General features: G+C 46.8%; 2 protein-coding genes across 7 annotated transcripts in view; one reads left to right on the top strand and one right to left on the bottom strand.

Annotated features, from left to right (window-relative positions):
- Positions 1–49993: 49993 nt before the first annotated feature.
- CETN3 (centrin 3) lies at positions 49994–128033 on the bottom strand. Of its 5 annotated transcripts, none has more exons than XM_085896322.1 (6): positions 127786–128033; positions 126526–126661; positions 111619–111733; positions 101242–101355; positions 94363–94519; positions 49994–50910 (listed from the first exon to the last, which is right to left on the bottom strand). In XM_085896322.1, exons 1-6 carry the CDS (start codon positions 127869–127871, stop codon positions 50904–50906), a joined length of 615 nt encoding a protein of 204 aa, XP_085752448.1. In that variant the 5' UTR covers positions 127872–128033; the 3' UTR covers positions 49994–50903. The 5 variants fall into 5 exon arrangements, with proteins under 5 accessions (XP_085752448.1, XP_085752445.1, XP_085752447.1 ...); XM_085896319.1 differs by having other exon boundaries at positions 101164–101355; positions 127786–128030; XM_085896321.1 differs by lacking the exon at positions 127786–128033 and adding an exon at positions 127385–127643 and having other exon boundaries at positions 101164–101355.
- Positions 128034–134622: 6589 nt separating this feature from the next.
- Positions 134623–144179, top strand: part of LOC147020732 (antiviral innate immune response effector IFIT1-like) — a 14758-nt gene continuing 5201 nt past the window's right edge. The window contains exons 1-3 of one of the 2 annotated variants that reach the window (XM_085896318.1): positions 134623–134769; positions 135122–135204; positions 135342–135378. The gene's annotated coding sequence lies outside the window, so the exon portion shown is untranslated. Of the gene's footprint in view, positions 134770–135121; positions 135205–135341; positions 135429–144179 lie in introns of both variants that reach the window. The other variant, XM_085896317.1, reaches the window with a different exon arrangement.

Genomic DNA, 144179 nt, shown 5'->3' with positions numbered 1-144179 from the left:
CATTTGATCAAAGAACATTTATTACGTGGTACCACGGAGTCCAAAACACTGAGATGTGGTTTCATCCACAATGATCTGCACGAAACTAAGCTTACATTTTCCGATATATATATATATATATATATATATATATATATATATATATATATATATATATATATATATATATATATATAGATATATATAGATATATATATATATATATATATAGATATATATATATATATATATATAGATATATATATATATAGATATATATATATATATATATATATATATATATATATATATATATATATATATATATATATATATTGTTGCGGTTTTCGCGCCCGCCGGCGTGCTGACGGCCACGTAACTCGAATCGCGGCACGTCGCCCACCGGACGGACAATCCAGTCGTGACCCTCTCGGACTAACGCCGGGAACCAGTCACGGGTGGACCTTTCGGTCTCACCGCGATCGAGCCAATCAGCCCCCGCGTGGGATAGGGTTGCTCGCCAAATTCGACCTACCTAAGTACCCACGCGGAGGGTAGACCGGGCGATCGCACCTCGCCGCAGGTCGACTTCGGACACGGGCCACTTAAGCGACCCGTTCCGTACTATCAGAATAACCGAGCGGTGTTATCGTCGACCTCGACGGTTCGATTAATTATCGGGCGTATTCAGCCCACTACCAACCCTTTACGTGAAGCAAGATGAGGGTTCAATGGGGGAAAAGACGAAGCGAAGCGGGAGAACAGTTCAACAATAAAGCACATTTATTCGCGGCACACGGGAAGCACACAAATACAATTCCACCAAAAGCACATAAAAAAAAGAAAACACAATTCCATTTACACAAAAAGCAAATATAAAAGTGAAAACACAGTGCAGAGCTAATACCGACTACCGAGCACACGGCAACACTTATACAATTCTACTTCACAGACGGCGCCGACAACACATACCCAAAACCAAGGAAAAGAAACACCCTCAAGGATGAGGCGGGCCTGAGGCCGAGACCGGGTCGCGCCTACCCGTCTGGTGATGAGACGCGGAGCGGCGATGGCGCCTCACTCCGCGGGCCTCGCGGACAGTGCCTGGCAGGGGGTGGGAAAAGGGGCCACTTGGTCGCACTATCTCAGCGCGGGGGGAAACAGGAGGGGGTTGCTGATGCTCGGGGTATAGAGGATCTTTATTATCCCTGGTGTGCGTCTCCACCTCGGCCAGGTCGCGCTGCCGGCCTCCCTCGGGCGTGCAGCTCCTGGCACCGACGCGAGCACCCCCTCGTCTGCCTTCGCCGCTGCCGCCTCTCCGCCTCTGGACTCTCCACCCTGGACTCTTCTTTGGGCTCTCCTCGTTCGACTCTCTTCAGCTTCTCCAGCTACTGCAGGCTTCGGGCTCCAGACTTCCACACGGCTCTGACTGACGAACACCGTCCTTTTATCCCCCCGTAGCTTCGCCTTTGACCCCCTCCCTTCGACCTTTCACCTCGCTCCCCATTGGCCCGAGAAAAAGTGGGTGAGAAGGCTTTTGATCCACAAATTTGCATATATCGATCGTTCTGGAGGCGGGGCCAAATCGCCCCTCGCTCACCGATTGGACGGCAAAAAGTGGGCGTGTGTCGTTTTTGATCCGTTTTTGAAGCACAAAATCCGTGATTTTGTACACGCTGTTCAACGTGCGCCCTGCACGAGTCCAACACCGGTACCCACAGCGGGGCAAGAACGGTGGCGATGCTACGGTTGCGAGGTGTGACGTGAAGGTCGTGGCGGTTGTGGTGAAGCGGCGTTGTGGTTGGTGGTTGATGTTGTGGTTGTGGTGGTAATCATGGCGGTTGGTCCAAAATAAAGATAGTAAAAGAAAAACGGCTATCCTGAAGAGTCGCAGCACGCATAAATGACATGTATTCCCACTAGACAACGGGTTTGGGCCTAACTACACATATACTTGCCGAGATACCTCACCTAAGGGACCTGAATGGTGGTTTGCGAATTTGGTAACCACAACACTACCCCCTCCCCTTTTTACAGACTCGTCCCGAGTCGTCAAATTTTCGTGTGCCATCATGTGTAGTTTTCCCCTAGTACATTTTACCTACGGATCCCTGAGTGCGACATTCATGGTATTCGTGTCCCCATAATAAATAACCTGAGGGCTGCGTAACTATCTAAACAAACTCACTCACACGGACGACTTAAATAAAATTGCCGGCGCTAGACAGACATGCCGGGGGGCGCACTCATATTTACAGTACATCTTAACCTTAACTTACAAATTTTACACTAAACCATGGCCCAGGATCATTGAACTCTGCAAAAAGAAAGCAGTTAGCAGGGAGCCAGGCTGCCCACATGCAGTCTCTGGCTCAAACAATGCAGGTGACAGGGAACGTGGCTGGCTGCTCACACGCAGTCCAAGGCCTTCCCTTTTGAACTGAACACTGTGAACCACAACGGTGCATGGGCTGCACAAACGTAGTCTCCGTGCCAGCTCAAGTGGCACACGCAATGAGCACAACAAATGAATGGATGAATGGATGGACGCAAAACACGGTGCACGGGCTGCCACTGCAGGCCCGTGTTGTAGCTGCCAACAGGGCAGTTCTCGCAGCTTGCAAACTGTTGCCTTGATCCTGGCGCACATGGAAATGAACAGGGGGGGGGCAAAGCAAAATTGAACGGGGCTGGTGAACATGGGCAGTGGGCATGGCATGGCAAAGGTGAGCAGGCAAACTCAGCCCGCAGAATAAGGCCGCTGCAGGCAAACACAGCCGGCAGATGAACTGGCCGGCACAGGCCTTGAAGAAAAACAGCCAGCAGATGAACTGGCCGGCACAGGCCTTGCAGCACAGCAGCTGCAGACGAAGTGGCCGGCACAGGCCTTGAAGCAAAACACGACCAGCCGATGGCACAGGCCTTGCAGCAAAACAACAGCTGCCGATGAAGTTGGCCGGCCTCCGCCTTGAAGACAAACACGGCCAGCCGATGAAGTTGGCCAGCCTTTGCCGTTCAGTGGAGGTTGGTGGAGGGAGTGCGGTGGTGCTGGCCACTTGGAAGGCGGGCTCGGACCTACCTACCTGTCTCCCTCCCACCTATTGCCTTTGCCTGTCACTGTACATCCCCACTCCCTTAATTTGTCAAACCCCAATTTAGCCCCAACTTATTTTTTTGTTGTTTTTATTTTTACTTCCCCACTATAAATCGTCCCCTAACCCCCTTTATCGTCTTTGTTCGGCTAACCTATCCTGTCACCTAGCCTACTCCCAACCCCTACGTTCCCTTCCTGGAGGGGAATAAGGGAGAGCTAACGTCCTGTGTCGAGGCCCAATGAAGCCTGAGAATGGCCTCCCCAGAGTTCGGCGATCTTTAACCAAAGTGGGTCCAGCGGCCCACAACGAGAGCGAGGGGATGGATGGTGCGGAGGGGTACATCTCCTAATCTACCCTATCCATTTAACAGTTAAACTACCCCGGGGCTTTCAGCAAGCGCCTCTCGCTTAAACTATTGGTTCTAACAACCCAGATTCCCGTCGCCTGTGTTGGTGTCCTCACAATTTCGGGCCTCGCCCCCCAATTTTCTCTCTGTGCCCTCACACGGTCTCCTGGCTGGGACACGTGGCTCCCTTTGGCAGGCACGACCCTCTGCCGAATCTCCGACGATGGCACCCCCGGGCACTACACTGCCTCCGAGCCTACCAGCTCCCTAACACCGGGGAGTGCCCCCCATGGCACCTCCCCTGAAACGCACACGTGGCAGGCCGGCCTCCCGGGCCCCTTTCCGAGGGTCACCCGTGCCCACAACACTGCCCACGCGGCCAATGGCGCTCCGGGCCCCCGCACCAAGCAGGCGCACCCGTGCCCACTACTCTATCCCGGCCCCCCATGGGCCCATGGCCTACCGCGGCCGACTAGCCTGGTGCCCGGGGTACCCACTCAGCGATACTCACCTTTCGCAGCCACGCTCCCAAGCCCGTCAACAGGGCTCCTGCACCCCTCCAAATGGGTCTCGAGCCTACTTTCCCACCAACAACAAAACGACCTCCATTTTTCAATTTGACTAACCCCCTAACTCACTTTACACTGACCCCGGGGTCCCTTGGGCGGGAGTCACTCCTCCCCCCAATCACTCATCGCACCATGCATTCCCCATTCGCTCCACTCACACAGACCCGCTGGCCTCACTCACTCACCATGTACTCACCTCACAACTCTCCAACCCTTCAACACACTCACCGCTGAACTCTGCCATCCTTCTAACTAACTCGTGCTCCCACGTCGTCCCTTAAACTAGTAGCACGTTCCTTTTAACACTACGTAGCTAAACTACGTCCCCTCTACACATTCAAAGGCTGTCACTGTCTCCAAATAAATCATTTTATTTCCCAACCTAAATCTGGCTACAATCCCTCTAACTAATCCATTCCACGGACTCCATGAGGACTTACCCCTGCCCCATGAAGTCGGTCTAGCTAAGCTAACCCTTCCCCCTAACTAGTTTCCATCCTGTGCCCAGGGTAAGGGGGTCTTTCACCCCTTGCCCAGGAATCCTGTACACCCGAAAGTGAGGCTTGCTTTTTTTTTTTTTTTTTCCCATGCGCAGCACCTGCGCGGCAACTCAGAGCTCGCGCACTTTGCACCTGCCCGTGACGTCATGCAGCTGCACGTGTTCCTCGTCCCTCCTTGGACGGTACCATCCGGCAGAGATACCCCTCCTGCCGGATTCCAACCCCACGTGCAGCCATGACGTCACCGTGCGCATAAAAAAAACAAGCCCCACGTCTCGAGGGGTTCCCCACGCGAACACATGTGCTTTGCCCGTTGGAGCTTAACACACACGATCGCGTGGAGAACCCGTCCGGTCCAAATCCATTTCCTGCCTAAACTTTGTCCGTCCGCGGGATCGGCAAATCCACCGCGTGCGTTTCCGGACCGGGACTTCACTCTCGCAAGCGAGCACGTGGTGGTCTCGTGCGTTGCACAGCACGAACCGCGTGCTCACTGCTGGGTGAACCCGGCACGGTCCCCGAAACAGCTACAGCCGCTACCCGGCTTTCGTTTCTCCCATGTCGCCGTCGTCGCCATTCGACCCACGCACACCTGCGTGTTACGACGCACACAGTCCACTCCATCAAACTCACACCGGGAGACGCGGCTGCGTGCTCCCGCATGCCAACCGACATCTCCCTCACATACCGCTCTCTCACACACACACGGTCTCCCTTGCACACAGCGACCTTGCACACGGCCGTTCACTCACGCGTGCCTCACTACTCACACAAACCATACTACTCACACACGCGGGGGCACTCAACCGCTGTGCCTCATCCACACTGGCCGTTTCATCCACACACGCGGGGGCACTAACCCGCGGTGCCTCACTCACTCTCCGTGCCTCACTCACACACGGTGCCTCACCCACACACGGCGTGCTGGGAAGCACACACTCCGGCACCATCGCCACCACACCACTCACACACGGGGTCGCTTCCACACACGGGGACGCACTCACACCTTGCACCACACACACGGGGACAACCACACTGGGGATTTGTGTCCCCACAAGGGTCGCCGGGGCCTCTACACCCCCCAAGCTCTCCGTGCACCCGTCCACAGCACTCCTCCCCTCAACCTCGCAAAGCACGACCGAACTCACCTGGTCGTGACTCGCCTCAAGGGGGCATACTCCCTCCCCTCGTTCCTGGAGGAGGCCATCCAGGTGCTCGCACTGGGTCTCTACCCAGTCCGCCAGCTCACCCTCACTATCCTCCACTACCTCCGTGTGTGTGTGTGCGTCACTTACCCCGTCTTCCTCGTGTAGTCTTTCCTCTATTTTTTCTATCTCCCGTGTCTCTGCCAACTCTTCACCCTTTACCTCCCGTGTCTCCACTATTATTTCCTTTGTCACGGCCTTCATGCCCGCCTGCAGGCATCGGCCCATGTTCTGCGTCTCACCCCGGAACTTTTTCATTTCTTCCTTCATGTTTGCTTCCATTCCGTTTATTTGCTTGTTCATTTCGTTTTTCATTTCATTTGTATTTGTATCCATCTTTTCGTTTATTTGTTTGTTCATGTCTTTCATTTCGATTTTTATTTCATTTGTCATTGCCGCATTCATTTGTGCCAGCATGGTGAATAGCTCGGCCATGTCGGATGCACTCAAGTGAGCCGTTTCGGCAGGGGTTGGGGAAGGGTCTTGGTGGAGAGGGGGGGGGAAGTGTCATACACCGCGGCCGCTGCCGCACGCACCTCGGGCCCTGGGTTCAGTTGGGCGAGTCCGTGTTCCTGCACAATCAACATTTCCTGCTCGGGGATTCCATCCTGGACCATGGATTCTACACATTCTACATCCATTTCTAATACCCCCGGCTCCCGCTCGCCTTGAGACGCCATCTTGCTTCTCGTGAAGGGTTAATTTGCTCGCTCGTAATTTGGAGGGAATCGGGGGTCGCTTCTCTCACCCCTGGACCGATTCCCGTGAATTTAGCCGGAGACAGGACAGCCCGTTTTCCTGTTCTCCGATACCAGTGCCGCGAGGAGGGCGATGGATTTGTATCGCACGACCTGACACCAGTGTTGCGGTTTTCGCGCCCGCCGGCGTGCTGACGGCCACGTAACTCGAATCGCGGCACGTCGCCCACCGGACGGACAATCCAGTCGTGACCCTCTCGGACTAACGCCGGGAACCAGTCACGGGTGGACCTTTCGGTCTCACCGCGATCGAGCCAATCAGCCCCCGCGTGGGATAGGGTTGCTCGCCAAATTCGACCTACCTAAGTACCCACGCGGAGGGTAGACCGGGCGATCGCACCTCGCCGCAGGTCGACTTCGGACACGGGCCACTTAAGCGACCCGTTCCGTACTATCAGAATAACCGAGCGGTGTTATCGTCGACCTCGACGGTTCGATTAATTATCGGGCGTATTCAGCCCACTACCAACCCTTTACGTGAAGCAAGATGAGGGTTCAATGGGGGAAAAGACGAAGCGAAGCGGGAGAACAGTTCAACAATAAAGCACATTTATTCGCGGCACACGGGAAGCACACAAATACAATTCCACCAAAAGCACACAAAAAAAGAAAACACAATTCCATTTACACAAAAAGCAAATATAAAAGTGAAAACACAGTGCAGAGCTAATACCGACTACCGAGCACACGGCAACACTTATACAATTCTACTTCACAGACGGCGCCGACAACACATACCCAAAACCAAGGAAAAGAAACACCCTCAAGGATGAGGCGGGCCTGAGGCCGAGACCGGGTCGCGCCTACCCGTCTGGTGATGAGACGCGGAGCGGCGATGGCGCCTCACTCCGCGGGCCTCGCGGACAGTGCCTGGCAGGGGGTGGGAAAAGGGGCCCCCTTGGTCGCACTATCTCAGCGCGGGGGGAAACAGGAGGGGGTTGCTGATGCTCGGGGTATAGAGGATCTTTATTATCCCTGGTGTGCGTCTCCACCTCGGCCAGGTCGCGCTGCCGGCCTCCCTCGGGCGTGCAGCTCCTGGCACCGACGCGAGCACCCCCTCGTCTGCCTTCGCCGCTGCCGCCTCTCCGCCTCTGGACTCTCCACCCTGGACTCTTCTTTGGGCTCTCCTCGTTCGACTCTCTTCAGCTTCTCCAGCTACTGCAGGCTTCGGGCTCCAGACTTCCACACGGCTCTGACTGACGAACACCGTCCTTTTATCCCCCCCGTAGCTTCGCCTTTGACCCCCTCCCTTCGACCTTTCACCTCGCTCCCCATTGGCCCGAGAAAAAGTGGGCGTGAAGGCTTTTTGATCCACAAATTTGCATATATCGATTGTTCTGGAGGCGGGGCCAAATCGCCCCTCGCTCACCGATTGGACGGCAAAAAGTGGGCGTGTGTCGTTTTTGATCCGTTTTTGAAGCACAAAATCCGTGATTTTGTACACGCTGTTCAACGTGCGCCCTGCACGAGTCCAACACCGGTACCCACAGCGGGGCAAGAACGGTGGCGATGCTACGGTTGCGAGGTGTGACGTGAAGGTCGTGGAGGTTGTGGTGAAGCGGCGTTGTGGTTGGTGGTTGATGTTGTGGTTGTGGTGGTAATCATGGCGGTTGGTCCAAAATAAAGATAGTAAAAGAAAAACGGCTATCCTGAAGAGTCGCAGCACGCATAAATGACATGTATTCCCACTAGACAACGGGTTTGGGCCGAACTACACATATACTTGCCGAGATACCTCACCTAAGGGACCTGAATGGTGGTTTGCGAATTTGGTAACCACAACAATATATATATATATATATATATATATATATATATATATATATATATATATATATATATATATATATATATATATATATATATATATATATATATATATATATATATATACATATATATACATATATATATATATATATATATATATACATATATATACATATATATATATATATATGTATATATATATATATACATATATATACATATATATATATATATATATATATATATATATATATATATATATATATATATATATATATACTTTGGTAGGAGTGGAGGGGCTTGGGAGAACACAGAGAGAGAAAGAGAGAAGTTTGGTTTGAAGTTTGAAGAAAGAGAGATGATGATCTACAGCTGGCCTTGGTGAGATTGGTTTAACATGAGAAAGGCATTTTACTGGTCAAACAAAATACTATTAGCAGCCAAGAAGGGGAGTGGAGGAGAGGTGGGAGATAAAACATTAGGTTGCAGGTCCCGGTAAATATACTTGGTTTAAGGCAATGTAATTATATATTTTTTAATACGAAGATATGAATAACAACATAAGGAATTGATTATATTGTTGTGGTTGACCAAATTCGCAACCCACCATTCAGGTCCCTTAGGTGAGATATCTCTGTAAGTATATGTGTAGTTAGGCCCAAACCCGTTGTTTCGAGGGAATAAATGTCATTCAGTCGGGCTGCGACTCTTCAGGATAGCCGTTTTTCTTTTACTATCTTTATTTTGGACCAGCCGCCATTATTACCACCACCAACCACGTCTCAACAGCCATCACACAACAACCACCAACCACAACGCCGCTTCACAACAACAACCACCAACCACAATGCCGCTTCACAACAACGACCACCAACCACAACGCCGCTTCACAACAACAACCACCAACCACAACGCCGCTTCACAACAACGACCACCAACCACAACGCCGCTTCACAACAACAACCACCAACCACAACGCCGCTTCACCACAACCGCCACGACCTTTACCGTCACAACTCGCCACCATCGCATCCACACCATCTCGCGCCACTCGTGGGCACCGATACTGGACTCGTGCAGGGCGCGCACCGAGCAGCGTATTCAAAAACATCACGGACTTTCCGCAGAAAACGGATCAAAAACGACTCACGCCCACTTTTGTTCCGTCCAATCGGCGAGCTGGGGCGAATTGGCCCCGCCTCCAGGGCGTTGGAGTGAGGTCGCGATATGCAAATTCATGGATCAAAAAGCATTCACGCCCACTTTTCCTCGGTCCAATGGGGAGCCAGTTAGAGGTGAAGGGTCGGAGGCAAAGGGTCAAGCGTGAAAGAGCGAAGCCACGGGGCTTATATAAACGGCTGCGTTCGTCAGTAAAGGCAGTGGTGCGGAGTTCAAGAGAGTCGTCGGTGGAGCTGGAAAGAAGGGGAGAAGTCAAGAGTGAAGAGTTCGGACGAGCCAAGAGAGGAGACGGAGAGGGCGAGTAGACGGAGCTGTGGAGAGGTGGCGGCGGCGAAGGCGGACGAGGGGGTGCTCGCGTCGGTGCCGGGAGCTGCAGAGAGAGAGGCCAGCAACGCGACCGAGGTCGAGGAGGAGACGCTCGCCGCGGGACCCGAGACAGGGTGATATCCTCCTTCCCCCGAGCATCAGCAACCCCCTCCTGTTTCCCCCCGCGCTGAGATAGTGCGACAAAGGGGGCCCCTTTCCCACCCCCTACCAGACACTGTCCGCGAGGCCCGCGGAGTTGAGGCACCACCGCCACTTCGCGTCTCATCATCAGACGGGTAGGCCCGACCCGGTCTCGGCCCCAGGCCCGCCTCATCCTTGAGGGTGGTTCTTTTTCTTTTGTTTTGGGTACATGTGTTGTCGGCGCCGTCTGTGAAGTAAAATTGTATAAGTGTTGCCGTGTGCTCAGTCGTCGGATAGATCTGCATTGTTGCATTTGCTTTTTGTGTAATATTGCATTGTCTTCTTCTTTTACATGTGCTTTTGGTGTAATTGTATATGTGTGCTTCCCGTTCATCGCGAAATAAATGTGAGTTATGTTGAACTGTTTTCCCACTTCGCTTCGTCTTTTCTTTCATTGAATCTCCATCTTGCTTCACGTAAAGGGTTGGTCGTCGGCTAAAACGCCCGATAATTAATCGAACCGTCGAGGCCGACGAATAACACCGCTCGGTTATCCCGATAGTACGGAACGGGTCGCTTAAAGTGGCCCGTGTCCGAAGTCGACCTGCGGCGAGGTGCGATCGCCCGGTCTACCCTCCGTGTGGGTACTTAGGTAGGTCGAATTTGGCGAGCAACCCTATCCCACGCGGGGGCCGATTGGCACGATCGTGGTGAGACCGAAAGGTCCACCCGTGACTAGTTCCCGGCGTTAGTCCGAGAGGGTCACGACTGGATTGTCCGTCCGGTGGGCGACGTGCCGCGATTCGAGTTACGTGGCCGTCCGCACGCCGGCGGGCGCGAATCCGCAACACTGCTGTCAGGTCGTGCGATATAAACCCATCGCCCTCCTCGCGGCACTGGTATCGGAGAACGGGAAAACGGGCTCTCCTGTCTCCGGCTAAATTCACGGGAATCGGTCCAGGGGTGAGAGGAGCGACCCCCGATTCCCTCCAAATTACGAGCGAGCTAAATTAACCCTTTAAGAGAAGCAAGATGGCGTCTCAAGGCGAGCGGGAGCCGGGGGTATTAGAAATGGATGTAGAATGTGTAGAATCCATGGCTCAGGATGAAATCCCCGTGCAGGAAATGTTGGTGGTACAGGAAAACGAACTCGCCCAACTGAACCCAGAGCCCGAAATGGGTGCGGCAGCGGCCGCGGTGTATGACACCTCCCCTCCCCCTCTCCACCAAAACCCTTCCCCAACCCCTGCCGAAACGGCTCACCCAAGCGCACCCGACATGGCCCAGCTATTCACCATGCTGGCTGTTGTAGTAATCAACAATAAACCTTTTCGATCGGCTTTATTCTCACAAAACCCATACGCATATCTACAACAACATAAATATACATAGGGTAAGAATAACAAAATACAATAACTTGTACACATAATACTGAAGGCAAACTCCATACTCTAATCCCAATTACATTCCTCAGAGTACACCATTCCTAATACAGTATACTACATACCATTACTGTTCCAGCACGACCCTCCACGGAGCACGCGGCATACGAGTCATCACCAGCCACCGAGTCATCACCAGCCACCGACCCCCATACACAGTGCTGCCACATCCGCCCAATCTCCGTTGCCGCCAATCACAGTACGGCACTTCATTATCACAACACTGGCAAAAATGAATGCGGAAATGACAGCGAAGATGGATGCGAATGCACAAAAGATGAATGCGGAAATGACAGCGAAGATAAATGCGAACATGAACGAAAAGATGGATACAAATACAAACGAAATGAAAAAAGAAATGAAAGAGCTGCGGGGTGAGACGCAGAACATGGGCCGATGCCTGCAGGCGGGCATGAAGGCCGTTAGCAGGGACCTAAAAATGGCGACTCCACGTGCAGGAGCGAACGAACTGGGAGGGGGTGCGACGGTGACCGAAAGGGAAAAATTAAATGGGGAGACCAAAACGTGTGAGACGAGACACGAGGTGACGACAAAGGAAATAAAAATAGTGGAGACAAGGGAGGTAAAGGGTGAAGAGTTGGCAGAGACACGGGAGACGGGAACGATAGAGGGAAGACGACACGATGAAGACGGGGTAAGTGACGCACACACACACACGGAGGTAGTGGAGGACAATGGGGGTGAGCTGGTGGATAGCCTCCTCCAGGAACGAGGGGAGGGAGTATGCCCCCTTGAGGCGAGTCACGACCAGGTGGGTTCGGTCGTGCTTTGCGAGGTTGAGGGGACGAGTGCTGTGGACGGGTGCACGCCGAGCTTGGGGGGTATAGAGGCCCCGGAGACCCTTGTGGGGACACGAATCCCCAGTGTGGTTGTCCCTGTGTGTGTGGTGCAAGGTGTGAGTGCGTCCCCGTGTGTGGAAGCGACCCCGTGTGTGAGTGGTGTGGTGGCGATGGTGCCGGAGTACGTGCTTCGCAGCACGCCGTGTGTGGATGAGGCACCGTGTGTGGAAGAGGCCGTGTGTGTGGATGAAACGGCCAGTGTGAGTGAGGCACCGCGGGTGAGTGCCCCGCGTGTGTGAGTGAGGCACGAGTGAGTGGAAGGCCGCGAGTGAGTGGAAGGCCGCGAGTGAATGGAGCACCACGTGTGAGTGGTATGGTTTATGCAAGGGAGACCGTGTGTGTGAGAGAGCGGTATGTAAGGGAGATGTCGGTCGGCATGTGTGAACATGCGGCCGCGTCTCCCGGGGTGAATGTAATGGAATGGAGTGTGAGCGTCGTAACACGCGGGAGTGCGTGTGTGGAATGGCGACGACGACGGCGACAGAAGAAAGAAAGCCGGGTAGCGGCTGTAGTTGTTTCGGGGACCGTGCCGGGTTCACCCAGCAGGGAGCACGAGGTTCGTGCTGTGCAACGCACGAGACCGCCACGTGCTCGCTTGCGAGAGTGAAGTCCCGGTCCGGAAACGCACGCGGTGGATTTGCCGATCCCGCGGACGGACAAAGTTTAGGCAGGATTTCGGATTTGGACCGGACGGGTTCTCCACGCGATCGTGTGTGTTAAGCTCCAACGGGCAAAGCACATGTGTTCGCGTGGGGAACCCCTCGAGACGTGGGGCTTGTTTTTTTTTATGCGCACGGTGACGCCATGGCTGCACGTGGGGTTGGAATCCGGCAGGAGGGGTATCCCTGCCGGATGGTACCGTCCAAGGAGGGATGAGGAACACGTGCAGCTGCATGACGTCACGGGCAGGTGCAAAGTGCGCGAGCTGTGAGTTGCCGCGCTGGTGATGCGCATGAAAAAAAAAAAAAAGCAAGCCTCACTTTCGGGTGCACAGGATTCCTGGGCAAGGGGTGGAAGACCCCCTTCCTAGGGCACAGGATGGAAACTAGTTAGGGGGAAGGGTTAGCTTAGCTCGACCGACTTCATGGGGCAGGGGTAAGTCCTCATGGAGTCCGTGGAATGGATTAGTTAGAGGGATTGTAGCGAGATTTAGGTTGGGAAATTGATTAATGGGATTATTTGAAGACAGTGACAGACTTGTGAATGTGTAGCGGGGACGTAGTTTAGCTACGTAGGTTAAATGGAACGTGCTATAGTTTAAGGGACGACGTGGGAGCACGAGTTAGTTAGGGGATGTAGTTAGAAGGATGGCAGAGTTCAGCGGTGTGTGTGTTGAAGAGTTGGTGAGTGAAGTGGAAGCATGTGCTTGGTGAGTGAGTGAGGCCAGCGGGTCTGTGTGAGTGGAGCGAATGGGGAATGCATGGTGCGATGAGTGATTGGGGGGAGGAGTGACTCCCGCCCAAGGGACCCCCGGGGTCAGTGTAGAGTGAGTTAGGGGGTTAGTCAAATTAACAAATATGGAAGTCGTTTTGCTGTTGGTGTGAATGTAGGCTCGAAACCCGTTTGGAGGGGTGCAGGAGCCCTGTTGACGGGCTGGGAGCATGGCTGCGAAAAGTGAGTATCGCTGAGTGGGTACCCCGGGCACCAGGCTAGTCGGCTGTGGTAGGCCAAGGGCCCATGGGGGGCCGGGATAGCGTAGTGGGCACGGGTGCGCCTGTTTGGTGCGGGGGCCCGGGGCGCCATTAGCCGCGTGGGCAGTGTTGTGGGCACGGGTGACCCTCGGAAAGGGGCCTGGGAAGCCAGCCTGCCACGTGTGCGTTTCAGGGGAGGTGCCATGGGGGGCACTCCCCGGTGTTAGGGAGCTGGTAGGCTCGGAGGCAGTGTAGTGCCCGGGGGTGCCATAGCGGGAGATTCGGCAGAGGGTCGTGCCTGCCAAAGGGGGCCACGTGTCCCAGCCATGAGACCGTGTGAGGGCACGTAGAGAAAATTGGGGGGCGAGGCCCGAAATTGTGAGGACACCAACACAGGCGACGGGAATCTGGGTTGTTAGAACCAATAGTTTAAGCGAGAGGCGCTTGTTGAAGCCCCGGGGTAGTTTAACAGTTAAATGGTTAGGGTAGATTAGGAGATGTACCCCTCCGCACCATCCATCCCCTCGCTCTCGTTGTGGGCCGCTGGACCCACTTTGGTTATAGATCGCTGAACTCTGGGGAGGCCATTCTGAGGCTTGAGTTGGGCCTCAACACAGGACGTTAGCTCTCCCTTACTCCCCTCCGGGAAGGGAACGTGGGGGTTGGGAGTAGGCTAGGTGACAGGATGGGTTAGCCGAACAAGGACAGTAAAGGGGGTTAGGGGACGATTTATAGTGGGGAAGTAAAAATAAAAAAAAGTTGGGGCTAAATTGGGGTTTGACAAATTGAGGGAGTGGGTATGTACAGTGACAGGCAAAGGCGATAGGTTGGGAGGGAGACCGTAGGGTAGGTCCGAGCCCGCCTTCCGAGTGGCCAGCACCACCGCACTCCCTCCACCAACCTCCACTGAACGACAAAGGCTGGCCAGCTTCATCTGCTGGCTGTGTTGCTGTAAGGCCTGTGCCGGCCCACTCCATCTGCCGGCTGGCGGTTTTTCTTCAAGGCCTGTGCCGGCCCACTTCATCGGCAGCTGTTGTGTTGCTGCAAGGCCTGTGCCGGCCGGATCATCTGCAGCTGTGGTACTTCAAGGCCTGTGCCGGCCAGTTCATCTGCCGGCTGGGTTTGCCTGCAGCGGCCTTCTTCTGCGGGCTGTGTTTGCCTGCTGCCTTTGCCATGCCATGCCCACTGCCCATGTTCACCAGCCCCGTTCAATTTTTGCTTTGCCCCCCCCCCCTGTTCATTGCCATGTGCGCCAGGATCAGAAAGCAACAGTTTGCAAGCTGCAAGAACTGCCCTGTTGGCAGCTACAACACGGGCCTGCAGTGGCGGCCCGTGCACCGTGTTTGTGTCCATCCATCCATTCGTTGTGTTCATTGCGTGTGCCACTTGAGCTGGCACAGAGACTACGTTTGTGCAGCCCATGCACCGTTGTGGTTCACTGCGTTCAGTTCAAAAGGGAAGGCTTTGGACTGCGTGTGAGCAGCCGGCCACGTTCCCTGTCACCGGCATTGTTTGAGTCAGAGACTGCATGCGAGCAGCCTGGCTTCCTGCTAACTGCTTTCTTTTTGCAGAGTTCATTGATCCTGGGCCATGGTTTAGTGTAAAATTTGTAAGTTAAGGTAAGATGTACTGTAAATATGAGTGCGCCCCCGGCATGTTTGTCTTAGCGCCGGCAATTTTATTTAAGTCGTCCGTGTGAGTGAGTTTGTTTAGGTAGTTACTCAGCCCTTAGGTTATTTATTTTGGGGACACGAATACCATGAATCCGTAGGTAAAATGTACTAGGGGAAAACTACACATGATGGCACACGAAAATTTGACGACTCGGAACGAGTCTGTAAAAAGGGGAGGGGGTAGTGTTGTGGTTGACCAAATTCGCAACCCACCATTCAGGTCCCTTAGGTGAGATATCTCTGTAAGTATATGTGTAGTTAGGCCCAAACCCGTTGTTTCGAGGGAATAAATGTCATTCAGTCGGGCTGCGACTCTTCAGGATAGCCGTTTTTCTTTTACTATCTTTATTTTGGACCAGCCGCCATTATTACCACCACCAACCACGTCTCAACAGCCATCACACAACAACCACCAACCACAATGCCGCTTCACAACAACAACCACCAACCACAACGCCGCTTCACAACAACGACCACCAACCACAACGCCGCTTCACAACAACAACCACCAACCACAACGCCGCTTCACAACAACAACCACCAACCACAACGCCGCTTCACCACAACCGCCACGACCTTTACCGTCACAACTCGCCACCATCGCATCCACACCATCTCGCGCCACTCGTGGGCACCGATACTGGACTCGTGCAGGGCGCGCACCGAGCAGCGTATTCAAAAACATCACGGACTTTCCGCAGAAAACGGATCAAAAACGACTCACGCCCACTTTTGTTCCGTCCAATCGGCGAGCTGGGGCGAATTGGCCCCGCCTCCAGGGCGTTGGAGTGAGGTCGCGATATGCAAATTCATGGATCAAAAAGCATTCACGCCCACTTTTCCTCGGTCCAATGGGGAGCCAGTTGGAGGTGAAGGGTCGGAGGCAAAGGGTCAAGGGTGAAAGAGCGAAGCCACGGGGCTTATATAAACGGCTGCGTTCGTCAGTAAAGGCAGTGGTGCGGAGTTCAAGAGAGTCGTCGGTGGAGCTGGAAAGAAGGGGAGAAGTCAAGAGTGAAGAGTTGGGACGAGCCAAGAGAGGAGATGGAGAGGGCGAGTAGACGGAGCTGTGGAGAGGTGGCGGCGGCGAAGGCGGACGAGGGGGTGCTCGCGTCGGTGCCGGGAGCTGCAGAGAGAGAGGCCAGCAACGCGACCGAGGTCGAGGAGGAGACACTCGCCGCGGGACCCGAGACAGGGTGATATCCTCCTTCCCCCGAGCATCAGCAACCCCCTCCTGTTTCCCCCCGCGCTGAGATAGTGCGACAAAGGGGGCCCCTTTCCCACCCCCTACCAGACACTGTCCGCGAGGCCCGCGGAGTTGAGGCACCACCGCCACTTCGCGTCTCATCAGACGGGTAGGCCCGACCCGGTCTCGGCCCCAGGCCCGCCTCATCCTTGAGGGTGGTTCTTTTTCTTTTGTTTTGGGTACATGTGTTGTCGGCGCCGTCTGTGAAGTAAAATTGTATAAGTGTTGCCGTGTGCTCGGTAGTCGGATAGATCTGCATTGTTGCATTTGCTTTTTGTGTAATATTGCATTGTCTTCTTCTTTTACATGTGCTTTTGGTGTAATTGTATATGTGTGCTTCCCGTTCATCGCGAAATAAATGTGAGTTATGTTGAACTGTTTTCCCGCTTCGCTTCGTCTTTTCTTTCATTGAATCTCCATCTTGCTTCACGTAAAGGGTTGGTCGTGGGCTAAAACGCCCGATAATTAATCGAACCGTCGAGGCCGACGAATAACACCGCTCGGTTATCCCGATAGTACGGAACGGGTCGCTTCAAGTGGCCCGTGTCCGAAGTCGACCTGCGGCGAGGTGCGATCGCCCGGTCTACCCTCCGTGTGGGTACTTAGGTAGGTCGAATTTGGCGAGCAACCCTATCCCACGCGGGGGCCGATTGGCACGATCGTGGTGAGACCGAAAGGTCCACCCGTGACTAGTTCCCGGCATTAGTCCGAGAGGGTCACGACTGGATTGTCCGTCCGGTGGGCGACGTGCCGCGATTCGAGTTACGTGGCCGTCCGCACGCCGGCGGGCGCGAATCCGCAACAATATTAAGAGCAGTGAGTACATGGGTAAAAAGAAACAGTGAATACATTAAAAGAAAAGACAACTTGTTTAAAAAGGAATATTTCCCCCATTAGCCCCCTCTTTGTTTCCTTCAAGGCAACACAACTCAAGGTTAACGGTTTTGTCACTTCGAAATACATTTTCCGCGCACGAGTGTGTCTATTTTCCCAGGCAGTCACCTTCCCTGCACACATCGTAGAGCTCAGTCCCTTCCAGCCTTTCCTGTCCTTCGGAGCAGGTGGCTTCAGGTGGTTGTACAGCTTTTGGGCCGGTATGAGGCTCCAGTAGGCCCTTCGGCCGATACAGTAGAGGGCTACCACTTTGGGCTGCACAGCTGATTCAACGCACCTATGCGGGGTTTTGGGAACAGAGCAGATGAGTACAGTGGAAGGATAATCCCATTACCATTGAACACACTCATTGTGTTGACTCATGGATTTCCAATTTCAAGTCCTATCTCATTAAAGTCATAGGACTCGATTTCAGAATCAAAATAGGAAGGTGGCGGTTGGACCACCATTACTTTTGCAGCAGCATTCCTCTTTAAACAAGAAACAATCAATGTAGGCAATGTGGTTGTGGCGCATTTAACAAGTACGACAATAATGACAATCCATAATAATCCAACATAGATCCAGCGTAACAGAGTAGTTCCCCATCCTCCGAAAATCCCTTCAAACCAGGAAAAAGTCCATCCTTAGTAAAATAATCATGAACTTGGCTCCTTTCTTAATCTTGTCAGCTATGTTTGTGATTTGCTCTGAGTTATCGGGGATATCGGTGCAACACTCAGACTCAATTACCGCACACGTCCCACCCTGAGCCACGATGATGAGATCAAGGGAAACTCGGTTTTGCATTGCGACTGCGCCAGAGAGACCACCTCCGAATCAATACCGACCATGCCCAAGGCAGTTTTGTTTGCAAGCGACTTGAGCGAAGTGGAAAACTCTGCAAGCCCCACAGACGTTTGCCCTACTCCGTAGTGAGGAATGAGAATCATGAAGAACAATTCAGTTGATGTAAAACTCCGCTTACCCCGTTTCAAATGCTCAAAAGGTGACATATTTAGCAGGCGCATGTGCGTCACATTGAAAGACAAATAACATGATCCGGTCCAGTTAACTGGAAGCCATGGATAGGCTCGGTTTCCACACACAAAAGAGGTATTATTTTAAGCCACTTGTGGTCCCATCGTGTGATTTTTATCGGCATAGTTACTGCATTCAGATTTTCCTAACATTCTTTCTCCCCGTGCCTCTTGCACCAGGCATTGATTCGGTTTTCCCTTAGCCTGTTCGACCACAAAATATGGAGGTATCTTACTCAAGTTAAAACTTAGCCAAAACCAGTTACTGGAGTTCCGTTGCCACAGGCAATTCCCATTCCTATCAGTAACGATGTGGTCGTTAGTGTAATAATCCTGTTCATTCCATTCCTTCCACTTAGCCCAGTACCCACACCACTCACTCAGATCAAATGGTATTGTCAACAGAGGTATTCCGGTAACTGCTGAGTGAGGTATTTTAGTACAGACCCAGCAATTAGTTTTATTAAAAGCCTTAGCGTGGTTACGATAAAGAGCCAGATAAGTATTTATTCCATGTAGTCCCTGTGGGTGCAAGGGTGCCCCGACACTCCTCCACACCTCCGTTCTGTTTGAACCCTTATCTGCTTCCACTCTGCCCGTTAAGCTTCTCCGGTCTCTGGGTGCTATGTGGTTAGCTCGGCAGGCTGTGTGACAGGCACTTGGCCAGGGAACATACAAATGACTTTGATCAAGAGTAGTACTTATCGGCCTTACCGACCATGTCCACATTGTACAAACTGCAGCCAGTAGCACAAGTAACCCTGTAATAAAAAGAATCATCAAAGTTTATCAGGAAGCAGCGTTCTCCTCGGGCTCCTTCTGGCCGCGTGCCAGCTTGCAGTGTGTGGCGTGAATCCATGTTGCTCTTCCTTTACACTTCACAGCTGTGTGGGTAGTTAGTAGTATCAGGAACGGCCCGCACCACCACACTTGAAGTGTTCTTTCTTTTGTAAATCCTCACATAAACCAGGTCTCCAGGCTTGAAGTTGTGGTGAGCAGACGTGGCAGGCTCCGGCAAGGCTTGCTTCAGCTGCGCGTAGAAGGTCCTCACAGCATGATTTAGGGAGACATAGAAAGCTAGCAACGTGTCGTCCATTTGGTGCACGTTCATTGCTTTTACAGTTAATAGAGGTGAGTGCGGTAGTCTCATAGGTCTTCCCATGAGAATCTCATGCGGAGATAAGCCAGTTTTTCGATTCGCGGTAGATCTCATAGTCATGAGGGCAATGGGCAGTGCATCTGGCTGGTAACTGGATGAAATCAATCTGGATATGAACGAATGGCCCAAATGGAACAGGATGGCCACCTGGGGCCATTTGTACCCCCCTTGTAGGATTGTGCTCTTGGCAAATGTGACAGGTCCTACAATACTGTTCTGCAATTGGACTAAAACCCAGGGCAAACCATTGCTTCCCAATAGAAGCACACATCCCCACTTTGCTGGTATGCCCGGACCCATGCGTTAAACGTGCGAGCCAGGGAAGCAGAGCTTTTGGTGCCACCACTCACCCATCAGGTGATCTCCATAGTTTGGATCCATTATCGAATTCACATCCAGCCATTATCCACAAATCCCTTTCTGTAGTACGAACAGCTGCTTGTAGAGTGTTCACGTCGTCAAGGGCCATTGCCGTTGTTAATACACATTGTGATACCAATAGAGCATCGGCAGTGGCGGCAGCGGCCTTGGCAGCTACATCTGCCTTCGCATTTCCCCGAGAGACATCATCAGATCGGCCCGTGTGGGCATCACATTTGACCACTGCAATTTGGTGAGGCAGAAGTATCGCCTCCAGCAGGTTCGCAATCCATGTTCCATTCTTCACCCGCGCACCTGATGATGTTATAAACCCCCTCTCGTGCCAGAGGGCTCCGAATTCGTAGACAGCACCAAATGTACAGCTGGAATTGGTGTAAATTGTCACTATTTGGCCTTCGGCTAGGCAGCATGCACAAGTGAGGGTTAACAGCTCTGCTTGCTGCGCGGAGCAGTTCGCAGCCAATCTTCCCTTTTCGATTACTTTGTGGTCAGAGCAAACTGCATAGCCTGTTAATAGCAATCCATCTGGTGCCCGTGACGACGAACCGTCGACATATAGAATTAACTCAGAATTTTGGATTGGTGTGTCTCTCAAATCAGGACGCGGTAGACACGCATGTCGTCCCGAGAAAAGACCTCATCTGTTTAGCGGTAGTTGGCTTGGGCAGTTTTAATATTGCAGATATACGCTCCGGAGAGACACGTCTGGTATCCCCCTTCAAGATGTGCCCCAAATATTTTACCTCCTCCTAGCAAAACTGCAATTTGGCTTTCGAGGCTTTGTGTCCCTTCTCTAACGCCCTAACAGCGTCAAAGTGTCTTGTTCAAACGCTTCTTTTGACGCTGAACAGATAAGCAAGTCATCAACATATTGGATCAATGTGGATCCGCTGGGAAAAACTACGTCATCTCGGTCATCTTTCAATGCTCGAGAAAACAAAATAGGGCTCTCGGTGTATCCTTATGGAAGCACAGTCCAAGTATATTGTCTTCCTTGATACTTGAACGCAAAAAAGAATTGCGACTCAGGGGCTATCGGTATACTGAAAAAACCTGAACAAAGATCTACCACAGTGAAATGGGTAGTATTACTTGGGATACTCGCTAGAATGGTAGCTGGATTCGCGACGATGGGGTAAGCGGGGAGGACGGTCTCATTCACCGCCCTCAGGTCCTGTACAAACCTCCACGTCGACTTTCCGGGTGTTCGCATGGGTAACATTGGTGTATTTCATTGACTGACTGTGGGAATAACCGTTCCTTGCTTCAATAACGCTTCCACTATGAGAGCTATCCCTGCTTCCGCTTCTAGACGCAATGGATATTGCTGTTTGCGAGGCAACTTCTTTGATGTATCTGTATTGATCTTTACTGGGTGCATGCTTCTAATTCGACCCATGTCGTCAGCATGTGTTGCCCACAGACAAGACGGGACCTGCTCTCGCAGTCCAGGTAATTTCTCTGACCCCGTTGTTTCTGAGAGATCAACCATCTCAAACACAGCTTTTTCAGTCCCACCACACTCTGACCAACAATATCCATCTGCCCCGACCTTACCAAGGATGCTTCCGATGCCCTTTTTAGATGGGTTACCATGTGCCCTATGTCCATTGTTTGGTAACTTCTAGCAATCGCTAAGGTAACATGTGGTGTAACACTGGACGGTTGATTCCACAGTTTCAATTGCTCCTGCGTCAGATGCACCTCCAGGCCAATCCCTTGCTTCCCAATCTACATTGTTCCCAATGCAATGTCAAAACTCTGGTGTGATTTCAGAATTGTTTCCCTCGCATAGACATTATCTTTTCCCTCAACGTCAAAATCTGCAATGCAGTGTAATCGAGTCTGCACCCTGTTTGTGTCAATGTGATGCTGACTTACCCAGTTGCACACCTCCGGTACACTCCTCTTCAAATTGGACACACACACCTGCAAATGGTTGGATGCTTCACCATCCGTCACAGTCCACCCATCCAGTTCATCGTCCACCCGCACCAATTTGCAACGTTTCTCACAGAATCAGGTCCGTATTTATCAAACATATATCTCGTGCATGTCCCTCTGCGTGGCCTGGGGCAGGTTGCTTCGATACCCAATCTCATCACTCTTTCCACCAGCATTTCCCATCCTGCAAATCATTACCAGGTCACAAATACCATGAAATATGCACTTCAATATAGCGATAATGCAACAAATGTTGGCCACCACTGTAATAAATCCAAGATTCTCTGTATTTTCCTGCAATAAATTCAGCATAGTTATATGCGATTCGTGAGGCATGTCCAAGTACACCCCCTTGGGGGTACATTTCACTGTATAATTCAGCTTACATAATAGGTCTCTTCACAACAGATTAATTGGCATGTCAGTAGCCATCAAAAAGGCATGTTGCGCCGACAAAGGTCCAATCTATACCCGTAGTTGTTCAGAGAGTGGGATCACCATGGCAATGCCTGATACTCCTACAACCTTTACTTGTTCCCACGATAAAGGTGCGTTTAGAAAGTCACTTTTCCTGATCGCAGATTTTGTTGCCCTGTGTCCACCAGGAAAGGAATCTCTCCACCTTCAATTGTCAAAGTCAGTCTCGGTTCGTCACGAGGTTTTGAAGTCAGCAATGGTAATTCAGATGAGGTCCCTTCCGTTCTCTGTTATAAAGCTCTCTCTGTTATGGGGCGGAGGTGGAAATGAGCTCTGGGGTGGAGGAGGTGGAAATGAAGCAGCTGGTTCAGCCTGTGTTCCCCATCCGTCCTGCTGATGGGAATTTGCACCTTGGTCTTTGTTTGGTTGTATCGGTCACCTCTCTCCTGCAGGTCTGTTCGTACCATAAGTCGGACCATTTCTGCCGTTCGGGCACTCCCTTGCCTAGTGAACTGTTTGCCCACATGCACGACAGACCTCTTTCCGCAGGTCTTGGTGTTGTGGTCAGCCACAGTTACAGCTTGGCCCGCGGTAGTGTGCATTATAACTCACATTTCTCCCACTTGCCCATGCTCCTTTCCCATTTACCTGGGTCGGCATCAGTTTAGCCTCCGTCTCAGTATGACGCTGTTCGATCAATGAACTGCAATGGGTTATATAGGGCATCAGATCCTTCACATCCTTTGATTCCCAGCCGATACACACTCGCTTGACCTCGTTCTGCAATTTTTCTGCCAAACCGCTGATAAATGCATGAGCGAATGGGATGCCTTCTTCATCTTTTAATCCAGAGTGACGCTGATACACACTCTGTAACCATTCCAGGTAATCTAACGGATCTTCGGATGAGCGTTGTTTACACGCTTGTATTTTCTCCCAATCTCTTTTAAGTGGGGCAACCTCTGTAACGGTGTCAATTTGCTTGTTTACATGTTCTTTGAGCTCGTCTCAGGTTGTGGGCGCTTCACTTGGCCATCCCACGACTTGTTTCAATTGGCGGAGTAACCCCTCGAGCACAATCAATTTCAACAAAATATTCATGTCCACATAAGTCAGCTGATGGCATTCCACAATCACACGCAACTCTCGTTGAAACTTTTGCGGATCCTCTCGTACCTTTGGCATCTCGTTTATAATGGCCCTTAACTCAGAACCCCATGGCCGATATATTGCTTGCACGCCTCCGGCCCCCGGGTATTCTCGCAATGGGAACATACCTAAAGGTGCCTCCTCATCATCTTCCCTTGCAGCCTCCACTGTAGCCTTTCTCGATCGGGTCTGCACTCCGACCCTGTCACCAAGAGGAGCCCTCTCTTGTCGTTGTGTCGCAGCAGGTTTCCTCTCCACACTCTCCATAATCTCCTCTTTTGGTACTCCTCCTGTGGCTCCTCTTTGATGCTCTTCCTGCCCTGTACCATCATCGTCCTCTGGGCCTGGTTCTTCGTCCTCGAGCGGCGACGCCATTGGAACTATATCTGGAATAGGGTCAGGCCACCTATCTGACTCCTCTCCATCATCCTCGAACTTCACAGGGGCAGCTCTCTGTTTTCTTTTGATTTATTTTCAAGTCTCACAGGATCTGCATGGTCACTTGGTCCAGCTGACCCTTTAGGTTTAACAGCCTCATCTTTTCGACCATATCGCTACACTTCTCCATCCAGTCCATGTACGCTCCCCAATGTAGGTGCCTTGAGGTCTTTTTGTCTTTTCCTTTCTCCTCCAAAACTTTCCTCAGGTGATTCAAACAATCCCGATCAAAAGTACCATTCTCAGGAAAAGGCAATTTACTATTCATTGTCCACCCGCACCAATTTGCAACGTCTCACAGAATCAGGCCCGTATTTATCGAACATATATCTCGCGCATGTCCCTCTGCGTGGCCTGGGGCAGGTTGCTTCGGTATACCCAATCTCATCACTCTTTCCACCAGAATTTCCCATCCTGCTTTTGATGGCTACTGATGGTGGGTGACGCTTGGACCGTTAATGCTGGTTATTCTGAAGGCCTGCTCTTGGTGTCCCAGATTCTTGGCATCCCTGGTTCCTAGATGTGACGACGTGATGTCGATTGATGTTCAAGCCTGTTTGCGAGTGGGTGTACAGCAAGGCAGGGTGCTGGCAGCGGACCAAGGCACGCTCACACATTTCGGGACGTTTTATTTGACGTATGACGACTTCCACCTTGGTGAGCGAGAACGGATCTCTCTTCCCCTCTGAATGATCTGCTGGGTACCCTTGTCTCGTGTTTAAACAGAAGTAAGGCATAGTGATAAGCATCTGCTCGTTGTCTGTTTTTGTATCAATGCCTGATTAATCCATTATTTCTTTGAGATTATTTTGATTGATTTGAATTTACAAATTTTCACAAGGAAATAAAAAGTTCTGTTTATTTTTTCCTTATTAATACATTCCTTGTTGACGTTTCAACCTGTCTGTGCCTGTCCTTTCCTTCCATTCATTCAGCATTGTCCGAACCTAGATAGACTGGGAGGTAATTAACAAACAAATTGACCTGTCATAGTCGGCACGCACCAGCGGTAAACACTATGCCGCCCTAATTAAGATCTAATCAAGACAAGTCTGAAGACGACAATGGTTCACGAGCGGTATTTGACGATGTAGATTGTTTCAGAAGTCAAGGATGAGACAATGTGATAATTTTTGACCAATTTATAATTAATTATAGTGGCCTTCAATCAACAGCTGCAAAATGTCGAAAATCCGGTTTCATTCAACAACTTTCAAAATTTGACCTTTGCATAACCTTTAAAGGTCACAAAACAATGTTGTGGACATTAAAATAAGGAAACAGGATACGTGCTATAGCTTATTGGAGTTAGTTCGTCGAAGAAGGTCGAAAACCCGGTTCGATTCCCACAACTTTGAAAATTTGACCTTTGTGGCCTTTAAAGGTCAAAGGTCAAGGATTATGACCTTTGGTGCAAAACATCCTCTGGAACATTCCAGGAACAATATAACGTCATATAGGCTATATGGCATTTCACACTCCTCAGATTATCCATACTTTGATGAAATCAGCGTCAAAACAAACTTGAATGGGGCGCCACGGGCAAGGTGTTCGAGATAGAGCAAAATGGTTTCAAGACTTTAGGTGGGGAATGACCTCAAGATTATGCATAAAAAATATTGTCATCCGAGCTCTCAAAGTTTGGGCGGTCACATGATTTTTATGTCAAAATTCGCAATTTTCTAAGTTTTTGACCTTGTGACCTTGACCTTGGGACGAAAATGAAAAAAATCGGACAACAACGAGTTTTAGATACTTCATTTTGTTATTCAAATACCGAAGAACCCATTCCATTCAGTCAATTCCCTAGAAAATAGATTTTTAATCCAACTACTCCCTAAAAATTGCTATTTTTGGGCCTGGCTCCGCCCACAATGGGCGTAGCACGCCCTCATCCAGGAAAACACAACGAGACATTGATATCGAACACATAACCAAGTTTCATCAAGATCGGATCAAAGTCCACGGAGTTATGCTCTGGACAGACAGACACACAGACACAGCTAATATAGTGGTCACTCTGGCAAGCGCTCATGAACCAATAAGATTGGTGCTTTTCCGAGGGCGCACACCCTGTTCAGGAAGCCACGTGACCTCGAGTTAAACGGCAAAATTAGACGGTGGGTGAACACTGCAACTTGTGGTTAACTGAATGGCATTCGTGTTTGTAAAGCAACCCACCATACCACAAAGTTAATTGTGGGCAGTGGCCCCAGGTCCGGCTCTTCCGAGGAGAAACGGGGATTAACCTCCTCATAATACACTTGGTACCCATGGCCGTAACAATATATATCGAAACATGTGGAGTGTGACGAGCATTCCCTGGAGCTCCATTGGACATGGTCTTACATCATTGGTTTTTATGAAGGAAAGGTTTTTCATGATTTTTATGTTCTTCTGAGGTCATGTTCCAAACAAGTCTTAGCTAATATTCTCTGGAGTTTAGCAGGCTCACATGACTTGTGCTCGTTTTTGATCGAAGCTTTTTGTAGCAGGGTTCTGATAAAGAAATTTACGTCCAAAGTTGATCGGATGTGCAAGTTTTTAATATGTGCTTTTTCCAGCAACAAGGAAGAAAGGCTTCGACTTCATTTTATTTTTAGGGATACCAGTGTAGAGAGTTAATAACCAGATAAAGTTAGGGACTATTGAAGGTTTATTTCACTTTCACTAAGAGCATAGGACAATCCTCATTCAATTATGGTAAATTTCTTAAAACTCTTACATCGATATACAGGGTGCCCCACAGAAAACCTGGAAATTTAAGATTTTGAGATTTATTTTGCCGTATTTTACAATATCAATAAACTAACATATTGTTGTAGATTTCCGCCCGCCGGCATGCGAAAGACCGCGTAGAACCAATAGCGGTTGCTTCGCCCACCGAACGGACAATCCAGTCGCGGCTTTCCGGATCAACGCCAGAAACCAGCCACGGGTGTGTTTTTAAACACACCAGAACCTTGTCCGCACTCTACCCACGCGCTTCAGGGTCCGATCGCCAAATCTTCGATTTACCTAATTATTCGCGTGGGTAGGTTACCGAGAGATTGTACCTTAACGGGACCGCTTGGAAACAAGCCGCTTCAGCAGCTCACTTCCTTTTGGGATGACCGAGCGGGGTATTATCACGCAGTCCCGTTGGACCCGATCACTTTACCGGCGATCTAAAAACCAACTATATTCCGAGTGCAAGATGGCAGCTCAATTAAGGGAAGAGGGCGCAATGAACAGGTTTACATTCACACAAGGACATTTATTATAATAAAGCACGTATGCAATTAAACAAGGCAAAACACGTATGCATTGACACAAGCAACAAAAGCACGACAAAAGAACTACGACCATCTATACGAAATGCGATGCAAACATTTACAGCACACCAAGCACTTAACAATTTCCCACTTATTAGACGGGCCCATGGACACACATACACACGCACACGCACACGCACACACACACACACACACACACACACACCCAAGAAATGGTGGCAGAGGCCTTTAATAACGAGCCCCAGCTCGGAGGACAGGTGAGCTGAAACCCAGAACCTATCTCGAACCTCTCCACCTCGTGTGGTCTTCAAGTTGTTCGGACCCGGCTCCAGCGAGAGCGAGCTGGATCTAATCGCCGTGAGCCGCGATCCCCCCCGAACTCCTGCGAATCCTCCCGCACCCCTAAACACGTGCTGGTGAGACGAGGCGCCGATCCTTCCCGTCGATGCATCGCTTCCCCGAGGATCCACCTCCAAGAAGAGGTCGATGAGTCGCACCAAGCCAGGAACCAAAATGGAGAACAAAGAGCTCCACGAACCAAGAAGAAGAAGAAGCCACCACTCGCAGCTCGAGCCGAGCAACCGGCTTAACTTTCTTCCAAACAAGGCAGCTTGAAGCAAAAAGCTTTCAAAAGCCTCCGACCCTCACCAGAGTCAAGCAGGACCCGAAGCTCTGCTGAACAACTCCTCTGCAGAAGCAAAAAGCTTCCGAAGGCCTCAACCCTAACCCAAGCCAAACAGGACCCGAAGGTCTGCTGAGCGACTACTCTCTGCCGAAGCAAAAAGCTTAGTACTCAAGAACAAAGAAAGGATCTCATCCTTATCCTTCTCCGCCACCCCTCCCCTACGCCCGGCGTGACTCATGCCCTCGTGATCCACCCTCCGCTCAACCACGGGTGGGAGGGAGTTGTTGACATCATGAGTCACGGGACGGCAGGGTTCTTCTTCCTCTTCACAAAAGAGGGGGGAGGGACGTCTCCATTGTTTCGTTCCTTAACTATTAAATTGAGCTGCAGCGCATCTAATCGATTTCTGAACATCTAAACAATGGAAGGTGAGCTAGCTCGGGAATGAGCACTTATCGACACAGCTGACTAAAGGAACCTGAATGTTGTGTGCAATCGAATTCCCAAATTCGTCACACTACCCCCTCCCCTTTTTATAGACTCGTCCCGAGCTGTCAAATTTTCCTGTGACCAGCATGTGTAAGTTTTCCCCTAGTACGTTCTACCTTCGGATCCCTGAGTGCGACATTTCTTTATACGTGTCCCAAAAATAAATAACCTCATGCGCTGCGTAACTAACTAAACTCTCAGACTCATTCGGACAACTTAACTAAAATTGCCGGCACTAAAACAAACATGCAGGTGAGGTTCCACGTATTTACAATTTTCACTCAACTTATCCATTACTTAACCATGGCCCAGAACTTGTGATCTGTGAAAGGGGAGAAGGTAAAAGTCATTTTAAAGTTCATTGATGCAGGGGAATGGATGGAGATGGTCACAAAAACAAATGAACATAATGGATGCACAGGCTGCCTGCAGGGCAATCCTTGCAAATCTGGATGGTCCTGGCACTCATGGTGATGGATGGACACAGGGGCAAGCACAAACAAGGGCTTGCAGGCATGGGGTCATGGCAGAGGCAGGCAAACGAGGCATGGCAAGGCAAGTCCATGCAGAACAGGCGGCTGCAGCACAACAGGCCAGCAATGAAGCTGGCTGGCCTCTGCTGTGGTTCCATCAGGTCTGGAGGGAGTGCGGTGGTGCCGGCCGCTCTGAAGGCGGGCTCGGACCTAGGCTACTGTCTCCCCCCACTCTATCACCTTTGCCTGTCTCTGTCCATACACACTCCCTTAATTTGACACAAAACACAACAAAATTTTGCCCCTCTTTATTTTTATTTCCCTTTTATAATTGTCTCCCGAACCCCCTTTATCGTCATTGTCTGGCTAACCTATCCTGTCAACCTAGCCTACTCCCAACCCCAACGTTCCCTCTCTGGAGGGGAATAGGGAGAGATTAGCGTCCTGTCTCGAGGCCCACCAAAGCCTCAGAATGGCCTCCTCAGAGTTCAGCGATCTACCAAGCTGGGTCCAGCGGCCTACAACGAGCGAAGGGATGGATGGTGCGAAGGGGTACATCTCCCAACTACCCTAACATTTATTACACCTGAAATTACCCCGGGGCTTTCCAAAAATGCCTCACACATTAAAACTATCGGTTCTAAAAACCATGATTCCCGTCGCCTGTGTTGGTGTCCATTATAAATTTGGGCCAAGCCCTCAAATTTTCATTTGTGTCCTCACACAATTTCCAGGCTGGGCAGCGTGGCTCAACTGGCAGGAACTCTCCCTCTGCCGAACTCAAACCATGGCACCCCCAGGCCTGCAGGCTGCCTCCGAGCCGAGCTGCTCCCGACAACGTGGGGGGTTGTCCTCTCTGGCATTGCCCCCCTCCGATGCCCACGTGGCGTGTTGATGCCCCGGGTCCCTTTCCGAGGGTCTCCCGTGCCCACTGCACTGCCCCCGTGGCATTCTGGCGCTACGGGTCCCGTTTCCAACAGGTCGCCCGTGCCCACGACACCATCTCGGCCCCTCTTGGGCCCTTGGCAAACTCTGGCCGACTTGTCCGGTGCCCGGGGTGCCCACTAAACAAAACTCAACTTTCCGCAGCCACGCTCCCAGCCGATCCATGAACTCCTGCACCCCTCCAAACGGGTTTCGTGCCTTCTCTTGACACCAACAAAACGACCTCCTGTTAGTAAATTTGAATCACCCACTAGCTAACATTAAACTGACCCCGGAGTCACTTGGGTGGGAATCACTCCCCCCCCCATGCATATCACATTCACTCCACTCACACACTTGGGCCCACTGTTCCACACTCATTCCTCACACATATTTCATTTCGCAACTCACACCAACACTCTATACTGCCATCCTCTAACTAAATCCCCTGACTAACTCGTGCTCCCTCGTCATCCCTTAAAACTCATGCACATTCCATTTACTCGACGTAGCTAAGCTACGTCTCCACTACACATTTCCAGTCTGTCCATGTCTTCAAAAATCAAAAAATTCCCATTTCCTAAATCTGAACTGAAATCCCTCTAATCCATTCCACGGGCTCCATGAGGACTTGTCCCTGCCCCATGAAGCCAGTCTATCGCTAACCCATCCCCCTAACTAGTACTTCCTGTGCCCCCTAAGCAAGGGGGTCTCCTACCCCTTGCCTGGGGATCCTGTTCACTCGAAGTGGCGAGGCTTGCTTTTCTCTTTTTTCCTATGCGCCCACCAGCGCGGCAACTCGCAACCTGCGCTCTTTCCCCGTGACGTCATGGCAGCTGCTCGCGCTTCGCGCACCTCGTCCCTTCTCGGACAGTAACATCCGGCAGGGATTCCCCTCCTACCGGATTCCAACCATGCAGCCACGACCTCACCCTGCGCATTCAAAACAAGCCTCACGTTTCGAGGGGTTCCCCACGCGAACACATGTGCTCTGCTCGTCGGAGCTTTACAATCACGCTCGCGTGGAGAACTAATCTGGTCCAAATTCACAATCCAGCCTACGTTCTGTCCGTCTGCGGGGTCGGCTCGAATCCACCGCGGCGTTTCCGGACTGGATTTCACTCGCGCAAGCGCGCACGTGGCACCTCGTGCGACGCACAGCACAGACCCCGCGCACGCTGCCTTGCAAACCCGGCGCGGTCCCCAAAATAGCTACAGCCGCTACTCAGTCTTTGTCCCTCATCTGTCGCAGTTGTCGTCGCCATTCAACGCGCACACTCCTGTGTGCCACGACGCTCACACACCTCACCATTACACTAGGACATGTGGTTGCGGTCTCCCGCATGCTAACCGCCATTTCCCTCTCATACGGCCACCTCACACACGCGGTCTCTCTCACACTCGCCTTTCACTCACACACACCATACTACTCACACACGCGGTGTTTCATCCACACACGGTGTTTCATACACACGCGGTGTTTCATCCACACACGGTCCCTCATCCACACACTGTGCCTCATCCACACGCGGTGTTTCATCCACACAAGGTGTTTCATCCACACGCAGTGTTTCACCCACACCATGCGTGCTGGAAAGCACGCATTTCGGCACACTCGCAAACACACATTTCGACACCCCACACACCGGAACAACCACGCTGGGAATTAGCACCACCAAAAGCGGTCCCGGGATTTCCATAACCCCCAAGCTCCGCGTGCACCCGTTCGCAGCACTCGCCCCCTCTACCTCACAAGGCTCGACCGGACTCTCCTCGTCGCGATCCGCCTCAAGGGGGCACAGTCCCTCCCCTCGTTCCTGAAGGAGGCCATCCTGCTGCTTGCATCGGGTCACGACACATTCCCCGAGCTCCCCCTCATGGTCCCTCGCCACCTCTGTGTGTGTGTGTGTTCGTTTTTAGTTTCTTCCACCCCGTCCAATTCATCCTCTATCTCCCGTGTCTCTGTTTCCGTGACTATTTGCGTTTCCGTCACCTTGTTCGTTTCCTTCGTCTCCACTATTATTTCTGCCATCGTCACCTCGTGTCTCGTCTTACACGTTTCGGTCTCCCCTTTTAATTTTTCCCTCTCCGTCACCGTCACTCTCTCTGCCGTTACGAGTCTCGTCCAACACGTCTCCCGTATTATTTTGTCCTCCACCGCGGGGCCGACACAGTCCACACCCCCCTCAGCTCGCTCGCTCCAGCACGTGGCGTCGCCATTTTGAGCTCCACTGCCCGCGTTTCACTCCTCGCAACCACCATTATTGCCTTTTGCCCAGCTCGGAGATTCAGCCCCATGTGCTGCATCTCACCCCGCATTTCTTTCATTTCGTTTTTCATCTCGAGTGAGTTTCCATACATTTTTGCCAGCAATATTTCTAATAGCTGGCCCATGTCAGGTGGCCCGGTGGCAGTCGCTTTGCCATTATCGGGCGCGGATCCGCCGGGGACCGAGGAGGGATTTTAACGGAGGAGGGGAGGGGGATGTCATACACCGCGGCCCCCGCCGCTGCGCCCATTGCGGACTCTGCATTTATTTGCGGGGAATAGTCAACCTGCATAATGGGAGTGTCCGGCATGGTCATTTCGCCCTGAGCCATGATTTCTAACATTTCTAAATTCATTACACCCTGCTCCGGTTCGCCTTGAACTGCCATCTTGCATGTCGGAAATAATTTCAATTTGGAATTTAATGGAACCGGAGGGTCGCCTTGCACACCCTTGATCCGGTTCCATTAATTTAGTGTGGAGGGGATGAATCTGTACCCCACGTCCTGACAACAGTGTTGTAAATTTCCGCCCGCCGGCGTGCAAACGACCGCGTCTAACCAATAGCGGTCGCTTCGCCCACCGAACGGACAATCCAGATCAACGCCGGAAACCAGCCACGGGTGCGTTTTTAACCACACTACAACCTTGTCCGCACTCCACCCGCACGCTACAGGGTCCGATCGCCAAATCTTCGATTTACCTAATTATTTGCGCGGGTAGGTTACCGAGAGATTGTACCTTCATGGGACCGCTTGGAAACGAGCCGCTTAAGCAGCTCGCTTCCTTTTGGGATGACCGAGCGGGGTATTATCGCGCAGTCACGTTGGACCCGATCACTTTACCGGCTATCTAAAAACCAACTATATTCCGAGTGCAAGATGGCAGTTCAATTAAGGGAAGAGAACGCAACGAACAGGTTTACATTCACACAAGGACATTTATTATAATAAAGCACATATGCAATTAAACAAGGCAAAACATGTATGTAATTATACAAGCAACAAAAGCACGACAAAAGAACTATACGATATGCGATGCAAACATTTACAGCACACCAAACACTTCACAATTTCCTACTTATTAGTCGGGCCCATGGACACACGTACGCACACACACCCACCCAAGAAATGGTGTCAGAGGTCTTTAATAACGAGCCCCAGCTCGGAGGACAGGTGCGCTGAAACCCAGAACCTATCTCGAACCTCTCCACCTCGTGTGGTCTTCAAGTTGTTCGGACCCAGCTCCAGCTCCAGCGAGCTGGATCCAATCGCCGTGAGCCTCGATCCCCCCCCCCCGAACTCCCACGAATCCTCCTGCACCCCTCAACACGTGCTGGTGAGACGAGGCGCCGATCCTTCCCGTCAATGCATCGCTTCCCCGAGCATCCACCTCCAAGAAGAGGTCGATGAGTCGCACCAAGCCGGGAACCAAAATGGAGAACAAAGCTCCACGAACCAATAATAATAAGAAGAAGCCACCACTCGCAGCGAGAGCCGAGCAACCGGCTTAACTTTCTTCCAAACAAGGCAGCTTGAAGCAAAAAGCTTTCAAAAGCCTCCGACCCTAACCAGAGTCAAGCAGGACCCGAAGCTCTGCTGAACAACTCCTCTGCAGAAGCAAAAAGCTTCCGAAGGCCTCAACCCTAACCCAAGCCAAACAGGACCCAAAGGTCTGCTGAGCGACTACTCTCTGCCGAAGCAAAAAGCTTACTACTCAAGAACAAAGAAAGGATCTCGTCCTTATCCTTCTCCGCCACCCCTCCCCCACGCCCGGCATGACTCATGCCCTCGTGATCCACCCCCCGCTCAACCACGGGTGGGAGGGAGTTGTTGACATCATGAGTCACGGGACGGCAGGGTTCTTCTTCCTCTTCGCAGAAGAGGGGGGAGGGACGTTTCCATTGTTTCGTTCCTTAACTATTAAATTGAGCTGCAGCGCATCTAATCGATTTCTGAACATTTAAACAATGGAAGGTGAGCTATCTCGGGAACAAGCACTTATCGACATAGCTGACTAAAGGAACCTGTATATTGTGTGCAATCAAATTCCCAAATTCGTAACAATATAATAAAGCGTATCTTTGTTTTACACTACATCTAAGTTTGCTTTTGTTTTGTTTTGTTTGAAAATAAAGTGTATCTTTGTTTTACACTACATCGAAGTTTGCTTTTGTTTTGTTTTAAATAAACTGTACCAAATTTCCTGGTTTTCTGTGGGGCACCCTGTAGTAAAGGACATTTTGGAAACTGACTGTGCATGTTCATCTTCCCCCTTTTTATATGGTCCTTGTGGACACATAGTTTCTGGGGATTTGAATATAATTGGTGATGGTGAAATTGGGGATCTGATGAAAATGTGAGCAAAATATAGGGAATCATTAACTCAACCTTGCAGCTGCATTAGGTCTTCAATTGTGGATTCTGTCTCTAATTTTGTTAACAAAATGTGCACCAAGTTTAAGTTATCTTAAACAGTTTCAATGCATGATTTAACAGATTTGTGGAATTCCTGGATGATAGTATTAAGTTTTTTTTAGTAGTCGAGGCTTGCTTTCACTGGGTCGGTCGAAACCATTGTTGAACAAGCTGAGTGTTCATAAAGGCATTCAGAATCTCCATGACAGCTACATAATAGTTCCTGCGGATAAGGCTGCTAATAATTTTGTTGTGGTTTGTAAAAAGTTTTATGTGGAGATTTTATTAAGAGAGTTAGGCATTGAGAATGGTTACTTTCACTCGTATAGGAAATAGCACATTTCCTTGTCATAAGTCACTCCAAGTTATTATCTCTGAGCATCGTGACGTTTGAGTTAATAATTTCAAGATTAAATGTAAAGAGGTAAATCTTTGTATTCCTCGGCTTTTCTCGATCCCTAAGCTTCATTAGAACCCGGACAAGTATAGGTTTATAGCGGGTGCCAGGCAGTGTTCCACCAAACAGTTATCAGTTATAGTTAACTTGGGCTTACACGTTACGTTGTTTGGGAACAGTTCAGGAAATATTGTTTAGCAATTGAGAAGAATTCTGGTCTTAACACTTTCTGGAGCATTAATTCTTATTTAGAGTTCTTAGATAGAATTAGATGCCTCAATATAAAGTCAGTTGAATTTTTGATTTTTCAACTTTATATACAAATTTAGATTTAGTACTAGTGAGGGATTCACTCTTCAAAGTGATTGACAAGGTTTTGAACTCTTTTAATAAGTTTTTATGTGTCAGTTCTGAAAGAGCATTCTTTTCTAAAAAAATAAATACTCAAGTTTTCATTGTTTTGATTAGCAGAAGTTTTAGTATGTTGTTAATTATATTTTATTTAAATCTTTTGTGTCTTTTTGTGGGATAATGTTTCAACAGGTTAGGGGTATTCCCATGGGTGGGAATTGCAGCCCCCTACTCATGGACATTTTCTTATTTTCTGTGAATTTTCATTCATGCAGAAACTGATGAAGGAGAAAAAATTAGGACTAGCTCAAAAATTATCTCATACATGTCATAAAATGGATGATATTTATGTGGTTAACTGTAAAAAAAAAAATTTATAAGCAGCTTCACAAGATTTATCCAGATAACCTGATTGTAAACAGGAGTGTTGATGATTGTACAATTGCTGCATATCTGGATGTGTTAGTTAGAGTTGGACAGAATGGTTTAACTACAAGTGCGTATCATAAAGTTTATGATTTCAGTTTCCCGGTAGTCTTGCACACCTTTCCAGGTAGCAATGTACCAATTAAAATGGGTTACAATGTCCTTTCATCTGAGCTACTTACATTTGCAAGGATTTGTTCAGTAAAGGATGATTTTGTGGAACATGCTGAGAAGGTTTTTTTCCATCATGTTAAACAGAGCATATTTGGCTGATTGTTTGATCCGGTCTTGTGAGAATGTCTTTAGATTCCATCGGCACCTTTTATTTAAGTTTGGTTGGTTTTTGTGGAAACAAGTTCCCATTGCATTACTTTTGATATAATAATAATAATGAATTAATTATTTTAGTGAGGTAAATTCTATATTTAATATTATTGACATAGATATTATTAAATAATGGAGGTATTTAGACAAAAATAAAATGAATAAATATTATTTACAAAATACATTGTAAATAAGCATTAAAATAATTTGTTGGTGGTTGCTCGGATACACAGTACAGCATTGTTAAAATCGGTTATTGATGACAGTTTGAATATTTGAATGACAGTTTGAGTCCATGGTTTGATGGAGGTGCTTTGTAATGGATATGTCTACAAGTTAAAGTGTTTATCGCTTTTTATATAAAGTGATGTGTGATTAAAGTTATTCAAGTGTAGTAATACTTTAAATAAAAGTAGTAATTAAATAAGTTTGAATAAGGATATTATATTGCTGTGTTGACTGACTGTCTGGACACAACTTTGAGGTTGTGGGTCCATTGATGTTGAGTAATCTACTGATGTGGACCTACAACCGGGGTTGTGGAGCCGCCGTTTGGAGAGGTTCTGGCCTGAAAGGATCGAAACCTCGATGAAAAACGATGCCCAGCTGATGATCCAGGAAGTTGGGAAATCAGTCAATTGCTTACAAGTTAAGATTGTAACTTCATTATATAATAGCTTTTGTAAATACTTACCATATGTGTGTTTATATATGTATGTTGGGGTGTATGTTTGTGTTGGTGTGTGTGTGTGTGTGTGTGTGTGTGTGTGTGTGTGTGTGTGTGTGTGTGTGTGTGTGTGTGTGTGTGTGTGTGTGTGTGTGTGTGTGTGTGTGTGTGTGTGTGTGTGTGTGTGTGTGTGTTATGTCTGGCTTCCTTCTTGGGACCACGGTGCAGTAATTGGTCTTTATTTTGATGATGGGAGATGTTACTATGTATGTAATAATAAATTAAATTCTCTAGTGAGGAAAGTGTTTCGTGATGTTGCCTTGATGGGTTGACTGACTGCCTGGGCACAACTGATATTGTGGATCTACTGATGTCGGTAATTTCCTGATCAATCCATCCATTGGAACCATACTCTGTGCAGAGCGTTGGTGCTGCCGAAGCAGTCTCCTGGGCTATTGAGCACAATCCTGGACAGGTCTCCACTCCGACACAGGATACCATCAAGCTCGCACTCATTTTGCCGACCTCGAAAGGATGACAGTCAGAGTCAACCCCACCTGGTATTAATTCAACAGCCGAGGGGGATTTGAACTCAGGATCCTGGAATCCCAAGCCCACCACCCTAACCATGAGGCCAACACCAAGCATAATCTACTGATGTGGATCTGTGACCGGGGTTGTGGATCCGGCATTTGGAGAGTTTCTGGGCTGAAGCAATCGAAACCTTGAGGAAGAACGGTGCCCAGCTGATGATCCATGCGGTCGGGAAACCATGTAATTCCTTACAGGTTGAGATTCTTACTTTCAGGAAGGGAACTATGTTTTGAGGTTTACAATTTAAATAAAGTTGATTATAGGATGTGGTGAAAGTAACATCATTTACAGCAATCCCATAAATGATATTATATTTTAGGAAAAGCCAATACTGTCCAAGTGTGTGTGTGTGTGTGTGTGTGTGTGTGTGTGTGTGTGTGTGTGTGTGTGTGTGTGTGTGTGTGTGTGTGTGTGTGTGTGTGTGTGTGTGTGTGTGTGTGTGTGTGTGTGTGTGTGTGTGTGTGTGTGTGTGTGTGTCGTTGGTTGTTATCTCCATTTATGGATTTGAGGAAATGGAACAAAGTCCTCCCAGACCTCAAAGTATCCATCTTCGCTTCAGTAAGGGATCACAGTTCATCGATCAAGCTGTTCAACTTTTGTTGTTCTCAGAGTTTTGTTCCGAAGGGATCTTTTCAGGATAGTCACTGAACCCCGGACTGCCACCAATTGTAGTTTGTTTGTGGTAACGGTTTTCAAAATCTCAGTGAGGTTCTTCTTTATGATTCCTGTTGCTCCAATTATCACTGGTGCAATTCCGATGCTCTTCATCTTCCAAGATCTCTTGATCTCATTTTTGAGGTCCTGGTATTGTCATTTTCTTGATTTCTACAATATTAAGGCAAAATTGCTGGGTACTGATATCTCAATCAGCAATCCTGTCTTTTCCTTATTTTTTTTTCCTGAGAACGATGTCTGATCACAAGGCTTTGTTTTCTATGTTCAGGCTCGGTGGGATCATCACGTTGTATGTGAGCAATGACGTCCTCATTCTCAACGATTACCCTTGGTTTGTGTTTCCCTGAGTTTTCTGGAACTGGAAATTTTTTACAGATATTCCAATGAATCACTTTGCATAGTTTGTTGTGTGTAAAATTGTAATGATAATAGTTTTTTGCATCCTGAAAGCAGGTTACTAGTACTTTCTGTTTCTCTCTTGCAGGACCTGCACTTGTCTGTCTGGTTCATTCCCACCATCTTTTAAAATCCATTGGTGTAGTGTCCTTGATCTTGGGTGTGTGTGTGTTTTTGGTTGCTATCTCCGTATGCAAGTTTCAGAAGGTGGAAGAGCCCTCCGTGGTCTCACAGTATCGACCTTCATGTGAGGGTGTGTGTTTGATATTCATTAAAAGAAGAGAAGAGTTTGGAAGATTTTAAGTCTCAAACAACAATGGTAACCTCACATGCTGGAAAACTATTGATAAAAGCCAGCTCCCAGACATGTTCCAGTTATGGTGTTGTCATCATGGGTTGTTACCAAGGCTTCTGAGACCACTACCTATGATGTATGAGATAGCTCTGGACATGATGGAGATGATGGAGAAAATTAATAATACTTGGTTAAGATAGTGGCTTCGTATTCCCCCTTCCACAAAACAGTAGCCTTGTAAAAGTATCAAATCATGTCTCCCACTGAAGGCACTGAGAGGAGTTTAGAGCTGTGAAAGTTGTTATTCTGTATTGGAGAGTTCAAAATTATGTTGAAGGGAAACAAAGGCAGAAGTAATATAAGTAAAAAGTGGAATGCCATGCCATCAGTTGAAATGAAGAATAGAATTAAGGAAAGAGGTTTTGGGTGCATTGCAAACAGGTAAGCAATAGTCCTTAAACCACACGAGTCAGTCAGGCTCACACCAGGTGGAAAAGGTTCACCTATGTGGATTGACAGGATAAACCCTGAAGGCAATGTATATTGTGAGGTAGAATCTTTACCAAAAATGAGTAGCTTGAACCTGACGTCATGTGACAAGATGGTGGCCCATCCAAATCTCTCCATTCTCATTTCACAAATCTTGTTATATTGTGATTGTTTTTCCAAATATTTTGACACTTTTTATTTCGCAGGTCATTCACTGGGTTATACCGTAGCATCAACGATAATGCTGAGTAAACAATAGGTTTGTTTACAGGGTTCTCAATATTTAAACAATTAAGAAATTTGATACATAATTTGTTTGTCGCTGGCTTAGCGACAGGAAGCAAAGAGAGCTGGTGAAAAAGATGATGTAAGTAGTAGGGTACCTCAATCTTCAAGGATCAGTTCTGTGACAGTTATTAGTCATCTACCGGTTTAACGGGACAGAACTATAGGTTTGCTCTCCGTCCGTCTGTCCCAGCTGTGGTTTTTCAGACTTTTTTTCCCCCATACCCTTTAACATATTCAACTGAAACTTTGGATGTGGCTTTATTATGATAATTTACAGAACATATTCGAGTTTCAGGGAGTTTCGTCAATTTTTCACAGTTATGCCCTTTTTGGACTTGGAAAATGTTACATCGAAAGGGAACGTGTATTGCAAAACAATTCTCACACTTGCTATTCATAATCTACATCAATGATTTGGATGCTGGGATTGAGAGTCAGCTTTTCAAATTTGCAGATGACAATGAGCTTAGAGGTAAGTTACATCGGAGAGAGGGAGAGAGCAGATTCAAGAAAGCCGAGATACTCTGATAGAATGGGGAAAACAATGGCAGATTCTGTTTTACGGAAAGAAATGTAAGGTGCTGTGATTGGGTAAATAATGAAATTAACATAGACAAATATTTTAATTAATTAACATAGACATAGATAAATTAACATAGATAAACAAGAAATTAACATAGACAAACAAACAAATTAACATAACATAGACAAATATTACGTGATGCAAGGGGCAGTCTTAGACTGTTGCATATGTGGAAGGATTTGGGAGTGGTTATACAGTGCCGATAGAAAGTCTACACCCCCCTTTCAAAATGTTCACCTTTTGTTGCCTCAAAGCCTGGAATTAAATTACATTGTCAGACTTTTTCCACTTTTATTTACACATCGTAACCCACAACTTCCAAGTGAAAAACAAATTATACAAATTTCAGAAAATCAATTAAAAATACAAAACTAGAATATCTTGGTTGGATAAGTGTCCACCCCCCTGTGTTAATACTCCGAGGAAGCACCTTTGACAGCAATTACAGGTGTTAATGTTGAGATAGGTCTCTACCAACTTTGCACACCTTGATTGGGCAATATTTGCCCATTCTTCTGTACAAAACTGTTCAAGCTTAGTCAAGTTGCGTGGGGAGCGTTGATGGACAGAAATCTTCAAGTCAAGCTACAGATTTTCGATCCTAACCCTTCAAAGAACAACAAAGTGTACCTAGCTGGACCGGTTTTAACATAGTAAATCGTAACAGTGTTGAGGTATCGTCTGATGAAGTTGGATATCTGCCAACTATAAATGCCCCAGCCACTTCCATGTCCACAGTGTATGAGGTTCTCAATCAAACAAAATAATGTAAGCATTACAGCTCCCATACATAGTATGCATGTTTGATCAGGCACTTTATGCAAAGGCTGTGGAAATCACATGGAAACATTCAGAGATGTTCAAGAATGTAGTACTACTTATGGGGGACTTTCATACAGTCTACAATTTCATAGCTACGATTGGAAAGCGTTTCCAAGATGCTGGACTGAAGGATCTTGCTGTGGAGTCTGGTGTCATAACTGAAGGTGCAGCTCTTGCAGTCATGGACAATGCTTGCAGTCATGGACATTTATGGGATTGCTGTAAAGACATGCCACAAAAAGCTGGTCTTTATAACAGTGCTGTATTCCACAAGCTTGTATACGAGTCTCTCCTTCAGCTTGCATGGAAAGCATTTCCCATTTGGCTCCAATAACATCACCCTGGTAAATGTAATCTCATACATGATGCTCTGGAATTCATGGATTCTCAATATGAAAACCTGACTGAGACATCAGTCACATCAGTCATTGAGAATGTTAGCTGGTGTGAGATCCTGCACCTGTTTGAGTTGTTTCTTGGACAGCGAAGCGATGGGGTTAATGGCAAACTTGCATCGTTTTGGATGAGTTACATAGACAAAGTTGACATTATGCTGGGGTTGATCAGGGCAGCTCGTGAAGGTGATTGGGCCTTGCATCTGCAATCAGTACATGCAATGTTACCCTGGATATTTGCGTATGATAAGCTGAATTATGGTCGCTGTTTGCCATACTACTATGCAGCTATGACAAGACTGGAGGATTCACATCCTGGATTATCCCAGAAGTTTCAACAGGGAAACTTTTCTGTTCAACTTGGTTCCAACAACCCATTTGGTAAAATTCCTGTGGACCAGGCCATTGAGGAAACAGTAAATCGTGATACCCAAATAGCAGGAGGAACCAAAGGATTCAGCCTCAAACCAGCAGCAGTCACCAAGTATTATCTTTCAGCTGAGTTTAGAAGCACTGCACTGCGACAGGTATGGGATATGGTTCAACATCATGACTCAAAGTGTATTCATGTTGACCTCCAGCCTACAAGAATTCGGAAGGACAACCATGATGTTGCAGCAATCATAGACACCTTAGAGAATGGGTGGGTAAATCCTATAAATGGTGATGCTGTTGATATCATTTGTGTATCAACTGGGCGCCTAGCATCTCCTGAGGTTGCTACAGATCTCTTAAATGCACATCGTGTGGGAGAGAAAGCAGACCAGATATTCAAGGAGGAAAGACTAGAGTCTGCACAGCCTACAACCAAGTTTCATGACAGATTTACAAAATTAAAACTGAAGACATTTTCAGATATGTGTAAAAAGAAAGTCATCACTAAAGGTAGAGAAAAGGACATAATCCTACATGCTGACAGAAATCTCTTTGGACAAATGATACTTGTTGCTCAAAGCCATAGGTTGGACATAAAAGATGTGTTATCTCATCCATTAGGCCCAATACCATGGTCCCTTGCAACTGCTGATGGATCTTTATGAAAAAATAACAAGTGCACACTTGCTCCTTCATTGGCAAAGAATGTTCCACCTTCAGATGTGATTCAAAGCCCATCAACATGCATCATAGATGGCATGAGTCTGGTACAGAAGACCAAAGGTGAACACAAGACTTTTGCACAACTTGCTGAACAAATGCATAAATCTGCATTACAACATGGTGCCAATAGCCAGAGAATTGATGTAGTGTTTGATGTTTACAAACCCTTATCAATCAAGAATGCTGAAAGGTGCAGAAGAGGAGCTGAGGAGAGTATTAAGCTCAGAAATATAACTGGGGGTCAGACAATTCATCAATGGTGAAAGTTCTTGGGTAGTGCAGATAACAAAACCAGTTTGGTACAGTATTTTGTCAAAGAGTGGACATCACCAACTTTCAGGCAGAGACTAAACAATAAGGAGATGTATGTGACATGCAATACAGAGTGCTATCACATAACTAAAGACTCTTCAGAAGAAGAAAAAGACTTGTATGCTGATCATGAAGAGGCCAATACAAGAGTACTTCTGCATGCCAAGCATGCTGCAGATCATGGCTACAAAGCTGTGGTCATTACAGCTGAAGACACTGATATCCTGGTCCTTGCTCTGGCCCTGAATGGTACTATTGGATGTGCAGTATATCAACGAAGAGGTACCCAATCACGTCAGCAGTACATTGACAAACAAAATGGCCTTACACCATGGTGATGATGTGTGCAAAGCCATAATTGGGTTGCATGCATTCACAGGTTGTGATACTGTAAGTGCCTTTGCTGGAAAGGGCAAGGTGAAGCCATTCAAATTACTTCAGAAATGTCCAGATTTCTATAAATGTCTGGGCAATTTGGGGGAATCTTGGGAGCTGTCAGATGAACAGTTCAGAGATTTAGAGGCCTTCACTTGCAGAATGTATCTGCCACAACTGCTAAGCTGTTGTGATATCAATGAATGTCGCTATCTGATGTTCTGCACTCGAAAAGGGGAAGGGGACTCTTCACAACTGCCTCCATGTCATGATACACTGTATCAACACACTCTCCGTGCTAACTACTAGGCAGCCATTTGGAGACGTAGCTTAGAGCAAGAGATTTGTGCTCCTGATCCAGTTGGACATGGCTGGACTCTAGAAGACAACAGTGCCCTAGGTGTCAAGTGGATGACTGGATTGACTGCTCCACAGACAGTTCTTGAGCTAGTGAGTTGTAACTGTCGTAGAGTTTGCAAAGCTCCACATTGCTCATGCATAGGAAATGGGCTGAAGTGCACTTTGATGTGCAAGTTACAAACCTGTGAAAACAGACAACAAGATGATGAGGAAAATGATGAAGGACCAGACTTCCATGAGGAAATGGATGAGGAATATGAGGAGGAAGATTGATCTTCTAAAGTGCTTTAGTTTATAGTGTTTGTAGTGCTCCAATGTGCTTTGGTAACCTATTAAATTCCAAGTGATGTTAACAAATAGACAACATAGTAGTGCAGCATAACAAACCAATTGTTCGACTTTTCATAAAAGCACCAAAATTGGTACATATGTTGACTAATGTATTTTGAACAATTCTGGATATGGAGCCACTCGAGATTTTGCCTTGGTCAGCTTTGACGGCCATTTTCCAAAATGGCCACCATTCTACTTTAACAACATGGGATATCTGTCATTGTTATTCTCTTTGTAGGTTTACAATGATCTACAATGACTTCAAGGCAGGCCACTTCACAGTGCAAAAGACCAAGAGGGCATTCTCAGCAATTCCTCTTGACCAAGCGCATGAACAAAACAATGCCCGTGTCAAGGGTGACGGAGGTGCCGTTGGCCTGATGGACAATCCCAGTGCTCTGAGGCACTGGATGGTCGCCGGACCCGAGGTGGCCAGAGTGATCATGGAGTTTGAGGAGGCGAACATGCATCCAAATGCCAATGAGGAGACACGTCACCATGAAGAAACACTGCGTGCACAGGAAGCATTTGCCAAAGATGTACAATCACTTGTGGCTGTCAATGAAGATCTGGGGAATCCCTTCGAAGAGGATAGTCCAGATTTGCTGGTCCTAGACACCAAGGAGATTGCCGATCCTGCAGTGATTGAAACAGTTCGCACTGCCAAGCAGATTGGACAAGAACAGTTTCAGGCATACTCAAAGCATTGCCTCATCGACAGAACCAAGACTATTGATGAACCTACAAAGAGGAACAAACTCCCCCTCTTCAGAACAGACAGAAGACCAAAATCACCCAAAGGAAAGGAAGCAACTGTGGACTTGCTGGTGTGCCTTGAAGGTGTTGCTGAAGCTCAGTCTGATGCACCTGCTGTCACTTCTGTTGTCCTTGATGGCGCCGTCATCATGCAGATGTTGAAGCCTGGCATTGCCAAGACATTTGAAGAATATGCCCACCAAGTCTTCATCCCATACTTCGAGGGGCAGCTGCGGCAAACAGAGGATGGGTCCTACGAACCGCTCTGGACCACACTCCCTGAGGCTTCAAAAAGCTGCTTCGAGCTGGTGTCATGCGGCTGCAAAAAAGGCTGTAGAAACCGCTGCAAATGCAAGAAGGCTAATCTGCAATGCACTGGACTGTGTGCTTGTGAAGGAGAATGCCAGTAGACAGACGCAGTAGACACAGAGTGAGATATCGGCCTAGCTAAGAATGTGAAAATGCAAAGTCGCATTGCTTGTAAAAGTGTTGACTTCTTGATCCAGAGCCAGTACACTTGAGCTCAGAAACTCATATTGTACTAGACTGATGTATGCGTGTACCATGTGTCCTGGTAGAATGGTAGTAGACAGTAAACCGTAGCCGCTTCAAAGTGAAGTGTGCAATAATTTGACTACATATTCTGAGTTTGTCATTATCACGATTACCAGTTCCCTTTTCAAAATAGAGTAAAGTATGTAATCTATAATGCAATTTTTGTTGATTCCAAACCCATTGAATGTGATGAATATCATTTGACTCTTGTTCTCCAGGCAATAATGGGTACTTTTCAGTGAAAAGTTTCAGGAGAGCAACAATTTACAAATCAAATAATGGCTTTTTACTGAAAATACTGGCTCATAACATTTGAATATGCCTTTCCATGGTCAATTTACTGAATTTTACACTTTCCTTATATCTACCACCAATACAATAAGAAAATAAGAGCATATAGCCAATTTCGCTAAAGTAGAATGGCGGCCATTTTGGAAAATGGTCGCCGAAGCTGACCAAGGCACAATATCGAGTGGCTCCATATCGAGAATTGTTCGGAATACATTATTCGACATGTGTACCAATTTTGGTGCTTTTATGCAAATTTGAACAATTGATCTGAAATATCAGACTACGCTGCAGGACTAAGAGTGATAACCAGTATTTTTCTAATTTCAGGGGGTAGGGTAGCTAAATGTAAAATATTTAAAAAGCCAAATATGTTTATGAATTTCTGATGCATTACCAGTTACTAGCAATGATTGGGGATGTTTTTCATGCATAAAGCATAGCATTATCTCCATTAGTTTTATGAATATTGAATAAAACGTCCATACACAAAATCAAATCAGGCTATTTTTTTGCTAATTTTGTGGTAAAAATGGAAAAATCTTAAAATTAATCAATTTTTAAAATATTTTTGTTTCCAAATCATTGTTAATTTATTTGATACATATTGAAAGCAAGTTTTGGTCATTGTGGTCAATATTTTGTAAAATTTTAATGAAATTTCAATTTTCATCACTTATACTACCTAAAAAACAGACTATCGAGGGTAACCACGATTAAGCTACCATATTGCGAGGGCTACCCAGGCTTAAATGATGCCCGAGACATGTACCCAACTGAAAAACATCATAAACAATTGCCACTAATTCGACGAGTTATTTCATTACTTTATGTGTCGGTAGTACCTTTACCTTTGTCTAAGGAATTGTCTGGGAGGGGGGGGGGGGGTGGACATGTGTTGAAGTTTGTTTGTGTATCCCTAGTGTGAAGTCTTCCACCCCTCTACTTTCAAACCTTTAAATACACCACCTGTCCATTCCAAACCCTCTGCTACTTTCAATGCACCACCGCTCAATTCAACAACCCCTCTTTCATCACATCGGTCTTTCTTTCAACCCCGCAGGTTTATTCTCGTCCTTCAGGGCGTCTGTCTTCCTCACCACTCAAATCAAGTCATTATTTTATTATTTACCATCAATCACCCATTGCTCACCTTAAACAATTGATCCTCGGGACCAGCACCGAATTACTTTCCCACATTCTTCCTTCTCTGCACTTCCACATTCACCTGTGGGATGGCACTTCTCGCATTAAAACAGTACGTACAGTACAAAGGACGTTTTGTGTGTGCAGGGAGGAGCTGGGGGTGCTTTCCGCGTCTTTCACCTGCGGATGGTGGGGTGAGGGTTGCGTTGAAGGCTCCCTCAGGGACAGCACGATTTTCAATGGGCTGCATCGTGGACCTGCACCCATCGATGCGCACTGATGGGAAAGAGGCTTGCATGAGACGGGACTTTAAAAGCCATTTCCTGTGAAGAGGGGAAAGCCCAGAGCGTGAACGGGAGAGGAGTCGCCTCAAAGCTTGGCCTGGGAACCCAGTGTGGATGAGATGGAAGTTTCCTCAAAAATACCTGCCCAGAGAGCAATATAAAAAGCCCAGAGTGTGGTTTGGTTCATGGTGGAGCTGCTTGTCCCATGTGCGCAGCAGAAAGGGAGCTGCTTGCCATTGGCATACAGGGACGCCTGAGAGGATTTGCTTACTTGTGCTGGATGCCTCACAAATGCAGCTGCATGTCCCATCACACCACATCGCCACTCCATCACCAATCTTTCCCATCCTTTCCTTCCCCCAGTATATTTGGACCGGCAGAGCCCCCGTTGGTTTGTGTGAGGTGAGGGTAGGAGTCGACCCTTCACTCAGTTCTTTTCTTTCTCCTCAGTTCTTCTTGTCTCTTCTTGCCAGATTGAATGATGGCCACATGTCTTTTGTCGAAGTAAGTCTGTCTAAGGAGAATACGTGTTAGGGTAAAGTCTGCTTTTCTGTGCCTTTTGCCTGGAAACACGTGTTTTATCATTGCTTGCATGTGTGTAAATAAACAGTTGTTGGTTCTTCTTTCACATCTGTCTCAGTTGTCTTTTCCTTCATTGGTCCGACACATTGTACAGGCATTGTTAACCGGGAAGTTGTACCCCATGTGATTTGCTGTCATTAGCCATTGTACACTCACTGTATCGCTCGGCAGTAATCCGAGTGTGCTCTGAAGGCACAAAACTCGGTTAATTTAGTCAGCTCCTCACGTAAACGGAGTTTGACGGATAACCCTGTTGGAGTTGACGAAGTTAATTGATGCTTGTGGTTGCTCAGCAACATACTGGACCGTGGAGTTCAGGAGGACACGTGGGGTGGACAATGGCAGTGCTCACATCGGAAAACTCAGCAACCCACCAGACGCGGCATGTCGACCAACAGGACTGGGCATTCGGAGGGAACCCGAAGGCTTCCCCTCATGGCGAACCTTGAACCCAGTGTTGTAGCAATATAAAATGGCCTCAGGCTCTGCAAACTCTTAAGGTGGCCCTCTCTACAGCAATAAACTTGCACTTTTCATACTATTATTTGCGAAAATCCATTGTTGTTTTCTCTGCCACCAAAGTAAATCGCTTGTCTTTACAGAGTCTAACATTCCTCATCACCATAAAGTGCGAACAACAAGAGACCAAGTTATCATGGAAGGGCAATCCCTGTAATTTCATCTTTAAATTCAGAAAGGCCTCTAAAACTAATGCTATTAGAGAGCTTATGAATTATCAGAGGAAAGATGTGAAACCATGCCTTTTTAGTTAAATTTTGTCAGTGAAAAAGGCAAGACAAGGCTGCATACACAAATTACTGCAACATTCATTGAAAGTTTAATTTGATTCTTAATGTTATGCTATTTATGCCTCTGCAGCTGAAAGTTGTAGGCATTACGTTTTGTGCTGTCCATGCATATGTCTGTTATCGGTTTGTTTGTTTTCTTACCGTGATAACTTGTGAACCACTGTAGGGATTTCACCCAAAAACTCGGCACAAGTATGAACTGTAGTACAACGATTAAATTATTCGATATTGGGTTCAACGAGTCAAAGGTCATGTGCACATTCAAAATCATTTTGCAGACCATAACTCGAGATACCTGATGTTTTCTCTCTTCGATGTTTCTCTTTTTCGCATTACCTTTAATTGAGATCAAACGTAAGAGTGGGATGACATATAACTAAGGCATATCCATTGATGCATTCACACCAAATTCCATTTTCTAGTTTCTTCCAGGAATGTAAAGTGCAAAGGGATAATGGTCAGAAATATTGATTTTGCCATTAAAAATTTTTTTATTTCACATCTCATATGAAACCATCCCCAAACAGCCTCGATTTATCAAGCGGTGAGGGGGGAGGGACAGTGGGGAGTGAGGTGTTGAGGGAGAAATGTGATAAAGTTTTCTTTCAAAAATATTGACCAATTTGTAGGATAAAAAGTGAAAGTCAGTCAATTGGCAGAAGTCTGCTGCATCTACTCATGATGCACTAATCTGAAGTTCTAATTCTACAATTAATGGAATCAACAGGACGTTGATCAAGGTATGCTAACCACCATGGGAAGAAGGGAGAAGCTAGCATTTTCTGGTGTTAAGCCTTCATCGGAGCAAAGGAGCTCTTCTCCTTTTTGCTCCGATGAAGGGTTAACATTCAAACCGTCAGCTTCTCCTTGCTTCCCATTGCAGTCAGCATACAAAGATCAACGTCGTGTTTGATTTCATCCATTGTTCTACCTGTCCGTTGACAGAGATCAACACTTGCCTTCATGAGCAAGACTTGCTCTTCATTCCAATTCCACATTGAGTTGATGAGTTCAATTTCATAATTTTCTCCCGAATCGATTCTTTGTGAAATTCGTACAAAACTACAACGATATTTCCAAATGTCACTTTCTTGTTCATTCTCCATCAAAAGCTTTATTGGCAGACATTGCTAAGGTACAATCACAGTGTGGATATGTAAGAGGAAAGCAGAAAAGTACAAATGTAAGAGTAGATGAAAGAAACTATAAAGACAGATGACGTATAAGTAGGGTTTTTAAAGGAGTGGGAGGGTAAAGAAAAATGAAAAAAATAAATGGTAAGGAGAAGGTAAAATGTGTAATTATATAACAATTATACTTGCTGTAGAGATATTTATCTCGACTACTATCAGGGGTAGCCGGAGTTGTTGCCCTGTTGATGCTGTTCTAATCCTGTTGGTATTTTGATGAAATAATTTATTTATTTTTTAACTTTCTTATTTTTTTGTGTGAGGGCTTAAAAGACACCCCTACACCCATTAAGGAATGGGGTCGCCAGTCGGGGATCATTTAATATTATCTTTCACATAGCTACAAAGGTTTAGGCACGACAGAGCAATTAAAAACAAAAAATCCAATGTTACTTTAGTTTCACAACAAAACTGTACTCAACATTTGTCCCATCTGGCAGAATTAGTTGGTGGACATTAAAGACCCTCCCCCTCCTCCCACCTATGCAGTCCTTCACGAAGAGTAGGCGAGCTATCGCCGGCACAATAAACAAATTACAAATTCCTGCCCTAACCAGCAGAGAGCATCACATCACTGCTGCAGACATGCCCTTGACCAACAATGCTACCCCACAGCCTTGTGCTGCATATGAAAGAAGATCAACATTCGCTTTTATTGACAAGTTACACAAGCATTGTTCTATTGAAAGTTGCATTCACAAAAAATAAAATACATCCAACCAACATCCATAAACTGCAATATCTCACTCACATTCCTCAGTGTGGTATTGTGCCTCAGTCACAGAAAAAAATATTTAAAGAAACTTACATGCCTTCACTTACGACACCGAATCAGCATCGAATAAACACAAGGATGAGATGTTGAGCACTGGCTAATTTATTATTTGCTTTCTCTTTCTTTCTTTCTTTTCTTTCTTTCAGTCTTTCTCATTCTTTCTCATTTGCCTATTGCTTTGCAAGTCTGCACATATTTAAAACCTATCAACCAAAAACAAATTAACTTGCAACAAAATGACTTCCGAAGCAAGAAATATTTTGCATGCCATCCAAATATAGTGCTTTACGGATTGATTTTTCCAGCAACACATTTTGGTGCTGCATATTTTGTGCCAAAACACTGGTTATCAGAAAACATATTAAGCATCTACAAATAAATGCTGCTCACATATTTAAACACTGACTTGCATGTCCAAACTTGGGACAACACCCAAAAATAAACTAGTATTCAACACTTTCTCACAACAGTTCGACGCCTTTGATCACGTTCAATTCCAGCGCCTATGTGAACTATGACATTCGCAAATACCACTGATTAAAAACCCCAAGCAATTTGTACACATTTGCTGTAAAAGCGGCAACGTTCTACCGGTATGGAACAAGAAAACTGTTCCAGTCATTGAACACAGTTCAATGTGTACTCACATCAGAAACTGAAGATTTTCAAGAACAGAGTTCATTTTTTTTTTCTAATGTACCGAACATATGGTTTGCCCCCAATACCACCTCTTCACAGATCACCAGTCATGATTGCCATAAACTCCTCTTCATTGACTGCAAACAAGGCAAGAAGAAAATGTTAGCTGAAGAAAGACTGACAATGCAGACATTCAAATCGACAGCAAACGTCTAATTTATGTCACATTATATGGTACACATCTTTACATTTCTTCTAAATAACATAAGAACAATGTTTCTTTCAAAAATATATAAGATGTTAAAAATTCCCATAACCCATATATATATATATATATATATATCTCTACCAATAATTCCAGCAATCTGTGTGTGTGTGTGTGTCTGTCTGTCTGTCTGTCTGTCTGTCTGTCTGCGACCACCGTTTCTCGACGACCGCCGGTCCGATCTGATTGAAACTTGCCAGGAATATTGCCGGGGACCCGCAGATGTGCCTTTTCGAGGTTTGATATCAATCGGTTAAGTTACGGCCATTTTACTGCTTTTTCAGTGTTGAAAAGGTGTATATATGGCAGCTGAACGTATCGTTCCACCTTCTCATGCCAATTTTTTTCCCAAATTATTAATAACCGGACGATCACCGGTCCGATCGGATTGAAACTTGCCAGGAATATTGCCGGGGACCCGCTGATGCGCCTTTTCAAGGTTTGATATCAATCGGACAAGCGGTTCCCAAGTTACGGCCATTTATCTGTCGACCAATGACAAGACACGGTGCTATGACATCACGAATGACGTCACAATTAATGTTTATTTATTTATTTATTATCTTTTTTTATTTGCACGATTGACGGTCCGATCTGATTGAAACTTGCCAGGAATATTGCTGGGGACCTGCTGATGTGCCTTTTCAAGGTTTGATATTAATCGGACAAGCGGTTCCCAAGTTACGGCCATTTACCTGTCGACCAATGACAAGACACGGTGCTATGACATCACGAATGACGTCACAATTGATGTTTGTTTATTTATTTATTACTTTTATTTATTTTGCACGACTGACAGTCCGATCTGATTGAAACTTGCCAGTAATATTGCTGGGGACCCGCGGATGTGCCTTTTCGAGGTTTGATATTAATCGGACGAGCAGTTCCCAAGTTACGGCAATTTATCTGTCGACCAATATCTGCGAGAGAGGGGGACGGGAGAGGGGGGATGAGAGTGGGGGCAAGAGAGGAGGGGGAGAGAGGAAGGGCGAGACTAGGGGGCAAGAGAGGGGGTGAGAGAGGGGGCGAGACAGGGGGATGGGAGAGAGGGGGGATGGGAGAGAGGGGGATGGGAGAGAGGGGGATGGGAGAGAGGGGGGATGGGAGAGAGGGGGGATGGGAGAGAGGGGGATGGGAGAGAGGGGGATGGGAGAGAGGGGGATGGGAGAGAGGGGGGATGGGAGAGAGGAGGGGCGAGACTAGGGGTGAGAGAGGGGGAGAGAGAGGGGAATAGAGGAGGGGTGAGACTAGGGGTGAGAGAGGGAGAGAGAGAGGGGTGAGAGAGGGGGTGAGAGAAGGGGTGAGAGAAGGGGTGAGAGAAGGGGTGAGAGAAGGGGTGAGAGAAGGGGTGAGAGAAGGGGTGAGAGAAGGGGTGAGAGAAGGGGTGAGAGAAGGGGTGAGAGAAGGGGTGAGAGAAGGGGTGAGAGGGGGGTGAGAGGGGGAGAGGGGGGCAAGAGAGGGGGAGATGGGGGAAAGAGGGGGTGAGAGAGAGGGGCGTCACAATTCAAGAGAGGGGGAGAGAGGAGAACGAAGGGGGGGTGAGAGAGGAGGGGAGAGAGAGGAGGGGCGAGAGGAGGGGGAGCGAGGGGGGCGAGAGGAGGGGGAGCGAGGGGGCGAGAGAGAGGGGGCGTCACAATTCTTCTTCATTTGATATGATGTCACAATTGACGCTGGGGACCTGAATATGTTTCCCAGGTATTTCCCAAGTTATGGCCATTTATGATCCGGTTGGTCCAATCTAATTGAAATAATGCCCCAATCCAGTCATCGTTTACGCACCTACGGGCCCGCCCCTAAGGGCACGTACTAGTACACACAATTTACACATACATACACACACACACCACACACACACACCAGGACCCTGACATTCACGGGCGATACGTTTCGGGAAAACCCCTCGAATGTTGAAACCACAAATGTTGGGACATTGTTTCAATGGGAAACGGGGGGATAGGTTCCGAGGATTTCCCGACCCACGAAAAATCCGTGAGTGGCGGGGAAAAATCCACAAGTGTTTTATCATTGCTACAATGGAGACAAGGTGAATAACGTTATCGGTTCGCAGCGGTTCCTAGTTCGTGAAAAGGCCGCAAATGGCAACACCACCAAAGTTGGGGAATTGGTACAATGTGGACAAGGGGGATAATGTTATCGGTTCACAGCGGTTCCTGGTTCAAAGGAGAAAGTTTTTAAAGTTTAAAATGTTTTCGACCATAAATGCATGATTACAGTTTAATTAAAGAAGAACAGAAAAAAACCACCACCAGGTGCCGTTTCCAATTTATTGAAGAATGCATTTTAAAGTCTCTTAACTACTGTACCGTACCACGAAACAAAACACAACATCATCATCATGTACCGTTTCAAGTTCATATTAAACAAACAGCACAAGTAACGTTGCAAAATGATGAAGATGCACCGTTCAGGTCCGTGGGGTGGCCAGGTGCGGTCAAGCAGCAGGAGTACCTTGAACGAAAGGTTTTTTCCTGCCAGGTACCTCTCAACCTGAGGAACGAAACAGGTATGGATCCAGTCCATAAAAAGTTCAGATGTCACCCACGCCTTCCTGTTCACCTCCAGTACATGGGCAGCAACTGCTTGTTTTTGTTCTTCAGCGCACGTGGGTTCAGGGAACGGTAAAGCATCATGGGCTTTACCATGAAGTTCTCTTCGGCGTTTGCGCAGAGGAGAGGGGATACCCGGTCCTTTGCAGCCTTGAAGCCAGCTGCTTTGCTCTCGCGCTGTGAGATGAACGTTCTGGTCGGCATCTTTTTCCAAAACGAGCCGGTCTCATCAGGTCAAGACCTGCTCTGGCAGATACCCCTTCTCCTCGATGAGGATCGCGAGTTCTGCAGGGAATGCCTTGGCGGCACGCTCCCCTGTGAGTTTGACACGTGCATTGTGGGTAACTGCAGGTTGGGTGAGCAGTCTGCGCATTGTTTGTGGGAGATTTTTTATGAGCGATGCTGTATTCGGCAGCTGATAATAGATGTGATGAGCGATGTCATTATGTAATTAGTCTGTATGTAGCTGGCTGCTAATTATACTGATAGATATGCTGAATGTTTCCATTTTAACTCACAGGACATGACATCTTTCCTATCTACAGTAGTGTAGCAGCATAGCAAACCTGTTGTGCATTTTGTGATACAAGCACCAAATTTGGCACAAATGTACATTAATGTTGCGAACATTTTCAGATATTGGGCCACTTGAAATTCTCTCTTTATGTCCGCCATGTTGGATTTCAAAATGGCCGCCACTTGAAATCGACATTTGCTATTATCTCTGGACGTAATGTAGCTATTGACTTGATTCTGGTATCTAAATGTATGTTTTTGGGGGCAAGGAATCCAATGGTACCATTTTCAACTAAATATTATCTATCACAGTCTGTTATATAATTTTATTTGGAAATTATCTAGGCAAATATTGGATTCAACACAATACTTTGAAAAGAATGTCTTTGTTCAGTAAACGTCTTAGGTATAATACTGACATGCTACATGGTCTAGTATTTGAGGCTAGGTGTATTGGTATCTGAGGATTGGTATATACCGGTAATGACGATACGTGTACATAAACAGTGTCATGTTAACAAGTTCAGCATTGCCACAAGTACATGTATGTTGTTGACTCATCGTCATGTGCAGTCCCCTTCACACACACAGAGGGCTGTGCACTGAAGGGCAGCCTTTTTGCACTTGCAGCGCCTCACACACCCTTTCTTGCACTTGAAAGAAACTAGCTCAATGCAGCTGTGAGCTGCCTCAGTTAGCCTGGTCCAGTAAGGTGTGTACTGTCCTTCTCCAGTCCTTGACCAACCCCAGTTGGTTGGTGGAGGGAGCTCTGGTGCTGGCAGCAGTATCTGACCCCACACATGTCCACCTTGATACACTGCCCTCTTGACATGTTCTTCCAGAGCTGCCTTCGTTGGAGGGATGAGCTGCACATTGTTCTTCCTTGCGAAGAGTTTCCTCCTGGCCTTGTCAATGTCTGTGCATTTGCTGGTTCGATCATACAACAGGATCACGAACCTCTCGATGATGCGCATTGCATCGTCTGGTATGTCACGAGGTGCAGAGGACAGCAGCAGCAGCGCCTCAGTGAGTTCTGGCAGTACCGTCCAGACTGCCCACGCAGTCTTCTTGCCATGTCTATGAAAACTAGACACAGTGTCGCATCCAGTTAGAGCATGGAACATTGGCAGTGCACGAGCCTTCTCTCGTCCCAATCCAGCTGCTATTTCGTGTGCTGCTAGGTATCGGAAACTCTGGCCTGTTCCGAATGCCAGCCACAGTTTGTCTTCTGGTTGTAACTCCTGTGCCAGGGACACTGACAGCACCACAACATCGGTGTCTACAGTCCGGATGAGTATTGCATGGTGTCCATGCTGGACTGCGTGAGATGCATGCAGCAACATCCGACTGTCAGCTTCTTCATGGTTACATGGGGCGAGTGAGGTCAGATCTGGCAGTAGTGGCTTGCTGAGCAATGCCTCTCCATCAGTAATGACGAGTTGCTTGTCCTCCTGGTCAAACCATTCCATGAGAGCTGCCGAGAGGAACCTGAACAGCTCGGTCTTGTTGCTGTCCACTCGTAGGAAGTTCTGCCAGTTTCCTGGTATGGCTGCGGCAGCCACCACACGTCTCCGCACACCTTGTCCCCGCTTTGCATGTGTACTACCTTTCAGTGAATCAGCAAGGTAAGTATCCCAGACCAGATCCAGGCGTGACACTGTTTGCAGCTTCGTGGACATATATGGGATGAAGATCTGTTGTGCATACTCTTCAAAGGTCTTTGATGCAGCTGGCTTCAGCATCTGGACGATGGCTGCTCCATCAAGCACAATACAGGTTGTGACAGGAGTCTCTGTCTTTGCGTCGGAGACTTCTTCCAAGCATGTGAGGAGATCACTCTTGGTACCAGTGCAGAGGCTTCCACCATCAGGCAATGCAGGAGGACATGCCTGATTCTCGTGACAAAAGAACTCCTCAAGGTTTCCATCCCTCGTCTGGCAGCCAATGTACAGGCGTACGAAGAGTTCACGGTCATTCTTGATGGAGGCGAGCTGTTGCTGACCTATGCTCTGGCTTCTTGGAGTGGAAGTCCTGAACACCTTCAGCGTGTTACTAGGAATGGGTGTGTCCACTGCCTTTGTTCTGTCCAACAGACAGTCTCTGGTGAAAGCCTCGAACAGCTCTTGGCCAATCCTCTTGGCATTAATCACGGTCTCCACAGCAGCAGGATCTGCGATCTCCTTTGTGTCCAGTTTGACTACATCCTGACTCTCCTCCTCGAATGGGTTGCCCATCTCCTCTATGACACCGACGAGAGAGCAAACATCTTTCACAAATGAGGCCTGTACACTTGGCGTCTGATCATGATGACGTGTGTCTGCTGTTTGCCGTCTCCAGTGTTGGTTCCCATTCTGGAATTCTTCGATCACCCTGGCAACTTCTGGTCCCGCAACCATCCAGCGACGTAGGGCACTTGGGTTGTCAGTGAGCCCAACTGCTCCACCGTCTCCTTTGATGCAGGCATTATTCTGCTCATGTGCCTGGTCAATCGGGATTGAAGAGAACACCCTCTGTGTTTTCTGAATGGTGAAGTGGCTTTCCCTGAATTTCCTGGCTACATCTGGGTGTTTGATGGTGAGTTCGGCCATGTCCTTCAGGTGCACTGGTATCCACCTAGCATAGTGGGTGTGATCCAGTGCATGGAACCAGGGGACCAGCTCTGTCAGAGCATCAAGGTACATCATTAATGATCCCTGCCTGAGAGAACGCACATACACTAGAACCAACAGTTCTACTTCCAGCACGGTTGCCCAGTAGAGAAACTGGGGGATGTCTTCTCCTCTCTGGCAACACCAGTCTTCAAACTCCGGAAGGTCCTCTGCATCCCTGGTTTCTCCCAGACAGTAGTGGTTGTAGGCACGGTGTTGCAGGATGTACAGTGCTGCTGCAGTCACTTGATGTGCTCTTCTTGTGCGCAAGACATGGGATGCTCGCAGGAATGAGTCTGCTGTCCCTGGTGTCGCAATCTCGGGTTGCACAAGTGCTTGCACCCAACCACTCCCTTTCAGCCAGTCCCCCAGTGTCCTCAGTGCCGCCATCTCTATGTGGAGGCCACCAAACATCACCACTATCTGGTCTTCACCATAGCTCTCTGGCCACTTCCACTGTATCTGCTTGGCCAAAGCAAACAGTGGCTGATCAACGGTGACCACTGGCGTCTGTCCAGGATTCAGGTGTTCCACAGCATTCCTCACGACATCCATTGAGTGCCGGATCATGGCCACTGTGTGGGATCATGTGTGAGTGCCGGATCACTGTGTGAGTGCCACAACCATGGCCACAACCATTGGATTCCTTGCCCCCCAAAAACATACATTTAGATACCAGAATCAAGTCAATAGCTGCATTACGTCCAGAGATAATAGCAAATGTAGATTTCAAGTGGCGGCCATTTTGAAATCCAATATGGCGGACATAAAGAGAGAATTTCAAGTGGCCCAATATCTGAAAATGTTCACAACATATTAATGTACATTTGTGCCAAATTTGGTGCTTGTATCACAAAATGCACAATTCTTTTGAATATTTGGGCTAAGCCACCACACTACAGGTAGATTATGCTGAGCATTCTTAAAATAATGTTAACAGCTCAGATGGTGCTGTTTGTTGCAAGATGGTGATTTACACAAAGATGTGCTGAATGTTTTCATTGTGTAATGTCCATATGTGGCAACCTGGTAATTACTGGATTCATCAATAGAAGCTTGTTAGTGTTTTCATTCTGTAAGTAATTAACAGAGGATGATGTCACGGTGAATGACGTGTTACACTGGTGAAACATTCTACAAAACAATGTTTATCCCGCAAAGCTACAATACACGTACAGGACGCAGGTCATGTTCATGGCTCGTGGAAGAGGTTTTTTGCGTACGTACAGTATTGTACTGTATGTACATCCAGCTGCTTTATACAAGGAAATCTAACACAGGTGGAAGCCATTCAGCCCATCATGCCTGCGCGAACACCATACCAATTTATCTACAAAAGATCCAAAGAAGAAAATGCAAAAAAATGTTTTGAATTAATGAAATAATTGTTTTTTATTATTAGTATTATTATTATTATTATTATTATTATTATTACTTAATTTGTTTAAGTTCTTGTATTTTTTTCTTCCCCTCAGAGGAGGGGGCATGGGCTTGGTTAAAAACACACATCAACAACCACACAACCCCCCTTACAAGACCCCTACCAACAGTACTCCGTACACATGCACACAATCACCCATCAATGCTCAAACTCCTGAAAAGTCCTTTCAACATCCCCATACCCCACTATTTCTATAACTTCCAGGAACCTATCTAATTCTAATTTAAACGTATCTACTTTTTCTGCTGCCACTACCTTTCCAGGGAGACCATTCCATGCATTAACTACACTCTGAGTAAAAATCCCCTGCCTTGCTACTGTCTTAACTCTCCTCTTCTTTACTCTCAGGCTATGGCCGCTGGTCCTATCACTGTCAACTCTGTTGAATAATTCATCTGCACTTATTTTATCTCCACCTTTCATTACATTAAACATCTCAATCATATCTCCTCGTAACCGCCTCCTTTCTCGTGAAAAAAGCCCCGTCTCCTTCAGCCGCTCGTCATAGCTGAGTCTAGCTAGGCCCGGAATCAATCTAGTTAACCCTACGCTGAACCCTCTCTACGGGTCTAATGTCCTTCCAGAACAGTGGTGACCAAAACTGCACACAATATTCTAGATGTGGCCCTCACTAAATTCCAGTACAATGTTGACACCTCTTTTGATTTATAAATGATCCCCCTCCGAATACAACCGAAAACCCTATTTGCTTTACCGAAAGCTTCCTGGCACTGTGCTGCCGACTTACCTCCCGTATCCATTACCAACCCCAGATCCTTCTCCTGTGTGACACGCTCCAATATTACCCCTTGCATCCTGTAATCTCTATTTTCATTGTTCTTTCCCATCCCCAACACCTTACACTTGCTCAGGTTAAATTACATCCTCCAATCTTTTGCCCCATCTATGCAAGTATCAATAATTTCCTGTATCTGAACACTACCCCCCTCTGCTATCCACCTTACCTCCAAGCTTTGTGTCATCTGCAAATTTGGAAAGCTTACTCTTAACCCCATTATCCAAATCGATGTAAATAATGAATAGTAATGGTCAGAGTACTGATCCCTGAGGTACCCCGCTACTTACATCCTCCCAGCAAGACATCCTCCCACTCACAGCAACTCTTTACTTCCTACCATTAAGCCAGTTTGCAATTCAATTAGCTACCCGACCAGCCACGACACAAGCCCTCACTTTGGCTAACAACCTCCTACGAGGTACCTTATCAAATGCCTTCTTAAATTCCAATGAAGAACTGTGCATAGCTCATGGAAGATACATTTTAGAACTGTAATGCCCACGGCTCATTTAAAAAAAAAATCTCCGTGAAAACTGCCAATACAAGGGAGCATGGCGGAAATCATCAACCGCGGATACACGGAACCCGCGAATGTCATGCTCCAGGTGTATACAGTATGTATATATATATATATATATATATATATATATATATATATATATATATATATATATATATATATATATATATATATATATATATATATATATATATATATATATATATATATATATATATATATATATATATATATATATATATATATATATATATATATATATATATATATATATATATATATATTGTAGCCTGGTGTTGGCGCAGTGGTTAGGGCAGCGGCTTGGGATCCAAAAGGTCCTGAGTTCAAGCCCCGTTGGGCCACTGAATTAATACACCAGGGGGTTGACTCAGCCTGTCATCCTTCCGAGGTCGGTGAAATGAGTACCAGTATACTGGGCCGGTGTATACCCCGGTTAAAATAGGTATACCATATCCCTGTGTCGTAAGAGGCGACCAGGGTTGTGTCAGGAAGGGCATCCGGCGTAAAACATGTGCCAAATCACTATGCGGATCATACGGATGATCCGCTGTGGCGACCTCTAACAGGAGCAGCCGAAAGAAGAAGAAGATATATATATATATATATATATATATATATATATATATATATATATATATATATATATATATATATATATTATACATTGTCACGGCTGTGGAAATTCGCAGACCACCATAAAGGACCTTAGATCAGTTATGACGATAAGTATATGTGTAGTTAGATTTTCCCCACCGTTGTTTAAAGGGAATTTCCATTTTCACAGGGCTGTGATCCTTTGAGTTAGCCGTTTTTCTTTTCTCCATCATTATTTTGGACCAATCATCCCCCAACAACCAAATCGCCACCACCAACATCATTCCCAAACAACTACAACTCAAACACCACCACCTTCACCTCTTTACCTCCACAACTCCACCCCGCAAACATCGCTTCACCGCCATTCTTAAACGACGCACACCAGCAACCAAATTGCCACCACCAACACCCTTCCCAAACCACCTTAGCAAACTCCCACCACCCTCACCTTTCTACCAAACGTCGTGCCATGGGTTGTGAATGGGATCCTTTTGAAGGAGAAATCGGATCAAGAATGATTCACGCCCACTTTTCTTCCATCCAATGGCTGAGCATCAGATGGTGTAGCCCCGCCTCCGAACCCGCTGTGATCCACAAATTTGCATATCCACTCCTCCCCCGGCCTATATAAGCGCGAGCACAATGCAGCTCGTGGCAGAGTGTGGCAGAGTGTGGCAGTAGCAGTGTGTGTCGGCAGAGCAGTGAGTCGGCAGAGCAGTGAGTCGGCAGAGCAGTGAGTCGGCAGAGCAGTGAGTCGGCAGAGCAGTGAGTCGGCAGAGCAGTGAGTCGGCAGAGCAGTGAGTCGGCAGAGCAGTGAGTCGGCAGAGCAGTGAGTCGGCAGAGCAGTGAGTCGGCAGAGCAGTGAGTCGGCAGTCGGCAGAGCAGTGAGTCGGCAGTCGGCAGAGCAGTGAGTCGGCAGTCGGCAGAGCAGTGAGTCGGCAGTCGGCAGAGCAGTGAGTCGGCAGTCGGCAGAGCAGTGAGTCGGCAGTCGGCAGAGCAGTGAGTCGGCAGTCGGCAGAGCAGTGAGTCGGCAGTCGGCAGAGCAGTGAGTCGGCAGTCGGCAGAGCAGTGAGTCGGCAGTCGGCAGAGCAGTGAGTCGGCAGTCGGCAGAGCAGTGAGTCGGCAGTCGGCAGAGCAGTGAGTCGGCAGTCGGCAGAGCAGTGAGTCGGCAGTCGGCAGAGCAGTGAGTCGGCAGTCGGCAGAGCAGTGAGTCGGCAGTCGGCAGAGCAGTGAGTCGGCAGTCGAGTCGGGTCCGGAGACGGCAGTCGAGTCGGGTCCGGAGACGGCAGTCGAGTCGGGTCCGGAGACGGCAGTCGAGTCGGGTCCGGAGACGGCAGTCGAGTCGGGTCCGGAGACGGCAGTCGAGTCGGGTCCGGAGACGGCAGTCGAGTCGGGTCCGGAGACGGCAGTCGAGTCGGGTCCGGAGACGGCAGTCGAGTCGGGTCCGGAGACGGCAGTCGAGTCGGGTCTGGAGACGGCAGTCGAGTCGGGTCTGGAGACGGCAATCGAGTCGGGTCTGGAGAAGGCAGTCGAGTCGGGTCTGGAGAGCGGCAGTCGAGTCGGGTCTGGAGAGCAGCAGTCGAGTCGGGTCTGGAGAGCGGCAGTCGAGTCGGGTCTGGAGAGCAGCAGTCAAGTCGGGTCTGGAGAGTGGCAGTCTGAAGTCAGTGGAGTGGCAGTCTGGAGGGGTCGGAGAACCGGACGGAGCTCGAAGAGGCAGACGGCGGCAGTGTCGGTGCGGCAGTGTCGGTGGGGCAGAGTCGGGAGACGGAGCTCGAAGCAGACGGGAAAGGCAGAATGGGGCCAATCGACGGCGAGAGCTCACCGGCCACGCCAGGGGCACGAAGCCAGGTGCAGCTACGCTGACATCGTGGCTTGCCCGCCATCGCGCCACGAGGGCGCGGGTAAGACCCTTCGGTCTCGTGGACCTGGCCGCTCATCCAGGTTCCACGCACATTTGGTCCATGAACCTGTCTGCCATCCTTGCCTTTGAGGGTGGCTTTTTCCTTTGCTTTTGTGTAAATGCATGTGGTGGCGCCGTCTTGTAAGTAGAATTGTCTAAGTGTGCGTGTGAAATAAAGACACTTTATTCGGTCGTAACTCTGCCTTTGCTTGCTTTCATTGCTTTCACTGTTATATGTGCATGCTTTTCTGTATGGCTGTAAAATACGTGCTTGTCTGAGTGTGCAATAAATGTGCTTGTTGAACTGTTCTCCATTTCGTTGTGTCCTTTCCCTTTTTTGAAAGTTCCATCTTGCATCACGAAAGAAATTGGTAGAGGGGTGTAAGCACCCGGTAAATAATCACCTCCGTCGGGGCCGGCGATAACACTGCTCGGTTATCACTGAAGCACGGAACGGACCGCTTAAGCGGTTCGTGTCCTAGGCTGGCCAGCAGCGAGGTACGATCGCCCGGTTAACTACTCACACAGGTACTTAGGTAGGTCGAGTTTGGCGAACAACCCTATCCTGCGCGGGAGGCCGATTGGCACGATTGTGGTGAGGTCGAAAGACCCACCCGTGACTACCTCCCGGCGTTGTTCCGGGAGGGTCACGAGTGAATTGTCCGTTCCGGTGGGTGACGCGGTCGCGATTCGAGTTGCGTGGCCGATCGCACGCCGGGCAGACCGAAATTCGTAACAATATATACACACATTAATGCAGTCTGTCTCCTCCCGAAAAACGGAATAGCTCCTTGGAGAGAAAAAAAAAAACAAAAAAAAACGAGTAAAGGTTTCTCCAAGTGTTTATTTATTTTTTGTATACAATGCCGAGGCTCATATGAGAGCAAAAACAAAACGCAGAGCAAGGGGGGGGGGAAATGAGACAAGAGGGGTGGGAGAGGGAAGGTCAAAACAGTGGGGAACAAAGACATTAGATCTGTGGAAGGGAGAGGGATGGGGTGGGGAACACAGGGTACACAAGATGGACATTACAGGGACTTTCAGGAAGGAAAGCAGGGAATTTGAAAGAGGTGGGTTTGGGGTGGATTAATGAGAGTAGAAAAATATCATGGCTTTGGATGGAGGAAGATATGAGATAGTGATGAACAGCTTTTATAAAGACCCGGTGGGAAGAGCAGGATTGAAGAGACAGCGGGAGTTTGTTCCAGAGGCGGGAAAAAAAAGAGGAATCAAAGGGAAAGTACGAAGTGATTCTTCAATTTGGCAGTTTCACCAGAAGGTGGTTGATGGCAGACCTTGAGCACCCTGTGGAAATGTTGGGGAGAAAGAGCAGAGACAGAGCAGGAGGTGCATGGCCGGAGAGGAGTTGGAAGAAGTCAGAAAGACCACCGACCTGCCTGCGGTGAGAGAGTGAAAGACCCAAAGACAGCTTCATTGGGGGAGATACTAATGATCCTAAAAGCCTTGGTTTCCACAGTGTGAAGCCGAGCGAAGTGTGAGGCAGGAGCCCCAGCCAAAAGGGAAGAGCATGACTCTAACAAACTGCGTGAAAGCTTTGTATGTGGTTAAGAGCTCAGATGTGCCGAGGAAGGACTTCACACAATGGAGGATGCCCAGTCAGCGACTGGCTTTGGAGGCCAGCTTGAAAATGTGGCTTTCCCAGGAAAGATCATGGCAGACAGTAAGACGCTCCCCCCTCCACCACCCCCCAAAAACTTGAGTGACAGAACTTCTTCAAGAGGATTATTGAGAAAGTAGTGGGGGGGGGGTTCCAGAAGGTCCTTTCAGAGAGACATAGTGAGTGTGAGATTTGTCAGGATTGAAAGACATGTTCCAAGTGATTGACCAGCTTGAGAGGTTTTTTTTTGAAAGAAAAAGATAAAGAGGATTTTCCAGAGAGTCAGAGAGATCATTGATGAAGATAAGAAAAAGCACAAGGCCCATAATACTGCCTCGAGGAACTCCAGTTTGGACAGGAAGAGATGAGAGAATGCCATTAAGGGCCACGCTTTGACTACAACAGGAGAGGAAGTCCATGAGCTATGAATGGAGATTGCCTCGGATACCATAAGAATAGAGTTTGGTGAGCATTGCGGGGTGCTCAACTGTATCAAAAGCTCGCGATATATCTAGGGAGACAGCTCTGATTTCATGTCTGGCATTGAGGACCTCCATCCATTGTTGGGAAAGCAGAAGCAGCATGTCTGGGGTAGAGTGAACTGGACTGAATTACAATTGATGATTGGAGATCATGGCATTGGAGAAGAGGAAGAATTTAATGTCAGAAGTGATGATGGATTCCATGACGTCGCTGATGATTGGGAGCAGGCTGATTGGTCTGTTGTTGAAGGGATCTGTTTTTGCACCTTTTTATGTAAAGCGGTAAAGCACATGGGCTGATGCCATCTCGTCCGGTTGCAGAACCAGAGTCGAGGTTTGACAGCAAGATCTCCACCTTGTCGAGAGGGAAAACGACACAGAGTCCAGGAGCAGCTGGGTGTGACTGAGTAAGGTGGGTACTGAAAGCGATGGGTTTTGGACACAAGATTTTGAAGCAAACACAGAGTTTAGGCATTCAGCCTTTTCACGTGCAGTGTCAACTATGCAGCCATTTGAGGTAATGGAGGGGATGGAGGGGGGACATACACTAGAACCAGACTTAACCAAACACCACCAGGATTTGAAGGAGGGAGACGGGTTTGAGAGTTCAGAGTTGAGCTGAGAAAGATGTTGTTTCCTGGCTCTCCTGAAGGTAAACAAACACTTGTTCTGAGCTTTGTGGAAGGAATTGAGATTGCCATCGGTTGGATTTGCCTTCTATGAGGTGAGGGCAAGTTGTTTCAGGGCAACTGCCTCACCACAGGCTTCAGTGTACCATGTGTGAGAGGAAGGGTATGACAACTGAAGATGAGATAGGATAAATGTGTGTACGAGAGAGCAAATTTCTTTGAAAAAAATTCCCAGGATGAGTTTATGTCAGAAACAGTAAAAATGGGAGATCGGACTCGAAGTTTGATGGCTGCTTGACATCCCTGCCAGTTGGCCTGAGTGAAATGCCAGACTCGTCCACACTGAGGTGGCTCTCTGAGAATGGCCAGATGAATGGACTGGAGCAGAAGAAGAACAGCAGACATTTGCAGAGAAATTGGTCAAAACCAAATCCAGAAGATATGATGTACTGTTGACCGAGATCCGGGTCAGGAAGTTGACAGATTGTGTCAGTCCCAATGAGTCGCAGAAGTCCTTTGCTGGCATGATGACAAGTGACATCACCACATATGAGAAAGTTGGGATGAGTGGATAGAAGTTAGTCCATGTTGGTGGTGAGTGAGACGTAAATGGAGTCATTTCTGTTTGGTGGACAGTACAACACACACATATAAACAAGAAGAGGTGGGAGCGAAGGGGAAGCCATAGCCAGAGGTATTCCTGGGAGTGTGATGGCAGTGCATGGAGAAGAGTGAGGAATAGTTTTTGATGAAGAGAGCAACTCTGCCACCAGGATGTCTCAGGTCTATCGTACCATAGGAGTGAGTAACCATGGTGAGAGACTATGAAGTGTTGAAGGAGAAAAGTTTCTGTTGAGCAGATTATATCTGGTTTGTCAGTGGCAACCTGAAAAGAGAGATCTTTATTTTTTGTATACCTTGTCAAGGCTAACACACAACGCACAGCAAGGGGGGCATGAGACTAGAGGGGTGGGTTTGGGAAGGACAAAACAGTGGGGAACAGAGACATTAGGAGATCTGTGGAAGGGAGAGGGATGGGGCGGGAAACACGGGGAATACTAGATGGACATTACAGGGACTTTCAGGAAGGAAAGTAGGAAATTTGAAGGAGGTGGGTTTGGGGTGGATTGACGGGGGAAGAAAAGATCAAGGATTTGGATGGGGGACGATAAGAGGTGGTGGTGAACAGCTGTTTTGAAGGCCTGGAGGGAAGAATGGGATTGAACAGAGTGAGTGAGTTTATTCCAAAGGCGGGAAAAAGAGGAATGAAAGAGTGAAGGCGTCACTGTCAGATCAGATCTGTCAGCTTAGAGCAAAGGCCCTGGATATCAGGTCAGGTATGGGAGCATGCGCTCCCCGGATGTGTGAGGTCCACAAGGAAGAGGAAGGGGAGGAGGTGTTGGGTACCAGAGAGGGGAGGGAGGGGGAAGTAGGGAGAGCTGTTGACAGTGTGTAGGAGATTGCAGAAGAGCTAGTGGAGAGGGCAGGCTGAGGGGAAGGACGACGAAAGGCTAGGTGGTGGTGAGATGAAGCACAGTGGGGAGTAATATGAGTGGGGGCAGAGGGAAGTAGAAAATTGGAAGAGGTGGAGTAGTGAGATGGAAGAGAGAGGGGCAGGGGAAGGAGGCAGCTTTGTGGATGTGAGGGGGGAGATTGATGTGAGAATGGTGAGAGGGGAGAGTTGAGGGCGAAGGGTGATGGTAGAGATTTGAGGGAGACGGGTGAGAGGAGCTTGGAAGGGGACGAGAGCAACGTTTTCTTTGAGAAGGGAAGAAGCAGCTGATTTGAGAGGGAGAGGTGACAAGGAAGCTGAGAGAGAGAGAGACAGAGACAGAGACAGAGACAGAGACAGAGACAGAGACAGAGACAGAGACAGAGACAGAGACAGAGACAGAGACAGAGACAGAGACAGAGACAGAGACAGAGACAGAGAGAGAGAGAGAGAGAGAGAGAGAGAGAGAGAGAGAGAGAGAGAGAGGGAGAGAGACAGAGAGAGACAGAGACAGAGACAGAGACAGAGACAGAGACAGAGACAGAGACAGAGACAGAGACAGAGACAGAGACAGAGACAGAGACAGAGACAGAGACAGAGACAGAGACAGAGACAGAGACAGAGACAGAGACAGAGACAGAGACAGAGACAGAGACAGAGAGAGACAGAGAGAGAGAGAGAGAGAGAGAGAGAGAGAGAGAGAGAGAGAGAGGACAAGATGAGAGAAGGCACGGCCATGGGGGAGGAGGGAGAGGGGAAGAATGAGACTGGGTAGTGGTATGGTAAAGATGGGAGTGAGCAGGGGGAGGAACAACATTTAAGGGGTGGGAAGACTGGGATGGGTGATGAGAGGAAAAAAAAAAAGAAGAGCATCAGGAAGATATTGAGGAGTGTACCCATTCAGAGAGTGAGATATCTGTTAGGTTGGAACAGAGCCCATAGGTGTTTTAACACCACACAGTTTGGGACACCAGAGGAGGAGCTGTTCGTATAGCGGAGGACAGTGGAGAGGTGCTAAGGGAGTAGGGAGGATGAGGGGCAAGATGGGAGGGGTACAGAGAGGGGTATAACAGGGGAAGAGTTAGGAGAAGGCAGATTTAAGGAGGTGGGGTGAATTGGAAAGAGAAAGGAGGTTTGGAAACGATTAAGGTTGGAACAACAGGAGGGGGAATGAGGTTTTGAATGGGAGGGTAGGGGGAAGTTCGTGATGGAATGGGAGGAGGAGGAGTCAAGGGAGGGGACATGTCGTGGGATGCTGGTAAGGGATAGGGTAGGTAGGATATGGGGAAATAGAAGTAGAGGAGTGAGGACACAGCGAAATGTTTGACACTGAAGACGGTCAAAAAGAACGATTGATGGAATACGAACAGCCATTGCAAATTGGGGTTCTTGAGATATTGAAGTCAGAGATATGTTTTAAAAGGTTTGGGTCGGTGTGAAGTAATGGCGAGTTAAGAGAATGGAGAAAGAAAGAGCTGTAAGAGTTGGAATTTTTAGAGATGGAATGTTTGAAAAATCTATTTGAAAGTAGCCTTTTGAAGAGGAAAGAATTCTAATAGAATTCAACATGGGAGAAAGAGGAAGTTGAAACATTTTGAAGCTCCGTGAAGACCAACTGGGTATTGAATATACAGTCAATGAATGAATCATACCTTCACAATCAAAAGGTGAATACCTTCACGATCAAAGTGAGAATGTAAAGGTGGATCGGAAAAATAGAGGAGGAAGAGGAGGAAGGGGAGGAGGATGAAAAGGAAGTCACGTTGCACACAAGAGGTTGCATTTTTATGCATATAAAGTGTAGATAATGAAACCTTTTCAACCAAGATTTACCCAGTCACATGTTTTGTATAAATCAATGAGTTGTTTAATAGGGTGGTCCTTATTCATCAACGTCGAATTTTCTAAGCTCCAACCCTCGGGATTCATTGGAATAGTCGAGAAAACTCTCCTGGTGAACTTTTTTTTTCCAATCGGACAACATTTACCCCTCCCTCATCGACCTTGAAGTTTCACCCTGGAAAAAAAAATTGTTAGGAGGGGCGGAGAGAAGAACGAGTAATACACATTACACATTACACAAACACACAGATCGATGTATCACATCAAAAAAGACGATTTGACATTACAGGAGCGTTTTAAAGTTTATCAGAGGTCGATACGTCGTCGTTCTAATGTCAGCCGCCCCGAGAAACTGAGGCTAAACTTCAAGGTCGATGAGGGAGAGGTAAATGTTGGTGGAATTTGAAATAAAAACACCAGAAGAGTTTTCTCGACGATTCCAACGAATTCCGGGGGTTGGAGCTTAAAATAAATGAATTCGAAAAATTACCAACCTAAAGGCCCAGTCACACCTTGACGTTTTAGCCAGCAATGGCAACGTATCAAAATGTATGTAAAACGCTGGCTTACGCTGAACTTTGGATGTTTTTTTTTTAAAGATTCGGACGTATTCATAACGAGTTGGTCGTATGCATGACATATTAGTAACGGACACAGAACGTTTCGTTGTCTTATAGATAACTTATACCAACGAATGCTTAGCCTGTTAGTGTTCACAGCCTATGCCCAACGATAGTCTAACTTATGCATAGAATTCTGCACGTATCGCCGACGATCACGTGGCGTAGCCTATTAAAAGGCTGCCGCACAATGATTCAAATCATAACCGCTGGAGAAATGGAAGTGTCAACATCGCAGTCACACCTTGGCGATCTTGCCAGCGTATGCCGACCTCTGAAAAATGCGTCTAAAACGCTGGTGCACATCGAATACGGTATGGGTAAGTTTGGTATACGTGAATAGAACGCTAAAGTACGCTATCATACGTCGTAGTAAGTGGAGTACATCTTTAAATTTTAAACGTGTTAAAAATTTTACGACGTACTTGCCGGATGCCTCACACGTTCCGCATGCGATGGGAATAAATTGTACGCACGTAATGCAATCGTTGGCACACGTCGACAAAAGTTACTTGTAAGTTACTCATAAGTCGAAACACGTTGAGGTAATGGTTAGCGTCAGTGTTCCAGACTCCCTGGTTTTTTACTTACGAAATCTAAAGATTTCATAAGTATATTGATGACTTCCGTTTCTGGTTGTTTGTTTGTAGGCTTGATAACTCGAGAACGGAAGAAGCTACCAATGTCAAATTACACCACGTGATTCAGGAGGGTGATGGCTAGTGCTGATTAGATTTTGGTCAAAATCGGCAAACGTCAAGGTCACAGCGAGGTCAAACATTCGATTTTTGATGGTTTGGTACAGATAACTCGAGAACAGAAGAAGCTACCAATGTCAACTTACACTACGTGATTCAGGAGGGTGATGGCTCGTGCTGATTAGATTTTTGTCTAAATCGGTCAAAGGTCAAAGTCACGGTGAGGTCAAACATCCAAAAATGATAACTCGAGAACGGAAGAAGCTACCAATGTCAAATAACACCACCATATTCAGGAGGGTGATGGCTAGCACTGATTAGATTTTGGTCAAAATCGGTCAAAGGTCAAAGTCACGGTGAGGTCAAACATCCAAAAAATGATAACTTGAGAACGGAAGAAGCTACCAATGTCAAATTACACCACCATATTCAGGAGGGTGGTGGCTAGCGCTGATTAGATTTTGGTCAAAATCGGTCAAAGGTCAAGGTCACAGTGAGGTCAAACATCCAAAACATTCGATTTTTGATGGTTTGGTACAGAATCATCGTAGAAACTTCTGGTTTGCGTCACTACCTTCCCCAGAGACAGCTTTTATTAGACAAGGTCAGAGGTCAAGTTGACAATTTCGTAAGTACCAGTCTATGAGTGCTTGTTTTTTTTGTTTGTTTGTTTTTTCTTCGGTACGCCGGTGATGTTGACACTTCAATTTCTAGTGCGGTTACAATATAATATTGTTGCGGATTCGCGCCCGCCGGCGTGCGAACGGCCACGTAACTCGAATCGCGGCACGTCGCCCACCGGACGGACAATCCAGTCGTGACCCTCTCGGACTAACGCCGGGAACCAGTCACGGGTGGACCTTTCGGTCTCACCGCGATCGAGCCAATCAGCCCCCGCGTGGGATAGGGTTGCTCGCCAAATTCGACCTACCTAAGTACCCACGTGGAGGGTAGACCGGGCGATCGCACCTCGCCGCAGGTCGACTTCGGACACGGGCCACTTAAGCGACCCGTTCCGTACTATCAGAATAACCGAGCGGTGTTATCGTCGACCTCGACGGTTCGATTAATTATCGGGCGTATTCAGCCCACTACCAACCCTTTACGTGAAGCAAGATGAGGGTTCAATGGGGGAAAAGACGAAGCGAAGCGGGAGAACAGTTCAACAATAAAGCACATTTATTCGCGGCACACGGGAAGCACACAAATACAACTCCACCAAAAGCACACAAAAAAAAGAAAACACAATTCCATTTACACAAAAAGCAAATATAAAAGTGAAAACACAGTGCAGAGCTAATACCGACTACCGAGCACACGGCAACACTTATACAATTCTACTTCACAGACGGCGCCGACAACACATACCAAAAACCAAGGAAAAGAAATACCCCCAAGGATGAGGCGGGCCTGAGGCCGAGACCGGGTCGCGCCTACCCGTCTGGTGATGAGACGCGGAGCGGCGATGGCGCCTCACTCCGCGGGCCTCGCGGACAGTGCCTGGCAGGGGGTGGGAACGGGGCCCCCTTGGTCGCACTATCTCAGCGCGGGGGGAAACAGGAGGGGGTTGTTGATGCTCGGGGTATAGAGGATCTTTCTTATCCCTGGTGTGCGTCTCCACCTCGGCCAGGACGCGCTGCCGGCCTCCCTCGGGCGTGCAGCTCCTGGCACCGACGCGAGCACCCCCTCGTCTGCCTTCGCCGCTGCCGCCTCTCCGCCTATGGACTCTCCACCCTGGACTCTTCTTTGGGCTCTCCTCGTTCGACTCTCTTCAGCTTCTCCAGCTACTGCAGGCTTCGGGCTCCAGACTTCCACACTCGACTCTCCACCCTCCGACTCCTTCTCGTTCTGCTGACTGACGAACACCGTCCTTTTATCCCCCCGTAGCTTCGCCTTTGACCCCCTCCCTTTGACCTTTCACCTCGCTCCCCATTGGCCCGAGAAAAAGTGGGCGTGAAGGCTTTTTGATCCACAAATTTGCATATATCGATCGTTCTGGAGGCGGGGCCAAATCGCCCCTCGCTCACCGATTGGACGGCAAAAAGTGGGCGTGTGTCGTTTTTGATCCGTTTTTGAAGCACAAAATCCGTGATTTTGTACACGCTGTTCAACGTGCGCCCTGCACGAGTCCAACACCGGTACCCACAGCGGGGCAAGAACGGTGGCGATGCTACGGTTGCGAGGTGTGACGTGAAGGTCGTGGCGGTTGTGGTGAAGCGGTGTTGTGGTTGGTGGTTGATGTTGTGGTTGTGGTGGTAATCATGGCGGTTGGTCCAAAATAAAGATAGTAAAAGAAAAACGGCTATCCTGAAGGGTCGCAGCACGTATAAATGACATGTATTCCCACTAGACAACGGGTTTGGGCCTAACTACACATGCACTTACCGAGATACCTCACCTAAGGGACCTGAATGGTGGTTTGCGAATTTGGTAACCACAACACTACCCCCTCCCCTTTTTACAGACTCGTCCCGAGTCGTCAAATTTTCGTGTGCCATCATGTGTAGTTTTCCCCTAGTACATTTTACCTACGGATCCCTGAGTGCGACATTCATGGTATTCGTGTCCCCAAAATAAATAACCTGAGGGCTGCGTAACTATCTAAACAAACTCACTCACACGGACGACTTAAATAAAATTGCCGGCGCTAGACAGACATGCCGGGGGCGCACTCATATTTACAGTACATCTTAACCTTAACTTACAAATTTTACACTAAACCATGGCCCAGGATCATTGAACTCTGCAAAAAGAAAGCAGTTAGCAGGGAGCCAGGCTGCCCGCATGCAGTCTCTGACTCAAACAATGCAGGTGACAGGGAACGTGGCTGGCTGCTCACACGCAGTCCAAGGCCTTCCCTTTTGAACTGAACGCAGTGAACCACAACGGTGCATGGGCCGCACAAACGTAGTCTCCGTGCCAGCTCGAGTGGCACACGCAATGAGCACAACGAATGGATGCATGAACAAAAACACGGTGCACGGGCCGCCACTGCAGGCCCGTGTTGTAGCTGCCAACGGGGCAGTTCTCGCAGCTTGCAAACTGTTGCTTTTACGATCCTGGCGCACATGGAAATGAACAGGGGGGGCAAAGCAAAAATTGAACGGGGCTGGTGAACGTGGGCAGTGGGCATGGCATGGCAAAGGTGAGCAGGCAAACACAGCCCGCAGAAGAAGGCCGCTGCAGGCAAACATAGCGGGCAGATGAACTGGCCGGCACAGGCCTTGAAGCAAACACGGCCAGCCGATGGCACAGGCCTTGCAGCAAAACAACAGCTGCCGATGAAGTTGGCCGGCCTCCGCCTTGAAGCAAAACACGGCCAGCCGATGAAGTTGGCCAGCCTTTGCCGTTCAATGGAGGTTGGTGGAGGGAGTGCGGTGGTGCTGGCCACTTGGAAGGCGGGCTCGGACCTACCTACCTGTCTCCCTCCCAACCTATCGCCTTTGCCTGTCACTGTACATACCCACTCCCTTAATTTGTGAAAAACCAATTTAGCCCCAACTTTTTTTTTTTGTTTTTATTTTTACTCCCCCACTATAAATCGTCCCCTAACCCCCTTTATCGTCCTTGTTCGGCTAACCTATCCTGTCACCTAGCCTACTCCCAACCCCTACGTTCCCTTCCCGGAGGGGAATAAGGGAGAGCTAACGTCCTGTGTCGAGGCCCAACGAAGCCTCAGAATGGCCTCCTCAGAGTTCGGCGATCTATAACCAAAGTGGGTCCAGCGGCCCACAACGACAGCGAGGGGATGGATGGTGCGGAGGGGTACATCTCCAAATCTACCCTAACCATTTAACTGTTAAACTACCCCGGGGCTTTCAACAAGCGCCTCTCGCTTAAACTATTGGTTCTAACAACCCAGATTCCCGTCGCCTGTGTTGGTGTCCTCACAATTTCGGGCCTCGCCCCCCAATTTTCTCTCCGTGCCCTCACACGGTCTCCTGGCTGGGACACGTGGCTCCCTTTGGCAGGCACGACCCTCTGCCGAATCTCCCGCTATGGCACCCCCGGGCACTACACTGCCTCCGAGCCTACCAGCTCCCTAACACCGGGGAGTGCCCCCCATGGCACCTCCCCTGAAACGCACACGTGGCAGGCCGGCCTCCCGGGCCCCTTTCCGAGGGTCACCCGTGCCCACAACACTGCCCACGCGGCTAATGGCGCCCCGGGCCCCCGCACCAAGCAGGCGCACCCGTGCCCACTACTCTATCCCGGCCCCCCATGGGCCCATGGCCTACCGCGGCCGACTGGCCTGGTGCCCGGGGTACCCACTCAGCGATACTCACCTTTCGCAGCCACGCTCCCAAGCCCGTCAACAGGGCTCCTGCACCCCTCCAAATGGGTTTCGAGCCTACACTCCCACCAACAGCAAAACGACCTCCATTTTTGTTAATTTGACTAACCCAGCTAACTCACTTTACTCTGACCCCGGGGTCCCTTGGGCGGGAGTCACTCCTCCCCCCAATCACTCATCGCACCATGCATTCCCCATTCGCTCCACACACACAGACCCGCTGGCCTCACTCACTCACCAAGCACATGCTTCCACTTCACTCACCAACTCTTCAACACACTCACCGCTGAACTCTGCCATCCTTCTAACTACCTCCCCTAACTAACTCGTGCTCCCACGTCGTCCCTTAAACTAGTAGCACGTTCCTTTTAACACTACGTAGCTAAGCTACGTCCCCTCTACACATCCACAAGTCTGTCCATGTCTCCAAATAAATCATTTTATTCCCCAACCTAAATCTGGCTACAATCCCTCTAACTAATCCATTCCACGGACTCCATGAGGACTTACCCCTGCCCCATGGAGTCGGTCTAACTAAGCTAACCCTTCCCCCTAACTAGTTTTCATCCTGTGCCCAGGGTAAGGGGGTCTTCCACCCCTTTCCCAGGAATCCTTTGCACCCGAAAGTGAGGCTTGCTGTCTTTTTTTTTTTTTCATGCGCAGCACCTGCGCGGCAACTCAGAGCTCGCGCACTTTGCACCTGGCCGTGACGTCATGCAGCTGCACGTGTTCCTCGTCCCTCCTTGGACGGTACCATCCGGCCGGGATACCCCTCCTGCCGGATTCCAACCACACGTGCAGCCATGACGTCACCGTGCGCAAAAAAAAAACACAAGCCCCACGTCTCGAGGGGTTCCCCACGCGAACACATGTGCTTTGCCCGTTGGAGCTTAACACACACGATCGCGTGGAGAACCCGTCCGGTCCAAATCCATTTACCTGCCTAAACTTTGTCCGTCCGCGGGATCGGCAAATCCACCGCGTGCGTTTCCGGACCGGGACTTCACTCCCGCAAGCGAGCACGTGGCGGTCTCGTGCGTTGCACAGCACGAACCGCGTGCTCACTGCTGGGTGAACCCGGCACGGTCCCCGAAATAGCTACAGCCGCTACCCGGCTTTCTCTCCTCTGTCGCCGTCTCCGTGTCCATTCCACACACACATACCTGCGTGTTACGACGCACACAGTCCACTCCATCACATTCACACCGGGAGACGCGGCTACGTGCTCCCGCATGCCCACCGACATCTCCCTTACATACCGCTCTCTCACACACACGGTCTCCCTTGCACACGGCCGTTCACTCACGCGTGCGGGGGCACTCACCCGCGGTGCCTCACTCGCACTCCGTGCCTCATCCACACACGCGGGGGCACTCACCCGCGGTACCTCACTCATACACACGGCGACACTCACACACGGTGCCTCACCCACGCACGGCGTGCTGGGAAGCACGTACTCCGGCACCATCGCCACCACACCACTCACACACGGGGTCGCTTCCACACACGGGGACGCACTCACGCCTTGCACCACACACACAGGGACAACCACACTGGGGATTCGTGTCCCCACAAGGGTCTCCGGGGCCTCTATACCCCCCAAGCTCTCCGTGCACCCGTCCACAGCACTCGTCCCCTCAACCTCGCAAAACACGACCGAACTCACCTGGTCGTGACTCACCTCAAGGGGGCATACTCCCTCCCCTCGTTCCTGGAGGAGGCCATCCAGGTGCTCGCACCAGGTCCCTGCACGCTCCGCGAGCTCACCCCTATTATCCTCCACTACCTCCGTGTGTGTGTGCGCGTCACTTACCCCGTCTTCCTCGTGTAGTCTTTCCTCTATTTTTTCCTCTATTCTCCCGTGTCTCTGCCAACTCTTCTCCCTTTACCTCCTTTGTCTCAACTATTATTTCCTTTGTCACGGCCTTCATGCCCGCCTGCAGGCATCGGCCCATGTTCTGCGTCTCCCCCCGGAGCTTTTTCGTTTCTTCCTTCATGTTTGTTTCCATTTTAGTTTTCATGCGTTTTATTTCGTTTGTGAATGTATCCATCTTTTCGTTCATTTGTTTGTTCATGCCTTTCATTTCGTTTTTCATTTCATTTGTCATTGCCGCATTCATTTGTGCCAGCATGGTGAATAGCTGGGCCATGTCGGATGCACTCAAGTGAGCCGTTTCGGCAGGGGTTGGGGAAGGGTCTTGGTGGAGAGGGGGGGGGAGGTGTCATACACCGCGGCCGCTGCCGCACCCACCTCGGGCCCTGGGTTCAGTTGGGCGAGTCCGTGTTCCTGCACAATCAACATTTCCTGCTCGGGGATTCCATCCTGGACCATGGATTCTACACATTCTACATCCATTTCTAATACCCCCGGCTCCCGCTCGCCTTGAGACGCCATCTTGCTTCTCGTGAAGGGTTAATTTGCTCGCTCGTAATTTGGAGGGAATCGTGGGTCGCTTCTCTCACCCCTGGACCGATTCCCGTGAATTTCGCTGGAGACAGGAGAGCCTGTTGTCCCGCTCTCCAATACCAGTGCCGCGAGGAGGGCGATGAATTTGTATCGCACGACCTGACACCAGTGTTGCGGTCTTCGCGCCCGCCGGCGTGCGAACGGCCACGTAACTCGAATCGCGGCACGTCGCCCACCGGACGGACAATCCAGTCGCGACCCTCTCGGACTAACGCCGGGAACCAGTCACGGGTGGACCTTTCGGTCTCACCGCGATCGAGCCAATCAGCCCCCGCGTGGGATAGGGTTGCTCGCCAAATTCGACCTACCTAAGTACCCACGCGGAGGGTAGACCGGGCGATCGCACCTCGCCGCAGGTCGACTTCGGACACGGGCCACTTAAGCGACCCGTTCCGTACTATCAGAATAACCGAGCGGTGTTATCGTCGACCTCGACGGTTCGATTAATTATCGGGCGTATTCAGCCCACTACCAACCCTTTACGTGAAGCAAGATGAGGGTTCAATGGGGGAAAAGACGAAGCGAAGCGGGAGAACAGTTCAACAATAAAGCACATTTATTCGCGGCACACGGGAAGCACACAAATACAACTCCACCAAAAGCACACAAAAAAAAGAAAACACAATTCCATTTACACAAAAAGCAAATATAAAAGTGAAAACACAGTGCAGAGCTAATACCGACTACCGAGCACACGGCAACACTTATACAATTCTACTTCACAGACGGCGCCGACAACACATACCAAAAACCAAGGAAAAGAAATACCCCCAAGGATGAGGCGGGCCTGAGGCCGAGACCGGGTCGCGCCTACCCGTCTGGTGATGAGACGCGGAGCGGCGATGGCGCCTCACTCCGCGGGCCTCGCGGACAGTGCCTGGCAGGGGGTGGGAAAGGGGGCCCCCTTGGTCGCACTATCTCAGCGCGGGGGGAAACAGGAGGGGGTTGTTGATGCTCGGGGTATAGAGGACCTTTCTTATCCCTGGTGTGCGTCTCCACCTCGGCCAGGACGCGCTGCCGGCCTCCCTCGGGCGTGCAGCTCCTGGCACCGACGCGAGCACCCCCTCGTCTGCCTTCGCCGCTGCCGCCTCTCCGCCTATGGACTCTCCACCCTGGACTCTTCTTTGGGCTCTCCTCGTTCGACTCTCTTCAGCTTCTCCAGCTACTGCAGGCTTCGGGCTCCAGACTTCCACACTCGACTCTCCACCCTCCGACTCCTTCTCGTTCTGCTGACTGACGAACACCGTCCTTTTATCCCCCCGTAGCTTCGCCTTTGACCCCCTCCCTTTGACCTTTCACCTCGCTCCCCATTGGCCCGAGAAAAAGTGGGCGTGAAGGCTTTTTGATCCACAAATTTGCATATAATCGATCGTTCTGGAGGCGGGGCCAAATCGCCCCTCGCTCACCGATTGGACGGCAAAAAGTGGGCGTGTGTCGTTTTTGATCCGTTTTTGAAGCACAAAATCCGTGATTTTGTACACGCTGTTCAACGTGCGCCCTGCACGAGTCCAACACCGGTACCCACAGCGGGGCAAGAACGGTGGCGATGCTACGGTTGCGAGGTGTGACGTGAAGGTCGTGGCGGTTGTGGTGAAGCGGTGTTGTGGTTGGTGGTTGATGTTGTGGTTGTGGTGGTAATCATGGCGGTTGGTCCAAAATAAAGATAGTAAAAGAAAAACGGCTATCCTGAAGAGTCGCAGCACGTATAAATGACATGTATTCCCACTAGACAACGGGTTTGGGCCTAACTACACATGCACTTACCGAGATACCTCACCTAAGGGTCCTGAATGGTGGTTTGCGAATTTGGTAACCACAACAATATAATTAATAGGCTGCCGCTCGACGATTTAAATCATAACCACACGAGAAATCGAAGTGTCAACATCACCGTCATACCGAAGAAAAAAAAAAAAAAAAAAAACAGGGAGTCTGGAACACTGACGCTAACCATTACCTTGACGTGTTTCGACTTATGAGCAACGTACAAGTAACGTGTGTGGACGTGTGTCAACAATCGCGTAACGTGCCGACAACACGTTACTCATAGGTTAGAAATAAGTTTCGGGTATGCTAAACATTACCTCAACGCGTTTCGACTAATGAGTAACTTACAAGTAACGTGTGTCGACGTGTGTCAACGATCGCATAACGTGCCTACAACTTATGGCCAGCGTAGCGGAACTTGTGAGTCATATGCTGGCATAAGTCATAAAATTTCAAGCATGTGAAAATTTGAGGACAACCGCAAAGTACAACGATGAAAGCCAGCGTACTACGACGTATGGTAGTGTTTTTCAGCGTGCTCTCAATGTTTCCAAAACTTACCCATCACGTATTCGACGTGTGCCAGCGTTTTAGACAAATTTTTCAAAAATCGGCATAAGCTGGCTAAAACGTCAAGGTGTGACTGACCCTTAACGAAGGACCACTGTGTGTGTGTGTATATATATATATATTATATATATATATATATATATATATATATATATATATATATATATAATATATATATATATATATATATATATATATATATATATATTAAACACCATGAACAAACTTTGGTACATACACAGTGTAAAACGTACATACAGAGTGAATATACTAAAACGTCAAGGTGTGACTGGCCCTTAACGATGGACCACCCTGTGTGTGTGTGTATATATATATATATATATATATATATATATATATATATATATATATATATATATATATATATTAAACACCATGAACAAACTTTGGTACAAACACAGTGTAAAACGTACATACAGAGTGAATATATATATATATATATATATATATATATATATATATATATATATATATATATATATATATATATATATATATATATATATATATATATACATATACATATATACTAGCGATATCTGTGCACATGCACGGGATAGCAGTACAACATAGCTGGTAGCAGACGACAGACCGTACACGGGGAATCCCAAACATTGTCAGCATGTCTGCTAAGTGCCACAGCAATTTCATAGGGATCGTGTGATGGCGAGCCGAGTTTTTAGTGTGCAAGCTTGGTATATATATATATATATATATATATATATATATATATATATATATATATATATATATATATATATATATATATATATATATATATATATATATATATATATATATTGAGAGATTGTATATCTCCAAAGCTGAGAATAGCCATTTGTCAGCAGAATTACTTTTAAAAATCAAAAGTAAAAGAAAAAGCCAAAAGCATTCATTATTGAGCACTCTTAACAGCTGCAGTTCTTGGCTGTGTTAAAAGCCAGAGCATGTAGTCGCTTTCTTTGTGACACGGCTGAGCAACTGGCTTTTTATTGCCCTTGCAAAAACCTTGAGCCAAGAGAAGCCCGATCGTAAATCAACCTTGAGCCAAGGAAGCTTGGTCATAAATAAGCCTCGAGCCGAAGGAAGCTCGATCGTAAATCAGTGCCATTTGACACAGCACAACAGCTGCTTCCACTTTCCAATGTGGAATAAGGAAAGGAAGGTAAAGGCTCTTAAAAAAGTAAGCCGTCTTCCTGACTCCCTGGCCGGATAATGACCAAACCAGATGGCTTTTAGAGCCCAAAGGGAGGAAATCAGCACCAGGCTTTTACCCCTTGGAGGAAATTGATCTTTGGGAAACAAAGTCTCAATAGAAAACAGTGATGGGAGCTGGGCCAATCTTGAAACCAGATGGTCCCACAAGGGGCAGGACAAATTGTATATAAGGCAAGCCAGAGTGCCAAGCCAGCAGAGTTAGATTGAGCTGGACTACTGTGCGAATTCTGTGTCTCTCTACATCTCTCCATGTATACATGTTTGGTGTGAATTAAAGCTCTTCTCTACCAAGACCATACGTGTGGACAGCGCTCGATCTCAATCAGCACGCTACCGTGGTCTCAACATTTGGCGTAGTCGGCAGGATAAGACGGACCAAGGAGGAAAGCGAGACTTCCATGGTGAGACAAAGGAGGACAGAAGCATGCCGGCTTAAAGATAAGGTAAGAAGAACTGCCTCTTTTCTCGCACCATGGCGTACAAGTTCGCTGCTCTTTGTGATCTGTCCTTATCTTAAAAGAACAAGGGGGAGAAGGAGCTTTTTTACACATCAAAATGGAAGGTTAAGGGTACCCCTGGGAAGGTTCCGGGTCCATTGTGAGGTTGAGGGAAACCCAGGAAGGGGCAACCCAAGAACACCTCGGGGACAGGGTCCAAACGGGAGATTCCGTTTGGAAAATTGAGTGTGCGGGAGGTGTGCCAGGGAGTGTGAGGGTCCGTGTAAAGGTGAAAGACGCCCGACCCAGCCCGAGATCACCCCCAGGCGGGAAACACTGTCCCGACCCAAGAAATACTCTCGGAAGGACCAAGGGAAATGGGGAATAAGTTTGTGAAACCAAAGTCGGATAAAAATGCACCGCCCACGAATACCGTGGTGGGAATGATGTATGAAAAATATGGAGTCAAGTCATGTACTCAATTGGCATTGTGGTATAAGTGGACAAAACAGGACGCACACCCATTCCCGAGATGGGGTTCCTGAAGAGCAGAAATTATAGATAACTGGTCATGCCGATTAGAGCAACGGACAAGTGATAAGTTAGAACCAGAGCCAGACCTTGAAGCTTGCAAATTATGGGAGGAAGTGGTCCTCCAAGTAAGTGAAGTGGCTCGAAATTTGGTAAAGCGGAAACTGTTGGAATTGGAAACACAGGTTAAAGGATTGCCACAACAAAGGATTGAGATTACTCCCGCCCCTGTAACTGCCTCTGAAATGGTGGTACAATTGCGGGAAGCTCAGGGAAGTAATGCAAGTAATCCATCTGCATATGTTAATAACACACCAAGTTTGTATCCGAACCTGGAAGGTACGGGGTTGATGGCCACAGCCTCTGCCTTCCCGATTCAAGAGGTAACTCTGGAGGTGTCAGGATTACTGCCAGCTCAGTCAGTGTACCGACCGTTTAAAGAAAGCGAATTAATATGAAGAAAAGAGTGTTAGATCAGGGAAGAAATGCAGGAGCAATAAAGGAATTAATAACGCAGTGGGTTGAGGCACACCGCTGCATGCATAATGACATTGGGGTGTTATGTCAAGCCGTGTTGTCTCCATATGTGTGGAAGAAGGCTCGGGAAGGTGCTGAATGGACAGCGGACGAACCAGCAGAATGCACCGACGCAGATCGGCAAAATAAGCGACGGCGCCTGTATGATGAGATTGAAACAGCGTTGCGACCGCCAGCACTAGATTGGGATAAGATTTATGAAACAAAGCAACGTCAAGGGAACAGGCATAGGAATTCATGGATAGATTAATACAGACACTCTTACAATATGGGGGTTTTCAAGTTGAGGGAGACATACCGCAGCGAACATTGACAAACTTCGTAATGGAAGGGCTCAGGCCTCAAGTTAGGAAGCAATTAAAGTATGTACTGTTAGGTTGGCAGGGCAAAGAGGAAAGTCAGATTTGTATAGCGGCTGATCAATGTTTGGACCGAGTGGAAGAAAGGGAGAACGGAAAGACAAAAATTAAAGACGAAGTGTTGCAGATGGTGTTGTTAGACAAAGCAGTAGAAAAAAGAAATGATAAGGATTGGAGAAAGTGGGAACTGGAGGAAGATGACACAGACTCGGAAGAGGATGCGGCCAGACAATGGGGACAGCTAAGGAGAATTCTGCAAAGGCCCCCACCAGTAGCACAGGACGAACGGCCGAAGAGAGGGAGTGGAAGAAACAAAAATTGGACACAAGCGCCACCACAGACCCGTTCAAGAACTGCAGCAGGCCAAAGGCAGGTACAACCAACAGCGCCGCAAGTATGTTTCCAGTGCGGACAACCAGGACATTGGAAAAGGGATTGCCCCCAAAGAAGACGATCGTGGTTCTAGCAGGAAGGAGGATCAAACCAACCGCAGGATGGTTGGTCATATTGACAGACCGCGGGTGGCCTCGTGGTGCAAGGAGCGATGCTGACATTAACACCAACAGAAGAGATGAACTAATCTGTTGAACTCTCTCATATATTAATATTAACAACAAAAAAATATATATATATATATACACCCAACAACAACAACAACACGCTCACCTTCTCCCCTTCTCCCGATTCTGCTTCTTCTTCTTCCTCTTAACTTCCTCCTCGTCTTCCTCGATTTTTTTTTTTTTTTTTTTTTTTTTACACTTCCATGACCTAATCTGTTGAACTCTCTCATACATTATTTTTAACAACAAAAACGATCTTATAATGCTTCATCTTCCTCTCTCACACATGTGGTACTCTTTACTGTTTCACAATGCACTACTCTTCTGCTATTTTAACAGACTGCTCTCATTTCGAGCTCTCCTTCATTCCTTGCCTAAAAAATCCAACTATTACAGCGCTTCTTCTCTCCATGCTCTGAATTCGCCTTCATTGCACCCATCAAGAATTGTGTTAAATCGCATCTCTGACCTAAAACTTTTAAAAACCACAGTTTGCCATGGATGCTCACTTTCCATCAACCATTCTTTTTTTCCAAATTCAGTGCCATCTCTACCCCCTCACCCCTCACTCTCACTCTCAAAGCAACCATCCCACTCTGCTCGCTCCAACCCGTGCTCTCACCTCTCTCAAAACTCCCCCCTCACCTTTCTCCCACCTTTCATCCCCCTCACTCTTCCTTCTCAAAGTTGCCCCCCTCTCATCCACCAACCTGCCTCCCTCCTCTGCCCTCTCACCTCCATCTCTTCACTCCACCTCCTCAAATCCTCAACTGCCTTCTTCCTTGTCTCTTGTCCCCCCTCTCCCCTAGCACCACAGAGCCTTTTCTCCTCATTCGGCCCCCTCCCCTCGCTGTTCTGCAATACCCCACACTCCTTCAGCAACCCTCCTTACCTGCCCCCTCGTCCCTTGTCCTACCCTCCCCCTCCCCTCCACCTCCTGCACCCAAAGCCTCCTCCCCTTCCTCTTCATTAAAAGTGTGGACCTCAAATATCCGGGGCGTTCGCTCAAACCTTTCAGATCTTTCCATACAGGTTGCCACTGACAAACCAGACATTATCTGCCTAACAGAAACTTTCCTCTCCCAAGACGTGTCTGACTCCCAAGTATCTCTCCCTGGCTACTCCCTCTTACGGTATGACAGACCTGAGCCTCGTCCTGGTGGAGGTGTTGCTCTCTTCATCAAAGACTCTATTCCTCACTCTCCATGCACTGCTCTCACTCCCCCACAACCCCAGGAATACCTCTGGCTTCGGCTTCCCCTCCACTCCCACCTCATGTTTATATGTGTACTGTACCGTCCACCGAACAGTGATGACTCCATCTACATCTCACTATCCGAAAACATGGACCATCTTCTATCTTCTCATCCAAACTCTCTCTTCCTCTTATGTGGTGACTTCAATTGTCATCACGCCAGTTGGCTAGGTGTGGGTACCTCTCTCACCTGCCATGGCACCTCAGCAAAAGCTTTCTGCGACTCATTGGGACTGACTCAATCGGTCAACTTCCCGACCCGGATCTCAACCAATGGTACTCCATCTCTTCTGGATCTGATTTTGACAAATTTCCCTGACAATATCTGCTGCTCTTCCTTCGCTCCAATTGGTTCTTCTGACCACGTCCTTGTGAAAGTGGACATCTCTCTGGCTGTTATCAGAGAACCACCTCACCGCCGTCGAGTCTGGCATTTCACTCAAGCCGACTGGCAGGGTCTCCGAGCAGCCATCAAACTTACAGACTGGTCTCCGATCACTACTTTCTCAAACATCAACTCATCCTGGGAATTCTTTCAAAGAAACTTGCTCTCCCTCATGCACAGATTTATCCCCTCTCGTGTTCAGTTGTCTTACCCTTCCTCCCGCCCTTGGTTTACTGAAGCTTGTGGCGAGGCAGTTGTCCTGAAACAACTTGCCTTTGCCTCATGGAAAGCAAACCCAACTGAGGGCAATCTCAGTTCTTTCCACAAAGCTCGGAACAAGTGTGTATCTACCCTCAGGAGAGCCAGAAAACAACATCTTTCTCATCTCAAGTCTGAACTCTCAAACCTCTCTCCCTCCTCAAAATCCTGGTGGCGTTTAATCAAATCTGTTTCTGGTGTATGTTCCCCCTCCATCCCCTCCCTTACCTCAAATGGCCGCACTGCTGATTCCACACGTGATAAAGCTGAATGTCTAAACTCGGTGTTTGCAGCTAAATCTTGTGTCCTAAACCCATCACTATCTCTACCCACTTTACCCAGTCGCACCCAACTGTCCCTGGACTCTGTATCCTTTTCTCCTGACAAGGTGGAGAGCTTGCTTTCAAACCTCGAGTCAGATTCTGCAACCGGTCCAGACGGCATCAGCCCACGTGTCCTCAAAGCCTGCTCTTCTGCTCTTGCTCACCCTCTCTCTGTTCTATTCACCCTCTCATTTGCCCAAGGTCATCTGCCATCTGCTTGGAAATCTGCTAACATCACTGCCCTGCATAAAAAGGTGCAAAAACAGATCCCTATAACTACAGACCAATCAGCCTTCTCCCAATCATCAGCAAGGTGATGGAATCCATCATTGCCTCAGATATGAAATCCTTCCTCTTCTCCAATGGCTTGATTTCCAATCATCAATTTGGTTTCAGACCAGGTCACTCTACCCTGGATATGCTGCTTCTGCTCTCCCATCAATGGATGGAGGTCCTCAATGCCAGACAGGAAATCCGAGCCGTATCCCTGGACATATCACGTGCTTTTGACACAGTCTGGCACCCTGCCCTACTCACCAAACTCTCTTCCCATGGTATTCAAGGCCATCTCCACTCATGGCTCGCAGACTTCCTCTCCTGTCGCAGTCAACGTGTGGCCCTAAATGGAGTTCTTTCATCCCCTCTTCCTGTGCAGGCTGGAGTTTCCTCAAGGTAGCGTTCTGGGCCCTGTTCTTTTTCTGGTTTTCATCAATGATCTCTCGGACTCTCTGGAAAATCCTCTATTTCTCTTTGCCGACGACTCCACCCTCTGCCGTACCATCTGTCATCCCTCAGACCGGCAAGCAGCAGCTTCTTCACTCACTGCAGATCTGGATAAAATCACAAACTGGTCCAACACGTGGAACATGTCTTTCAATCCAGACAAATCTCACACTCTCACTATGTCTCTTCGAAAGGACCGTTTACAAAACCCCCCCATCCACTTTCTCAACAATCCTCTGGAAGAAGTCTTTTCTTTCAAGCTTCTAGGTCTCACTATCTGCCATGACCTTTCCTGGGAAAGTCACATTTCCAACCTCGCCTCAAAAGCCAGTCGCCGACTGGGAATCCTCTGTCGTGCTAGGTCCTTCCTCGGCCCTCTTGAGCTCCTGACCACTTACAAAGCTTTTGTCCATAGCCTGATGGAGTACTGCTCTCCCCTCTGGGCTGGTGCTCCTGCCTCCCACCTTTCTCGGCTTCACGCTGTCGAAACCAGGGCATTTAAGATCATCGGCATCTCCCGCAATGAAGCTGAGTCTTTGGGCCTCTCACTCAATCACCGCAGGTTGGTCGGTGGTCTTTCTGTCTTCTACCGACTCCTCTCCAGCCTTGCCCCCCCTGCTCTCTCTGCGATTTGTCCCCACCACATTTCCACAGGGCGCTCAAGGTCCGCCAACAACCCCCTTCTGGTAAAACTACCAAAATCACGAATCACTGCTCATCTTCACTCTTTCATTCCTCTTTTTCCCGCCTTTGGAATAAACTTCCTCACTCTATTCTTTCCCATTCTTCCCTCCAGGCTTTCAAAACAGCTGTTTACCACCACCTCTTATCTTCCCCCATCCAAATCCTCGATCTTTTCTACCCCCGATAATCCACCCAAGCCCACTTCCTTCATTTCTCCTACTTTCCTTCCTGAAAGTCCCTGAAATGTCCATCTTCTCTTCGCCATGTTCCCCGTCCCATCCCCATCCCTCTCCCTTCCACAGTTCACCTAATGTGTCTGTTCCCCACTGTTTTGTCCCTTCCACTCCCGCCCCTCTTGTCTCATGCCTCCTTGCTGCGAGTTGTGTGTTAGCTCTCATACGAGCCTCGATCAAGGTATACAAAAAAAAAAAAAAAAAAAAAAAAAAAGAGCCGACCTACATTCTGCATGTCTCAGGTAAGAAACTTTCCTTTTTAGTTGACACGGGAGCCACTCACTCTACTATTGCAGCCAAACCGCTGCCAGGGGTTGAAAAATCCAATGCTAATGTACAAGTCGTAGGGTTAGGGGGCAAGATACAGACATTAAGTGCAACGACACAATTACCAGTAAGATGTGGACCTTTGCAGGAAAAACACGCTTTCCTTCTCACAACCACTTCACCGGTGAATCTGTTAGGCAGAGACTTGTTGTGTAAGTTGGGATGTACAATAGCATGCACAAACAAAGGGGTTTTTGTCGATATTCCCCGGGATAAAACACATTCAGTAATGATGATTTTGATGACACCGCACCCAGTTGCCTATTGGTGGAGGTTGCCAAGACAGCCGATTAGTGATGCTTTGATATTTTTAAATGCAATCTTAGCCGAAAGTAAGGAAATGCAAATGTGGCTAGACAATGCACAAGTAATGACACACACCTACTATGATCCCCCACATTGTACAATCTATTATGATGCGAATGGAAATGATGTTGAATTTGCGGAGGAAATTGCTCCGCGTCTGGAAACACACAATGATTTACTGATTTGCCATTTGATGATTGGTAAGGAAGGTGTTGCAATGGAGGTTAAGCTCACGGAAACCCAAAGGCAATTGATAAAATACCCGCCGGGAGCAACCTCGCATGTGACAATAACTACGGCAAGGGGGTATCACCCGAAGGGTTTGGGTTTTATGGTTTATCGCCTGCAGGGGGCAGTATTGACCTGCACAACAACAGTGCTGCATTGGCAAGTGCATAAGCTCGCGAATGATGAAGGGTGGATTTGTGATTTTCAGGAACAAATGTTACGAGGATTGGTGGAGGAGGTTAACCTCCCACCTAAGCGCGAGATGATGATGGAAATGGCAAATGAAACAGGAAACAAAGAAAGTTTGATAGAAAAAGTCCCACAAGAACTGTGGACCCGACATGACAATGATGTGGGCCGTATCATTGGGGCAACGCCCCTAGTGGTTAAACTCAAATCTGGAATGCCTTGGCCGAATGTGCGTCAATACCCTGTGGGGGAAAAATTTATATTAATGTATTTTAAATTGTAACAAATGGAGTTTCAGAAATGTAACTTTTATGCTGCAAATTGAATTGGCTGTCATTTCTGGCCAAAAGACTTTTGCCCTAAATGATAAGAAATGTGTTGTTCTGGAGCAGAGTGACCGAGCTGATAAATGAACCTTTGCTTAGAAAATGTACGAAGTGACTTTTTGTCTAAAGGACACGTCTACAGTCTGGGTGAATATCCCCCAACCTCTCTCTCATGGAAGTATAAAATGTTTTGAAAGACACATTTTCTGAGTACGAGCACGTGAGGAAGTATAGTTTCTCAGTGGCTCGTACTCCTTGGAACTGACCAAGTACCAAGTTAGAATAAAACTCTCTGATGTAATGTAGAAGTGAATTGAATCGGGTTGGTCTAACTGTTAACTAAAGTAAGAATAAATGAAATAGAACCAAATAATATTGCAATCAAATGGGGATTCTTAAGTTCATTGTACAAGGGTGAGAAGTGTATGGTGTATAATTAGGAAATAAATTGTTTCACAAGGAAGGACTTGTGTGGACATCAGTTTTATCAGTGTCGATAGGGTTTTTTTTTGTAGGATTTCATAATCAAATCGGACAAACGTTAAACTCTGTCTGAAGTCAAATAGGATTCCACAAATCGACCAGTTAGAATCCTTCAGGAGGACAACGATCACAACAAGGTGGGTTTAAAAAAATCCACATCAGTTGGTGCCGTGACTCGGATTCGAACCGACGTTGGTGCGGTGCTCGTGACCGGAGGTGCTTAATCTGCCGGAGGCAGTGCCTGGAGGAACGACAAGTGCTTGAGCGAAGGTAAGGGAGAGCGCTCTCAGCAGGTAACGCATTTCGAACAAAGAAAAGTTCATTGTCAGATAATTTTATTGAGAGAAAGAAGAGGATCTGGCGGAGAGAGTCCGTTTTAAAGTAAACAATAAGTACTGTAGTTGTTTTAGAAAAGTGCTGGAGAAGAAGAGTCAGATGACAAGAAGAGGCTCGTTGAGGAGCCAGATGCGTAATTAAATAGGCATGATGAAGCGACATGCCACATGTTTGCATGATACGGACCGGCTATGAGAGAGATGGCCGAGGACACGGCTGAGACGCCGAGATAGGGTTAAAATAGATAAACATTATAAGTTACCTGTTTGTAAGAGTTTTAAGAGTTACTTTTTGTTCATTGAACTCACTGGAAGTTTGTTGGCAGTGAGGTTGTTGTATTATATTGTGTGGAGGTTTTACGGATTTGTGAATGCAATGATTTGCACGAAACGTTTTGTAGAGTGCAGGAGACGATTAACCAGCTGGGAGCGTGGTTGGTGATTTGCACGTGTTACTGAGAGTAAAAATGAAACTTGTGCGAGTCCAATATTCACTGCAATGAAACGTGTTCTGTTGGGATTTTGACGATATTTTAACTCGTGCTGAGTTGAGCTGTGGGTCTGTTTGAAATGGCATGTTATACATTCTTGGCGTTGTATTTCCACGCGAAGGTCGCACACTACACTGTGTGAGACCCCCTCCACTCGATCTGTGGGGGGTGGCATATATCTTTACACTGAGTCTTTGTTCGAGCCTTTGCTTTAGGTGTGAAATTTGATTCATATGCAGATTCAAGAGGATGAGATAGAAATGTGATTGGTATTTGTCACGTGATCACACGCGAGTCTATGAGATGCAATGCTGTCTAGTGTATGTGTTGAAGCCATGACAGAGTAATGCTAAACTGTGGGTTTTGCCTGTCAGAGTTTCTTTTCCTTTTTCTTCCCACCGGATGTGGAGAGAACTTCCTGTTCCTTGTTCCTTGGTGTTTGTGGCGCACCCTCTGGACTGAATCTGTTTAAAGTGAAGTCCATTTAGGAAAAAGTGTTGAAGTTTTATTTTACAACCATTGGGATTTTGAATAAATTGTGAAATAACAATTGTGAATGTGGATATACTGCATGCGATTTAAATGTAGAAACGTGATTTGGAATGATTTTAATGATTTGATGATGTTTAGCACGTGGGGCAATTCACAGATAATAGATGACTCCCTCGGATGGACGTTGAAATATTGTTTTATTCGTCTGCGAATGTTGAGGTTACCTGAACTTGTGCTGGGAAGGCAATGGCAAACAACCCAGTGTAACCCTTTGATCAATTCAGTCAAGGTAAATTCATGATTTAATTGGATAGATGCTGAAGATTAAATTTTTCATTTATGGATTTTAAAAGGAAATATTTTGTTTTGACCAAAAAGTTGTTTTAGAGAGTTTGGATGTTTATTAGTCTGAAGTTTAAGATGCTTTTCTAAGACTGGGATAAAGATTGTGGAGGGTGAAGCTGCATGTTTAGACAGAGTGTTTGAGCTGCAATATAAATGATATTCGCCTGATAACAGATTTGACAAGTGATTTGACAATTTTTGAACAACTGTTTAAAATGATTTATTTGTTTTGATAAAAGAAAATGGATTCGTAATTGAGAAGGTCGGAGGAAGTGATAGATGGTTTGTGTATGTGAGTTGGAAAAATGGCAGCATGTTTGCTGTTTTGGTGAGAGAGAAGTGGACAGATGGAGAAATGTCAGAGATTTAAAATGTCGATGGAAATAGCAAATGAGATGGATGTTTTGAGTATACGTACAACTGGGATTTCTGTATATTTTAGCAATGTGTTTTGGGAAATAACAAGGAAAGGGATTAAAATATTGATATGACATATAATGCAAGTTAAATGCTTCCATAACAATCTTTGTTAGTCTTGTAGAACTACATGTGCCCATGACGTTTATTGATTGGTGTTTAATTGATGCTTTGTTTGTTTCGGAGTGTTGAAAGCAGTCTTTGAAGCAATGTACGATTTCATCTAAATGAAGTTTGGAATGAAGCTTCCACACAAAGATTGGACGATGGGAGAACCCAGATTTGGGTGATTGAGCATTCAACACATGATTATCCCTCCCCTTCCTGAGGAGATAAGGTGGAGCAATGTGGGAAAAGAAAGAAAAAACCCACTGAGGAGAAGGTTGAGCAAAGTCTTAACGTCGGCGTTGTGTGGTGCCTGCGTGGAGGAATGTTCTCAGCCACACTCTCGATTGCCGCTCTGCAAATACATCATGAACTTGCTGTGGTCACTTCAATGTACGACAGGCCTGGAGTTCCACACTGCGCTCCTTCAACCCAGTGTCCGGCCCAAACTTGTACTTGCCCACATCTACCTTCTCCTCAGCTCAAGGAGTGCTTCGATTGTGTTTCCCGTTGGGTGCCACTCTATCCACACCCTGACCTGTTTATCTTCTGACTTCGGGTAGCATGTTTCCAATGTGTGACACATGCTGATGAACAGGCCATAAATTAAATGGAAACACACTCATTTTCTGATATGAACACTCGCTGCCATTGTTGATTGAACTTGAATAATGGAAATCTTTTCTCCTTCAGGAATGGGACATGGTAATCATGTGTAAGAAAAATTATTCAAATTTTCCTTAAAAAAAAAAAAACGGGAGAGTGTGGGGGAAAAATTTATATTAATGTATTTTAAATTGTAACAAATGGAGTTTCAGAAATGTAACTTTTATGCTGCAAATTGAATTGGCTGTCATTTCTGGCCAAAAGACTTTTGCCCTAAATGATAAGAAATGTGTTGTTCTGGAGCAGAGTGACCGAGCTGATAAATGAACCTTTGCTTAGAAAATGTACGAAGTGACTTTTTGTCTAAAGGACACGTCTACAGTCTGGGTGAATATCCCCCAACCTCTCTCTCATGGAAGTATAAAATGTTTTGAAAGACACATTTTCTGAGTACGAGCACGTGAGGAAGTATAGTTTCTCAGTGGCTCATACTCCTTGGAACTGACCAAGTACCAAGTTAGAATAAAACTCTCTGATGTAATGTAGAAGTGAATTGAATCGGGTTGGTCTAACTGTTAACTAAAGTAAGAATAAATGAAATAGAACCAAATAATATTGCAATCAAATGGGGATTCTTAAGTTCATTGTACAAGGGTGAGAAGTGTATGGTGTATAATTAGGAAATAAATTGTTTCACAAGGAAGGACTTGTGTGGACATCAGTTTTATCAGTGTCGATAGGGTTTTTTTGTAGGATTTTATAATCAAATCGGACAAACGTTAAACTCTGTCTGAAGTCAAATAGGATTCCACAAATCGACCAGTTAGAATCCTTCAGGAGGACAACGATCACAACAAGGTGGGTTTAAAAAATCCACATCAACCCTCTCCGAAAAGAGGCTGAGGCCGGGATAGCACCAGTAATTGAATCCTTGAAGGAACAAGGTATAATTGTAGAAGTTTCAAGCCCATGTAACACGCCTATATTGCCAGTGAAAAAGCCACAGAAGAATAAGTGGAGATTTGTCCAGGACTTACGGGAAGTAAATGAGGTGATTCAAAGTATCCACCCCGTGGTACCAAGTGCAGAGGGGTTGATAACGTCTATACCTGCAAGCTCCACCCATTTTACTGTCATTGATTTATGTTCTGCATTTTTCTCCGTGCCCATTGATAAGGAATCGCAGTTTTTGTTTGCCTTCACATACAAGGGCCGTCAATTAACATGGACGTTGTTGCCACAGGGGTTCGCTGATAGTCCCACATTGTTTTTACGTGCTTTGCATAAAGATTTGGAAGATATTGTCCTTGAGGGTAAATCAGTGCTGCTACAATATGTGGATGACTTGCTAATTTGCTCGCCCAACAAAGCAGCATGTGAAACAGATACGCTGCAGCTGCTACAGGCATTGGCAAGGAAAGGCCACAAGGTAAATAAGGACAAGCTGCAATTAGTGCAGGAAAGGGTTAAGTATCTGGGACACCACATTTCACACGGAAAGAGGGAATTGGACAAGGGGAGGATAACTTCAATTGCGGAAGTGCCCCACCCTCGCACAAAGAAAGAGATGATGCGATTCCTCGGTATGGCAATCTACTGTAGACAGTGGGTCGTCGATTATGCAATCCTGACTAAGGAACTGTATATTGTCGTGGGCAAAAACCAGCCCAATGTAATCGAGTGGACTGAGAAGATGGGGGAATGTTTTACCCAACTAAAAACAGCACTCTCGACGGCGCGAGCCTTGGGCCTACCAGACTATGAGAAACCATTTTTTCTTTATTCTCACGAAACTAAAGGATTTGCGCAGGCTGTGCTGACACAATCCCACGGCGACCGCCAGCAACCAATTGCATATTTCAGCCGAAGGCTGGACCCAGTCGAATGCGGCCTACCCCTTTGTTTGCAAGCAGTGGCCGCAGCCAGCTACGCAGTTCAGCGCACGGCAGAGATCGTAATGGGTCACCCTCTTACTCTAAAGGTACCTCACTGCGTTACGGCTTTATTAACCCAAAAGCAAACACAACATTTAACCAACACGCGCCTGATGCAGTATGAGACGACTCTCCAACACCAGCCGAACCTGCAGGTTGAGAGATGCAACATTCGTAATCCTGCTTCTTTGCTGCCAACGGAAGAAGACGGCGATCCTCACGATTGCACAGAGGCAATACAGGAAGTATCCACCGTGTGCCCGGATCTAAAGGATAAACCCTTAGAACACCCGGACCTCACCTTGTTTGTCGATGGTTCGGCCTATCGAGGCCAAGACGGCTCGGGGCATGGAGGATACGCCGTGTGCACGGACAGTGAAATTATTGAAGCGATACGCCGGCCTTCACATTTTTCTGCCCAGCAGGCAGAGTTGTGTGCCCTTATAAGGGCATGTGAATTATCTGCCGATATCTCGGTAAATATATACACTGACTCTAATTATGCTTTTGGTGTAGTACATGACAAAGGTGCGATATGGAAAATGCGAGGGTTTCTCACCTCTGCTGGAACACCCATAAAAAATGGTGAGTTAGTTTCTGAGCTGTTAAAAAGTATTTCGGCGCCAGAGGAAGTTGCAGTTATCAAATGCCGCGCACACCAGAAACTGACGACGGATATAGACAAAGGAAATGACAAGACGGATAAAGCTGCAAAGGAGGCGGCTGGCCTGCCTATCCCTTCAGTAATGCCAGCGCGACTACCAACGGAACAAATAAAGCTGCATCAGTGTAGCTTGTCAGATATTATTGCAATTCAAACTGCAGCATCGCTAAATGATCGTTACAAATGGCAAGTTGCAGGAGGAACAGTGGATGAAGACGGACTATGGTCAAACAAAGGGAAGGTCATAGCGCCTACTGAGATCCTACCATGGCTTGCACGCATGGCCCATCTGAATGGACATGTGTGCAAGAGGGGGACTGTGAGACAGGTACAAGAATCCTGGTATGCACCAGGAATTGGAAAAATAGCAGAAGGGGTTTGTAAAAGCTGCCAGGTATGTCAACAGCATAACCAACAGAAAGTGCGAAAAACAAGAGTGCTGGGAGCCCATCCAGCCCCTTGGGGACCGTTCGTCCACCTACAAATAGATTTCATAAAAATGCCTCCATCATGCGGGTTCAGCAATGTTTTGGTAGTGGTAGACATGTTCACCAAGTGGGTAGAGGCATACCCATGTGCAAAGGCTGATGCCGCTACCGTGGTAAAGCACCTGCTAAAAAACTTTTTCTGCCGATTTGGCATCCCTTATAAGGTGTCCCACGATCAGGGGGGACACTTCACGGGGGAAGTGACACAGGCAGCATGTAAAGCACTGGGAATTAAACAAGCATTTCATTGTGTTTACCACCCACAGTCAGCAGGTGCTGTAGAACGGCAGAACGGAATCTTAAAGAACAAATTGGCAAAAATAATAACGGAAACGGGGTTAAAATGGCCAGATGCATTACCCTTGGCACGAATGAGCATGCGATCAACAGTAAACTGGAAAACAGGGTTATCCCCTCATGAAATACCAATGGGAAGGCCAATGCGGCTGCCCGTGACTGCCCCCAAAAACATGGATAAGCTGAATATTACAATGATGGATGAGAACTTGCTGACATTTTGTAAACGGCTCTGCGGGATCGCAAGGGCGATACACACAAGGGTAAAAGAGGCCCTACCCGAACCAGTGGACGAGCCGTACCACGCCTTCCAGCCAGGAGACTACGTACTGATAAAACACTTCACAAGGAAAACAGCCTTGGAACCTCGGTGGAAAGGACCATTTCAGGTACTGCTGACCACTCCGACTGTGGTAAAGTGCGAAGGTAAGACAGCCTGGATACACGCCACACATTGTAAGCTTGCAATACCAGCAGAGACAGGGACAACATGAACAACACCTATCTTATCACGACCGCGATTCTTTGTGCACTAGTTTGCATATGGGTAATTCGCAATGCCGACTGTAAACGTGATGATGAAGGAATCACTAATAATGTTAGAACTACAATAATGGGAAAAGGGAGTAAGGGATTAGATCAGGGAGACTTAAGGGGTGGTAAAAGAAAGAGACGAGGAATAACCCTACAGGCCTCCATAAAGAATTGACCGACCATCCACTGAACACCTACTTGGCACTATCCCTACAGTACGCTAGGACAATGAACAAAAGGGAATGTTGGGTATGCTCCCACCTCCCACACTCCTCAAAACACGGATTACCCTTGTATGCAGTTCCACTCCAGGGGGAGGACATGTGTGGATACTTAGTCCGTAGGCAAGATAGGCCAATTTAAACTAAAGTAGAGAAGACACCAGCATCAGTGAAAGAAAGAATAGCGGAAATAAGGAGTAACTGGGAAGAGGGGGGGATACAATTGTACGAGCTTTGAGCATTGGTATTACCCTAAGTACAGAACTATTGAACGGAGAGTCGTGATACAGTACAGGGCCCGGCGAGAGAAATAAAAATAACAAACCTTGACAGATTGAAGAAGGGGGAAGGATTAGAAAAGTACCCTCCACATTTTCAACTCATGCACAAACAAACTGGACTAATTTGCCTCGTTAGAAGACAGGGCAGCGGACCCTACTTAGGAGAATCAACATGCCAACATTATGCTGTAATGAGGCGGTCACCATTGAAGGACGAATAAATGGGACAACCATACCTGTAAATATAGAAGAAAATAACCTCGTCGAACCACAGGCACCCCTGAATGGAACATATTTTGTGTGTGGATATAAGGTGTACTCATGGCTACTGGTGGGATGGACAGGGTCGTGCTATTTGGGATTTGTACTACCCCGGATTCGGATCACTGACCAATCGCCATTTATGCCACAGGCCAGATCAAAAAGAGCCATTTCAGAAGTTGAGAGGTTTTTTATGATTGCATTCCCTTTTTATGGAGCTGGCAAAAGTGCAAGGGAAATTATTAATTTGGCAGCATCATTGGAGAAACTGGCTAACACCACCAGCGAAGGATTCCACAAAACAAGTGCCGAGCTGGTAGCTATACGGACAACCGTTATGCAAAACCGTATCGCCCTGGATATGCTGCTGGCAGAAAAGGGAGGGACTTATTCGGTCATAGGGGCAGAGTGCTGCACATACATCCCAGATAATTTAGAAGAAATCGACAATTTGACCAGCAAAATAAAGGCCGAAGGTGCAAAATATCATAATTTTAACAAGGGATGGTCAATGGGATCTTGGTTGATGGGAATATTTGGCAGTTGGGGAGCCTGGATAATCCATTGGTTGTTCATTGGGCTCATGATCTTCATAGCTGTGATCGTTGTCATCACTTGTATTAAAAGTCTAATCAGGGAGTGCGTGAGACGATGTTCCTCCGCAGCAAAGAAGACAACAAAAACGAAGACGGACCTGGGAAGGCCTGCTGTGATTGCCGTGGTCGAGCCGCTGCCAGCACCTCCACCGTCTCTACCCTCCCCGATAATTCACTTCTCTTTCTCTCCCCAACCCATAGAACCTGAAATATACTGTGAACTTAATGGGACTGTTGACACACTGCTCAATCTCATATTGGATCAGGTCAGGTCAGGTATGGGAGCATGTGCCAGAACAGCGCGTCGCTGCGTCCACTTTCCGCCGGTACTCCAGGGGCCTCCGTCTGGCCATCCCCCAGGCAGATGCCAGGCCCATCCCCATCTCCTTGAGATGATGGTCAACCTGTTGCAACCATGAGGCACGTGGTCGGCCCACTGGCCTCCTCCACTCATGAGACTCCCTCGCTGAGAGAATCTGGTGAGCAGGATCAGAGTCAGGAAAACGAGCCACATGTCCATACAGCCACAGCTGACGTTCAAGGACTGTGCAGGTAACAAATCTCATCCAAGTCTCTCTCAGCAACCGCTCGTTGGACACAAAATACGACCAGCGATAGCCAAGGATTCTCCGAAGAGACCTGGTACCAAAGGAAATAAGTCTCCATCTCAGATCCTTGGTCAGAGTCCAAGTCTCGCACCCAGAGAGCAAGACTGGAAGTACCAAGGACCTGAAGACTCGGACTTTCGTCCTCCCGCACAGGTACCGGCAGCGCCACACCCCATGATCCAGTGAATCCATGACTCCCCAGGCCCGACCCAGACGTCTATTGACCTCTGACTCGCAGCCAGCAGAGACATGAATATCACTGCCAAGGTAGGTGAATCTCCCCACGACCTCAACATCCTCACCACAAACAGACACAGACAGGACAGCAGCATCCAAGATGTCACCGAAAGCCTGGATCTTAGTTTTGACCCAAGAAACCCGTAATCCCAACGGCTCCGACTCCTCATTCAGCACCTCGAGGGCCCCCAAGAGGATGTCTAAAGTCTCCGCAAAGATGACTGCATCATCTGCAAAATCAAGGTCCGAGATCTTGACATTCCCAAATGATGCACCGCAACTTGATCTCTCCGACATCCTCCCTAAAATCCAGTCCATACAAGTGCTGAAAAGTGTGGGGGCAAGTACACATCCCTGACGAACTCCAGTAACAACTGGAAATAAGTCAGAGATAGTACCACCACATCTTACAGCACTCTCAGTACCAGAGTAGAGTTCAGACATCAGATCGATCAGTTTTGGTGGTACCCCACGAAGACCAAGAATCCTCCAGAGGACATCCGATTCAATGAATCGAACGCTTTACAGAGATCAACATAGGCTGCAAGCAGCCCCTGCCGAAAGTCTCGTCTGCGTTCGGTGAGGACACGAAGTGCAAGGATACGGTCAATCGTTGACCTCTTTGGTGTAAAGCCTGACTGCTCTGGACGCTGGTGCTCAAGCAGATGGTGGCGAACCCTATCAAGTATTATCCGAGCAAAGACCTTGCCCGGCACTGAGAGCAGCGTCACCCCTCGGTAGTTGTTGCAGTCTTGGCGATCACCCTTCCCTTTCCAGAGAGGGACAACAAGGCCCCTCTTCCAGTCAGTTGGGATGATGCCTGTGTTCCAGGCAGAGCAAAAAACTGCATGCAACGACACGAGTGCAGCATTTCCACCAGCCTTGAGAAGTTCGGCATGGATGCCACAGATCCCTGGAGCTTTGCCCCGTTTCAACTGGTTCACCGCAGCCCGTGTTTCCACAAGCGAAGGTGGACCACAGTTGATTCGAGGGTCAGCAACAGGGATTGTAACACCCTTGACGTCCAACTCGACAGTTGGGGGATCAGCCTGGTACAATCGCTCAAAGTAACCGGCCCAGCGGGCCTTCACTTCAGACTCCTCTGTCAAGAGCCTACCACTCTCTGCTCGAACTGTAGTGCTCCGAGGGATGGGCTTGGATGAACGTAATGCGCGAATTCCCCTGTAAGCGGGACGAGAATCACCTGTCCACAGGTGATGCTCTACCCCCTCACAGATTCCTCGCACATAGGCCTCCTTGTCCACATTGGATGAGTGCCTCAAATTGCTTGCGCCAATGGAGGGCATGGGAAGAAATACTATAGAACCATTGCCTTGTTGGCAAATACTCTGGGATTCTGTACTTTCTTATTTTACTCTGGAATTTTGTACTTTCTTATTTTACTCTGGAATTTTGTAGTCTGGCTTGCAGTTAGCCAAATATATTCTTACTTGTTGTTCATAAAGAACAATAGTTAGCCAAATATTCTTACTTGTTCGTAACGAACCCATGTAAGTTAAATATATGCATATATATCCTTTTGTGCATAAAGTAACTTTGTGAGAGCCGCTTTTGGAAAGTAACTTTGCTTCCTCAGGACCTATGCCTAAGTCATAATCGTTGAAACATATCCACTGTTCTACAGAGGGGTGGGGTGTTGTTGGGCTGGTTAGGGGGGTAGAGAGGGGGCTTTTCTATAAGGTTAGAAGGTGCAGGAAGAGCCTCCGTGACGTCATGGGCCACTTGGAGCTGACCATAAGAGTGGACCACCTGTAGAAAACAATCCTGCCTGCCGTCCTACCGGTCCATGGATGCTCCATCTCTCAAATTTATGATGTAACTGTTTGTTTCTTTTACACAAATGTTCCAAAGTAACAAGAGGAGCGATTGTTGAGAGATTGTATATCTCCCAAGCTGAGAATAGCCATTTGTCAGCAGAATTACTTTTAAAAATCAAAAGTAAAAGAAAAAGCCAAAAGCATTCATTATAGATCACTCTTAACAGCTGCAGTTCTCGGCTGTGTTAAAAGCCAAATCATGTAGTCTCTTTCTTTGTGACACGGCTGAGCAACTGGCTTTTTATTGCCCTTGTAAAAACCTTGAGCCAAGAGAAGCCCGATCGTAAATCAACCTTGAGCCAAGGAAGCTTGGTCATAAACAAGCTTCGAGCCGAAGGAAGCTCGATCGTAAATCAGTGCCATTTGACACAGCACAACAGCTGCTTCCACTTTCCAATGTGGAATTAGGAAAGGAAGGTAAAGGCTCTTAAAAAAGTAAGCCGTCTTCCTGACTCCCTGGCCGGATAATGACCAAACCAGATGGCTTTTAGAGCCCAAAGGGAGGAAATCAGCACCAGGCTTTTACCCCTTGGAGGAAATTGATCTTTGGGAAACAAAGTCTCAATAGAAAACAGTGATGGGAGCTGGGCCAATCTTGAAACCAGATGGTCCCACAAGGGGCAGGACAAATTGTATATAAGGCAAGCCAGAGTGCCAAGCAAGCAGAGTTTGATTGAGCTGGACTACTGTGGGTATTCTGTGTCTCTCTATATCTCTCCATGTATATATGTTTGGTGTGAATTAAAGCTCTTCTCCACCAAGACCACACGTGTGGACAGCGCTCGATCTCAATCAGCACGCTACCGTGGTCTCAACATATACATACATGTATGTATGTATGTATGTATGTATGTATGTATGTATGTATGTATGTATGTATGTATGTATGTATGTATGTATGTATGTATGTATGTATGTATGTATGTATGTATGTATGTATGTATATATATATATATATATATATATATATATATATATATATATATATATATATATATATATACACGAGCCTGGTGTTGGCGCAGTGGTTTGGGCAGCGGCTTGGGATCCAAAAGGTCCTGACTTCAAGCCCCGTTGGGCCACTGAATTAATACACCAGGGGGTTGACTCAGCCTGCCATCCTTCCGAGGTCGGCGAAATGAGCACCAGTGTACTGGGCTGGTGTCTGCCCCGGTTAAAATAGGTGTACCATATCCCTGTGTCGTAAGAGGCAACCAGGGATGCGTCAGGAAGGGCATCCGGCGCAAAACATGTGCCAAATCACTATGCGGATTATACGGATGATCCGCTGTGGCGACCCCTAATGGGAGCAGCCGAAAGAAGAAGATATATATATACACATATATATATATATATATATATATATATATATATATATATATATATATATATATATATATATATATATATATATCAGCGTGGTCCTTCGTTCGGGGGTAAATTTTCGAATTCATTTATTTTAAGCTCCAACACCTGGAATTCGTTGGAAAAGTCGAGAAAACTCTACTGGTGTTTTTATTTCAAATTTCAACAACATTTCCCTCTCCCTCATCGAGCTTGAAGTTTAGCCTCGGTTTCTTGGGGCGGCTGACATTAGAACGACGACGTATACCGACCTGTGCTGAACTTTAAAACGCTCCTGTAATGTCCAATTGTCTCTTTTGATGTGATACGTCGATCTGTGTGTTTGTGTAATGTGTAATGTGTATTACTCGTTCTTCTCACCGCCCCACTAACAATTTTTTTTTTCAGGGTGTAACTTCAAGGTTACACCCTGAAAAAGGGAGGGAGGGGTAAATGTTGTCTGATGTTGGCGTATGCCTGGTGTTGTCGCAGTGGTTCGGGCAGCGGCTTGGGATCCAAAAGGTCCTGAGTTCAAGCCCCATTGGGCCACTGAATTAATATACCAGGGGGTTGACTCAGCCTGTCATCCTTCCGAGGTCGGCGAAATGAGTACCAGTATATGGGCCGGTATATACCCCGGTTAAAATAGGTGTACCATATCCCTGTGTCGTAAGAGGCGACCAGGGTTGCGTCAGGAAGGGCATCTGGCGTAAAACATGTGCCAAATCACTATGCGTATCATACGGATGATCCGCTGTGGCGACCCCTAACGGGAGCAGCCGAAAGAAGAAGAAGAAGAAGAGGAAGGGTAAATGTTGTCTGATTGGAAAAAAAAGTTCACCAAGAGAGTTTTCTCGACTATTCCAATGAATCCCGGGGGTTGGAGCTTAGAAAATCCGAAGTTGAGGAATAAGGACCACCCTATTGTTTAATTTATTTTACTCTCTTCTTTTGTTTAAGTGTCAGGTGCATACAATTACAACTCAAGACATTCCTTATTGAACCTCCCATTTTTGAATTATTTTTTTTCCTATCGTGGCATTTACACTACAGGCTTACGCTAGTTTTAATACAATACCATGGATTAACAGTCCCAATAGTGAATAAAATGTAATAAATCAAGTACTACCAATTATAGAAAACAAGGTGAAATATCTTACTATATCCATCACCGTCGGTGTCAAACTCATCAATCATGGCTCTCAATTCCTCATCTGGTACATCCTCCCCGAGCTCACGTGTCACACGCCTCAAATCTCGCAGGCCGATGCGACCAGTGCCACACTCATCAAACAAACGAAATGCTCGGGCCAGCTCTTCGGTGGGATCTCGGGTAAGCAGTCTCTCTGACACTATGACAAGGTAAATGGATGGAAGTGAAACAACAAGGGGTCAAAAGGTAGATTCTGAGGTACAACAAGATAGAAAGAAAACACGACAAAGAAATATACATCATAAATCACACAAAGCGTATGCAATTACAAATATGTATGTATGTATATATATATATATATATATATATATATATATATATATATATATATATATATATATATATATATATATATATATATATATATAAAGACCCACCCACATCTCTCACCTGTGAATGGAGGGAATAGCCAATCAGCTCTCACCGAATCGACTACACCCAGATGGCTGGGATTATATAAATGATTGACTCCTCCCATGCTCCTCGAGCCAAAGTAGCTGCATAAAGCAACCCAAGAAGACTTACACAAGGTAAGTGCAAAGTGGTTTCGAACCCTTCCCAGAGTTCCTGAACAACTATAAAGACATTCACACAGAGTACACACATGACAATCCCAATGCTATACACTCCTCTCAACGACTGGACTGGTTTCATCACTTATTGGCGAATCATCAGCAATAGCGGAGACAGCAATGCATACTAATGAGACTCTCAAGCATGTACCATGTTATAATGTTTAGGTGATAGCTGATTGGCTATTCCCTCCATTCACAGGTGAGAGATGTGGGTGGGTCCTTCTATATTTATATATTGACTGCTTTTCACATTTGCACATGGTACATGCTTGAGAGCCTCATTGGTATGCATTGCTGTCTATGCTCTCGCTGATGTCAGGCCAGGTCAGGTATGGCAGCATGCGCCAGAGCAGCGCGTCGCTGCGTCCACTTTCTGCCGGTAATCCAGGGGCTTACGTCTGGCCATCCCCCAGGCAGATTTTTTTTTTTTTTTGTATACCTTGGTCGATGCTCGGATGAGAGCGAACACACAACTCACAGCAAGGAGGCATGAGACAAGAGGGGCGGGAGTGGAAGGGACAAAACATTGGGGAACAGACACATTAGGTGAAATGTGGAAGGGAGAGGGATGGGGATGGGACGGGGAACATGGCGAAGAGAAGATGGACATTACAGGGACTTTCAGGAAGGAAAGCAGGAGAATTGAAGGAAGTGGGCTTGGGTGGATTATTGGGGGTAGAAAAGATCGAGGATTTGGATGGGGGAAGATAAGAGGTGGTGGTGAACAGCTGTTTTGAAAGCCTGGAGGGAAGAATGGGAAAGAATAGAGTGAGGAAGTTTATTCCAAAGGCGGGAAAAAAGAGGAATGAAAGAGTGAAGATGAGCAGTGATTCGTGATTTTGGTAGTTTTATCAGAAGGGGGTTGTTGGCGGACCTTGAGCGCCCTGTGGAAATGTGGTGGGGACAAATCGCAGAGAGAGCAGGGGGGGCAAGGCTGGAGAGGAGTCGGTAGAAGACAGAAAGACCACCGACCAACCTGCGGTGATTGAGTGAGAGGCCCAAAGACTCAGCTTCTGGCTGATGCCTGGCACATCCCCATCTCCTTGAGATGCCGATCAACCTGCTGCAACCACGAGGCACGTGGTCGGCCCATTGGCCTCCTCCACTCAGGAGACTCCCTCGCTGAGAGAATCTGGTTAGCAGGATCAGCGTCAGGAAAATGAGCCACATGTCCATACAGCCGCAGCTGACGCTCACGGACGATGCAGGCAACAAATCTCATTTGAGTCTCTCTCAGCAACCGCTCGTTGGACACAAAGTCCGACCAGCGATAGCCAAGGATTCTCCGAAGAAACCGGGCACCAAAGGAATCAAGTCCTGAAACAACTTGCCTTTGCCTCATGGAAAGCAAACCCAACTGAGGGCAATCTCAGTTCTTTCCACAAAGCTCGGAACAAGTGTGTATCTACCCTCAGGAGAGCCAGAAAACAACATCTTTCTCATCTCAAGTCTGAACTCTCAAACCTCTCTCCCTCCTCAAAATCCTGGTGGCGTTTAATCAAATCTGTTTCTGGTGTATGTTCCCCCTCCATCCCCTCCCTTACCTCAAATGGCCGCACTGCTGATTCCACACGTGATAAAGCTGAATGTCTAAAGTCGGTGTTTGCAGCTAAATATTGTGTCCTAAACCCATCACTATCTCCACCCACTTTACCCAGTCGCACCCAACTGTCCCTGGACTCTGTATCCTTTTCTCCTGATAAGGTGGAGAGCTTGCTTTCAAACCTCGAGTCAGATTCTGCAACCGGTCCAGACGGCATCAGCCCACGTGTCCTCAAAGCCTGCTCTTCTGCTCTTGCTCACCCTCTCTCTGTTCTATTCACCCTCTCATTTGCCCAAGGTCATCTGCTTGGAAATCTGCTAACATCACTGCCCTGCATAAAAAAGGTGCAAAAACAGATCCCTATAACTACAGACCAATCAGCCTTCTCCCAATCATCAGCAAGGTGATGGAATCCATCATCGCCTCAGATATGAAATCCTTCCTCATCTCCAATGGCTTGATCATCAATTTGGTTTCAGACCAGGTCACTCTACCCTGGATATGCTGCTTCTGCTCTCCCATCAATGGATGGAGGTCCTCAATGCCAGACAGGAAATCCGAGCCATATCCCTGGACATATCACGTGCTTTTGACACAGTCTGGCACCCTGCCCTACTCACTAAACTCTCTTCCCATGGTATTCAAGGCCATCTTCACTCATGGCTCGCAGACTTCCTCTCCTGTCGCAGTCAACGTGTGGCCCTAAATGGAGTTCTTTCATCCCCTCTTCTTGTGCAGGCTGGAGTTCCTCAAGGTAGCGTTCTGGGCCCTGTTCTTTTTCTGGTTTTCATCAATGATCTCTCGGACTCTCTGGAAAATCCTCTATTTCTCTTTGCCGACGACTCCACCCTCTGCCGTACCATCTGTCATCCCTCAGACCGGCAAGCAGCAGCTTCTTCACTCACTGCAGATCTGGATAAAATCACAAACTGGTCCAACACGTGGAACATGTCTTTCAATCCAGACAAATCTCACACTCTCACTATGTCTCTTCGAAAGGACCGTTTACAAACCCCCCCATCCACTTTCTCAACAATCCTCTGGAAGAAGTCTTTTCTTTCAAGCTTCCAGGTCTCACTATCTGCCATGACCTTTCCTGGGAAAGTCACATTTCCAACCTCGCCTCAAAAGCCAGTCGCCGACTGGGAATCCTCCGTCGTGCTAAGTCCTTCCTCGGCCCTCTTGAGCTCCTGACCACTTACAAAGCTTTTGTCCGTAGCCTGATGGAGTACTGCTCTCCCCTCTGGGCTGGTGCTCCTGCCTCCCACCTTTCTCGGCTTCACGCTGTCGAAACCAGGGCATTTAAGATCATCGGCATCTCCCCCAATGAAGCTGAGTCTTTGGGCCTCTCACTCAATCACCGCAGGTTGGTCGGTGGTCTTTCTGTCTTCGACCGACTCCTCTCCAGCCTTGCCCCCCCTGCTCTCTCTGCGATTTGTCCCCACCACATTTCCACAGGGCGCTCAAGGTCCGCCAACAACCCCCTTCTGGTAAAACTACCAAAATCACGAATCACTGCTCATCTTCACTCTTTCATTCCTCTTTTTTCCCGCCTTTGGAATAAACTTCCTCACTCTATTCTTTCCCATTCTTCCCTCCAGGCTTTCAAAACAGCTGTTCACCACCAGCTCTTATCTTCCCCCATCCAACTCCTCGATCTTTTCTACCCCCGATAATCCACCCAAGCCCACTTCCTTCATTTCTCCTGCTTTCCTTCCTGAAAGTCCCTGAAATGTCCATCTTCTCTTCGCCATGTTCCCTGTCCCATCCCCATCCCTCTCCCTTCCACAGTTCCCCAATGTTTTGTCCCTTCCACTCCCGCCCCTCTTGTCTCATGCCTCCTTGCTGTGAGTTGTGTGTTAGCTCTCATACGAGCCTCGACCAAGGTATACAAAAAAAAAAAAAAAAAAGTCTCCGTCTCAGATCCTTGGTCAGAGTCCAAGTCTCGCATCCATAGAGCAAGACTGGAAGCACCAAGGACCCTGAAGACTCAGACTTTCGTCCTCCCGCACAGGTACCGGCAGCGCCACACCCCATGATCCAGTGAATTCATGACTCCCCAGGCCCGACCCAGACGTCTCTTGACCTCTGACTCACAGCCAGCAGAAAAATGAATATCGCTGCCAAGGGAAGTAAATCTCTCCACGACCTCAACATGCCCACCACAAACAGACACAGACAGGACAGCAGCATCCAAGATGTCATTGAAAGCCTGGATCTTAGTTTTAACCCAGGCAACCCGTAATCCCAGCGGCTCCGACTCCTCATTCAGCACCTCGAGGGCCCCCGACAAGATATCTAAAGTCTCCGCAAAGATGACTGCATCATCTGTGAAATCAAGGTCAGAGATCTTGACATTCCCAAACGATGCACCGCAGCTTGATCTCTCCGACATCCTCCCGAGAAGCCAGTCCATACAAATGCTGAAAAGTGTGGGGGCCAGTACACACCCCTTACAAACTCCAGTAACAACTGGAAATAAGACAGAGATGGTACCACCACAACTCACAGCACTCTCAGTACCAGAGTAGAGTTCAAACATCAGATCGATCAGTTTTGGTGGCACCCCACGAAGACCAAAAATCCTCCAGAGGGCATCCCGATTAACTGAATCGAACGCTTTACAGAGACCAACATCAGCTGCAAGCATTCCCTGCCGAAACTCTTGTCTGCGTTCGGTGAGGACCCGAAGACCAAGGATACGGTCAATCGTTGACCTCTTTGGTGTAAAGCCTGACTGCTCTGGACACTGGTGCTCAAGCAGATGGTGGCGAACCCTATCAAGAATTATCCGAGCAAAGACCTTGCCTGGCACTGAGAGCAGCGTCACCCCTCGGTGGTTGTTGCAGTCTTGGCGATCACCCTTCCCTTTCCTGAGAGGGACAACAAGGCCTCTCTTCCAGTCAGTTGGGATGATGCCTGTGTTGCAGGCAGAGCAGAGAACTGCATGCAACAACACGAGTGCAGCATTTCCACCAGCCTTGAGAAGTTCAGCATGGATGCCACAGATCCCTGGAGCTTTACCCCATTTCAACCGGCTCACTGGAGTCTGTGTTTCCACAAGCGAAGGTGGACCACAGTTGATTGGAGGGTCAGCAACAGGGATTGTAACACCCCTGACGTCCAACTCAACAGCTGGATCAGCCTGGTACAACCGCTCAAAGTAACCGGCCCAGCCGGACTTCACTTTGGACTCCTCTGTCAAGAGCCTACCACCCTCTGCTCTAACTGCAGTACACCGAGGGATGGGCTTGGATGAACGCAATGCGCGAATTCACCTGTAAGCAGAACGAGAATCACTTGATCACAGGTGATGCTCTACCCCCTCTCAGATTCCTCGCACATAGGCCTCCTTGTCCACCCTTAGCGCATGTACAGTTTTACGCCTCAGCTCCCTGAACAGCTCAGCTCTGCCATTCAGCCTGGCCCTGCGACTCTGATCAATGGTTTCCAGTGTCCTTTGAGAGACAAAATTCTTCTTTGCCCTATGGTGAGTTCCAAGACATCCACCAGCAACATCAAGGACGGTGGTCTTGAAGACACTCCACAACTCTTCAGGACCTCCCAAAGCACCCAGACCCCCCAAATCTCTACTCAGCTTGTTCGCAAACTCCTCAGCTACCCTCTCATCCTTGAGCTTGCCAACATCCAGCCTTGGCTGGGATGGTACCATTCTCCTGGCTTTAAGGTGCAACTTCAGAGTTGCTACAACAAGTCGGTGGTCAGTATTGAGTAACTGAGCACTCCGGTCAACCTTGCAGTTCTGGATCATCCTCCAGAGACCATAAACGAGGACATGGTCAATCTCCTTTGCCGCACCGCCAGCATTGGAATACCAAGTCCAGTGATGAGCTTGTGAGCGCTGAAACCATGAACCGGACACCCTAAGTCCATGACTTCTTGCAAAGTCAAGGAACTTCGTGCTATTCTGTTTCATAGTTCCTGACCCATGGGGACCAACACACGTCTCATAACCATCCCTATCAGTTCCAGTCGATGCATTGAAATTCCCCAAGACGAGAAGTGTATCTCGTCTGGGGCACTGATCAACCATAGACTCAAGTGTGGCATGGAATGCATCCTTCACAGCGAGATCACTCGCCTCATTCGGAGCATAAACAGAGACCAGGGAAATGACACCTTCGGAGTGACGAATCCTTCGTCTTATAATACGCTCGTTGACCAGTGTTACCTCAATTATCATTGAAGTCAGCTTATTGGACACAGCTTCAGCAACTCCTTGGGAATGGTAACCATCAGAGCAACGAGACCAATAGTAGGTGTAACCACCCACCAAGATCTCGCCGCAATCCGGTCTCCGAACCTCAGAGAGTGCTGCAATACCTCAGCACCACTCCGACACACTCTCCCGCAATCTGACCCAGGGATGTAACCCCGTGGTTTCCCTCCTATCATCAAAGATTGGGGGTCCCGAAGGCTTTGCCCCAATCCTGTCATCCAGTGAGCTGCCCTGCGAAGGGAGGCTGCACAGGATGTACTCCCACGGAGTGGGTTTGCAGATTCCTTTGCGTTTTTGTGTTTTGCGGAATGAAGGGTTTTACGGTGGCCGGAGTGCAAATCGTGCCACCAACCTCCTAATAAGAAGTAACCCAACTGCAGGAGGACGTCCGCAGACACAGTTGGGTACTAGATATGGATGGGCGTTGGCTCACAAGGAGCTCCTCTGCCCTTTGACAGGTTTTGTTTTTAATCCTGCTCGGTGTCCATATCCAAACAATCAATCATCGCTGATGATTCACTAATAAGTGATGAAACCGGTCCGGTCACTGAGGGGAGTGTATACCATTGGAAATTGCCGTTTGTGTACTATGTGTGAACGTCTTTATAGTTGCTGAAGAACTTTGGGAAAGGTACAAAACAGGCTTTGCACTTACCTTGCCTAAGTCTTCTTGGGTTGCTTTATGCAGCTACTTTGGCTGGAGGAGCATGGGAGGGGTCAAACATATATATATATATATATATATATATATACATATATATATACATATATATATATACATATATATATATATACACTATATGTATGTAGTCTCGCGCAAGGCTAGTTAAAAGCAAAGCACTGGCAGATCTGGTGAGAACAGAATTATGCAGATGGAGCTGTTTGGGTGTCGGGTTTAAAAAAAATAATATCTGCTCAGCCGGTTAGCAATCACCATGCTTTTCCCTTTTCTAATGATAAGATCTCTTGATATTTAGTCTTTCATAATTCACAATATCAACTAACTCTGCAATACATAGAGAAGTCATATTAAAAGTTTTAGAACACCTCCATTTTTCCAGTTTTTCCTGAAATTTAAACAGTTCAAGTCTAGTGAATAACCTGAAATGGTACAAAGCTAAGCGCTAAATTGCCAGACGTTAAAGAAAAAGTTTAGGTTACCAAAAACTGAAAAAGAATGTAAATTTCAGAGTTGTTAAAAAGGCCCTTTTCAGGAAACAAGTAATGGGTTAGCAACTGCAGCTGTTCTGCAGCAATGGAAGTAATGCAAGCCTTGAAAGTTGATGCAAACAATTCCTACAGGTGTCCCAACTTTTGTTAATTAGTTACAAACCCTATGTCTGTATAAAAGCAGTGTTGGAACAGACTGTGTTGCTACACCCTCTGAAGCATTATTTGGACAATATTACACTGCAGGAAGTAGTATATCGCTATCATCATGGTGCGAAAAAGACAATTAACAGAGGAAGACAGACAGACCATTATAACCCTTAAAAGTGTAGGTCCTTCCTTTTGAGAAATTGCAAAGAAGCCAAGGTGTCGGTGAGTACAGTTTCCTACACCATCAAAAGGCACTTGGAAACTGGAGGAAACTCTTACAGGAAGAGGTCTGGCAGACCCAAAGCCACAACACAATCAGAAGACAAGTTTCTGAGAGTCAACAGCTTGCGTGATAGGCGCCTCACAAGACAGCAGCTTCAAGCACAGCTTAACACTGGTCAAAGTAAGGAAGTCTCAGTTTCAACTGTGAAGAGAAGACTTTGAGCTGCAGGTTTGACAGATCGAGTGGCAGTAAGAGAGCCATTGCTCAGATGGCAAAATAAGAAAAAGAGGCATGCCTGGGCCATGAAGCATGGCCAGTGGACTACTGAAAACTGGAAGAAGGTCTTATGGACCGATGAATCAAAATTTGAAATCTTCGGTTCATCACGCAGGATTTTTGTACGCCGTTGAGTAGTAGGCGAAAGGATGGTTCCTCAGTGACACCAACTGTCAAACATAGAGGAGGAAGCGTGATGATCTGGGGTTCTTTGGCTGGATCGAGAGTCAGTGACTTGCACAGAGTGACTGGCACTCTGAACCAAAAGGGCGTCCACAACATTTTGCAGTGCCACGCAATACCCTCTGGTCTACGCCTAGTTGGTCAGGGGTTCATCATTCAGCAAGATAATGACCGAAAACATAACTCCAGGCTATGTCAGAACTACCTTGTAAGAAAGGAACAAGACGGTAGGCTTCAAATCATGGAATAGCCAGCACAGTCTCCAGACTTAAACCCCAGCGAGCTGGTTTGGGATGAACTGGACAGAAGGGTGAAAGCAAAGCAACCTACAAGGGCAACACATTTGTGGGAACTTCTGCAACAGTGTTGGGAAGAACTTTCCGAACAATATTTGATTTCCATTGTAGAAAGAATGCCATGAGTATGTTCGGCTGTTATATCTGCAAAAGGTGGCCACTTTGATGAGTCAAAAATTTCGATTAAATTTTGTTCAATAAAATGATTCCATGATTGTTTTTTATCTGCAATTGTATATTTGTTCTATGCTTTAATTTCAGAGTACATTGAAACATTAAACTGCTTAAATTTTAGTAAAAACTGTAAAAGTGGGGGGTGTTCTAAAAGTTTGGATCGGTCGTGTGTGTGTGTGTGTGTGTGTGTGTGTGTGTGTGTGTGTGTGTGTGTGTGTGTGTGTGTGTGTGTGTGTGTGTGTGTGTGTGTGTGTGTGTGTGTGTGTGTGTGTGTGTGTATATATATATATATATATATATATATATATATATATATATATATATATATATATATATATATATATATATATATATATCAACCATCGGAGCAGCGACGGCCTGTCCACGAGAGGGTCTTTTGTAATAAAATATCATTGCAATATTTTCCAATTATCTCTTGAACTCGTAGTTCACTATTCATTCTAATCCTCCCGTTATGTTAATCATTTGCTTAACTTTATCTTCAATTCAATTTATTTTGCCTTCTTAACCCCGGAGATTTGCCCATGGAGAACCGAGCCAAGGCTGCAGGAGCCTTCGCAGCTTTCCGGCTGATTAACAGTTTTCGTTGCACTCACACTTTCAGTATATTCCTTTATCTTTTCTTCACTCAATATAATTCTCCAAACAGGAGAAAAAGTTAAGTTTAACGCTTTGACAATTTGTAAATATGGAGAAGGAGGCACTTGGACAGTGAATTGGACACTTGGACACACACACTTGTACACTTGGACACACACACACAGCCTTGCTTGCTTAAAGTAAATACGTAAACACGCTGAGTTATAAGGATTGTTAATTTATTTAAATTTTCAGATTTCACTCCAGATTGACACTTATGTAGTCCACATGCTACGATCCTCAAATTCGAAAGACAGATTTTGATTATATGCTTGAATTAGTCCACGAGAGGACATAGTGGTTCCAAAGCAAGGCATTTTTGAGCAGGCCAAAACAAATGGTGGCTTAAAGACCCCTGTGAGGGTGAGTGGTCTGACCAAGGATAAGCCTGTTTTTGTTTTTTCATGATGAGTTGAGTTAACTATCTTCAAAAAAGGTGTTTAAATTTATCCAAATACCCAATTTTAATTCATGCACTCCCTTGGAGTTCCTTTACTAAGCATGCAAAGTTTTGAGACACTAGATTACATGGTTTTGGAGTTCTGGAGGAGACACACTGACACACTGATTGACACACGAAATGACACACACTGGAATTTATTATATGTATAGATATACGTTTATTGTATATTTTATTGCTGTGGGTTATGCTGCATTTCAGGGTAACACCAAAATGATGCCAACCACACAAGCAAACTCAATAAGAATTAGTCAGTTCTCTTCCAAGGGAACTCCTAAACTGTACTCGAACTATGGACTCATAACAGTTCATGCTATCATGAATTATCTGTGCATGGAAACATGCCTTTATACTTTCCACTCACAATTTTTTTTTCATGCTGTGCTGAAACTTGCATTTGTGTGGCAGATTTGGACTTGTGGAGGGAGACACCCGATTGCCCAAACACTTACTGACATCCATGAAGTCCTCAAACGCCATTTTTCCAGTGTTGTCATGGTCGTAGTCATTGAGGATCTTCAAAACCTCGGCTTTTTTCACATCAAACCCAAGAGCCCTCATTGACACCTGTATAAAGGTAGGTGGCTAAAGTTAGTGTGGTCATCATCATTGCCATCCGTATGTAGCACGTGGCTGTACGGGTTAGCATCTGTTCTCACAGGGGTACAGCAACGCCGCTGATGCAGTGTCCCCTGTAGGTTAGTTCAGGAATTTTGAATTTGGTTAGAGTGCCAGCGATTGATCACCTACTCTTTGTGAAAGACACCATGGGATCTTTAACATCAATGAACAACCAATGCTGGCAGATGGGGCATCCAGATAATGTCCATCCAAGGGAGGGCACGCACAATGAGGCATTGCCCTGCATGCGAAACACCAGCGTGACCCTCTATGGCTGGGTAGAGATTCCACCCCAAGCGAGAAAACTCAGAGGTGAGCTCAGAATACTTCTAGGCTATTCTTCCAACCCTTAACAACACAGGAAGAAGTTTCCCCTTGATCTGTCAAGTCGTTTTGGAGACTAGTGGGCCCATTTATCTGATGAACCAAATTTCTATTGTCTTCACAGCCTTAGGGGTATTTTGGGTCTTCTGGGTGCTCAGGGACTTTTGGGTCCTCAGGAATTTTTTGGGAGTTTTGGGTCCTCGGGAACTTTTGGGGTCTTCTGTTTCTTGGGGGTCTTAAAGGGTCTTCAAAGTTCGAAGGGGTCTCAGCAGTCTAAAGGGTTAAAAGGTACATTCCAACAGTGCATAATTAATGAATAGACATACGTAATTAATAGGCAAATAGTATGACAAACGACACACACACACACACACACACACACACACACACACACACACACACACACACACACACACACACACACACACACACACACACACACACACACACACACACCTCATCCATTTATAGTAGGAGATTATTTTTAAAAGTTTCTTCTTCAAAAAATCAGAGCTCCCAAACCATGTGACCTATGACATCATAGTTGGAGAACTTTTTGTTCCTCATGGATAGGCGATCATATCTGAAATGCTTCGTCTCGATCTGTTCAGGTGCTTGGGAGAAGAATATTTTTGAAGGGTTTTTTTTTAAATGTTAAAAACAATATGGCTGCCGAACCACGTCACTGATGACATCTTCAATTCCCTCCCCCCCAAACAATTTATCCCGAGATGACCCTCAAAATTTTTCATACTGATAAAGCGTTCCACTTATGCAATTATGATGTCGTAAGGAAGCCACAATTATCACACTCGTTTCCGAAAGGGAGTATTTGACATGTGCCAGTTTCATTTTTGCCCATGAAGCAGTTCAAGAGATAGAGGTCCAAAGTTCTTTCATTTTTCCAAGATGGCTGTCACACTACATGACCTACGACATCATCATTATCATTACAACATTCTGCATGAGTAGTCGTACCTATGGTGAAAATTTTGTGTCAATCGGATAAGCGGTTACAGAGAAAACAGAGAAAATTAGCATGGACGGATGTACATACGTACGTACGTACACATGGACAACCTGAAAACATAATGCCTCCAGCGACCTCGTCAGCGGAGGCACAAAAAAGCATACAATGTAAGACTTACAAATTGTACAAAAAGATAGGAAAACTAACAACAGTTGCCGATTGAAAAGTGATTGAAAATGTGTGAATAATTAATGTGGGACAGTGGGCCCAAGAGTGTGAATGGAGTGAATGTGGAATGCATGGTGCGAATGAATGATTGGGGGGAGGAGTGATTCTCACCCAAGTGACCCCGGGGTCAGTTTATTGTTAGTTAGTGGGTTAGTTAAATTTACAAAAAGGAGGTCGTTTTGTTGTTGGTGTTGAGTGAAGGCACGATACCCATTTGGAGGGTGCAGGAGTAAAATTGACCGGCTGGGAGCGTGGCTTGGGAAGGTGAGTACAGAGTAGTGGGCACCCCAGGCACCGAAGTAGTCGGCCAGAGTAGGCCAAGTTTCCAAGGGACCGGGATAGTGTACTGGGCACGGGCAACCCGCGGATAGGGACCCGGAGCACCAAGGATGCCACGTAGGCATGGAAGGGGGGCAATGCCAGGAAGGGCAACCCCCCTTGTTCATAGGGAGCAGGTAGGCTCAGAGACAGCCTCAGGGCCCGGGGGTATCATAGTTGAAGATTTGACAGAGGGGGGAGTCCCTGCCAAGTGAGCCACGCTGCCCAGCCACAAAATTGTGCGAGAGTACGAGTGAAAATTGGAGGGCTCGGCCCAAATTTATAATGGACACCAACATGGGCGATGGGAATCATGGTTTTTAGAAAAGATAGTTTAAATGACAGGCGTTTTGGAAAGCCCCGGGGTAGTTTAAAGTTAACAAGAAGGTATATACAGAATTGTGCTACTACATGGAAAACAGCATCCTGGTTGCCATGGCAACCACTTGAGATAACGAACGTATGTCGCGACACACTGTCTCCACAGTCTGTACCAAACACGAAACGTGAAAGTTGAAAACTTTGGGAGTTAGAGTGCGGACAGGAACGGACGGACGGACGACCGGTATCACATAATATTCCCCGATATATATATCGGGTGTATAAAAACACCTCACTGCCACATTATTAAAATATATATATACATATATATATATATATATATATATATATATATATATATATATATATATATATATATATATATATATATATATATATATATATATATATATATATTGGGCGTATAAAAACATCTCACTGATACATCATTAAAAACACCTCACTGCCACATGATTAATAATACGTCCCGATATGTATATGTGTATATATATATATATATATATATGTATATATATATATATATATGTATATATATATATATATATATATATATATATATATATATATATATATATATATATATATACATGGTTGCGAATTCGCGCCCGCCGGCGTGCGAGCGGCCATGTAACTCGAATCGCGGCACGTCGCCCACCGGACGGACAATTCCGTCGTGACCCTCTCGGACTAACGCCAGGAACTAGTCACGGGTGGGCCTTTCGGCCTCACCACGATTGTGCCAATCGGCCCCCCGCATGGGATAGGGTTGTTCGCCAAATTCGACCTACCTAAGTACCCACACGGAGGGTAGACCGGGCGATCGCACCTCGCCGCAGGTCGACTTCGGACACGGGCCACTTTAAGCGACCCGTTCCGTACTATCGGGATAACCGAGCGGTGTTATCGTCAACCTCGACGGTTCCGATTAATTGTCGGGCGTATTTAGCCCACTACCAACCCTTTACGTGAAGTAAGATGGAGATTCAATTAAAGAAAAGACGAAGCGAAACGGGAAAAACAGTTCAACATAAGGCACATTTATTCCGCGGCAAACGGAAAGCACACATATACAATTACAACAATTATGCACCAAAAGCAAATGTAAAAGAAACACAACAATTATGCACCAAAAGCAATTGCAACAAAAGAAACACAATGCAGATCTACTACCGACTACGCGAGCACACAGCAACACTTACACAGTTTTACTTCACAGACGGCGCCGACAACACATATACTCAAAAGCAAAAGAAAAAGGGGCCACCCTCTACGACAAGGGGGCAGACGGGCCTGGGGCCGAGACCGCGTGGAGCCTACCCGTCCTGTGATGAGCCGCAAAATGGCAGCGGTGCCCCGACTCCGCGCTCCTCCGCGGGTTTCGTTGGCACTGCTTGGAATGGGGTGGGAACGGGGCCCCCTTTTCGCACTATCTCAGCGTGGGGGGAAACAGGGGGGGGGTTGTTGATGCTCTGGGGAAAGAGGATTGCTGGCTTGCTTGGGTCCCGCGACGAGCGACTCCACTGCGCCCTCGACCGCGTTCCCGGCTTCCCCTTTCTGCAGCTCCCCGACAGACTCCGAACCCCGACAGACCGACTCTCCTCCAGACCCGTCTTGACTGCTGCTGCCACACTTCGCCGCCGCCACACCTCTCCAACTCGCCCGAGCCCGAAACAGAAAACTCTGAATTCGCCCCATGCTCGGCGCTTTATAGTACGCAGGAGAACCCATATGCAAATTTCCGGATCAGGATGCGCTCGGAGGCGGAGCCACGCTTGCCCATTGGACGGAGGAAAAGTGGGCGTGAACCTCCCCTGGTCCTCGAATTTGCATATATCGATTCTACTCCGACGCGCCTGGAGGCGGGGCCAAATCGCCCCGCGCTCGCTGATAGGACGGAACAAAAGTGGGCGTGTATCATTCCTGATCCGACTTCCCCTCGGAAAGGCCGCTCTTTGTACCCGCGGCTCAGTGCGCGTCCTGTACGAGGCCAGGACAGCCTGACGCTCGGCGCCCACAAGCGGTGCGGGAATGGCGGCAGAAGGAGGAGAGGTGAAGGTGGTGGAGAGTTTATTGTGGCGGTGATGGCCATGGCGACGCTTGGAATGGCGGTGATGCGATGTTTACGGGAGCGAGCCGTGACGGTAAAGGTCGTGGCTGTTGGCGTTGTTGTGAAGCGGCGTTGCGGTTGGTGGTTGTTGTGATGGCGGTTGAGACGTGGTTGGCTCAAAATAAAGATGGAACAGAAAAATGGCTATCTTAAAGGGTCGCAGCCCGAATGAATCACATTTATTCCCTCTAAACAACGGGTTTGGGCTAACTACACATGTACTTACAGAGATATCTCACCTACGGGACCTGAATGGTGGTTTGCGAATTTCCTCAACCACAACAATATATATATATATATATATATATATATATAAATATATATATATATATATATCTATATATCTATATATATATATATATATATATATATCTATATATCTATATATCTATATATATATATATATATATATATATATATATATCGGGCGTATAAAAACACCTCACTGCCATGGTATTAAAAACACCTCACTGCTGTGGTATTAAAAACATCTCACTCCCACATGATTAAAAACACCTCACTGCCACATTATTAACAAGAAGGTATATACAGAATTGTGCTACTACATGGAAAACATCCTGGTTGCCATGGCAACCACTTTAGATGACGAACCTACGTCACGACACACCGTCTCCACAGTCTGTACCTATGTACCAAATATGAAACGTGAAAGTTGAAAACTTAGGGAGTTAGAGTGCGGACAGGAACAGATGGACGGACGACCGGTATCACATAATACGCCACGATATATATGTATATATATATATATATATATATATATATATAGATATATATATATATATATATATATATATATATATATATATATATATATATATATATATTGGGCGTATAATAATAATAAAAACTAGGATAGTTAGGAGATGTACCCCTTCGCACCATCCATCCTTTCGCTCTCAGTATGCCGCTGGACCCACCTTGGGTTAGATTGCTGAACTCTGTAGGAGGCCATTCTGAGGCTTTGTTGGGCCTCGAGACAGGACGCTAGTCTCTCCCTGTTCCCCTCCAGAAAGGGAACGTAGGGGTTGGGAGTAGGCGAGGTTGACGGGATAGGTTAGCCGGACAAAGACAGGAAGTGAGTTAGGGAGAGGGAATTATAAAATAAAAAATATATACATATAATAAAATAAAATAAAATAAAAAGGGGCTAAATTTGGTTTGTGTTGCAAATTAAGGGAGTGGGTATGGACAGAGACAGGCAAAGGCGATAGGATGGGGGGACACAGGAGGGTAGGTCCGAGCCCGTTTTCAGAGCGGCCGGCACCACCACACTCCCTCGAGACTCACACGGAGCGAGACCAGAGGCCGGCCAGCTTCACCTGCCAGCCTGTTGTGCTGTATCGCCTGTTCCACATTTGCCTTGCCATGCCTTATTCGCCTGCCTCTGCCATAACCCCATGCCTGCTACCCTTTTTGCATTTGCCCCTGTGTCACCAACTCATCCATGTGCGCCAGGATCGTCCAGTGTTTGCAAGGACTGCCCTGCAGGCAGCCGCACATGGGGACTGCATTGGTGCAGCCCGTGCATCATTCTTGTGTTTTGCTTCCATCCATTCATTTCCATGAGCCGGAGACTGCAGTGAGCAGTCTGGCCACCTCTTCTTGCACAAAGGAGCCAGAGACTGCATTGGGCAGCCTGGCTACCTCTTCAAATGGCCTGTGGGATGGCACATGGCATGCCGTGTAAGAGTGAGTTGCCTCCAGCAGCTGGGGGAAGGGAAGGAATGAAAGAAGAAAGTTCACTGCAAGGAATACTCAAGGGGGGCCTTTTGAGCAGGCCCCGAGGACGACTGACCTTCAGCTGCTGTGCACTCACCCACCAAAAAATGACTGACATTGCTTTGCCTTTTCTTTCCCACAGATGACAGGTCCTGGGCCATGGTTAGTGTAAATAGATAAGTTGAGGTAAAAATTGTAAATATGTTCTTTGACCCACCTGCATGTTTGTTGTAGCGCCAGCAATTTTAGTTAAATTGTCCGAGTGAGTCTGATAGTTTAACTACGCAGCGCACTAGGTTATTTATTTTGGGACATGTATGAAAAAATGTCACACTCAGGGATCCGTAGGTAAATCGTACAAGGGGAGAACTTACACATGCTGGTCACACGAAAATTAAACGACTCGGGACGAGTCTGTAAAAAGGGGAGGGGTAGTGTTACGAATCTGGAACCCATCGCACACAACAGCTAGGGTCCCTGTAGAACAGTTATATCGGTAAGTGTGTGTTTAGAGTTAGGGCCCCTACCTGTGTCTAACTGGAATTACGTGTGTGCGCTGCGGAGATTCGTTTACAACAACACGCCTTCACCTTGCTTCCTCACACCAACGCCATTGTCTTCATGTGTTCGACCACGTACGTGGGCGGAGATTTCTCGGCCACCAGAGCTCCGACTCCGCACCAGAGAGATGGAATGTTCCCCGCGACCAATGGGAGGCGTGAGACGTCTCAGACACAGACGTTCCCACGAACCCCGGACCAATGGGAGGCGAGACGTCTCAGACACCGACATTCCCACGAACCAATGGCAGGCGAGACGTCTCAGATATCGACGTTCCCACGAACCCCGGACCAATGGGAGGCGAGACGTCTCAGACATCGACGTTCCCACGAACCCCGGGCCAATGGGAGGCGAGACATCTCAGACATCGACGTTCCCACGAACCCCGGACCAATGGGAGGTGAGAACGGCAAACTTTCCCACAGCCTCTCGACCAATGAGAGGCGAGATGTCTCAGACGGCGATCCTTCCCACGACACCCCAGCCCGCAGTAGAAATGCAATGCAAGGAACGCCAGGGCCTTGGAAAGGGCGTCAGGGTTGGGCAATCGGGTTTGAGGTGCCGGAGATCAACTCATCTGGTCTGGTCGGCTTGGCAGCAATCGGGTTTGAGGTGCCGGAGATCGACTCGTCTGGTCTGATCGGCTTGGCAGTGCTCGGGTCGTCTCTCGTCTCATCCACCTGGCGTCCGACGCTTTTCCTCCGTCCCTGGTGCTTGGAGTGGCATCGTTGTTGCAGGTTCGAGTCCCAAAGAGCCAGATTGTCGAAGACCACACGAGGTGGACAGGTCCAAGTGCAGGCTCTGGTCTCCAGCTCCCTTTCCTCAAGCTGGAAGACTTCAATAAAGACCATTGGGGTCCACTTCTGTGTGTGTGTGTCTGTGTGTAGGCCTGTCTTTAAATAAAACTGTTCAGTGCCTTGTACATTATTTGCATTTCATCTCTTATAGTCAGTTTAACTCTGCTCTTCTGTGTTCCCCTCCCTGCCTATTGTTAAATAAACAGCCACAAATGTGAAATGTATCCGCTCATTCGTGTCCTTTCCTCCATTGGCTTAGCGTACTGCGTGTTGGAAGATTAGCCAGGCTGTTGCCGCTGTAACGGGACAATTGGACCGACGGATCTCGGTGATCAATTGCTTGGGTCGCACACGGTTGGAGTACGCTAAGCGGCTCGTTCCGTACGGGTGCCGTCGGGGGTGTGGAGACTCGGTAAATAGCCACGTGGAAATCTAGGTATTTTGAAAATTGGCAAATAACCCTGTATCACATGGCAGAAATATAGACGCTTCACGGTCCGATAAGGGACCCGTACTTTTTCGAAAAGGTACGATCTAAATTCCGGGCGATCGGTCGAGCCGACTCTATTGCTCCATCTAGCGGTCGTGCTCACAGTCGATACCCGGCCCCGCAACAATATCAGTGTGTGTGTATGTGTGTGTGTGTGTGTGTGTGTGTGTATGTGTGTGTATGTGTGTGTATGTGTGTGTATGTGTGTGTATGTGTGTGTATGTGTGTGTATGTGTGTGTATGTGTGTGTATGTGTGTGCGTGTGTGTGTGTGTGCTTGTGTGTGTGTGTGTGTGTGTGTGTGTGTGTGTGTGTGTGTGTGTGTGTATGTGTGTGTATGTGTGTGTATGTGTGTGTGTGTGTGTATGTGTGTATGTGTGTGTGTGTGTGTGTGTATGTGTGTGTGTGTGTGTGTGTGTGTGTGTGTGTGTGTGTGTGTGTGTGTGTGTGCGTCCTCCATAACTCCAAAACCATGAAACCTAGCAGCCTGAAACTGTGTGTGCATACTACGAGAACGTCACGGAAGTGCAAGAGTGAATATTGTGTTTGGTTTAACCTTTCAAAGATAATTAAGGGACTTATTTAACTATATCCTTCATCAAGGGTCGTGCTTGGTCACCTCGCTGGGGTCTTAATTCACCATTTTTTTTTGGCCTCCTCAACAATGCTTCAACTTGGAAAAGGCCACAATGGTTTCTTCATGATAAATTAATATTTTTTCCACCTTCCTCACTTGCGTACATCATCAAATGCTTGATAATCATACCTACGAATCGCTAGAGACATTGCAATGCTAATAAACGCCCAGACGCCAGTGTTTGTGGCTTTATTTCATTTCCGCACATGTCATAACCTCCAGAATCTCTTAATCTCAGCTGAATTGCCAAATTTAAACTCCTTTATTGACTTCAGCAGTAATTGCGACTACTAAAAAAAAAAAAAAAAGTGTTCATTTGTCCAATTCGGATATTGCCTGACATTCCAGGCCACTTCGGGTGCATGGTGTTTATATTGTTATGAATCTGGAAGCCTTATGCACACAGACAGACAGCCGTCCCCGTAGCTCAGTTATTTTGATCAGTAAATGTGGATAGATAGCTCCCTTTCTCTTGTTTAATGGGTAATTAAAAGTTCATGCGCTGCGAAGTTATTTTTAAAGTTAGGATTTTTACACTTATAACGACGACAACGTCATCTTCACTTTCACACGACAACGCTACGCTCGCGGCATTCTTCGCGTGCTTGCCAGTAAGCGCACACGTGGGCGGAGTCTAACGTTGGCATGGCGTCCCTCCTTAGCCAATCGGCAAGGAGTGGACATCTCACCCTCCCCGTTTCCGACTCAACATGATCGCCATTAAGCACGCAGCCAGAGGTGAGGAGGTGGGCGGAGCCACAAACGCCTCCGCTTGGGACTCCGCCCAAAAGGGTGGGAGTTGCCCCGCCTACCGTGCGTCTGTCCAATGGAGGGCGGCCAGGGAATTGCACAATGGTTCCGGCCAATCAAGAGGCCAGTGGTCAGGAGAAGAGGCCCCTCCCTCCTAGAGAGAAAAGGTTGGTGATTTTGGACAAACAGGGGAGATCAATCTCGTCCTGTCGCCGGCGTCTGCCCTCATCTCGTCCTGTCGCTGGAGTCTGGTTCTCCATCAGCTCAAGCACGTGGTCTGCTTGAGCGTGGAACGTATCCCTCGACGCTTCTGGTCTCGTGTTGTCGCTGGTGCTGGCCTGGTCGCATCTCGACGCGGCTGGTCTCGTCCTGGTTCGCTCGTCTCGTCGAAGACCGCACGAGGCGGGAAGGTCTCTTTCGTTTCTTTTGGGTGTGCGTCTGTCTGTGGGCCCTGTCTGTAAGTAGGAATTGTTTAAGTGCACTTTGCTGCACATACTTGCATCTCTATTAGTCGTGATAACTCTGCCCTTACGTGCTTCCCTCCTTCCCCACCTACTGTTAATAAATACCCCATTTGTTGAATGTTTCAGCTTGTTTCTGTCGCTTCCTTCATTGGTTTAGCAAGGTGCGTGTTGGGGAATTAAAAAGGCCATTGCTGCAATAATTGTACATTTGGACCGACGGGACTTGGGTAACCATCCGCTCGAGTTACGCACGGGTCGAGCATGCATACAGCTCGTCCCGTACAAGTGCCGTCGAGGGTGTGAATCCTCAGTAGCTCACCACGTGGGCATCTAGGTATTTTGAAGTTTGGCAAATAACCCTGTCCCACGTGGTTGATTTATTGACGATTCATGGTCCTGTAAGGGACCCATACCTTTCAGATTTTCCAAAAGGTACGATCTCGATTCTGGGTGTTCGGTAGAGTCGACCCTACTGCTCCACCTAGCGGTTGTGCTCGTCGCCGATACCTGGCCCACAACAATATGACCGATCAACGATCGCTTATCGGTTGCCAAGCCAACCGTGCCTTATCAACCGTTTCGTTGGAGTGCTGGCTTGAGTGTTTGAGCCACTTGGTGAGTGCTCTACAATATTCACACTGTCACTGAATATACCTATTGACTTGAACAAAGTTCAGGGCCCACTCATCTGCGTTTGGCCATGCGGTGCGTCGGTTGGTGCTCGCACGCTAAAAATGTGAAATTATATTTCACACCACGTTTATCCTTTTTATACGGTCTTCGTTAATTCCACGACCCGTCATTTCGGCATAGATAGATTATTAAATACATATTAAAAAAAATTAAAAGTTTCATTTTTTTTAAAGTTTCTTCAACCATTTCGTTGGAGTACTTTCTTGGGTGGTTAAGCCACTTGGCGAGCACTCTTCAAGCTTCGATGGCAATACCGCGGTGCGGTTCTACATGGGGAAATTTCCGGAGAAAGGAAGGCAAAATAAATTACATGATAACAATGAGTCAAAAATGTTTTCAGTGGTTACAAAGCAATGAATTTCCACATCAAGGCAGGATACCCAAAAGGCACGCACGCTCGCTCTAAGCTGTCTAGCCTGGGTTTGAAACTCATCCCGGTGTTTCATAGGCAGGGTGATTCATCAATGGGTGTGCCGTCTCTGGGATGGATGTTAAACTGGACGTCACATCAATCGGAATCCCCTCTCTCTCCTTCCCCCCTCCCCTCTACCAAAGTCAGAATGCTACCAAATTTAGGTTACAACATTAGGCCGGGGGGGGGGGGGGTTAATTAAATTGTGGAAATCATGCCGATCACATGACCAGAAGTGTGTCAAAATGGCCGACTTGGTCAACATTTGGGAAAATCGTGTAAATTCCTTCAAAAATCATCGTCTTCAGAGCCACCAATCAGAATGCTACCGAATTTGGGTTACAACATTAGGCCAGGGCCCACTTAAGCTACAGGTCCAGTGGTCCTATTTTTTATGTGAAAAATTTTTTTTTTTAATATATATTAATCCATCCATCCACTGGAACCATACTCTGTGCAGAGCGCTGGCGCTGCATAAGCAGTCTCCTTGGCTATTGGGTACAATCCTGGATGGGTCGCCACTCCAACACAGGATACCAGCAAGCTGGAACTCATTTTGCCGACCTCGGAAGGATGGCAGGCAGAGTCAACCCCACCTGGTATTAATTCAACAGCTGAGCGAGATTTGAACTCAGGATCCTCGGATACCAAGCCCACCACCCTAACCATTAAGTAAACACCAGGCATATTATATATATATATATATATATATATATATATATATATATATATATATATATATATATATATATATATATATATATATATATACATACACTCCAGTATAACTGTCATTAATAAAATAAAGGGTAATATCAAAGTTAAAAGGAAAAATATAATACATGAAATGTCGACGTTAGGAACGTGTCCACTGCTTATTCCATTAATTCTTACTAGAAGCACTGGCTCCCTACGGGAGCCATCAAGGGGGTCATGTTATGCCTACTTTACTCCAAGGGGTCCCAGGATTACACACCCCAAAAAATGTTTGTGATAGGTTCTGTAGTTTTTGCGGTACCTGGGAACAGACAGACAGACAGACGGCGAATTATAGTGAGATGAGAAAAACTGCTTTGACTTGAGCAGTTTCGATATTCGTCACACTTTTCGGGAATGCATCCCCGACATAAACCGGGGTCGGACTGTACAATTACAATGTGAGCACGTCTTATAAAGCATACATTACAATACGTGCTCATCTATAAAGTACATACTATTACAATAAGAGCACGTTTATGGAGCACATACTATTACAACACGAGGACATCTATAAAGTACTACTATTGCAATACGAGGGCATCCATAAAGTACATACGATTACAATACGACGTCTATAAAGTACATACTAATACAATGCAAGCACATCCATAAAGTACATACTATTACAATGCAAGGACATCTATAACTTAGAAGTGAGTTGGATAGAACATCATAAATGTATGTGGAAAAATTACGGGCCCAGGCCAGGAATCGAACCCAGGTCCTCTGAAAAACCATACCAGTCCTCTGCCACCTGAGCTATCTGGGTGACCAACTGGCTGAGCAACGCAATTCTTCCACATATACAGGTGCCACTCCCTTCCCCCCACTGCTTCTGGGGCACTCACTGCCAACAATAGGAGCAGCTCGGGCCTGCTCTCGAGAGGGTCCATCTATAAAGTACATACTATTACAACACGATGACATCTATAAAGTACATACTATTACAATAAGTCTATAAAATACATACTATTACAATATATCGTCTATAAAGTACATACTATTACAATACTGTTACGGATTTGGAAACCTTGTGCACACAAGCAGCCAGAGTCCCCGTAGTTCAGTAATTTCGATAAGTATGTGTTAATAGTTAGAATCCTTCCTTCTGTCTAATGGGAATTTTGTGTGCACTACAAGTTATTTTCTAGTTAGTTTTTTTTTACATCTTCAACAACTACATCGACAACAACTACATCCTCTACATCACCAACTACAACAACAACGCCATCGTCCACGTGCATCATCACATACAGGGGTGAGGTTCCCTCCGTCCACCGTGAGCTCGTCCTATCAACGGCAGCCACGACTCACCCGACAACCCCCTCGTCCAATCCGGAGGCGAGTACCTCAGAGCATTTCCCTCGACCCGCGGGGGAGGGGAAGGATAAGTTGAGTGGTGAGCAGTCATTGGGGGTGATTGCCTTGGTCGACGAGGGTTCTGCCAAGTGATCGTGGCGACTGCAGAGTGGTCGTGAGGAGAAGGTTTTTCGGCAGACCGGTGTCTTCGTGGCGACTGCGGAGGGTCTGCAGTCCGGTGGTGATTTGCTTCGTCTGCGGCCGTGCTGGCTGGCGTCCGTGGTGCCGTTCTTGGTCCCCGGAGCTTGGTGCGGCGTTGTTGGCGGTGGGTTCGAGTCCCACCACTGGACAAGCTCGAATAGACCGCACGAGGTGGGACAGGTACCCCGGCCCGGCTGAGGACCGAAATAGACCCACGGGGTCCAGTTTCTTTTTGGGTGTGTGTGTGTGTGTGTGTGTGTGTGTGTGCCCAGTCTGTTAAGTAGAGCTGTTAAGTGTTTTCATTCTTGTACATTACATTTCTTATTTGGATAACTCTGCTCTTTGTATGCTTCCCTCCCCGATTATTATAAATAAACCCCTGTTAAATGTTCCAGCTCCTTTTCTGTGCTTTCCTTCATTGGCCTACCAAGGTGCGTCTTGAGAAATAGTAAAGCCGTTCGTGCCGTAAATTGTTCATTTGATCCGGCACGGCTTTGGTAACTTCGGCTCGATTATGCCGGATCCGAGTCGGTGATAGCGACTCGATTCGGCCAAAGTCGGCCGAGGGTGTGGTTTCCCTGGTAGTTGGACGGCGTGAGTACTTAGGTCAATTGGAATTAGACAAGTGGACCCTACCTCACGCCGTCAAAATATTGGCGACCACGGTCCTCTAAGTGACCCGTGACCTTTCGGAGTTGTCCGAGAGTCACGACCTAAATTCCGGGTGTTCAGTGGGAGATGACTCCACTGCTCCACATAGTGGTCGTTAATCGCCACCGAACCCCGGCCCACAACAATACGACGTCTATAAAGTACATACTATACAAATATGACGTCTATAAAGTACATACTATTACAACATGACGTCTATAAAGTACATACTATTACAATATGCCATCTATAAAGTACATACTATTACAATATGCCGTCTATAAAGTACATACTATTACAATACGTCTATAAAGTACATACTATTACAATACGTCTATAAAGTACATACTATTACAATACGTCTATAAAGTACATACTATTGCAATACGTCTATAAAGTACATGCTATAACAATACAACGTCTATAAAGTACATACTATTACAATACGTCTATAAAGTACATACTATTACAATACGACGTCTATAAAGTAAATACTATTACAATGCAATCACATATCATAAAATAGGCATTATTAGAATGTGAGTCTGTCTATAAAGTATGTACTTTTGAGAATTGAGTGCACACGTCAAGAAAGTACAGAGGGTGATTACGTCTATAAAATACATACAATTGCAATGTGAATCGATGCAATACAAAAGGTGTCATATCGACGTCGTCAATGTATAATCTGCAAATCACACAAAACAAGTGCTGGCGAGGCTCTGCAGCCTCTGATCGCTCTTTCCAGTTCGTCTTTAGTACGACTCGGTCGGGGTTCGAACCGCCGACTTCCAAGACTCAGGTCGGACGTTCTCACCAATTAGACCACAGAGTCTGCAATTATTCCCATCTCTCCACAAACCAAAACCTGCTGTCTCCACCATTCCTCCAAGCACAGGTTTAACAACGATCGCTCCATCTATTAATTATATTCCTTTTTCCTATTCTTAGTAAGCTCTGTAGACCTTCATAACAGCCATATCGCACAGGACTGACCTTCAGCTCGTGGTAGTCTATCGTACCATCTTTGTCTGTGTCGAAAAGATCAAAAGCCTCCTTCACCTCCTGTTTCTGTTCGTCCGTCAACTCTTTCCGTTTCCTTCTTTTTTCGTTATCACCCGGCAAGTCGGGCCTGGATGGAGCAGACGGCACACAGTTACCACAGCGGCACCCAAACCGCTGCATCGGTTACCACAGCGGCACCCTAACCGCTGCATCGGTTACCACAGCGGCACCCTAACCGCTGCATCGGTTACCACAGCGGCACCCTAACCGCTGCATCGGTTACCACAGCGGCACCCTAACCGCTGCATCGGTTACCACAGCGGCACCCTAACCGCTGCATCGGTTACCACAGCGGCACCCTAACCGCTGCATCGGTTACCACAGCGGCACCCTACATCGGTTACCACAGCGGCGCCCAAACCGCTACATCGGTTACCACAGCGAAACCCAAACCGCTACATCGGTTACCACAGCGAAACCCAAACCGCTGCATCGGTTACCACAGCGGCGCCCTACATCGGTTACCACAGCGGCGCCCTACATCGGTTACCACAGCGGCGCCCAAACCGCTACATCGGTTACCACAGCGAATACAATCAATGTGACCGACACGATCACAACATCGCTCTGCACGACACGCCATGCTCATGATTACCACAGAATGCGCTTCAAAACGACACGAGTCATTAAAATGAATGACAAGACGACGTGAGGATCCGTCTTCAACGGCCCGTTAAAAAAAAAATAACAATAATAATAATAATAAAAAACCCAGTGCGAACACGAATCACTGCAGTTTTGATCATGGGCTCGGACGTGTGAGAGAAAGCGCCAGTTTAAACATTCAAACCTCTGCGCCTCGCTCATCGCTTTGGAGATCAAAACGATCGTCCAGGAAACCGTTGTTGTCGATCCCAGTGTGTGGAGAAAAAGATTCCAATTTTCATCAAAATAAGGCCCCGAAAGGATGGTGTTCTCTGGAATTATCCTGAACGTTGTTTAAGAAATGAAGGAAGAAACTTTGTCTGAGAAACAATAAGCTATTCAATAATAATAAAAAAATACACTCATGTCGATTCATGAGACTTCCTCATGCTAAGATCTACGACAATCTCTACACTCCACTTTCATTCACCTGTCGTGACAGCGACGTGGTCGGCGCAAAAGACCAAATGCATTGACATTTGCAGTGAATCCGTAAAAATGCAGCGATATACCATAATATTATGTCACAACAATGTACTAACTGACCAGGCAACAATGACTACGAAGCCTCTGGAAATCACTTCATGAAAAGGAACGGTTGGACTGGGCGGAACACCAGTTTCGCTGAACATGATACACCACTTGTCTTTGTCGAGTGTTTGATCTATCCGTATTGCCGAACAAACATCAAGTGAAGAATCTTGATAAAATAAGTAAATAAAAGTGATTTTACAAAAACAAACTCAAACGAGAAAGCATCTGAAAATGCAAAGCCCGTCCGTTTTGTATTCGGGCTTCTTCTTCTTCTTCTTCTTCTTCTTCTTCTTCTTCTTCTTCTTCTTCTTCTTCTTCTTCTTCTTCTTCTTCTTCTTCTTCTTCTTCTTCTTCTTCTTCTTCTTCTTCTTCTTCTTCTTCTTCTTCTTCTTCTTCTTCTTCTTCTTCTTCTTCTTCTTCTTCTTCTTCTTCTTCTTTGTGCCAAACGGTACCTTTGACCTTTTGACCAAATTATTAATTTGACTTGTCCATATTCTCATCATAAAGTTTTGTTGCAAATTTGACGAGAAAAGCTCCCATGGTAAAAAAAAAATAATAATAAAATGTTAAGGCATGCACACACAGACACACACACGCACACACTGGCTTCGTGGTTCACATGGATGGTTTGAGACCCTCGGGTCCTGAGTTCGAGCCCCGCTGGTTGCTGAATTACAGTTTTTTTCCTGGATTATTAACACATTTCCTAAAACAACACAGTGTATCTCATTTCTCAAAACTAAAACACAAAACACTTACCTGTTTCTGAAAAACTTCAGAAATATCTGTCAAGATGTAACACTACGTTCCAAACCATGTTTTTTTTCCCCCCTCAAAATGTCATTTTGAATCCAAATCATACCCACAAGGCAGCGAAGATACTGTACATAAGTTATACATGACAACACACAAAACGCAAAAGCATACCGATACCTCAAGATCTTCATTAGAGTGTTTTTCGTTAATCACACCAGTGTGTAATTGATATTCAGGAAGGTTTATTCATTAGCTGCCTTGTGGATATGATTTGGATTCAAAATGACATTTTGAGGAGAAAAAAAAAACATGGTTTGGAACGCAGTGTTACATCTTGACAGATATTTCTGAAATTTTGCAGAAACAGGAAAGTGTTTTGTGTTTTCATTTTATAGTTTTGAGAAATGAGGTATTGCTTTGTGTTTTGTGTTTATAGTCTTGAGAAATGAAATGTGTGCAAACAATCGAGAAAAACTGTAATACAAAAACACCAAGGCCTAGTGACAGTCCTGTGATTCACAGAGCTTTATGATCACCTTACATGGCCATAATGGTTGATGAAGACCATTAGGCACACTTTATAAGATGGGATTTATTTTTCACTTCCACAATGCGACTCTGGATCGTCACGCAGTCCAATTGCATTGATTGCCCGAACAATATTGACAATAGCAGTTTGTTGCTCTGGAGTGAATGGTCGTTGTTTACCACTTGTCGTCTTTGAATTCTGCAATTATAATCAAATCAATTAATGAATTAATGTAAAAAATACATACATACAGTAATGACAAAATATAAACACAACTTCCAATTTCTTACACGATACATGAAACATTGGTACTGTGGTCCACTTGCAGTAGTGCACATTACAGGAGGTATTCTGCAGTCCAGTAATCACTGAGTTTTGCATTGATATGTTACAGTAGAGTAGAGAGTACATCACTCCAATGTTGACTTACCTGTTCTCATTTCTGAATGCCTGGATGACAGAGGCAACAGTGAAGCGGCTCAGATTCTGCTGAACTCTCTGCAAGGCCTCCCTCGTCGTCAAACCACATGGTCAACAAAAGTCGCCCTGATCTTGTCTGAGATATTTGCCCTCCTTGCTCTTCCTCATCCTTTTCATCCTCCTTCTCCTCCTCTCATTCGCACCCTTCCTCTCTCTCTCTCTCTCTCTCTCTCTCTCTCTCTCTCTCTCTCTCTCTCTCTCTCTCTCTCTCTCTCTCTCTCTCTCTCTCTCTCTCTCTCTCTCTCTCTCTCTCTCGGTCATCTCTTCGAGCATGACCTAATAATATTGTTGAGAGGAGAGGTGACGATCCGTCCGTCCGTCCGTCCGTGCACAATGAAGTTGAAGCGGGAGATCTGGTCATTAGTGATCTTGATAGAGGCCGATGAGACGTACACGATGGTATGACGTTCAAGGTCACCGAAGGTCAAGGTCAAGGTCATGAGGCCTTTGAAGTTGCGAAAATGACGATTTTCAAATTCTATCTCCTCCGCCATTTTTCAAGCGATCTTGAATTTTATTGTGGCATATGAATCTATGGGACAATATCTAAATTTTGATCAGCCCGGATTTTCGATATTCACTTTCGTTTTCGTGTCACGTGACTTCAAAGTTGGCAAAAAATGCGAAAATGACGATTTTCATGCGAAAATGACAATTTTCAAAATCTATCTCCTCTTACATTTCTCAAGCGATCTTGAATTTGATTGTGGCATATGAATCTATGGGACAATATCTAAATTTGGTCGGGCCGGATTTTCGATATTTGCTTTCGTTTTCGTGTCACGTGACTTCAAAGTTGGCAAAAATGCGAAAATGACGATTTTCATGCGAAAATGACAATTTTCAAAATCTATCTCCTCTTACATTTCTCAAGCGATCTTGAATTTGATTGTGGCATATGAATCTATGGGACAATATCTAAATTTGGTCGGGCCGGATTTTCGATATTCCCTTTCGTTTTCGTGTCACGTGACTTCAAAGTTGGCAAAAATGCGAAAATGACGATTTTCAAAATCTATCTCCTACTGCATTTCTCAAGCAATCTTGAATTTGATTGTGGCATATGAATCTATGGGACAATATCTAAATTTGGCTGGGCCAGATTTTCGATATTTGCTTTCGTTTTCGTGTCACGTGACTTCAAAAGTTGGCAAAAAATGCGACAATGACGATTTTCAAAATCTATCTCCTCCTACATTTCTCAAGCGATCTTGAATTTGATTGTGGCATATAAATCTATGGGACAGTATCTAAATTTTGCCAGGCCAGATTTTCGATATTCGCTTTCGTTTTTGCGTCACGTGACCTCAAAGTTTGCAAAAACTGCCCTACCTTCAGGAGGCTATATATTTTCTCGCAGAAATGACCGTCACTCCCGCACGGGGGTAATTTTCCTCCCTCTTGCTGCAATGTTGTCAGTCATTCTTCTCCAACACAGGAGAGCTCACCTGCAGTCCTTTCATTTGTGTTAAAGCTCTGATTGCTGATTGAATAATTAAAACAACTAATGTTTCAACTGTGAGGAGTGAGTGTGTTCATTTGAAAATTGTTTGAATGGCAGTGTTTTCCATGTGAACACAAGAGATTTCCTTGATGAAGATTGTGCCGAATGAGGAGAATTCACATTTACAACCTGGTCTCCAAAGCCAGTCGCTGACTGGGAATCTTCTGTCGTGCAAAGTCCTTCCTCCACCCACCTGAGCTCCTGACCACATATAAATCTTTCGTCCACAGCCTAATGGAGTACTGCTCACCCCTCTGGGCTGGTGTTCCTGCCTCTCACCTTTCTCGGCTTCACGCTGTGGAAACCAAGGCATTTAGGATCATTGGTATCTCCCATGATGAGGCTGAGTCTTTGGACCTCTCACTCTCTCACCGCAGGCAGGTCGGTGGTCTTTCTGTCTTCTACCATCTCCTCTCCAGTCTCACTCCCCCCCCCCTTGCTCTGTTTGCGATTTGTCCCCACCACATTTCCGCAGGGCGCACAAGGTCCGCCAACAACCCCCTTCTGGTAAAACTACCATAATTACGAATCGCTGCTCACCTTCACTCTTTCATTCCTCTTTTTTTTCCGCCTTTGGAATAAACTCCCACACTTTCTTCAATCCCATTCTTCCCTTCAGGCCTTCAAAACAGCTGTTCACCACCACCTCTTATCTTCCCCCATCAAAAACCTCGATCTTTTCTACCCCCATTAATCCACCCAAACCCACCTCCTTCAAATTCCCTGCTTTCCTTCCTGAAAGTCCCTGTAATGTCCATCTTGTATATCCAGTGTTCCCCACCCCATCCCTCTCCCTTCCACAGATCTTCTAATGTCTCTGTTCCCCACTGTTTTGTCCTTCCCTCTCCCGCCCCTCTTGTGTCCTGCTCTCCCCCCCCCCTTGTTGTGCATTGTGTGTTAGGCGTTAGCTCTCATATGAGCCTCGACAATGTAAAAAAAAAAAAATTGCGTGAAGTGGTTTGAAAATGGTGAAATGAGACTGATATTTGTGTGAAAACAAGGAAAATGTGCTTATAGTTTTGAAGATATTGTCTTTCTTTTTGTACATGAAGTCAAAGTTTTTCTCATTGGGTTCAAAGAACCAATTCCAGTGTGTAAACAATCGAGAAAATTGTCGTGACATTTATGATGTCATAGGTCACGTGGTGTGGCAACCATGTTGGAAAAAGGGAAAAACTTTGGATCTCTGTGTCTGAAACTGCACCAAGGAAAGAATTGAAACCTGGCACATGACAAGTACTCCTCCTCAGGAATCATGGTGATTTTTTATGACGCCATAGGTGCCTTCGTTATGACGTCATAATGGCATATGTTTAATGCTACATCTGATCAGTATGAAAAATTTTGAGGGTCATCTAGGGATAAATTGATCCACAAAAAAAAAAATGATGACGTCATCGGTCACGTGATTTCGGCAGCCATAAATATATATATATATATATATATATATATATATATATATATATATATATATATATATATATATATATATATATATATATATATATTTTTTTTTTTTTTAAACCTTCAAAAATATTCTTTACTGAAATGCTGAACTGATCGAGGCAAATCTTTACACGTATCACCGCCTATCCATGAGGAACAAAAGGACCACTCATACGACGTCATAAGTCACATGGTTTGGCAGCCATACTGGATTTACGCTAAAACCTAATAAAAAATATTCTTCTCCAGAATGGCTGGACATATCGAGGGGAAACTTCACACAAATGTTTCTCAAGCCTTGGGGATACCAGGATATTCACAAATAATTCATGTCACATGTTCTGGCAGCGATATTGGATTGAGCAACAATCTTTTAAAAATTATTTCTCTTCAACAACTTAATCAATTGATATGAAACTTCACAATTATAATCTAGTCATGATGGGGAATATTTATATATTACTAAAACTCTCATCTTGTATGTATGTATTGATGTATGTAAGTATGTTCCTGAAATACAGCCAAAACGGTACATGATAGCACAAAAATTTTAGTGCCACCTTACCATCTCCTGCGGTGTGCAGTATCAAGTTTCGTTCAAATCGGGCAATGAAAAAAATATTAAAAATCAATTCCCGATTCAGTCAAGTACTCTTCGGGAGAATTTGATCGATGCAAACAACCTCAGCGGAATAGTTCACTGGAGCTATCTTTTTTTGTTTTTGGAAATGATGTTTTTTATCAACCGCTGTCACAACGGGAACCCAACAGGTTCACTGGTGTCAAGTAAGTGTTAAATTTCACCTTGATTGGACACATGGGGTGGCAGCCAGAATTATTTAATTCTTTGATATGGGTTATTTTGGTTTTTAGGTCATCTCTTCGAGCATGACGTAATAATATGGGTGTCGATGTCCTTCGATCCGTCCATCCGTCCGTCCGTCCGTTCACAATGAAGTTGAAGCAGGAGATCTGCTCATTAGTGATCCTGATAGAGGTCGATGAGACGTACACGATGGTATGACTTTCAAGGTCACCGAAGGGCAAGGTCAAGGTCACGAGGCCTTTGAAGTTGCGAAAATGACGATCTCCGCCATTTCTCAAGCGATCTTGAATTTGATTGTAGCATTTGAATCTATGGGACAATATCGAGATTTGGTCAGGCCGGATTTTCGACATTCGCTTTCGGTTTCAAGTCACGTGACTTCAAAGTTGGCCAAAAATTCCTCCTGACCCGAGAACACTACACCCTAGTAACAGGAACTCATGCTTGTTTCTCGCAGAGATGACCGTCACTCCCGCACGGGTGTATTTTTTTTTTAAATTAGGTTCACTTGGCTGTGCCTGGATGGTTTTGAGGGTAGAGGAGCAGCAGCAGAAATGTGAATCCTCACCAGGTTCCACCTGATGACTTCATCTTTGCTTTTTGCTTGTTTAGGTTCCTTCTGATTACTCCAAAGCAGGACTGTAACTATTTGGTCTCATGTTTGATTTGAAATGAATTAATTTTATTTCCATTCCACATTCAACTGAATAAAAATAAACGTCATGAGTCAGGGTCAGGTGTCCGATCAAAGCTGGACATTTTGGTCCCCGGTCATCACTGCCAGCAGTTACAAAGTGGCAGTTATAGTTATGTCTTATTAATTAGAGAACACACCAGTACACAAACACCACACAAAACAAGTAGTGGCGAGGGTCTGCAATCTCCAATTGCTCTTTTTCTTGTTTAAAATGTTTATACTACTTGTAACTTGTATAACCCTTCAGTGTTGTCAGCTAATATGATAAAAGGCAATGTCACAATTTTTACAAGGGAGTGACAAGACATTGTGGCCACTCTGTCGATGATAGCAAGCTCAAGCTGAACAAGCTCAGCAACTCTTCTCTGAACCCTTTCCAGTTTATCTACTTTAGAAACAAATCCCAGGACCACATTCCTGGTGACCATATTCTAGCACAGGTCTCACAAGGGACTTCATCAAATATCATTACAGAAGTACAGGTAATCTATTTCTGGATAATCCTGAAACCCCAGTGGGGCCAATACCACCTTCATGACGTCATTATCATGTGACATTTACCTGCGTCATCGACTGTTTTTTACCAACGTCTGTCCGTTTGTTGGTGAGCAGCGTATCTTAAAAAATTCATGGACGGATTCGAACCAAACCTTGTGGACAGGTTGGGTGTGTGACAAGGACAAATCGATTTTGTTTCAGGTCCGAATCCGGATCCCATATCGGTGGATACAAGGCAGAAACTATTCAGCCTGGAGGAGGTATGTGCTCTACTGAATGCCGTGCTAATCTGTACACATCATTTGTTACTTACAGGGGTGTTTAATAAATACCTGTACTCAAAACAGAGTAACTTACTTTATGATGTTTTTTGAATTGTCTTAATCATAGTCGTATTGTTGGAATCGAATCAAACAACCATATGTTGGTAAGTATAGCACAGGCGAAGAATGCTAAAGCGCTGATGGTCCTATAGTAGCCTCCTCCTGCGTCGAAGTTCTTGGAAGGGAAGTCATATTATCACGACCTCATACGTTTGCAGCGACGTGTGATCGTCGGTTTCGGTGATGCGTAATCTTGGGGCACAAAAAGGTGACGTCACATGGTATGCAGGTATTTCGTGGATGTATAAATAACAGCAGCGCTCCTGAATCACAACGCAGCTTCGAGTTACCTGTTCTCCTCCTGGCTTGCGGGTGAGTGACATTTGAATGTGAAATCCGTCATTGTTCCGTGATTTCTGGATTTATCTGAACGCCGAGCGAGACACCTTTACGAAATTCAGTGATTTCTCATGAGAATGTCATCAAACTGTGATTGTTTTATTTTTCAGGACATTCGGCGAAAAACGACCTTTCGGTGCCAACAAGGTTGGTGCTGAGGTGTGCAGCTGTTCATAGCCTAAAGCAAGCATCCTAAAGTAAGGGTTATCTGTCGACACAAACATGGCAGGGTTGGGTCTGTGTGGACGTGGTGTGTTCATTGGCAGGAGCGCTCTCAGGTCTGAATGTTGATATTAATTGTTCATATCCAGGACCGATCAATGAGTGGGGTCGCTGCCCCCCGGGGTCCGTGGAGGGGCTCGAGCTCCTCTATTGTTTTTTTCAAATCCCATCGAATCTTATTTCTAATGAGTAATAAAGCAAAAATTTCACTTTTTTTTGTTATCGAATTGCTTGCTTCTTTAGTGGGGCAGATTAAGTCAGTATCCCACAAGAATCTTTCAGTTGATGGTACAAGTTCCAAATTTGGTATACATGTGCTCCAGGACCCATTCTCTCAGAAAAGTACGTGACCCACGTTGAAAAACAAAATGGCCGCCATTTTTCAAGATGGCTGTCTCATAAAATAGGAAAAAGGGTTTTCAGTTCTAAACATCTATAAATAGGAACATGCTATTGATCCAAATGTTAAATAGATTGTATTTTGACTGGAGAAATATATTTTGGCACTAATATTCGAAAATGGTTACCAGTTTTCAAGATGGCGGCCATTGCATGACTTAGAATCAGTACTTTTGTCGCTGTCTTACAAAATTATCACAGATATTGCTGGGCAACATCTGTGATCATGGATTGAGGTGATGCGGTCAAGCTCTATTACATTATGTGAATAAGAGTGATGTTAAAGCACAACCAGGGCAGACTGGTGACATCACTGCTGTGAGACTGAGCATGGGGTTCAGTGTCTGCTTATAGTGTACTACTTGTAGCTGGAGTTTACTAACCAAAACACTTTACTAGTAGTTTGTAGTATACTTGAGTGTCCCAAATGCTATCTAATAAGACCCTGTATATATTTCAGCTAGAAGTATAGCTAGTTGTAGTATTACACGATTATATAGCCCCGCCTGAATTGACAGGATGTGCCAGCGCGGGAGAGCCGAGCCAAGGGTAATGGGGCTTCAGTTAACCGGAAGGTGTACAGATAGCACGGGACTTAAATGGCACTGGATGAACGATCGGGCTTGGTGTAGGGCATTTGTATGTATGAACCTAGTTGTATCCCATATTTCAATGTGCTAATGTATTTTGTACGGTAAGGTGGTAAAAGGATAAACCCTCGGCCTTAACCTGTTCAATATGTCCACTAATAATCCGATGAGTTGTACTCCTAAAACTGACTGGAGGAAGTGTTGCCTCTGTCAGACTGATACAAAAGATTAAAGCATGTGACACAGATGTTCTCGTTGTTGCAGTCAGTGTTTATGCTACCCTCCAAGACGCAGGCATGGAAATGCTGTGGGCTGAATTTGGCCAGGGTCAGTTCATTAAGTGGTTCCCCGTCCCATCCCCATCCCTCTCCCTTCCACAGTTCACCTGTGTCTGTTCCCCAATGTTTTGTCCCTCCCACTCCCACCCCTCTTGTCTCATGCCTCCTTGCTGTGAGTTGTGTGTTAGCTCTCATACGAGCCTCGACCAAGGTATACAAAAAAAAAAAAAAAAAAAAAAAAAAAAAATTTCATGACATGGTGGCGAATCTTGGCCCATACAAATCCAGTGGCATGCTGTTCTTTCACACCTTCACTGGCTGTGATATTCTGTCAGCTTTTCGCGGAAAAGGCAAAAAAACTGCATGGCAGGCATGGGAGGTTTACCCTCAAGTGACCCCCGTCTCCAAGAAATTAAGTCAGTACCCACCAGTCGTGGAAAATGCAGACTACAACGTCCTTGAGAAGTTTGTCATCACCATGTATGACAAGAACAGCACTATGGACAAAGTTGATGAGGCAAGACTGGACTTATTCGCTCGGAAGCAAAGGTCTTATGATGCCATTCCCCCGACAAGCGCAACTCTCATGCAGCATGTCAAACGGTCTGCCTACCAAGCAGGCTGCATATGGGGCCAGGCAACAGTGTGCAAAATGCAAACTGAAAGCCCTGCTAACTGGGGGTGGAAGAAAGATGGTGAGGTCTGGCAAGTCTTTTGGACGACCCTTCCACCCATTGCCCAGAGTTGTCAGCAGTTAACAAAATGTAGCTGCAAGACGGAATGCCGAGGGCGATGTAAATGCTATCGCTTCAGTCTCAATTGTACACAGTGGTGTGCATGCAAATGTGAGGACTAAATGATTGACTAATCCACCACGTGAATCAAAAGATAATAATTTCCTGCAGTATATGCGATATTATTCTTCGTTTTTTTCTTTTTGCAAAATGTAGCGCTAAAAGAGCCTGTCGTCATTTAATTCCGGCCATATCATCTTAGTTTTCAATAATTACGATTTTGTAAGTGCAGAAATGGATTTTTCTAACTCAAAAACATATATTTCGATGCATAGAACGTTAAAATAGCATTATTCCATCAAAATTTAGCTCAAACACTCAAACAATTTAGCTCAAAAAATTAGATTCAAACCACTTCAAATGGCGGCCATCTTGAAAAATGGCGGCCATTTTGTTTTTCAACATGGGTAACGTACTTTTCTGAGAGAATAGGTCCTGGAGCACATGTATACCAAATTTGGTGCTTGTACCACCAAGGGAAAGATTATTTCAGTAATCTGCTGCACTATTGTAAAATCCACAAAGCACCTTTGGGATCCAGCTTCATTGAATCATAAAAAGCAGTGTTTGGTTTTTCTTTGAATATGGATGCTTGATACATTAATAATGATGAAAATAATAATTGGAGCGATAATTAATACATTTTTATTACTTTGTAGATTTAATATATATTTGTTGATACTTTGTTTATTTTTTTAAAGGTCATCTCATTTCGATTCTCCAAGAGACTAACTTAAAAATGGATCATGACGCACACATGTCCGTTGGTCCATCCGTCCACTTATTACTATTTTTGCTACTTCTCCCTTATCACCAAGCTTATTGTTCTGAAACTTGACCCATGAATACAAGACAGTAGCTCGCACAATTGCTTGGGCTTCGATTTTTCGATTTTGGATCATGGAGGCGCCTGGTGGGGGTACCCCCTGAAACCTCGGATCCATACTCCCTTATTTACCAAACAATTTCTCTGAAACCCAATACAGCCTTTCAACTCGATGGTCTTCATGATTGCTAAGCCTTTGATTTTTCGATTTTGCAGTGGGGAGGGGATTCCAGGGGGTACCTCCTAATCTTGCCCTATAACTTTCTGTTTCAGGTGAGTCGGCATGGCTCAAATCTCGGTTCGAACTTTCTTTTCTTTTTCGAATTTCAATTGATTTAATCGTTAAATTGACTCCAGCGTAACGTCCGTGACATTTTCCAGATGTTCGATTCAGCAGAGGTCTGAACTACAACCTCAAGAGATGACCGTCAGCTCACTCAGGGCTATTTTTTACATTATTATGCTGTGAGCTAAAAACGCCTGCCGCTGTGATTTTGTTTTGTTTACGAGCTCGGTGCTGTCATAATCAAGGATCTTTACCTCTGCCAACGAAGGCGAAGGAGGTTATGTTTTCACCCCTTTCTTTCTGTTTGTGTACAGGATAGCTCAAAAAGTTTTGGGACGGATTCGGATGAAACTCGGTGGACAGGTTGAGTACGTGACGAGGACGAATTGATTCAGTTTTGGTGAAGATCTGAATCCAGATCTGGATCCGAGAATTTTTAAAGTGATTTTTCACCATTGAGAGATCGGACCAAAAACGATATAGTACTGTGTGTCATGATATTTCAAAAATGTATTGGGCCCGATATGTTCTCGTGGACAGGCATGACGTGGTGGAGTGATGCGCTCTACCGAGTGCCCTTCTAGTTTAAATATGTCTTGAAAAAGTTCAAATGGAGAGAGAAAGGAGGGGAGTGGGGGTGGGGGAGGGTGCGAGGTTGTTTTCCTTGGGGCCTGTGGTGGTTCTCAACTCCCTTGGGTATCCCCACTTGGTGAGAATCCTGACTCGATATCAACTGTAATCAGTGGCAGTGTGTTGCATCACAAAGTGCACGATCCATTGATGAATGATAAGCAGGGTGTCCTGGTTGCTTGCCTTAGTTGATGGATGTTAAAGATCCCATGCTCTGTTTTGTAATAAGTAATCGACTGTGATAAGTAATCAGCATCCTCAACAAATTGCAAAATCCTGCTCAAGTGAGAATGGCATGCCACACCAGCTTGATCTTGAACGATTTTGACGAAAGACGTTCCCCGGACAATCCCACAAGAAGGTTGTAGGTTTTGTTCCTAACCGGTGGGGTTTAGTATATTTGACCCATCATGTCTGTGCCTAATCCACAACTTATCAAACTGGTGATGTCAATTTACTTAGCTTCCAGGTACTAATCTTTTTTCATGTGTGGCAAGTGGGTGGTGACGAAAAACAGGTTGGGAGGAATGAAAAACCGGTTTTTAATTTTGTTTATTTACGAGACGTGATCGGAAGTGAAATGATACCGCACACGGAATGCTGGAGCATGGTGACGTGGCCTTCGATGAGGGAAAGCTCATGACATCACAAAGCCAATTCACTTGAGTGATATCTTGCATATTGGCTGCAGGTCTATCAGTCTGCATGTCAATCCTTGCAAGTGGAATGGAAGCTAAACATTGCATTTTAAAAATTGTTGATACATTCCACCCAATACGGGTTTTGGCGATAATAAAACGGGTGGCGGGTTTTCAGGAACAAAACGGGCCAAACTCGTGACATGCAGGTCACTTGTCATCTATGTTCCTTTAACAACTCTATTTAACTTGCTGTTATACTGTTGCGGAAATTATTCTAAGGGCTTAAATAATTATTAGTGTAGTGCCAATTAGTACCCTGCGCATGCGAATCAAAAAGCGGGGTTAAGCAATTGGTTCGTATCTGTCTGCATGTCTGTCTGTCTGTCTGTCTGTCTGTCTGTCCACAAACTTCAGTTTATGATTGAGGAACAAATTATTCCAATTGAATGTTATATCTTCAACACAAATCGGAACATGAATTGGAAAACAAACCTGCTGTTTAACAGTACTTTGTCTGAATTTGTCCCGATCGCACATGCGCAGACCGGAGTGAGATAATATTTTTACTCTGTCTGCCTGACAGTCAAACAAAATTGTAAATCATTACAAACAGGAAACTTGCTGTTTGAAAAGACGTCATAAAGGACACATACAACAGGCACAAATGACTAATATAATGTGTTGGATAGGGTGATGTAATAAACACTATCAGTGACACTGAATTCTGGAATTAATTTCTCAATACGACTTTTACAATCTTTATTTAATGTAAATTTAATTGTACACTTGAACACTGTATAAAACAAATCACCTTCTTTGCACGTCCAAAACCCTTCCGTTTTTGTAGTACTTGGACATGTTAAAGTAGGTGATGTATAACACTGCTTCAACAGTGCTAAACTTCTGGAATTTTTTTTAATCGGTCTTTAAAATCATTATTTTATGATTGTCGAACAACATACTTAAACACTGTGCGGGGTAGCATGTTCTAGGCACTCTCTACTTTCTTAAGTATCTATTTAGTTAAGCATGTCGTATTTCATGTGGATAGATATGTGTTGCGTATGTAATAGATAGACGTCCACCTTCCCTCGTGTTTTCTCTGAACCGAGGATCCCTTCTTTGTTACTTGTTCTCTTCCCCACATCCATCTTTCGTTTTGCAGATCAAAATGTGTACACACCCCCGTGCAAGGCAGCCAATTGACAAGAAGTGCCTATGAAATATTTATGGATCAGGAAGTCCTGGAGTTGTGGTTACACACCCCTGGAGAAGCCAATAACAGCGGGCTCTCTTGCTCACTGTGGTGGATGGCTCCTTCCCTGGGTTGCCCGTGGTGCGATCGATGCTCGGTTTCTCTCTTGGCATTTTACTGATTTTGATCATAGAGTCATTTCTCTTATGCTGTTGTGCCATGCTATTTCTGGCACAGTTGCGGTGGAGAGCAGTGCCCCAGAACATTGCTGTATGCACTGGGGGTTCTTTGCAGGTATGTCACGGCTGTTTGTAGTAGGTGACGGATGAACCGAGCATCAACAATAAATAACTCAGTGGGCTGTGGGCTGTTGGCACCCCCCCCACTGTGGTCATGTGAGAATTGACACCTCCTGGTGCTACGAGCCTCAGGCTCATGTAATCTCCATAGGGGGATGCGGCAGGCTCTCCAGGATTCAGCATGCAGGTCAGAGAAACCATCTCATGCTTTCTGCAATTTTCTCTCTTGCATCACGTGAGTGCAGGGCCCAATGTACAGTATCTCATTAAGACTGCACATTTGATGGTCAGTTCCGTGGGTGTGAGTGTCAGTCGTGGGTAATGGGGAATTATGGACTGTGTTTGCTTCTTTTATATTACTGACCCTGTGCTTGGGTTCACATCACTTCCTACTCATGACATCACTTCCTGCTTTTGCACGTGTGCCTTCCAAGCACAGTGTGACCACTCCTCATTTTCATAAATGCCAAGGTGAGCCAATGAAAAAAGCCAAAAGTTCACAAGGTTTCGGAAAAGCAATGATAATAGAAAACCTATATGCCAAGAAAACCTTATGAAAACCAAGACGCCAAGGTGAACAACGACTAGCCAAGATCTTGTGAAAAATCCAAGGAGTGGTCACACTGCTTACAAGCAGCCATGCTTGTTTTGTCCTCCTCCACAAACCACTCTTCTCCGACTTATGAAATGGTTTTCGTTCACCACACACCTGTACGACTGGTACCTCATCCCATGGAAGAGAGGGATATGGTGCCTCGATCGTCTCTTACAAGCGTCGGTAGCATCAATGGTACCCAGCCATCCTCACTCATGGGAGGGACCATTCCAATGTGGCGATTGATGAATTCTGTGACAGTGGTATTCCGTAACTGAACTTTTGGATTTAAAACCACCTGGTGGGTCAGTTCCTTATGTTCTTAGTGAGTTATGAGAGAACTTGAAAAACCCTCAAACGAACTAAAGTCAAAATCAAGCGTGGTTGCAGAGCCGGTCGGCATGCTCAAAGGAAGATTATTTCCTTGTGAGGATAACCAAGGCCACGTCATCCACACCTGAAACATGATCATGATGCTGTGAAATCGAACCTTGTCAATGTGCAACTGCAAGACTCAAGGTCATGTTGAACATTAACCACATTGAAATAGCTGCTTTCAGTGAAACATGGTTTCCCTCTGAAATTGATGTTTGGATAAATTGAAATGGAAAGTATTTCATATAATTCTCTCGAGTGACCTTTGTGGAACCAAACCTGATGGAGACATTTGTCGGGTACTTGATATTCCGGTCCTTTCTGAGAGGCTCGAACAGCTTTCCGTCAATTTTGGCAATGTACTCTCAAAATTAAACATCCACAGATATTGGCTTCCCGGGAAGTCGGGAAGCCACGTGTGGAGTTGGCCTTGGAAGTCAAAGGCAGAGAGTATTGAGAGCAAGGCAGGATGACAGACTGTATGAAAAACACATGATATGTCGAGAGAGACCTCCCTGACCTAATGTCTGATGTTTAAGGGGCATCCATTGTTGGGTGAGTTGAAGCAGCATGTTCAAGGTGGTAGAGTTACCTGGTCTGAATCCAAATTGGTGATCGGAGATGAGGTTGTTCGAGAAAAGGCAGAATTTCATATCAACGGCATTGATGGATTCCATCACCTTGATGACTATTGGAAGTAAGCTGATGGGTCGGAAGTTAAGGGGATCAGTTTTTGCACCTTTTTATGCAATGCAGCGATTTTAGCAGATTACCAAACAGATGGAAGATGACAGCGGGAAGAGGGAAGATAGGGGGGGATGGTGGGGGGAGCTGAGAGTGGGCACGAGGGGGAAGCTGAGAGTGGGCACGAGGGGGAAGCTGAGAGTGGGCACGAGGGGGAATCCAAGAGTGGGCACGAGGGGGTAGCCGAGAGTCGGCACGAGGGGGAAGCCGAGAGTGGGCACGAGGGGGAAGCCGAGAGTGGGCACGAGGGGGAAGCCGAGAGTGGGCACGAGGGGGAAGCCGAGAGTGGGCACGAGGGGGAAGCCGAGAGTGGGCACGAGGGGGAAGCCGAGAGTGGGCACGAGGGGGAAGCCGAGAGTGGGCACGAGGGGGAAGCCGAGAGTGGGCACGAGGGGGAAGCTGAGAGTGGGCACGAGGGGAAGCCAAGAGTGGGCACGAGGGGGAAGCCGAGAGTGGGCACGAGGGGGAAGCTGAGAGTGGGCACGAGGGGGAAGCTGAGAGTGGGCACGAGGGGGAAGCCGAGAGTGGGTAGGATGAGGGGAAATCCAAGAGCGGGAAGCATTATGGTAGTGGGTTGGGGGGGAGCTTTGAGGGGGGTGGGTGAGAGCAAAGCTTGGAGATGGTGTGGTGAGGGACAAGCTTATCAAAGGGATGAAGAAATACTGCATTGGAGTCATCAGAAGGAACCCAAATAAATAAAGAGTAAAGACGGAGTCATCAGGAGGAACCTGGATAGGATTCAGGTTTCAACACTGTAAAATAATGTGGAGATTCCATTGTTGTACGCAGATGACCTCTGCAAACTTGACCTCTTAAGATTATACAAATTTTAAATTCTGAGATTAAGATCATGTGATGGGTCGAAGTTGTTGTTGAAGGCATGGAGAAAGGTTGTGCTGCAGGAAACGGAGGATGGATGACAGACAGGTTTGGAAAAATTGTTTTGTGAAGAAGATGAAGATCAAGATCAAGAAGAAGAAGAAGAAGAAGAAGAAGAAGAAGAAGAAGAAGAAGAAGAAGCAGAAGAAGAAGAAGTGATGAATGGGAACACGTGGCATGCTTGTACTGGATATA

Source organism: Eptatretus burgeri, chromosome 9, assembly GCF_056783735.1.
Source record: "Eptatretus burgeri isolate ZD-2024b chromosome 9, Ebu_testis_v1, whole genome shotgun sequence".
In the NCBI taxonomy this organism is placed as follows: Eukaryota; Metazoa; Chordata; class Myxini; order Myxiniformes; family Myxinidae; genus Eptatretus; species Eptatretus burgeri.
Note: the sequence above shows the minus strand (reverse complement) of the source record. Positions and strands in the feature narration are given on the sequence as shown.

Coding starts and splice junctions, on each gene's coding strand:
- CETN3 (XM_085896319.1), bottom strand. CDS start 127,871: ATGTTCAGCGAAACTGGTGTTCCGCCCAGTCCAACCGTTCCTTTTCAT. Junction 126,662..127,785: donor TTCGTAGTCATTGTTGCCTG/GTCAGTTAGTAC, acceptor TGCTCCATCCAG/GCCCGACTTGCCGGGTGATA. Junction 101,356..111,618: donor TGAGGACTTCATGGATGTCA/GTAAGTGTTTGG, acceptor ACCTTGTCATAG/TGTCAGAGAGACTGCTTACC.